The sequence below is a fragment of the Amblyraja radiata genome, chromosome 2 (assembly GCF_010909765.2).
Source record: "Amblyraja radiata isolate CabotCenter1 chromosome 2, sAmbRad1.1.pri, whole genome shotgun sequence".
NCBI classification, from domain to species: domain Eukaryota; kingdom Metazoa; phylum Chordata; class Chondrichthyes; order Rajiformes; family Rajidae; genus Amblyraja; species Amblyraja radiata.
The window spans coordinates 37004768-37126663 of record NC_045957.1 but is presented as its reverse complement, the minus strand read 5'-3'; the positions used below and the strand labels follow the sequence as shown (position 1 = coordinate 37126663).

General features: G+C 50.1%; 3 protein-coding genes and 1 long non-coding RNA gene across 9 annotated transcripts; 2 read left to right on the top strand and 2 right to left on the bottom strand.

Annotated features, from left to right (window-relative positions):
* Positions 1-4451: 4451 nt before the first annotated feature.
* Positions 4452-24784, bottom strand: gpaa1 (glycosylphosphatidylinositol anchor attachment 1). Of its 2 annotated transcripts, none has more exons than XM_033045012.1 (13): positions 24765-24784; positions 21925-22032; positions 19636-19815; positions 18690-18801; positions 18054-18198; positions 16639-16740; positions 15976-16172; positions 13549-13745; positions 13039-13192; positions 12168-12230; positions 11594-11790; positions 8941-9111; positions 4452-5108 (listed from the first exon to the last, which is right to left on the bottom strand). In XM_033045012.1, the coding sequence occupies exons 2-13, from the start codon at positions 21996-21998 to the stop codon at positions 4865-4867; spliced, it is 1836 nt and encodes a 611-aa protein (XP_032900903.1). In that variant the 5' UTR covers positions 21999-22032; positions 24765-24784; the 3' UTR covers positions 4452-4864. The 2 variants fall into 2 exon arrangements, with proteins under 2 accessions (XP_032900903.1, XP_032900893.1); XM_033045002.1 differs by lacking the exon at positions 24765-24784 and adding an exon at positions 24719-24764.
* A 2425-nt stretch (positions 24785-27209) lies between these two features.
* On the bottom strand, positions 27210-31482 carry exosc4 (exosome component 4). The gene is made up of 3 exons (XM_033044990.1): positions 31264-31482; positions 29832-30038; positions 27210-27960 (listed from the first exon to the last, which is right to left on the bottom strand). The coding sequence occupies exons 1-3, from the start codon at positions 31432-31434 to the stop codon at positions 27601-27603; spliced, it is 738 nt and encodes a 245-aa protein (XP_032900881.1). The 5' UTR covers positions 31435-31482; the 3' UTR covers positions 27210-27600.
* Positions 31483-32206: 724 nt separating this feature from the next.
* On the top strand, positions 32207-84136 carry oplah (5-oxoprolinase, ATP-hydrolysing). Of its 5 annotated transcripts, none has more exons than XM_033044967.1 (27): positions 32207-32253; positions 36365-36556; positions 41614-41805; positions 43324-43438; positions 45374-45497; positions 48520-48715; positions 49530-49695; positions 52484-52622; positions 55426-55493; positions 58287-58573; positions 60717-60829; positions 62098-62268; positions 63178-63321; positions 63804-63942; positions 65619-65731; positions 66479-66630; positions 67008-67168; positions 69352-69453; positions 69937-70111; positions 70756-70940; positions 71525-71671; positions 73472-73606; positions 74099-74248; positions 76114-76271; positions 80175-80335; positions 81239-81336; positions 83487-84136. In XM_033044967.1, the coding sequence occupies exons 2-27, from the start codon at positions 36392-36394 to the stop codon at positions 83655-83657; spliced, it is 3927 nt and encodes a 1308-aa protein (XP_032900858.1). In that variant the 5' UTR covers positions 32207-32253; positions 36365-36391; the 3' UTR covers positions 83658-84136. The 5 variants fall into 5 exon arrangements, with proteins under 5 accessions (XP_032900858.1, XP_032900848.1, XP_032900837.1 ...); XM_033044957.1 differs by lacking the exon at positions 32207-32253 and adding an exon at positions 34668-35067; XM_033044946.1 differs by lacking the exon at positions 32207-32253 and adding an exon at positions 35284-35634 and having other exon boundaries at positions 65622-65731.
* Positions 84137-92743: 8607 nt separating this feature from the next.
* On the top strand, positions 92744-99593 carry LOC116988329. Its single transcript, XR_004415916.1, has 3 exons — positions 92744-93500; positions 94305-94309; positions 99100-99593. It is a non-coding gene; the product is annotated as an uncharacterized LOC116988329 (long non-coding RNA).
* The last annotated feature ends 22303 nt before the right edge of the window (positions 99594-121896 follow it).

Below are 121896 nucleotides of genomic sequence, written 5' to 3'. Positions count from 1 at the left end.
GGCTGCCCGTCGACCCGCCCTCGTGGCCTACCAGTGGGCGTGGAGCGCCGTTTCCTGGCGGGGGACCGCCCAGTACCTTGGCTTCGTTGGCGGCACAGCGCTGGAGCTGTGCTATGGCGGAGCGGAGCGGGCGATGCCCTGCCTGGGTCGCCGCGCTGGATCGACACGCTGGAGCTCCGGTGAGCTGTGACCGCCGAGATCAACACCTGCGGGTCTGCGGAGCGGAGTGGGCGGCGCAGACCTTAACATCGGGAGCCTGGGAGCTCCAAACCGGCGCGGCCTTGTCAGCTTCGGAAGCCGACAATTCCCTGCTAGGAAGCGGCCGTTCCAGGTGGCCCAGCCGCTGTGAGGACTCTCCCGACGCCGGGGCAACAGCACCCGGCCAGGAACATCGGGCCTCCGTAGAGGCAATAGCGGAGGCCTCAATAGGCCTGACTTTGGGTGAACTGGGGATGGGGACTGGACTTTGTGCTTTTCCCCACTGTGGTATCCACTGTGGGGGGATGATTTTTCTGTGTGTAAGTTAACATGTTAGTCTGTGTGCAAGATGGCTGTCGGAAGGGAGAGTGGACGCTGGCGCGCTTTGGCTGCCGCTGCTCTCTCTTCACATTGTGTTTTTTGATTTTTTGATTTCGTGTCTTTGGAACGATTTCTATCTTTAATTTGTGTATTGATGATGTCCTTATTATTTATTTTTCTCCAACTATGTTTTTTTTCTCTTCTGTTAACTTTTGTAAGGTGTCCTTGGGTGTCCAGAAAGGCACCAGCAAATAAAATGCATTATTATTATATTCAAAGGGCGGGTTCCTCATGGGGAACTGGGCCCCTAGGGGAGCAGCTGAAACAGGCGCCTGGGCATAGCTCCAGGAAGGCCCCGATCCCCCAGAACACTGGCCCAGCATGGTACCAGACACCACAATTAACAGAAAACAAAAACATATAACAATTGAAATGGCACGAAGCCAGTGTCTACACACAAACTAGGAACAGTTCGAGGGAGGGAGGCGAATGGTGATGTCTCGGAGGATGAAAGTGTCCGGTAATGGCGGCTCCCGAAAAACTGCCACGTCAGCCCCTCTTCAGCCCGGCTATCTTGAGTCTCCGGCATTCCATGGCGAGCTGCAGACTCTCGCAGATAACCCCAGCTGATCTTTGCTGGGTGGGGGTTGCTCCAGACACGGATGTAAAGTCCAGAAACGTTCTTCTCCCCCCTTTTTTGGTGAGACACAGTTTTAGGCAGGCTGCCAGGCACAGTAGTGGGAGCTACGCAGTTTGGTGATAGCACCGCACACAGCCCAAAACACGCAGAAACTTCTGCAAAAACATTTCGGCAGAGTTGCATCGATACACAAGATGTTTATAAGTACCGCTGTACCTCCTCCGACTTCCCAAAGATGTTTAAGACAACAAATTTGTGCGATTTTCACAAGAGCTCCGATCCATGCACCTCCGTGCGTCGCACTGTGGGAGGGGCGGCGTGGGAGCGCCGTACTGTGGGAGGGGCAGTGTGGGAGAGCCGCACTGTGGGAGGGGCGGTGAGGGAGCTCCACACTGTGGGAGGGGCGGCGTGGGAGCAGCGGTGAGGAAGCTCCACACTGGGAGGGGCGGTGAGGGAGCCCACACTGGGAGGGGCTGTGTGGGAGGGGCGGTGAGGGAGCGCCGCACTGTGGGATGGAGCGCCGCACTGTGGGAGGGGCGGTGAGGGAGCGCCGCACTGTGGGAGCGGCGGTGAGGGAGCGCCGCACTGTGGGAGGGAGCGGTGAGGGAGTGCCGCACTGTGGGAGGGAGCGGTGAGGGAGCGCCGCACTGTGGGAGGGGCGGTGATGGAGCGCCGCACTGTGGGAGGGAGCGGTGAGGGAGCGCCGCACTGTGGGAGGGAGCGGTGAGGGAGCGCCGCACTGTGGGAGGGAGCGGTGAGGGAGCGCCGCACTGTGGGAGGGAGCGGTGAGGGAGCGCCGCACTGTGGGAGGGGCGGTGAGGGAGCGCCGCACTGTGGGAGGGAGCGCCGCACTGTGGGAGGGAGCGGTGAGGGAGCGCCGCACTGTGGGAGGGAGCGGTGAGGGAGCGCCGCACTGTGGGAGGGAGCGGTGAGGGAGCGCCGCACTGTGGGAGGGAGCGGTGAGGGAGCGCCGCACTGTGGGAGGGGAGGGAGCGCCGCACTGTGGGAGGGGAGGGAGCGCCGCACTGTGGGAGGGGAGGGAGCGCCGCACTGTGGGAGAAGAGCGAGCGCCGCACTGTGGGAGGGGAGGGAGCGCCGAGCTGTGGGAGGGGAGGAGCGCCGCGCTGTGGGAGGGGCGGTGTGGGAGGGGCGGTGAGGGAGCGCCGCACTGTGGGAGGGGCGGGGATCGAGCGCCGCACTGTGGGAGGGACGGTGTGGGAGCGCCGCACTGTGGGAGGGAGCGGTGAGGGAGCGCCGCACTGTGGGAGGGAGCGGTGAGGGAGCGCCGCACTGTGGGAGGGAGCGGTGAGGGAGCGCCGCACTGTGGGAGGGGCGGTGAGGGAGCGCCGCACTGTGGGAGGGAGCGCCGCACTGTGGGAGGGAGCGGTGAGGGAGCGCCGCACTGTGGGAGGGAGCGGTGAGGGAGCGCCGCACTGTGGGAGGGAGCGGTGAGGGAGCGCCGCACTGTGGGAGGGAGCGGTGAGGGAGCGCCGCACTGTGGGAGGGAGCGGTGAGGGAGCGCCGCACTGTGGGAGGGAGCGGTGAGGGAGCGCCGCACTGTGGGAGGGGCGGTGAGGGAGCGCCGCACTGTGGGAGGGAGCGCCGCACTGTGGGAGGGGCCGTGAGGGAGCGCCGCACTGTGGGAGGGGCCGTGAGGGAGCGCCGCACTGTGGGAGGGGCGGTGTGGGAGGGGCGGTGAGGGAGCGCCGCACTGTGGGAGGGGCGGTGATCGAGCGCCGCACTGTGGGAGGGACGGTGTGGGAGCGCCGCACTGTGGGAGGGGCGGTGTGGGAGCGCCGCACTGTGGGAGGGGCGGTGTGGGAGCGCCGCACTGTGGGAGGGGCGGTGATCGAGCGCCGCACTGTGGGAGGGGCGGTGATCGAGCGCCGCACTGTGGGAGGGGCGGTGTGGGAGCGCCGCACTGTGGGAGGGGCGGTGAGAGAGCGCCGCATTGTGGGAGGCGCGGTGAGGGAGCGCCGCACTGTTTTTTTTATTGTACAAATACTTTTATTCAGAAAATAAAAATAAACATAGACTATTAACACAATCAAAGACTGCCTATATTAGCAGTTTACAAACAAACGATCATCTAATTAATATATCGCCATCTTTATCAACAATACCCTCGACCTCCCGCGGCAACCAGCGTTCACAGAAAGCCTCCAAAGCCCCCGTGGACACCGCGTGTTCCCTCTCCAGGGACCCGCAGGCACAGATGTGAAGGCCCGGAAAAGGGGCAGACAGCCGACCCTGGTGTGACCATCGACTACCCGCTGCGTGGGCCCGCCAATGGTCATCTTGACCAGGCCCAGGAGCAGACGGACAGGGAGATCTCCCCCCCCTCCCTCCCGACCTTTCCCCCTCTGTACCGGGTGCCCAAATATCAGGAGCGTGGGGCTAAAACGTAGCCAAAACTTGAGGAGCAGCCCCTTCAGATAGTCGAACAGGGGCTGCAACCTCTCACACTCCATGTAGACGTGGAACACGGTCTCTTCCTCACAGCAGAAGTGACAGGTGGTGGACGAGTCCGTGAACCGGCTCAAGTACCTGTTGCAGGCCACAGCCATGTGCAACACTCCACCCCAGGTCCCCAATGTAAAGGGGGAAGGACTCACTTATCAAGAGACCTCCACTGGGGACCACTCCCGCCATCAGGTGGTAACACGGACCGCCAGGGTGTGTCTGGACGGAAGACAAGGGCGAGGAAGCGCAGAGTGTGCAGGAGCAGCCTGTACAGTACGCGCCTCTCCGCGTCACGGAACGGCACGCTGGGCAACTCGGAAAGGCGGCTCATGTAGCGTGGGGCCGGTTCTCGGGAAGGGACCCGGGCCGTAGGTCCTATGAGCAATTCCGACGGAACGGGGGTAAGCTCGGCCGGAATCGCTCCACGCACACGCCTCTCCTCGATACCCTCCGTGACAGGATGAGGACTGTCCACCCTCGCAGCCACGACACCCCCCTCCCCCTGTGGAGCAGCGCCCTGGCTGAAGCTGACCAGATTCCAGGCTTTAAGTAGATCTTCATAAAAGCCAGGCAACTCTACTGGTACCAAAACCTGCTGGCACTCGCGCATGCTCCGCAGGTCAACAGGGTCAGTGAACATCAGCGCCGCACTGTGGGGGAGGGGGATGAGGGAGTGCCGCACTGTTGGGGGGGGGGGTGAGGGAGCGCCGCACTGTGGGGGAGGGTGAGGGAGTGCCACACTGTGGGGGGAGGGTGAGGGAGCGCCACATCACTGTTTTGACCGTCCACGATCTATTTCCTTACTGTATAAACGACTGGAATCAGCGCAAACTGGGCAGAGAACATTTTATTCCGAGCATCACCTTGAACACCTCCGCCAACTTTGTACACAAACTCCGTGGGCTGAACCCTAACAGCAGCACACCCAGTAAACAGTCCCTCACCCCCACCTCTCCCCTCCAGGGCCCTCCTCCACAGCCGGGAATCGGGAGAGACGGGAGAAGGGGTCTGTGCAGCGTATGGGCACCTCCCCTTGCCCGGATGTCGGGGTGCTCCCTCTCCCTCTGACCCGTGTAAACTCAGACACTCAGCGTCTGTGGGGGTGGAGATCCACTTCCCTGTGAGGGGAGGGGGAGGGTGGGGCACCCAGTGGCGGAGGGAATGGGGCTCCCGGGGGTGGGGGATGGAGCACCCAGGGGTGGGGGAGAGAATGGGGCACCCAGGGGTGGGGAGATTCTCCCCTCACTTCCAGAAGACGACGTTCCAGAGCAGCAGCCAGCAGGGGTAGATGAAGAGGACGAGGAAGGGGTAGGTGATGGCCCGGTACAGGTGGTGGTCCAGGATGGAGTCAGCCACAGCGTGCAGGAAGAGCTGCCAGCACTCCAGCACCGACAGCGGCGTCTCCAGCAGGTGGTGGTACAGAGAGATGCACAGGAGCAGCACCACCGCAGGGGACATCAGCAGCAGCAGCAACGCACTTAGTGCCCTGGGTGGACCGGGGGGCAGGGGCGGGGGAGAGAGAGGAGGGGGGAGAGAGAGGGGGGGAGAGGAAGGGGGGAGAGAGGAGGGGGGAGAGAGAGGAGGGGGAGAGAGAGGAGGGGGCAGAGAGAGAGGAGGGGGAGAGAGAGAGGAGGGTGAGAGAGAGGAGGGGGAGAGAGAGGAGGGGGAGAGGAGGGGGGAGAGAGAGAATAGGGGGAGAGAGAGGAGTGGGGGGGCAGAGAGAGGAGGGGGCAGAGAGAGGAGGGGGGAGAGAGAGGAGGGGGCAGAGAGAGGAGGGGGCAGAGAGAGGAGGGGGAGAGAGAGGAGGGGGCAGAGAGAGGAGGGGGCAGAGAGAGGAGGGGGAGAGAGAGGAGGGGGAGAGAAGCAATTTTAAAATCACTGTACAGTTCCCGACAGCTCAGCCACACCAGAGAGAGAGAGATGGTTGGGATGGGAGCTTCAAGTTCCTGAGTGTGAATATGGCCAACAATTTGACCTTGTCCAACACTGATGCTCCGGCCAAGAGCACACCAACGCCTCTCCTCCCTCAGAAGACCAAGGAGGTTCGGCACGTCTACAAGGAATCTCACCAACCTCTACAGACCCACTGTGAACGGCGTCCTGCCTTGGTTTATTAAGACAGGATTATTATTGTACTGAGGTACAGTGAAAAGCTCCTTGGCTGCGTCCATCCAGTCAGAGAAAAGACCAGACGTGATTACAATCAAGCCGTCAACAGCGTACACATACAGGAATAAGGGAGTAACGTTTAGTGTAAGATAAAGTCCGAATATAGATATCCTGAGTGTCTCCAGTGAGATGGATGGTAGCTCAGGACCGCTCTCTAGTTGTGGTAGGACGGTTCAGTTGCCTGATAACAGCTGGGAACAAACTGTCCCTGAACCTGCAGTAGTCTATGAGGGTATGAGAGAGGGTCTCGCTCAAGTTGATTGAAGCAGGTTATTTGAGGGGAAAGGAACATCAGCCAAGTGGGATGTTTTTAAAAGCATCCTGCCAAAAGCTCAGGATATGCACGTCCCTGTTAGAGTGAAGGGCAAGGCAGGCAAACGTAAGGAAGCTTGGCTGACCAGAGAAATTTGAAGCCTTGATCAAGAATAAGAAGGATGCATGGGACAGGGATAGGCAGCTGGGATCAAGTGCAGTCCTGGAGGAGTTTCAGCAACTAAGGAGCAAACTAAAAAAGGAAATCAGAAGGGTAAAATGAACCCAGGAGATAGCTCTGGCTGATAGCATTAAGGACAATCCCAAGGGATTTTATAAATTCAAAAATGGAAAAAGGCTAACTAGAGAGAGTGGGACCCCTCAGGATTCAAAGCGGTCGCCTCTGTGTGGAGCCACAGGAGATGGGCAAGGTCCTCAATGAGTATTTCTCCTCTGTATTTACCGAGGAGAAAGACAGTAGGGCGGAGGAACTTGGGGCAGTCAATGGAAGTGTCTTGAGAGCAGTCAGTGTTGCCATTGAAGAAGTACTGAAGGTACTGTTGTGTATGAAGGTAGACAAATCTCCAGGGCCTGATCAGATATATCCGAGGACATTGTGGGAAACTAGAGGAAATTGCGGGAGCCCTGGTTGAAATTTACGAGTCGTCTTTGAATACAGGAGAGGTGCCAGAAGACTGGAGGGTGGCAAATGTTGTGCCTCTATTCAGGAAGGGCTGCAGGGAAAATGCTGGGAACTATAGGCCAGTGAGTTTAATATCTGTGGCTGGAAAGTTATTAGAGAGTATTCTGAGGGATAGGATATACAGGCATTTGGATGGGCAAGGGCTGATTAGGGATAGTCAGCATGGTTTTGTACGTGGGAGGTCGTGTCTCACAAATCTGATTGAGTTTTTTGAAGACGTGACCAAAAAGGTCGATGAGGGCAGAGCTGTAGATGTTGTATACATGGACTTCAGCAAAGCATTTGACAAGGTTCTGCATGGTAGGCTGCTCTGGAAGGTTAGATCGCATGGGATTCAAAGAGAGATAACTGAATGGTTAGAAATTTGGTTTCATGGAAGGAAGCAGATGGTGATGGTGGAAGGTTGCTTCTCGGACTGGAGGCCTGTGACTAGTGGTGTGCGTCAGGGTTCCTGTTTGTTATCTACATCAATGATTTGGATGAGAACACACATGGCAAGATTAGCAAGTTTGCTGATGATATAAAAGTGGGTGGTTTTGCAGATAGTGAAGATGGTTGTGAAAGATTGCAGCAGGATCTGGATCGATTGGCCAGGTGGGCTGAGGAATGGTTGATGGAATTTAATACAGAGAAATGTGAGGTGTTGCATTTTGGGAAGTCTATCAAGGGCAGGACGTACACAGTGAATGGTGGGGCTCTGGGGAGTGTTGTAGAGCAGCGGGATCTAGGAGTGCAGGTGCATGGTTCCTTGAAGGTCGAGTCACAGGTAGATAAGGTGGTCAAAAAGGCTTTTGGCACATTGGCCTTCATCAGGCAGGGTATTGAGTACAGAAGTTGGGAGGTTGTTGCAGTTATATAAGACGTTGGCGAGGCCACATTTAGAGTATTGTGTTCAGCTCTGGGCACCATGTTATAGGAAAGATGTTGTCAAGCTGGAAAGGGTACAGAGAAGATTTACGAGGATGGTGCTAGGACTAGAGGGTGTGAGCTATAGGGAGAGGTTGAGTAGGCTGGGACTATTCCTTGGAGCGCAAGAGGATGAGGGGTGATCTTATAGAGGTGTATAGAATCATGAGAGGAATAGATTGGGTGGATGCACAGAGACTCTGCCTAGAGTAGGAGAATCGAGGACTAGAGGACATCGGTTTAAGGTGAAGGGGAAAAGATTTAATAGGAATCTGAGGCGTAACGTTTTCACACAAGGGGTGGTGGGTATATGGAACACGCTGCCAGAGGAGGTAGTTGAGGCTGGGACTATCCCAACATTTAAGAAACAGTTAGGCAGGTACATTGACAGGGCAGGTTTGGAGGGACGTGGGCCAACGTGGGCAGGTGGGACTAGTGTAGCTGGGACATGTTGGGCCGTGGAGCCTGTTTCCACGCTGTATCACTCTCTGACTCCAGTCTGTTACCAGGCCACTGAACGGTCCTGTCATAAGCTAGGGTGTAGTCCTGATCTTCCAACCTACATCTTTGTGGACTTTGCACTTATTAGAATCAGCACTTTCTCTGTAAGTAACAGTACATTGTGCCCTCTGGTATTTCTCTTTGCACTACCTGTTGTACGTGTGGGTGGGTGTGTGTGTGGCTGGATTATACAGTGTGACTTGACCAGATCGTGTACAAACCTTTCAGTGTTCGACCCTTCGGCCCACAATGTCTGTGCTGAACATGATGCCAACTTAAACCAATACCAATCCCACGTGACAGTAATAATCTAATATCTATCACTCGCGGCTCTTTCCCTGAACCACTCTCCCCCCCCCCCCCCCCCCCCCCCCCCCCCCCCGATCAACTATCCACCATCCTGTGTCGTCACCCGCCAGATTCCCCCACACCCCCCTTCCTTTAACTTCCCCACCACCCTGGGTAACCCATCCCTTTCACAGTCCGACCCCCCCAACCAAACCCCCCCATCTTCCTGGACCTCCCCACCTCTCCCCAACTAATTAAAGCCACCTTCTCCCCCCCCCCCCCGATCGACTCCCCCCCCCATTGAACCCCCACCTTCCTGGGTTGTCACACCCCCTCTCCCCAGTGCACCCACCCCCCAATGTAACTCTCCCTTCCCCCGATTGACCCCACCACTTCCCTGGGTCATCCCCTCTCCCCCCTCCCACAAACTAACCCCCCTTCACCTCAATCGACCCCCCCTTTCCACCCATCGACCCCCCCCCCCCCACCGGTGTCTCACTTGTAGGGTGCGGGCTGGGCCAGGGCGGCTGCGGGCACCAGGGTAACAGCCAGGATGAAGCCCAGGGAGAAGTTGACCAGGGTGATGCCCCCCAGCAGCATGGCCAGGTAGAGCACGGCGATCAGCTTCAGCTCCATCCACCCTCGCTCTGTCACTGGCACAGGGAGAGCCCTGGGGAGAGAGAGGAGAGAGTCACACACCACATCATCACTCCCCAACCCCCCCCGCTCCGTCACGGAAGAGCCCTGGGAGACGCAGAGAAGGGAGAGTCACACACACAGAATAACCCCGACCCACTTCCCTCCGTCAGTGCTACTGGGTGAGTCCTGGGTGGGAGACTCACATTCACACACACGTGCTCACACACACACTCATGTGAACACTCAAATGCAGACACACACGCTCAGACACACACTCATGTGTGTACAAACACACACACACACACAGGCACACACACACACACGCAGACACACTTGTGAACACACACACGTACACACAGACAAGCACACGCTCATGCGAACACACACGCTCATACACACACGTACACAGACACACATGCACACACACGTACGCAGACACATGCACGCACACACACACAGGTACACAGACACACATGCACACACACACACACAGGTACACAGACACACATGCACACACAGACACACACATACACAGACACACATGCACACACGCACGCACAGACACCCTTCGGCCCACAATGTCCATGCTCAACATGATGTAGGTTAAACTGATCCCTGCCTGCACGTGTTCCGTATCCCTCCATTCTCCGCTTATCCATGTGCCTCAAAAAGCCTCTTAAACACCACTATTCTACCTGCCTCCACCACCACCCCTGGCAGCTCATTCCAGGCACCCACCACCCTCCATGTACATCTCTAAATGCTTGTCATAGCCATGACCTCTAGTCTTTGATATTTCAACCCTGAAGAAAAGGTTCTGACCTTCAACCCTATCTATGCCTCCCATCATTTTATAGACATCTATCAGTTCTCCTCTCAACCTCCCACTTTCCAGAGCAAACAATCCAACCTCTCCCAGTAGCTGAAACCCTCTAACCCAGGCAGCGTTCTGGCGAACCTCCTCTGCACCCTCGCCAAAGCTTTCACATCCTTCCTGTATTGGGGCGACCAGAACTGCACACAATACTCGCGATGTGGCCCGACCAAAGCCTTATAAAGCTGCATCATAACTTCCTGACTCCTCTACTGAACGCTCCAACCAAGCAAACCTTCATCACTCTGTCTACTTACAGGGAGCTGGAGACTCGGAGCCCAGTGCTCTGTATGTTGATGGTCATTAGGATGCAGCCATTTACTGCATAACCTCAGATAAACACAAAAAGCTGCAGTAACTCAGCGGGGCAGGCAGCATCTCTGGAGAGAAGGAATGGGTGACGTTTCGAGTCCCCTAATTTGAGGAAGGACATTCTTGCTATTTAGGTTGACAAGGTTAATTCCCGGGATGGCAGGACTGTCAAATACTGAGAGAATGTAGCGGCAGGGCTTGTATACACTGGAATTTAGAAGGATGAGAGGTTATCTTATTGAAACATATAAGCTTATAAAGGGTTTGGACACGCTAGAGGCAGGAAACATGTTCCCGATGTTGGGGGAGTCCAGAACCAGGGGCCACAGTTTAAGAATAAGGAGTAGGCCATTTAGAACAGAGATGAGGAAACGCTTTTTCACCCAGAGAGTTGTGAGTCTGTGGAATTCTCTGCCTCAGAGGGCGGTGGAGGCCGGTTCTCTGGATACTTTCAAGAGAGAGCTAGATAGGGCTCTTAAAGATAGCGGAGTCAGGGGATATGGGGAGAAGGCAGGAACGGGGTACTGAATGGGGATGATCACATTGAATGGCGGTGCTGGCTCGAAGGGTCGAATGGCCTACTCCTGCACCTATTGTCTATTGAGACCCTTCATCATTACCTCCCACTTCCATGCATCAGCTCACGCTTGTCTGTAGTAATCTCCATCACCAATCCCACACTCAAATCCCCAACTGATCTATACCTTCCTGTACCTGGACACAACCTTCCACACTTTCCACAACTCGGCTCATTTTTGTTTAGTTTACAGATACAGCATGGAAACAGGCCCTTCGGCCCACCGAGTCCACGCCGACCAGCGATCACCCATTCACACTAGTTCTGTGTTATCCCACTCTCTCTACACTCCCTACACACTAGGGGCAATTTACAAAGGGCCAATTAACCTACAACCCCACACGTCTTTGGTGTGTGGGAGGAAACCGGATCACCTGGGGAAAACCCACAGGTTCACAGGGAGAACATGCAAACTCCACACAGACAGCACCCAAGATCAGGATGGAACCCGGGTTGTGGGGACGGCCGCAACGCCGACCACCCTTTCATACCACAATTTCCACACCTCCCGCCCCCCATCCTCACCAAACACAAACCGCACCTCACCCCAGACCCCTCACAATCTCACCCATGATCTCACCGATCTCCTCCCCCGCGCCAACAAATCCCTCCCCTCAAAAAGACCCCTCTTCCCCCTCATCCCCTCCCCTCCCCCCCTCTCACCCCATCTCCCCCCACCCACATGCTCACAAGCCCCGTACACTCAGTCACCCACCAGTCCTCCCCCCCTCCACCCCCCCATGTGGGTACCTCTGTGTGTTGTGGGGCAGGGCGAGGCCGGCCACGTAGATGGCGATGGAGGTGAGGACCACGGCCTCGGTCTCGGACACGGGGAAGTGTTCGGTGGCGGCGCCCTGGCACAGGAGGGGCACGAAGTACAGGGCCAGCCCCATGGCGTGGCTGATCAGCAGCGGCGTCACCATCGTCAGCAACCCAGGGCGCACCTCCTGGAGACAGGGCACGGTGATGGGGGGGGCACGCTCCCTCCACCCTCCCTGCCCACCCTCACCCTCGCCCTCACTGCCCCTCCCACATAGTGCTGCCCCTCCCTCACACCACCCCTCACTCCACCCCCGTTGGGGATCATGACAGAAGCCTCCTCGTGGCGATGCCCGGATACGACGCACTCTGGGACGGGTCGGGCCACCAGGTCCGTCAACATGTTGGACGACAGAAGCCGACAGCGAGCGAATGAGCCCCACCCCTTCCCCACAAACCCTCCCTCGCCACCCTGCCCACTGCACCACCCTCCCTTACTGCCCCTCCCTCCCACACTGACTGGAGTACCCCCCCCCCCCCCCCCCCACCGCCCCTCCCTCCGTACCTCCTCCATTGGCTCCTTCTGACTGCTGCTCCCCTTGGACAGTTTGATCCACAGGTCGAGAGCGTGCAGGTTGTGTTGAGGAAATCACCGGCCCATAGAACAGCAGCCTGGCCTGCATTACCCACCCCACATTACCACACTCCCCCCCCCCCACACATCCCCCACCCCACATTGCCACCCCCCCCCCCCACCCCGCATTTCCACTGCTCTCTATGGCTGGGAAATCGGCGTGAGGCAGCAGCAATGCAGGCCCTTCGGCCCGCAACGTCCGTGCTTCCATCGTTCCCGGCCCATTGTCCCAGCTCTCACCCTGTGCATCGTGTGCGTTGCCCCACCACCCCACTCCGGCCCACCCTGCCCAGGGGAACACAAAATGCTGGAGTAACTCAGGGGGACAGGCTGCATCCCTGGAGAGAAGGAATGGGTGACGTTTCGGGTCGAGACTCTTCTTCAGACTGATGTCAGGGGAGGGGACAGGGAAGAGACAGTTGGAGACAGTAAGACTGGTGGAAGAACTGGGAATGGGGAGGGAATGGAGAGAGAGGGAAAGCAAGGGCTATCTGAAGTTACCACTGCCCAGGCGAACAGTAACCCTGCCAAACTCCTCACCCCAACATTGTTGGGGGCAGGGTGATGGATATTGTGAGTGGTGGGGTGGAGGAGGGGCGGGGGAGGGGGGGGGGGGGAGAGGAGGGGGATAGAAGTGAGAAGAGGGGGGGGGGAGAAGAGGATGGGGGAGAGAGGAGGGGGGGAGAGGTGAGAAGAGGGGGGGGGAGAAGAGGAGGGGGAGAGAGGAGCGGGGGGGGGGGGGGGAGGAAGGAGGGGAGAGGAGGAGGGGGTGAGAAGAGTAGGGTCCAAGGCTGAAGGATATGGTGAGCAGGAGGATGAGGAGGAGGAAGATGAAGGCGGGCATGTAGAGGCCGATGGAGACGAAGCGGGAGAGGCTGGGCAGCAGGTAGAAGAAGTACGACTGGTGGAGACGTTCCAGCAGGTTGTTCAGCTTCCGCACCATCCCCTCAAACAGCCTGTGGCCGGGAGAGACAGTTAGAGAGCCCGGCCTAGCCTACAGCCCAGTAATACCCAGCCCAGAGCCCAGCCTGTCAGCACTATACCAGCCGCACCCGTCCCCCATCACTGATTGTTCCCTGCTCAGCATTCCCCCCTCCCCCTCCCAAACATCACTCACTGTTCCTGATTTCAAACACCCCACTCCCCTTTCCCCCCTACCCCTAGTCCTGTCCCCACCAGTGCTCTCCCTGTCCCTCTCTCTACTCTGTCTCCCCTCCCGCCCCGATCCCCCCTACTGCCCCCCCCAACCCCATCCCCTCCCCCCCCCCCCCCCGTCCCCCAGCCCCCCCCCCCCCCCCCGCCCCGCTCTCACTTGCCAACGGTGACCATATCGAACTTGTACTGGCGGAAGCTGTTGATGCCGCGGACGGTGACGGCCTCGATGTGGTAGCGCAGGAAGAGGCCGTGGTCTCCCTGGGCCTTGCCCGAGCCCTGCTTCAGCACCATCAGCAGCAGCGTGTGCAACGAGTGCAGGTACCCCTCCAGTGTGTCCACATCTGACCGCGGCAGCTGCAACACACACACACACACACCCTCAGCACCAGGGACACACAGAGAGGGAGTGTACGGGAGCTGGTGGGCTTGGAGCTGGAGACAGTGCAGCAGCCGGGGGGAGGGGGGATCATGTGGATCTGGCCTCGCTGGAGACCCCAGGAGGTGGACGAGCGCGCGGATCAGACGCGGCCTGCAGCAGCACGGAGCGGTGGAGCTGCACTGGAGGACATTGCAGGGGTCGGTCGCATGGTCAGACCGACCCCTGCAACTCCCACCCGGGCCAAGGTTAGTTGTATAGGGCTCTGGTAAGACCACATCTGGAGTATTGTGTAACTTGAGGAAGGACATCCTTGTGATTGAGGCAGTGCAGATTGATCCCTGGGATATCGGGAATGTCATATGAGGAAAGATTGAAAAAACTAGGCTTATATTCACTGGAGAAGGGTTTCGTCTGAAGAAGGGTCTGAAGAAGGGTTTCGACCCGAAACGTTGCCTATTTCCTTCGCTCCATAGATGCTGCCTCACCCGCAGAGTTTCTCCAGTATTTTTGTCTACCTTATATTCACTGGAGTTTAGAAGGATGAGGGGGATCTTATAGAAACATATAAAATTATAAAAGGACTGGACAAGCTAGATGCAGGAAAAATGTTCCCAATGTTGGGCGGGTCCAGAACCAGGGGCCACAGTCTTAGAATAAAGGGGAGGCCATTTAAAACGGAGGTGAGAAAAAACGTTTTCACCCAGAGAGTTGTGAATTTGTGGAATTCTCTGCCAGAGGGCAGTGGAGGCCAAATCACTGGATGGATTTAAGAGAGAGTTAGATAGAGCTCTAGGGGCTGGTGGAATCAAGGGATATGGGGAGAAGGCAGGCACGGGTTATTGATTGGAGACGATCAGCCATGATCCCAATGAATGGCGGTGCTGGCTCGAAGGGCCGAATGGCCTCCTCCTGCACCTATTTTCTGTTTCTATGTTAGACTCGATCTTGAAACTCGAAGGCACAAAGGGTGCCAGAAATATGGCGACTGCCTTCTCCCACATAATCCATATCCCACCATTCCCTGCACATCCATGTGCCGATCTAAAAGGCTCTTAAACACCACTATCGTATCTGCCTGTACCACCTCCCCTGGCAGCACCAGTTCCAGGCAGTCACCACCCTCTGTGTAAAATACTTGGCCCGCACATCCCCATTGAACTTTGCCCCTCTCACCTGAAAGCTAGGACCAGAACTGCATCCAACTGCAGCCGAGCCAAAGTTTATAAAGCTGCATCACAACGTTGACATTTCCACCCCGTCTACCCTATCCGTGCCTGACATCATTTCATACACTTCCATCACATCTCCTCTCAGTCTTCGACCCCCTCGATAAACAATCCAAGCTTGTCCAACCTCTTCTTATAGCTAATACCCCCTAATCCAGGAAATGAAGAACTTGGTGGGCACAAGGGCCTGTTTCCACACTGTATCTCTGAACCAAGCTGAACTAGGTGGAAACATCCTCCCCACATCCTCCACCTGAGGAACTGCAGATGTTGCCTTACAAAAAAAAGACAGGAAGTGCTGGAGTAATTCGGCGGATTAGGCAGCATACTTGGTGCGGGCAGCACCCACCTCACCCTGGATGGTGCAGATGACACCCACCTCGCCCTGGGTGCTACAACCACCTCGCCCTGGGTGCTACAGATGGCACCCACTTTACCCTGGCTCCTACACCCACCTCACCCTGGGTGCTGCACCCACTGTGCCCTGGGTGCTACAGATGGCACCCACTTTACCCTGAGCGCTACACCCACCTCACCCTGGGGGCTATACTCACTTTACCCTGAGCGCCACATCCACCTCACCCTGGGGGCTATACGCACTTTACCCTGGGCGCTACACCAACCTCACCCTGGGGGCTATACCCACTTTACCCTGGGGGCTATACCCACTTTACCCTGGGGGCTATACCCACTTTACTCTGAGCGCTACACCCACCTCACCCTGGGGGCTATACCCACTTTACCCTGAGCGCTACACCCACCTCACCCTGGGGGCTATACCCACTTTACCCTGAGCGCTACACCCACCTCACCCTGGGGGCTATACCCACTTTACCCTGGGCGCTACACCCACCTCACCCTGGGGGCTATACCCACTATACCCCGGGCGCTACACCCACCACACCATGGGTGCTACACCCACCTCACCCATGGGTGCTATACACACACCTCACCCATGGGTGGTGCAGACAACACCCACCTTGCCCTGGATGGTGCAGAGGACGCCATTCTTCTGGCAGAAGGATGAGAAGAGGTTGACCAGGTCGAGGTTGGGCAGCTGGCCGTTCAGCCCCTCCACGCTGATGTCGAAGCTGGTGACGACGTCGCTGCTCATCTCCACGGTGATGGCGGCCTGGATGGTGCCGGCCCGGCCCTGCATTGCCGACGAGCTGATCTCTGTGGCGGCGGGATGGAGAGTGTCAGTGACCGGGGAGAGACCGTGCAAAGTGGGTGGCACAGACGCCGGGATAGGGCGCATGTGGGGAGCACGTTCCCACTAGTTTAGTTTGGAGATACAGCGCAGAAACACGCCCCTCAGCCGACCGAATCCGCACCGGCCCTCGACCCCCGCACATTAACACTATCCGACACACACCAGGGACAATTTACATTTACACCAAGTCAATTAACCTACAAACCTGTACGTGTTTGGAGTGTGGGAGGAAACCGAAGCACCCGGAGGAAACTCATGCGGTCACGGGGAGAACGTACAAACTCTGTACAGACAGCACCCATAGTCAGAATCAAACCCGGGATTCTTGCACTGTAAGGTGGGGTGTTGGGTGGTGTGGGTGATGGGGATGGGGCTGGGGAGGGGTGTAGTGATGGGGAGGGGAACCGGGATGAGGCGGTGGATGCTGACCTGTAACGTTAACGTCGTGGTAGGCCTCGAGCCAGGCCTCCATGCCTATCATGTCGTGCTCATTGAAGAGGAAGATGATGTCCTTGGCCCAGTAGATCTGACCTGTGGGGAGATGGGGATAGAGGCTCAGCTTAATGTCCGCACACACACACACCATCAATGAGCTCACACACACACCATCAATGAGCTCACACACACACCATCAGTGAGCTCACACACACACACACACACACACCATCAATGAGCTCACACACACACACCATCAATCTCACACACACACCATCAATCTCACACACACCATCAATCTCACACACACACACACACCATCAATCTCACACACACACACCATCAATCTCACACACACCATCAATCTCACACACACACCATCAATCTCACACACACCATCAATGAGCTTACACCCACCATCAATGAGCCCCATCAATGAGGTCTCGGCACCCTCTCCAGCTCCAAACACCGCTATCCTGTGCGCTTAGCTTGTCTTAGACTTAGGCCCTTCGGCCCACCATGTCCACACTGAACATGGTCCAAGTTAAACTGATCTACTCTGCCTGCACGTGATTCTTATCCCTCCATTCCCAGCATATCCATGTTCCTATCCTAAAGTCTCTTTTTTTTTTAAATGTTTTTTTAAATGTTTTTTTATTTTTTATTAGAAGCAACTGTACACGGATAAATCGCTCGGCATCTACAATTATACAATTATTGTACAGCTTCATTTTTTCCCAAATTTTATCATAACAAACACACAGTAGACAGAGAACAAAAAACAACAATTAAAGAAACAAAAAAACAAAAAAACAAAAAAAAAAATCGAATAAAAACAAAAACAAACCCAAAAACATATCAACAAACAATAAAAACAAACAAACAAACAAAACAAAACAACAACAAAAAAAAGCCTCTTAAACGCCACTATCGTATCTGCCTCCACCACCACTCCTGGTAGCGCATTCCAGGTACCCACGTGTAAAATTCTTGCCTCACGCATTTCCTTTAAACTTTCCCCCTCTCACCTTATAACAATGCCCTCTAGTGTTGGACATTTCCACCCTGGGGAAAGGTTCTGACTCTCCCAATCTGCGCCTCTTATAATTGTGTATATTTACTTAAATCCGGTCTCCCTCATCCTCAAATGCTCCAGAGAAAGTAAATGAAAGTAATGGTAAAAGTTAACGATAAAAGCTAAAAGCTGCAAGTAGACAGCTGAAAGTGAACCGCTGTGAGGGGAGGGGGGGGGGAGAACAAAGGAGAACCTGGCGCAGGCTACTTTGTAACTTTGTCAGTGCCCTTTATGTGGTGACTATTGCATACAAGTGACAATAATGTATACAATTCAATTCAAGTACGGTACAGTGGAGTGCGGTGAGCTGGTGTGAGCAGTGAGGGACACTGACCTCGGAAGTAGGATGCGAGTGCCAGGAGCAGGCCGGCTGCCTGGCTGTTGTGCTTCATCTCCACCGGCGTGCTGAGGACGATGGACTCGGTGCTGGCCGCCCGCGACGCCCGCAGGATGCCGTACACGTTGGTGCCCTTCACCATCTGTGGGCAAGAGCAGCCATCACATCTCTGCCCAACACCAGTTTGCCCTCTGGCACCCAGACAGTGGCTCAGGGGAGGGGACTGGGAGAGGTGAGTGAGAAGGGGGGAGGGGAGGGATTGGATGGGAGGGGATGGATGGGGGGGGGGGGGGTGCAGGAAGGAAGAGGGGAGGGAGGACGGAAGGAGGGAGGGGGGTAATGGGGTGGGGAAAGGAGGGGGAGGGGAGAGGAGAGGGGGAGGGGAGAGAGGAGAGAGGGGGAAGGGGAGAGAGGAGGGAGGTGAAAGGATGGGGGGAGGGGAAAGGAAGGGGGGGAGGGAGGGAAGGAGAGAGAGAAGGGGAGAGGGGGAAGGGGAGAGGGAGAAGGGGAGAGAGGGGGGAGGGGAGAGAGAGTGGGGGAGGGGAGAGGGGGGAGGGGAGAGAGGGGGAAGGGAGGGGAATGAGGGAGGAAGTGGGGAGGAGGGGAAGGAAGTTGACAGTGACAGGTACATACGTATCTCTCGCGGATCTCGTCGGGGAAGGGCAGGGTGCGGGAGAAGCTGTGGGCGTGGGTCTCCAGCCCAAAGCCGCTCATCGTCTTCAGCAGCCAGTCCACGGGCATCCCCCTGCACGAGAGAGGAGAGCAGGTGAGAGGAGATAAAGGCGAGGGGAGGGGAGGGGGGGACAGGGAAAGGGGAGGGGGGAGGAGGAGTGGGGAGGTGGAGGCGTGGGGGAGGCGAGTTAAGTTTAGCGATTCAATGTGGAAGCAGGCCCTTTGGCCCACCAAGTCTACGCCGACCAGCGATTACGCCAGTTCCATCCTCCACTAGAAGGGCAATAGACAGAAGCCAGTTAACCAGGGGTGCTGCCAGGGGTGGTGGTGGAGGCAGATATGATATGCGGGGAATGGAGAGAAATGGATCACGTGCAGGCAGAGATTAGTTTAACTTGGGCACGGACATTGTGGGCTGAAGGGCCTGTTCCTGAGCTGCACCCTCTGTGTTTGAGTCGTTTGTTGAACCGCAACCACTACGATGAGAAGCGCGAGCTTGAACTCGCTCATCGTTGCCGCTCCCCACCACCCCCCTCCCCACCGCCCACCCCTTCCCTGCCCACTCCCCACTACCATGCTTCCCACCATGCTCCCCAAACCGCCCGGCCCCTCCCATGCTCATCCCTTCCTTCCCCCTCCCCTTCCCTGTCCACTCCCCACCACCATGCTCCCCATCGTCTCCTTCCCACTCCTGCGCCCCAATCCGCCTGTACCCATCCGCCCGCACATCACCCCGTCCCCTCCCATGCACATCCCTTCCCTCCCCACCCCCATCGCCTATACCAACCTTCCAGTCAACTCCCCATACCCTCCACTCCCCAATCCACCCTTACCATACCCTATACACCAGCCCCCTCAATCCCCTATCCCCCTCCCCCACCCATCCACCCCCACACCCCCTGCTTACGCTGCCCGCTTGCGGTGGCCTGAGAGCTCGCGAGCGTAGGAGAGGGCTCTGTCGCCGAAGACAAAGTTTTCATCCACCATGGTGGAGCCCATGGCGTTCTCCGACGTGTACATGCGCAGGATGAAGGGCTCGAAGGCCAGGCCCAGGAACCACGTGATGCCTGCCACGTAGCACAGGAGGCTGTGGGCACAACACAGGGTCACACACGGCCCGAACCCAACCCCCCCCCCCCCACACACACGCACACAGGGTCACACAGTCCACACCATCACACACACACACGGTCACACACACCCCCACACAGTCCACACCGTTTCACACACACACACGGTCACACACACCCCCACACAGTCCACACCGTCTCACACACACACACACGGTCACACCCACCCACACACAGTCCACACCGTCTCACACACACACACACACACACACAGTCACACACACCCCCACACAGTCCACACCGTCTCACACACACACGGTCACACCCACCCCCACAGTCCACACCGTCTCACACCCACCCCCACACAGTCCACACCATCACACACGGTCACACACACCCCACACACAGTCCACACCGTCTCACACCCACCCCCACACAGTCCACACTGTGTGACACAGTCCACACCGTCACACACACACACACACACGGTCACACCCACCCACACAGTCCATATCAACACACACACACGGTCACACCCACCCACACACAGTCCATACCAACACACACACACGGTCACACATGCTCACACACACCCACACCCCGGCACACACGCACACGGTCACACACGGTCAAACACGACCATCACACACACACACAGTCTGATTCTCCGGCACAGTGCCGACCCACAGTCCATACCCATCATACACGCACACTGGGTCAGGACACATCAACGCACCACACTGACCCATAGTCAACCCCCCCGCCCCGTCACACACAGACACACACACACACGGACGACACAAGCTGCCACAGCGCCGACAATAGCCTACACCCTGCCACACACACCCTGCACGTCTTGGCATCACACCGCACCGACCCACAGTCAAACACACATAACCCATCACCGCACCGGCCAACAGTCCATACTCCTCCTCGTTTCTCTCTCGCACACACACACACACACACACAGGGTCAGACACGGCCAGCACGACCCGGCAAGGTACATCACCGATCCACAGTCAATCCCTCCATCCCAGCACCTTCTCCCCGGGGTGAGGATCAGGCACAGTGTGAAGCTCCCGTTACATAGAAATATAGAAAATAGGTAAGCCATTCGGCCCTTCGAGCCTGCACCGCCATTCAATATGATCATGGCTGAACATCCAACTCAGTATCCTGTACCTGCCCTCTCTCCATACCCCCTGATCCCTTTAGCCACAAGGGTCACATCTAACTCCCTCTTAAATATAGCCAATGAACTGGCCTCAACTACCTTCTGTGGCAGGGAGTTCCAGAGATTCACCACTCTCTGTGTGAAAAATGTTTTTCTCATCTCGGTCCTAAAGGATTTCCCCTTTATCCTTAAACTGTGACCCCTTGTCCTGGACTTCCCCAACCGGGAACAATCTTCCTGCCTCTAGCCTGTCCAACCCCTTAAGAATGTTGTAAGTTTCTATAAGTTCCCCCCTCAATCTTCTAATTTCTAGCGAGTACAAGCCGAGTCTTATCCAGTCTTTCTTCATATGAAAGTCCTGACATCCCAGGAATCAGTCTGGTGAACCTTCTCTGTACTCCCTCTATGGCAAGAATATCTTTCACCGGGATAACACACTGTTTATCACTGTATCTCGATACAGGTGACAATAATAAACAAATACAGGTCCACCACTGATTTTCCAGCAACTGGTGTTTCAGGAAGCTGATATAATTACAAGAGCGCACTTGAAATCCCCCTGGGTAGTCCCCCTGAAAATATACCGCCTAGGCCGGGTGAGGTGGCTGATCACGACCTCATTAGGACTTCATGGCCGATTGGCGGGTCAAATTTGGCTCCTGGTGCCGGGGCTCTGGAACCCTGGCCCAGCCGGAGCCAGCAGTTCCAGTACCGACTGCTGGACTCTTCTCAGAGGCCGTGGCCTCTGTTCGCCCGACAAAATAGATAATCCAGCAACGGTTCAATGGTTTCTCTATTATCACGTGTACCAAGGTACAGTGAGATACTTTCTTTTGCGCACAGATCAGCAAGTTCATCACCAGTACTGAAGGCTGTGGAACCAGGCGTGCTGGGAAACCGGTGGTGGCCCTGTACTAATCCTTCAGCCAGTGGCTGTTGAAAGCCCACTCACCAGAGCGGTGCGTTCATCCTGGTGATGATGTCAGTCAGGACCTGCCGGTGGTTGGGGTCTGAGAGGAGCCCCATTTTCCCGCCTTCACCCCGGCAGCTACCACCAACGCTGCAGGACACAGAGGGAAAGGGTGCTTCAACCTCGCTCTGACCGGGCAACGGTTCACAATTTATAGTAGAATTAGGCCATTTGGCCCATTGAGTCCACTCTGCCATTCGATCATGATTTATCTCTGCCTCCTAATCCCATTTTCCTGCCTTCTCTCCATCACCCTTGACACCCATTCTAATCAAGAATTTGACGATTTCTGCCTTTAAAAATATCCATTGACTTGGCCTCCACAGCGCTCTGTGGCAATGAGTTCCACGGATTAACTACTCTCTGACTAAAGAAGTTCGTCCCCACCTTTCTAAAAGAGCGTCCTTTAATTCTGAGGCTATAACCTCTGGTCCTAGACTCTCTCACCAGTGGAAACATCCTCTCTACATCCACTCTATCTATGCCTTTCATTATTCTGTACTTTTCAATTAGGTCACCCCTCAATCTTCTAAACTCCAGCGAGTACAGGCCCAGTGCTGTCAAACGCTCAACATGTGCAAACCCACTCATTCCTGGAATCATTCTTGTAAACCTCCTATGGCCCCTCTCCAGAGCCACACATCCTTCCTCAGATATGGGGCCCAAATTTGTCACAGTACTTCAGATACGGCCTGACCAACACCTTATAGAGCCTCAGCATTTCATCTCTTTTTGTATTTAAGTCCTCTTGATATAAATGCTAGCATTGAATTTGCCTTCCTTACTACCGATTCGATTTGCAAATTAACCTTTTGGGAGTCCTGCACTCCCAAGTCCTTTTGCACCTCGGATTTTTGGATTCTCTCCATTTGGAAAATAACCTACGCCTTTATTCTAATTACCAAAATGCATGACTGCACACTTTGCTATACTGAATTACATCTGCCACTTCTCTGCCCACTCTCCTAACCTGTCCAAGTCCTTCTGCGGTGCCCTTGCTTCCTCTACGCTGCCTGCCCTTCCACCTATCTTAGCATCATCTGCAAACTTGTCCACAAAGCCCTCAATCCCCTTATGCAAATCATTAATATACAACATGAAGAGAAGCGGCCCCAGCACCGACCCTTGCCAAACTCCACTAGTCACTGGCTGCCAATCTGAAAAAGTGCCTTTTATTGCAACTCTTTGCCTTCTGCCATTCAGCCAACCCGCTATCCACGCTAGTAACCTCTCTTCAATATCATGGGCTCTCATCTTCCTTAGCAGCCTGATGTGCGTCACCTTATCAAATGCCTTCTGAAAACCTAGGTAAACCACATCTACAGCCTTTCCTCTGTTTGTTCTGCTATTAACGTCCTCAAAGAACTCCAGCAGATTCAATAGACAATCTATCTTTAAGAGCTCTATCTAACCCTCTCTGGAAAGCATCCAGAGAATTGGCCTCTACTGCCTTCTGAGGCAGAGAATTCCACAGATTCATAACTGTGGCAGGGTTAAGAAGGAAATGCCCCATTGTTCCACATCCCATTTGGGGGGATGGTGGGGGCGAAGGAATGAGGAGGGTTGGTGCAGTGAGGAGGAGAGATGAGATCATGAAAGGTGAGGGCAATGAGGGGAGTGAGGAGAATGAGGAGGGACTGGTGTGATGATGGGGGGGATGAGGGAGGATGAAGGAGTGGGGAGTAAGGAGGGGATGGAGTGAGGAGGAGAAGAGGGAGTGAGGAGAAGGAGGAAGAGGGGGAGTGAGGGTGAGGAGGGAGTGAGGGGGAGGGAGTGAAGGGGAGAAGGAGTGAGGAGGGTGAAGGAGTGAGGAGGGAGAGGAAGTGGGGAGGAGGAGGGGGAGTAGGAAGAGGGGGAGTGAGGGTGAGAGAGGGAAGAAGGTGAGGGGGAGGGAGTGAGGAGGAGGATGAGGGAGTGGGGATGGAGAGGGAGTGAGGAGGAGGAGGGGGAGTAAGAGGGAGTGAGGAGAAGGAGGGGGAGTAAGAGGGAGTGAGAAGGAGGAGGAGGAAGAGGGGGAGGGAGTGAAGGGGAGTGGGGAGGGTGAAGGAGTGAGGAGGGAGAGGGAGTGAGGAGGAGGAGGAGTGGGAGGGAGTGAAGGGGAGTGGGGAGGGTGAAGGAGTGAGGAGGGAGGGGGAGTGAGGAGGAGGAGGAGGAGGGGGAGGGAGTGAATGGGAGTGGGGAGGGTGAAGGAGTGAGGAGGGAGAGGGAGTGAGGAGGAGGGGGAGTAAGAGGGAGTGAGAAGGAGGAGGAGGAAGAGGGAGTGGGGAGGAGGAGGGGGAGTGAGGGTGAGGAGGGAGTGAGGGGGAGGGAGTGAAGGGGAGAAGGAGTGAGGAGGGTGAAGGAGTGAGGAGGGAGAGGAAGTGGGGAGAAGGAGGGGGAGTAGGAAGAGGGGGAGTGAGGGAAGAGGGTGAGGGGGAGGGAGTGAGGAGGAGGATGAGGGAGTGGGGATGGAGAGGGAGTGAGGAGGAGGAGGAGGAGGAGGAAGAGGGGGAGGGAGTGAAGGAGTGAGGAGGAGGAGGGGGAGGGAGGAGGAGGAGGAGGAGGAGTAGGAGGGAGTAAGGCGAAGGGGGAGGAGGAAGAGGGGGAGTGAGGGTGAGAGAGTGAAGAAGGTGAGGGTGAGGGTGGAGTGAGGAGGATGAGTGAGTGGGGATGGCAGCCGGCGGCCGGGCCGAATGGCCCCAGATGGGGGGGTGACGGTTTAGTTGCCATGACGACGGCGCGGGGCCGGGTCCCAGGCCCAGCACGCGGGTCCCCGCTCACTCACTCACTCACTCACCCGGCGCCCCGACCCCAGCCCAGCCCCACCGCCCGGACCCGCTCACCGGCTGCACCGCCCTGCCGCGCCGGAAGCTGCCCGCCCGGACCTCACACCGCGGGACCCGGACACACTTCCGGAACCCGCGTCCGCTGCTCGGTCGAGTTTAGAGAAGACCCGCACACGGCCCGCGATCCCCGCACACGGCGGGCAATCTCACAATTACACCCAAGCCAACTGACCTGCAAACCTGCACGTATTTTGGAGTGTGGGAGGAAACCGGAGCTCCCGGAGAAAACCCACGCGGTCACTGGGGGAGAACGTGCAAACTCCGCACAGACAGACAGCGCCCGCAGTCGGGATCGAGCTGTGAGGCAGCGACTGTACCGCTGTGTAGATGGGGTGGAGGGAGGGGTGCCGGCTCTGTGTGATGGAGTGCGAGTTGTAGAGAGAGGGGACGCGAGGAGCTGTATGATTAAGCTATGGGGATGGGGGGGGGGGGGGGGGTGGTTCTTGGGTGGGAGTTGACTGTGGTGCTCCCCCCCCCCTCCTCCCTTCTTCTGCTGCAACTGTCCCTATACCTCCTCCCTCGACTCCATCTGGGGATCTCCGCCTAGCGGAGCTGGTCCTTACCCGTAACAACTTTTCGTTTGACTCCTCCCTTTTCCTCCAAATCCAAGGCGTAGCTATGGGCACGCGCACGGGCCCCAGCTATGCCTGCTTCTTTGTAGCGTACGTCGAACAATCCTTGTTTGAGGCGTACCCTGGTCCTATCTCCGAACTCTACATCGACGACTGCATTGGTGCTACCTCCTGCACCCATGCAGAACTGACTGACTTCATCCATTTCACCACTAACTTCCATCCGACACTCAAATTCACCTGGACCATTTCCGACATCTCCCTACCGTTTCTAGACCTCACTATCTCCATCGCAGGTGACAAGACTACTGACCGACATCTACTATAAACCCACTGACTCCCATGGCTATCTGGACTACACTTCTTCCCGCCCTTCTTCCTGTCTCCTACTAGTAGGGAGTCTCCTACTCCCAATTCCTCCTTCTACGCCACATCTGCACCCAGGTTGAGGTGTTCCAAACCAGGGCATTGGAGATGTCCTCATTCTTTAGAGAATGGGGGTTCCCCTCTTCAACTATAGATGAGGCTCTCACCAGGGTCTCTTCTATACCACGTAACTCTGCCCTCACTCTCCATCCCCCCACTCATTAGAAGGGCAGAGTCCCCCTTGTCCTCACCTTCCACCCTACCAACCGTCACATACAACAAATAATCCTCCGACATTTTCGCCACTTCCAACGGGATCCCACCACTGGCCACATCTTCCCATCTCCTCCCCTTTCAGCTTTGAAGCACTTTGAAACAGCTGTGAAACACGGTGGTGTGGGTGTTATGGCCTGGGCATGTATGGCTGCTGAAGGTACTGGCTCACTTATCTTCGTTGAGGATACAACTGCTGATGGTAGTAGCATAATGAATTCTGAAGTGTATAGACACATCCTATCTGCTCAAGTTCAAACAAATGCCTCAAAACCCATTGGCCGGCAGTTCATTCTGCAGCAAGACAATGATCCCAAACATACTGCTAAAGCAACAAAGGAGTTTTTTAAAAGCTAAAAAAATGGTCAATTCTTGAGTGGCTAAGTCAATCACCTGATCTGAACCCAATTGAGCATGCCTTTTATATGCTGAATTGAAAACTGAAGGGGACTAGCCCCCAAAACAAGCATAAGTTAAAGATGGCTGCAATACAGGCCCGGCTGAGCGTCACCAGAGAAGACACCCAGCAACTGGTGATGTCCATGAATCACAGACTTCAAGCAGTCATTGCATGCAAAGGATGTGCAACAAAATACTAAACATGACTACTTTCATTTACAAACATTGCTGTGTCCCAAACATTATGGTGCTCTGAAATGGGGGTGGGGGGGGCTATGCATAAACACTTGTAATTTCTACATGGTGAAACCAAAATGTATAAAAATGGCCTTTATTATAATCTGACAATGTGATTTTTTTCTATTACAAATCTCAAATTGTGGAGTGCAGAGGCAAATAAATAAATGATGGATCTTTGTCCCACACATTATGGAGGGCACTGTATATACCGCTCTAAGATCATCTTGCAGATCCCCTTTAAATCGGGAAGATTGAAAAGTATAGTCAATAGCTACAGCGACCCAGGTCAGCACAGTGGTGCAGGGGGAAGCGCTGCTGCCTTACAGCACCAAAGACCCAGGTTTGAGCCTGACCTCGGGTGCTATCTGTGTGGAGTTTGCAAGTTTTGCCTGTGACTGCAGGGGTTTCCTTCTACATCCTGAAGACGTGCAGGTTTGTAGCTTAATTGCCCCAGGTTTGTAGGGAGTGGATGAGTAAGTGGATTAACATAGAACCAGTGTGAGCGGGTAATCGATGGTCAGCATGCACTCAGTGGGCTGAAGGACATGTTTCCGTGTTGTATATCTAAACTAAAACTATAAAATAAACGAGATTATTGGCAAAAAAAATGTTTAATCTGAAATGAAAAACAGAAAATACTGGTAACACACAGCAGGTCGGACATCATCTGAGAGAGAGACACACACAGAGCACTTTGTCTCAGATTTCTCACGTCTACAAATCTTTGATTTTTAGATAGCTGAGGTTTTGTATTTTGTTTTTAATCACAGGTTCCCAGCCTCTGCAGGTCTTTAATTTCAACAAGAAGCCAAGGCTTCAGACTTGTTTTTTATCTCGGATTTCCAGAATCTGCAAGTTTGAGGCTTCAGTCTTGGTTTTTATCTCGGGTTTCCAGCATCTGCAGGTGTTTAGTCTCCACGGACAATGCTCGGTATCAGAGGGCGCCACCCATGCCCGGATGCGTGTAGTGCGGTGCGGGTTGGTCACTCCCCAGCCAGCGAGGTGACCTCCAGCACGTGCTCCCTGACCACACGGTCGAGCACGGCGTAGACGTCACGGCAGGCCTTGACCGCCGCGTCCACCATCTTCTCCAGGTGGTCCTGATGCAGGCGGGAGTTCATCTCCAGAAGGGCGATCTGCTCGGACTTGGGCAGCAGAGCCAGGGCCACCTGCGGCCCTGCCGCCGACTCCTCCACATAGCTGAGGTCCGTCAGCGGCGTGTCCTCCAGAAAGCCCGTGGAGCAGGCGCACACGTAGTCACGCATGGGGATGCCTGCGTCCACCACCGCTAACGTTGCCGCATTCACACAGGCGCAGTAGTTACCACCGTCTGCCTGCAGAATCTGGAGCGAGAAACAAGGCATTGGTGAGGCCATGTTCGTGTACAAGTAGTTGGTGAGGCCATGTTAGTGTACAAGGCATTGGTGAGGTCATGTTACAGTTGTATAGTTGGAGATTAAAGTTGAGAGGGGAAAGATTTAATAGGAATCTGAGGGGCAACTTTTTTTCAATCAGAGGATCATGTGTAAATGGAACAAGCTCCCAGAGGAAGTAGTTGTGGCGTTTGACAGAAAGCCTTTGATAACATGCCACATGTGAGGCTGCTAAGGAAGATAAGATTACATGATATCAAAGGGCAGATACTGGCTGGATGGCAAAAGACAAAGTGGCAATAAAGGGGGCTTTTTCTGATTGGCTGCCAATGACTAGCAGAGAAGGACTTGGTCAGGTTGGGAGAGTGGGCAGAGAAGTGACAGATGGAATATAGTGTAGCAAAGTGTGGAGTCATGCATTTTGATAGTAGGAATAAAGGCGAAGACTATTTTCTAATTGGAAAGAGAATCCAGAAATCATAGGTGCAAAGGGACTTGGGAGTGCTGGTGCAGGATTCCCAAAAAGTTAATCTGAAAATTGAAAATAGGTAGTAAAGAAAGCAAACGCAATGCTTTATTTCAAGATTTATTTCAAGAGGGCTTGTATACAAAAACAGGGATGTTATGTTGAGGCTCTATAAGGCGCTGGTAAGGCTGCATTTGGAATATTGTGAGCAATTTTTGGCACCATATCTGAGGAAGGATGTGCTGGCTCTGGAGGGAATCCAGAGGGGGTTTACAAGAATGATCCCAGGAATGAGTAGGTTAACCTATGAAGAGCGTTTGTCGGAACTGGGCCTGTACTTGTGGAGTTCAGAAGCATGAGGGGGGACTTCATTGAAACATACAGAATAGTGAAAGGCTTGGATAGAATGGATGTGGTGAGGATGTTTCCACTAGTGGGAGAGACTTGGACCAGAGGTCATAGCCTCAGAATTAAAGGGTGTTCTTCTTGGAAGGAGACGAGGAGGAATTTCTTTAGCCAGAGGGTGGTGAATCTGTGGAATTCTTTGCCACAAAGACTGGAGGCCTTCAGTGGATATTTTTAAAGGCAGAGATAGATAGATTCTTGATTAGTACGGATGTCAGGGGTTATGGGGAGGGGAATGGGGTTCGGAGCGAGAGATATATCAGCCATGATTCTTCCCGCCCACCTCCACATCCGTCTGAAGAAGGGTATCGACCCAAAACTTCACCTATTCCTTCGCTCCATAAATGTTGCCTCACCCGCTGAGTTTCTCCAGCATTTTCGTCTACCTTCGATTTTTCTAGCATCTGCAGTTCTTTCTTAAACATATCAGCCATGATTGAATGGCGGGGTAGACTTGATGGACCGAATGGCCTACTCCCATGACTTTATGTGGTACAATAACAACGTTCAAAATACTTTCGGACAGGTAAATGGAGAGGAAAGGTCCAGAGGGACATGAGCCAAACAGGTGGGACTCGCATGGATGGTTCATCTTGGTCAGCATGGACGAGTTGGGCCAAAGGGCCTGTCTCCGTGCTATGAGACTACGAGTGTTTTATTGTCATGCGTACTTAAATGGAACAATATTATTCATTAAAAAAGAGGGATGGGACTTAAGTGCCACATCAAAGTTAGTCCTACTTACTATCTGAAGAAGGGTCCCGACCCGAAGCTTTACATATCCATATTCTCTTTTTTTTAATGAATATTATTGTTCGATTTAAACCAGCATCTGCAGTTCCTTCCTACACAGGTGGGCAGAGGAATGGTTGTTGGAGTTTAATGCAGATAAGTGTAAGGGGTTGTAGTTTGGGAAGTTCAACCAGGTCTGGACGAGGTGGAGGCCGGTGCCAGAGGTCAGTCCCCTTACCTGCACATAGATGTCGATCTGGGAGCGCGGGTAGAGCTGCGTTAAGATGGCAGCCTCAAAGGTCTGCTTCAGGTGCAGGGTCATCTCAGTGGACTTGCGGTCACCATGAGGCCTCCTCTTCCTCTCGCCAGTGCTGAAGGTGGCCATGCTGTACTGGCAGTTGACTGCAGCCTTGTCATGGAGGGCCTTGCTACGCCCACCGCGGATCTGAGGCAAGAAAGTTTCATTGTCACACACACTAAACTTGCTGCATTCAACAAAACCAATAAATATACAATCATTTAATAACTGGCGTGGTAGCCCAGCGGTAGAGTTGCTGCTTTACAGCGCCAGGGACCCAGGTTCGATCTTGACTACAGAGGCTGTCTGTACGGGGTTTGTATGTTCTCCCCGTGACCTGCGTAGGTTTTCTCCGGGATCGCCGATTTCCTCCCACACTCCAAAGACGTACAGGTTTGTTGGTTAATTGGCTTTGTGTCATTGTAAATTGCCCCATGTGTGTCTAGGATAGTGTTAATGTGCGGGGATCGCTGGTAGGTGCGGACTAGGTGGGCCGAATGGTCTGTTTCCGCGCTGTATCTTAAAACTAAAACAAAAGCAGTAATAGTAGAACAATGAAATTGTACTTGCTGCAGCACAACGGGCTTGCAAGCACCATACTCATAGATAACATAGAATAAATGATGTAGGGGGAGGTGGGATGTAGATTGGTTATGCATGTCATCCAATCATATATGTTATACTAACACTTGCTTCCGGCACTGCTCAGTTCGAGCAGCAGTCAGGATGCTCTGACAAGTAACCATCCTTTATGCTGTCTCTGTGCTGATTAAAGATGACTTTGGATCACATAGTGTATTTGTCTCCTGTTTACATGGGGGAAAAGGACTATATTGAATACTTTTGTAACTTTGTCAGTGTCCTTTACGTGGCGCCTCTTGCATACAAGCAGAATCTGACTTACCAAGTACACGTAGCAATAAAGAATCAATCAATAAATTAACATTGAATAAAGAAAATCAATATGGTAATAATTCCAAAACTTGTCCAAAAAGGCTCAAAGTCTTTAGTGCAACCAAAGAAGTTCATAGTTTAGTTTATTGTTTTGTGTTCAATAAACTGTTTTCAATATTCAATAAATGGTTCCTGGGTAGCTGTTCTTGAACTTGGAGGTCACGGTTCCCCTCATGTCCTCCATATCTGCTACCTTCCATCCCTCCCCCTCATCTCCTCCCTCCCTCCCCACCGCATCATCTTCTCCCCATCCTCCATCCCCATTCCTCCCCTGTACCTCTCCCACGCATCTCCTACCCTTGCTCCCTCTCATATCTCTTCTCCATCTCTCCTCATCCTTCTCCATACCTTCCCTTCTCCTCCCCCCTATCCTTCTCCACCCCCCATCTATCTCTCACCCCAAATCTCTCTCCCTCACCTCATGCGGGCCGTACACCACGGCCAGCGCCTTGGTGTTGCCCTGCTCGATGTAAGCGGAGCCGTCGGCCTGGGCGAACACGCCCATGCGGGCCCGTATCTTCCTCAGCTCGGCCGGCTTCCTGCCATCTACCCGGTAACCCTGGTCCGAGAGCAGCTCCAAACCCGCCATCTTCTCCCGCAAGGCCGCGGCGTTGGGACTACAGCTCCCAGCATGCTCTGCACTCCCGGGCTGGGATCACCACGTGTTCCGATTGAACTCCAGCTCCCAGCATGTCAACATGGACTACAGGCCCCAGCTTGCTTTGGACTACAGTTCCCAGCATGCTCTGCATTCCTGGGCTGGTATCACCGCGTGTCGCATACAAATACAGCTCCCAGAATACTGGGACTACAACACCCAGCGTGCTCTGCGGCCCCAGGTTGGCTCTCCATCCCGAAGCTAATTTGCTCTCCATCCCGAAGATTATTTGTTCCATCCTGCATCCATCAGATGCTGCTGCACCCGCTGAGTTTCTCCAGCACTTTTGTGTACCGTCTTCACAAGCTTTCTACTTGTGAAGACGGGCCTCGACCCGAAACGTCACCCATTCCATCTCTCCAAAGATGCTGCCTTTCCCGCTGAGTTACTTCGATTTCAACCAACATCTGCAGTTCCTTCCCACAAATCATTTTACTTCACTACATTTTTATTTCTGTTTTGCAGCATCTGCAGAAATTTTCTTTCCCTATCCCCCTCCCCAGTTTTCTGTTTTTATTTCAGATTCACAGCATCTGCGAGATGTTAGATACACATTCTCAGTTTTGCGGCCTCTGCAGCAAAGATCTTATAGCAGAGCATCTTTGGTGGTCAGGGAGCGGCCTGGGGAGAGACGTGATTGGGTGATGGGCCGCCGCAGTCCGATTGGTGGCGGAGAGACGGCCGGTGATTGGGCCGCCGGGCGGTGGGGCGGGGCCGGCGGGGAGCGGAGCGGAGCGTGAGCGGTATCAGGTCAGGGGTCACAACGGCCCGCGGACATCGGGGGCGACCGGTCACTTGCGCGGGGTGGAGAGTGACAGTGATGGGGGAGTGACAGTGACGGTGGGAGAGTGACAGTGATGGGGAGAGTGACAGTGGGAGAGTGACAGTGATGGGGAGAGAGTGACAGTGATGGGGAGAGAGTGACAGTGATGGGGAGAGAGTGACAGTGATGGGGAGAGAGTGACAGTGATGGGGGAGTGACGGTGGGAGAGTGACAGTGATGGGGAGAGTGACAGTGATGGAGAGTGACGGTGGGAGAGTGACAGTGATGGGGAGAGTGACACTGATGGGGGAGTGACGGTGGGAGAGTGACAGTGATGGGAGAGTGACAGTGACTGTGATGGGAGAGTGACAGTGGGAGAGTGACAGTGATGGGGAGAGTGACAGTGATGGAGAGTGACGGTGGGAGAGTGACAGTGATGGGGAGAGTGACACTGATGGGGGAGTGACGGTGGGAGAGTGACAGTGATGGGGAGAGTGACAGTGACGGTGGGAGAGTGACAGTGACGGGGGGAGAGTGAGTGATGGGAGAGAGTGACAGTGATGGGGAGAGAGTGACAGTGACGGGGAGAGAGTGACAGTGATGGGAGAGTGACAGTGATGGGGGAGAGTGAGTGATGGGGGGAGAGTGACAGTGATGGGGAGAGAGTGACAGTGACAGTGGGAGAGTGACAGTGATGGGGGAGAGTGACAGTGATGGGGGGAGAGTGACAGTGATGGGGGGAGAGTGACAGTGATGGGGGGAGAGTGACAGGGACGGTGGGAGAGTGACAGTGACGGGGGGAGAGTGACTGATGGGAGAGAGTGACAGTGATGGGAGAGAGTGACAGTGACGGTGGGAGAGTGACAGTGACGGGGGGAGAGTGACTGATGGGAGAGAGTGACAGTGATGGGAGAGAGTGACAGTGACGGTGGGAGAGTAACAGTGACGGGGGGAGAGTGACAGTGACGGGGAGAGTGACAGTGATGGGAGAGAGTGACAGTGACGGTGGGAGAGTGACAGTGACGGGGGGAGAGTGACAGTGATGGGGGGAGAGTGACAGTGATGGGGGGAGAGTGACAGTGACGGGGCGAGAGTGACAGTGACGGGGGGAGAGTGACAGTGATGGGGAGAGTGACAGTGATGGGGAGAGTGACAGTGACGGTGGGAGAGTGACATTGATGGGAGAGAGTGACAGTGACGGGGGGAGAGTGACAGTGACGGGGCGAGAGTGACAGTGACGGGGGAGAGTGACAGTGACGGGGGGAGAGTGACAGTGACGGGGGGAGAGTGACAGTGACGGTGGGAGAGTGACAGTGACGGTGGGAGAGTGACAGTGATGGGGAGAGAGTGACAGTGACGGTGGGAGAGTGACAGTGATGGGAGAGTGACAGTGATGGGGAGAGTGAGAGTGACGGTGGGAGAGTGACAGTGACGGGGGTAGAGTGACAGTGATGGGGGGAGAGTGACAGTGATGGGGGGAGAGTGAAAGTGACGGTGGGAGAGTGACAGTGACGGGGGGGAGAGTGACACTGACGGGGAGAGTGACAGTGGTGGGGGGGAGAGTGACAGTGACGTGGGGAGAGAGTGACAATGAGGGGAAGATAGTGAAGGGGAGAGAGTGACAGTGAAGGGGAGAGAGTGACAGTGAAGGGGAGAGAGTGACAGTGACGGGGAGAGAGTGACACTGACGGGGAGAGTGACGGGGGGGGGAGAGTGACACTGACGGGGAGAGTGACAGTGACGGGGGGGGGGGAGTGACAGTGATGGGGGGGAGAGTGACAGTGACCGGGGAGAGAGTGACAGTGACAGGGGGAAAGAGTGACAGTGAGGGGAAGAGAGTGAAGGGGAGAGAGTGACAATGGGGGAGGCGGAGTGAGTGAAGGTGGAGAGAGTGAGGGGGAGAGTGACAGTGGGGGGAGACAGTGACAGTGGGGAGAGTGATAGCTGGTGGGAGTGACAGTGAGGGGGAGAATGGCAGTGAGGGGGAGGGAGAGTGAGGGGGATAGAGTGACAGTGAGGGAGGAGAGAGTGATAGTTGGGGGGGGGAGTGACTGAGGTGGAGAGAGTGAGAGTTAGGGAGAGTGACAGTAGAGGAGAGTTAGAGGAGTGTTATATAGGAAGTGGTGGAGGGGGACAGTGAAGGATGGGGAGAGTGACAGAGTGGAATGGAGAGAGAGAATGACAGTGAGGGGGTAGAGAGTGACAGTGAAGCGGAGAGAGTGAGGGGGAGAGAGTGACAGTGAGGATGTGGAGTGACTGATGGGGAGAGATTGACAGTAAGGGGGAGAATGACAGTGAGGGAGGAGAGAGTGGGGGTGACTGAGGGGGAATGACAATGAGGGGGAGAGTGAGATTGAGGGGGAGTGAGAGGGAGAGTGAGATTGAGGGGGAGTGAGTGTGTGACAGTGGAGGAGGAGAGTGAGATATAGGAATTGACAGGGAAGGGAGACAGAGTGAAGGATGGAGTGAGGGGGAGAGTGAGTGTGAGGAAGTGAGGAGTGTTATTTTGGGAAAGCAGAGAATGACGGTGGCAGAAACAGTGAGGAGAGTGACAGCATGGGGAGAATGAGGTGAGGAGTGAGGAGAGGTAGAGGGGGGCAGACTGGAGGAAAGCGAGGGGTGAGGGACTACAGAGAGTATGAGAGTGCTGAGGGCAGAGCATGATGGGGTGTAAGATTCCAAGGATCAGAGGGATTGGGGGCAGAGAGTGAAGGGTTAGAGAGTGACTGGGGAAGACGGCATGTGGGGAGAACATAATGAAGGAACGAGAGCGATGATGGATAGAGACTCGGGGAGTGATGGTAGGGTGATAGTGAGAGGGGAGGGAAGTTGGGGATGGGGCGAGGAGAATGTGATGTCCCTAGACTGATGGAGAGGGAGACCGAGTGGAGAGCGAGACGGATGGGACTGGGGGGAAGTGATGCTGACTGATGGGAGAGTGAGGATGATGATGGGAATATGAATGAGGGGCGGGAGTGACAGGAGGAGAGGGGTTGCCGGGGGCAGCGGGGGAGTGAGATTGTTTATCAGCAGATACTGACCAGGATTGTGAATGAACTGATATCTCAGTGAATCTTTGCTTTGTAAACTGTCCTTGGTGTTGCAGGGGTTTGTCACGAGCAGGGCATACTCCTTCTAATCTGAATTATGTTACTGAATATAATGCATGGTTTAACAAAGATCTGACTAAACAGTGACCAATTAACAGAAGTCCGAGGCAGGCATAGCTGCACTTTGCTCCCCTGGGTAAAGTTTACACCGTGCTACCTCTGCCGTACATTTGCCATCTGCAGTTTATCCTAATTGAGGCGTCCTAGATGGTACCAGGTCTTCACCGGCTTCAAGAGTTCTCAAAGTACTTAATATCAGTGAGAAACATTTCTGCACTCCCTCCGAAATGCCGTCTGTCCATTCCGACCATAGATGTTGCATGTGGAAGAAGGAACTGCAGATGTTGGTTTAAACCGAAGATAGACACAAAAAGCTGGAGTAACTCAGCGGGACAGGCAGCATCTCTGGAGAGAAAGAATGGGTGAAGTATCTTCAGTTGGTGTTGACTGACCTACTGAGTTCCTCGAGCACTTGCTGTTTTGCTTAATTAAATTATGTATAGAGGTGTACAAAATCATGAGAGGAATAGATCGTGTCGACACACAGAATCTTTTACTCAGAGCAGGGGAATCAAGAACCAGAGAACATAGGTTTAAGATGAGGGTGGAAAGATTTAATAGGTACCTGAGAGGTAACATTTTCACACAAAGGGTGGTGGGTGTATGGAACAAGCTGCCAGAGGAGGTAGTTGAGGCAGGGACTATCGCAACGTTTAAGAAACATTTAGACAGGTACTTGGATAGGGCAGGTTTGGAGAGATATGGGCCAAATGTAAGCAGGTGGGACGGGTGTAGCTGGGACATGTTGGTCAGTGTGGGCGTTAGGCTGAAGTACACTGTGTCACTCTGACTACGTGGAGTTATTAATAGGAACTGATAACATCCGATAATCCAGAAAATCTGCCAGTCCAGCACCAGGAATGCCTGGGGTGTGTCGGATTAGCAGAGTGTGGTCTGATGCTGATGTGTCTTCCCCCTCCCTCTGCAGCTGCCTGGGTTTGTGGTGAGGGTGACGATGGAGCCGGCCAAGTTTCAGTTTGCCATCGATCGGGGCGGCACCTTCACGGACGTCTTCGCCAGGTGCCCGGGCGGGAAGGTCCGAGTCTTGAAGCTGCTGTCTGAAGATCCGGCTAATTACAGGGATGCCCCCACAGAGGGCATCAGGAGGATCCTGCAGGAGGTAACGGTCGGGGTGGGGCAGGCCCAGTCCAGCGCAGCACACAGAGCACCAGGGAAACCCCTGGGTATTTACATAGAACACAGGACAGTGCAGCACAGCAACAGGCCCTTCGGCCCACAATGTCTGCATATGTCATAACGGGGTGGCACGGTGGGGCAGCGGTAGATTTGCTACCTTATAGTGCCAGAGACCGAGGTTCGATCCTGACTACGGGTGCTATTCTCCCTTTTTCAGTCCAATTGAAGAAGTCTGGAACAGAGGAGGGGTAGGACAAATCCTTGCAGGTTCCCCCTGCCCCCAGCCCTCGCCTACAATCAATCTGAAGAAGGGTTCCTACCCGAAACCTCATCTATCCATGTCCTCCAGAGAGGCTGCCTGACCCGCTGAGATAATACAGCACTTTGTGTCTTTGTTTGTAAACCAGCATCTGCAGTTCCTTACGTGCAGGAAGTTATTCCAGTTACTCCATAGGATTGTCTGCAGTTCCTTAGATAGACACAAAAAGCTGGAGTAACTCAGCGGGTCAGGCAGCATTTCTGGAAAAAAGGAATAGGCAGCGTTTTGGGTCGAGACCCTTCTTCAGACTGAGAGTAGGGGAGAGGGAAATGAGAGATATAGACGGTGATATAGAGAGACCCAGAATAAATGAATGAATGATATGCAAAAAGGAATGATGATCAAGGAAAGGTGGAGCCCACAATGGTCCATTGTTGGCTGTGGGTTGTTGCTAGCGCACTGGAATGTTGGGGCCAATGCTGACTAAAACCCATTTACACTAATCCCCCCCCCCCACACTGCTGTTTGGGATGTGGGAGGAAACCGGAGCACCCAGAGAAAACATGTAGTCAATGGGAGAACGTGCAAACTCCACATAGACAGCATCCAAGGTCAGGATCGAACCCAATTCATAGTCATACAGCAGTGAAACTGGCCCTTTGGCCCACCTCGACCTTGCCTATATACCTCTCAACCCTTCCAATCAATGTACTTGTCCAAATGTCTTTGAAATGTTGCGATAGTACCTGCCTCAACTATCTCCTCTGGCAGCTAGTTCCATATACCCACAAACCTCTGTGTGAAAAAGTTGCCCCTCAGTTTCCCATTACATATTCCCCTTCTCACCTTAAACCTATGCCCATTTGTTCTTGATTACCTTATCCTGGATAAAAGACTGTGCATTTACCCTGCCTATTCCCCTCATAATTTTATACACCTCTATAAGATTACCCCTCAGCCTACTGCGCTCCAAGGAATAAAGACATCCTGCCCAACCAAGAAGGAGAAGGTAAAATCGGAAGTGTCAGTATTGCAGTTGAACAAAGGGGACTATGGAGGCATGAGGGAGGAGCTGGCCAAAGTTGACTGGAAAGTGACCCTAGCAGGGGTGACGGTGGAATAGCAATGACAGGTATTTCTGGGAATAATTCAGAAGATGCAGGATCATTTCATTCCAAAGAGGAAGAAAGATTCTAAGAGGAGTAAAAGGCAACCGTGGCTGACAAGGGAAGTCAAGGACAGTATAAAAAAAAGAGAAGATGTATAACATAGCAAAGATGAGCAGGAAGCCTGAGGATTGGGTCACTTTTAAAAATCAACAGAAGGTATCCAAAAAGGCAATACAAGGAGAAAAGATGAAGTACGAAGGTAAGCTAGCCTAGAATATAAAGGAGGATAGTAAAAGCTTCTTTAGGTATGTGAAGAGGAAAAAATTAGTTAAGACAAATGTGGGTCCCTTGAGGACAGAAACAAGTGAATTTATTATGGGAAGCTAGGAAATGGCAGAAGAGCTGAACAGGTACTTTGGTTCTGTCTTCACTAAGGAAGCCACAAACAATCTCCCAGATGTACTAGAGCAGTGATTCCCAACCTGGGGCCATGGAAAATTTCAGGGGGGCCACAGAAAAATTTGGGGATTTAGGGGGCCACAGGTTCAATGAAGGGGGCCACTTTTTTCCCGCTAATAATGTCAGGGGGGGTGGGGGAGGGGCACAGAAAAAGCCCAAGGGGGCCATGAACTAAAAAAGGTTGGGTACCAATGTACTAGAGGACAGAGGACCTAGGACAGGGGTTCCCAACCTTTTTTGTCCCATTTACCCCTGGCAGCTTTAATAGCACATAACAATGTTATTTCACTTATTTATGAACAACTAATGATGAACGGATACCGTATACCAGAACCAAACACAGTCAGTCAATGAGAAAAAATATGTACAAATCCAGAATCAACAAATTTCCCCCCTGGGGATACATTTAACCCAGGTTGGGAACCCTTGACCTAGGATGATGGAGGAACTGAAGGAAATTCCAGAAGTCAGGAAATGGTCAGGAAATTAGTGTTGGGTAGACTGATGGGACTGAAGGCTAATAAATCCCCAGGACCAGATGGTCTGCATCCCAGGGTACTCAAGGAGGTGGCTCTAAAAATTGTGGACGCATTGGTGATCATTTTCCAATGTTCTATAGATACTGGATCAGTTCCTGTGGATTGGAGGGTAGCTAATGTTATCCCACTTTTTAAGAAAGGAGAGAGAAAGCAGGGAATTATAGACCAGTTAGCCTGACATCAGTGGTGGGGAAGATGCTGGAGTCAATTATTAAAGATGTAATAGCGGTGCATTTGGATAGCAGTAACAGGATCAGTCCAAGTCAGCATGGATTTACGAAGGGGAAATCATGCTTAACAAATCTTCTGGAATTTCTTGAGGATGTAACAAGTAAAATGGACAAGGGAGAGCCAGTGGATGTAGTGTACCTGGACTTTCAGAAATCCCACACAGGAGATTAGTGGGCAAAATTAGAGCACATGGTATTCGGGGTAGGGTACTGACATGGATAGAAAATTGGTTGGCAGACAAGAAACAAAGAGTAGGGATTAATGGGTCCTTTTCAGAATGGCAGGCAGTGACTAGTGGGGTGCCGCAAGGCTCGGTGCTGGGACCGCAGCTATTTACAATATACATTAATGATTTAGATGAAGGAATTAAAAATAATATTAGCAAATTTGCAGATGATACAAAGAGTGGCAGTGTGAACTGTGAAGAGGATGCTATGAGGATGCAGGGTGATTTGGACAGGTTAGGTGAGTGGACAGATGCATGGCAGATGCAGTATAATGTGGATAAATGTGAGGTTATTCACTTTGGTGGCAAGTACAGGAAGGCAGATTATTATCTGAATGGTGTCAGGTTAGTAAAAGGGGAAGTACAACGAGAACTGGGTGTCCTTGTACATCAGTCACTGAAAGTAATCTTGCAGGTACAGCAGCCAGTGAAGAAAGCTAATGGCATGTTGGCCTTCATAAAGAGAGGAGTTGAGTATAGGAGCAAAGAGGTCCTTCTGCAGTTGTACAGGACCTTAGTGAGACCACACCTGGAGTATTGTGTGCAGTTTTGGTCTCTTAATTTGAGGAAGAACATTCTTGCTATTGAGTGAGTGCAGCGTAGGTTCACAAGGTTAATTCCAAGGATGGCAGGACTGTCATATGTTGATAGAATGGAGCGGCTGGGCTTGTATTCACTGGAATTTAGAAGGATGAGAGGCATCTCATAGAAATATAAAATTATAAAGGGATTGGACACGCTTGATGCAGGAAACATGTTCCCGATGTTGGCAGAGTCCAACATCAGGAGTTAAGAATAAGAGGTAGGTCCTCTCGAGGAGAGGAGCCATCTTGGGGAACGGCTGCTAACCAGCAGCCGTCCGTTTAATTCGCTTTTTTTAATAGTTTTTAGTTAGTCCTGTGTCTCGTCCGTTTGGAGAAATGGACTTTCTAATGTGGGGGGTAGGTGGCAAATTTATTTCTATGTCCATACCTGGTCGGTGAGGCAGCTTTTTCTCCGGGCTGCCCGTCGACCCGTCCTCGCGGCCTACCAGCGGGCCTGGAGCGCCGTTTCCTGGCGGGGACCGCCCAGCACCTCGGCCTCGGTGGCGGCACAGCGCTGGAGCGTTATCGTGGAGCGGAGCGGGCGATGCCTTGCCTGGGTCGCCGCGCTGGATCGACGCGCTGGAGCTCTGGTGAGCTGAGACCGCCGAGTTCAACACCTCCGGGCTGCGGGTCTGCGGAGCGGTGCGGGCGGCGCCGATTTCAACATCTAGAGCCTGGGAGCTCCAAACCGGCGCGGCCTTGTCGGCTTCGGAAGCCGCGGTCCCCAGCTAGGAAGCGGCCGTTCCAGGTGACCCAGCCGCTGAGAGGACTCTCCTGACGCCGGGGCAAGACCACCCGGTGAGAACGGCCAGGGACATCGGGCCTCCGTAGAGGCAACTGCGGTGGCCTCAATAGGCCTGACTTTGGGTGAACTTGGGGTTGGGGACTGGACATTGTGCCTTCCCCCACAGTGGTATCCATTGTGGGGGGATGATTTTTTGTCTGTTACGTAATCCTGTTAGTCTTTGTCCAAGATGGCTGCCGTGAAGAGAGAGTGGACGCTGGCGCGCTTTAGCTGCCGCTGCTCTCTCTTCACATTGTGTTTTTGATATTTTGTTTTTGGACTGAATTCTGTTTTTAATTTGTGTTTCTGTGATGTCTTTATTATTTATTTTATTCTGATTATATGTTTTTTATTCCTGTTAATCTCTGTAAGGTGTCCTTGAGATGTCTGAAAGGCACCCAAAAATAAAATTAATTATTATTATTATTATTTAGAACTGAGATGAGGAAAATCTTTTTCACACAGTTGTGAATTTGTGGAATTCTCTGCCTCAGAAGGCAGTGGAGTCCAATTCACTGGATGCATTGAAACGATAGTTTGATAGAGCTCTAAGGGCTAGCGGAATCAAGGGGTATGGGGAAAAGGCAGGAACGGGGTACTGATTGGGGATGATCAGCCATGATCACATTGAATGACGGTGCTAGCTTGAAGGGCCGAATGGCCTACTAGTGCACCAATTGTCTATGTATCTTTGTAACCTCACCCTAGAGCTCAGGCCGTCAAGTCTTGGCAACATCCTTGTAAATCTTCTCTGCTCCCTTCATATAGTATCTTTCCTGATGTGTAGATATTATGTCTGACTTGCTTTCTTGTGTGCGCTGTCTGTGTGTGTGCCTGTGTCTGTGATAGGAATGTGGCGAGCCCGTGCCAAGGGACAGTCCAATAGACACTTCGCGGATCGAGTGGATCCGGATGGGGACCACGGTGGCCACCAACGCGCTGCTGGAGCGGAAGGGGGAGCGCATCGCTCTCCTGATCACCAGAGGTTTCAAGGACCTGCTGCACATCGGTAACCAGTCCCGGCCAAAGATATTCGACCTGGTGAGTCCTCACAAGGGCTGCCGTTCTATTTTGCAATTGCTGAGGCATCGAAGCAGTAAGTTACTGATCTCAAATTAATGAATCGGCCGGGGGTGACGGTAGCCATGGCCGGCTGAAATCGCAGGGATCTTTGTGAAGCAACAAAAGTAAAGGAATTCCCTCTTGCTTAGCCTCTCTCGTGCTACCCCGGGCAACCCTGCTCTCTCCTACTCTGCCCAGCAATCTCTCTGGTCTGCTCTCACACTCTTTCTCTTTGCATCTCACTATTTATCTCTCATTATCTTATGCCCTTTAGCACTCTAATTCTTTCCCTTCACTTTTGCTCTTTTTGCAGACACTAAATCTCTCTCGACCATAGTCTCATGCACTCTCTCTTTCACATATGTTCTTGACCTGTATTAGTCAGTTTCTCTTTCACACATACTCTCTTTCACTCACTCTTCCTCACATCTCTCTTTCAAACACATTCTTCATCTCTCTCACTCATTGTCTCAAGGGGCTGTCCCACTTGGGCGACCTAATCCGCGAGTTCTGGCGAGTTTGCCCTCGACTCATACTCGCAACTTGGTTGACACTAGGTCGTAGGAGGTCTTTGTAACTCTCCTTCATGCTCGAGAGTGGTCCCCGTGTACTCGAGGCCACAGCTAGGTCGTGGCGGTTTTTTCAACATGTTGAAAAATGCCCGTGAGTAAAGAAAGGTCACCATGGAAAAAATCGATACTTTTTTTACTCGTAGGTTTAGTCATAGTAGGTCGGCAAGTTAGTCGTAGGTAATCAAAGGTAGTTGAAGGTAGTCGTAGATAGTCTTCATCATAGTCGAAGGGAGGTTGAAGGGAGGTCTAAGGAGATCAAAGGAGGTCGTCTTCACTCTCCACTATTCGGTGTCCAATTTTCCCGAAGTTAGTCGTAGCTAGTCGAAGCTAGTCTTCAAAATAGTCGAAAGAGGTTGAAGGAGGTCTTCTACATAGTCAAAGGAGGTCTTCAACATTACATTTTTTCAAACTCTCCTAAGCTCTTCTAAACTCGCCAATTAGGTCGCCCAAGTGGGACAGCCCCTTAACTCTCTCTCTCCCACACATTCTATCTCTCATTCTTTTTTTCACTCTCATTGTCTCGCTTTCCGTCTCTCGTGATGCCATGTCTGTCTTTGACACCTCTTTCTGAAATGTTCCCTCTCCCACTGACTTTCTATCTCTCTCTCTGTGACATTTTTTCTTTCCTTCTCTCTCTGTTTCTGACATGTTCTTCCTTCGCTCTCTCTCTCGCTCTCTGTAGCATGGTTTCTCTCCCTCTGCCACTGACACATTTTTTCTCTCTCTGACATGATCACTCTATTTGTCTCTGACTTTTTCTCTGTATCTCTCCCTCTCTGACACACTCTCTCCCTCTGACGCAATCTCTCTCTCTCTCTCTCCCCTCTCTTGACACATTCTATCTCCCCCGCTCTCTCCCCCTCTCTCTCACTCTCTCTCGCTGACCCTTTCTCTCACTGACACGTTCTCTCTCTGTGCTCTTTAGGAGATAGTGATGCCTGAGGTGCTGTACGAGGAGGTGATTGAAGTTGATGAGCGAGTGGTTTTGCAGCAGGCTGGATGCCAGCTGCCCAAGTCCGATGTACTTGAGGTCGGCACTGGTAGGTTGCCTCCACACCGGCACTGGGCCATGCCAGAGTTTACCAGCAACCTGTGGGATATTGCCCTCTTATACCCCCTTTCCCATGGCTCTCAACTCCTGCCCTTCATGCAACGTGGTGCTTATGCATTTAAAATATATCTCCACTTCTTTTTGAAATACAGTTGCTGACTCCATTACCTTCACGTGAGGCGTGCGTGTGTTGCCTTCTCTCCCCAGGCCCCTGACCATGCTGTATTATTTAAAGGAGAATATGAGCATTGTCCCCCTACCTTGTTCCGTTGAACAGTCTGAGAGGGGCTGACGATTCTTAATCTTCGGAATTCCAAAGCCTGCAACTTCTGTCTCTTGGAGTCTGTCGTCGGGCACCTTCTCATGAAATGGAATGACCAGAACTTGATACAATACTCTAAATGCAGCCTTACCTAAGTCCTATAAAGCTGCGTCATCTCTGTATTGTGCTGATCAAACTGGTAGAAAGCAGAGACCCTCTCTGGCAATGTTTCTCACGATTCCTTATGGCGTCTTATAGAGTGGCATCATGACTTCCAGGGGAGCATGGGTGAAGCTCAACAGATTTGGTGCTGGAGTTGGGCGTTTCAGTGCCAGCATGTGGAGATGGGGGCTCCGCCAGAGCCCAGCCTGTGAATGCGGAGCAGAACAACAGACAGCCAACCATGCAATCTCTGGGTGCCCGCTCTACCACCCACCATATGGACAATAGATAATAGGTGCAGGAGTAGGCCATTCGGCCCTTCGAGCCAGCACCGCCATTCAATGTGATCATGGCTGATCATCCCCAATCAGTACCCCGTTCCTGCCTTCTCCCCATAATCCCCTGACCACTATCTTTAAGAACCCTATCTAGCTCTGTCTTGAAAGTATCCAGTGAACTGGACTCCACCGCCCTCTTGAGGCAGGGAATTCCAGACTCACCACTCTCTTTGTGAAAATTTGTTTCCTCATCTCTGTTCTAAAGGGCTTACCCCTTATTCTTAAACTGTGCCCAATGGTTCTGGACTCCCCCAACATCGGGAACATGTTTCCTGCCTCTAGCGTATCCAAACCCTTTATAATCTTATATGTTTCAATAAGATATCCTCTCATCCTTCTAAATTCCAGAGTATACAAGCCCAGCCGCTCCATTCTCTCAGCATATGACAACCCCGCCATCTCGGGAATTAACTTTGTAAACCTACGCTGCACTCCCTCAATAGCAAGAATGTCCTTCCTCAAATTAAGGGACCAAAACTGCAAGCAATATTCCAGGTGTCGTCTCGCTAGGTCCCTGTACAACTGCAGAAGGATCTCCTTGCTCCTATACTCAACTCTTGTTATGATGGAATGGAAATGGAGCTCAGGGCCTGGCAGACATTGATGCAGAGACACCAACCTGGCTGCTCAACACCCGGCTTGAGATCTAACTATCCCTTTGGTTCATTTATGTTTCATTTGCAAGAAGAAGAAGAAGAAGAAGACTTCCTGACTCTTATACTCAATGCCCTGACTGATGAAGGAAGTCTTTACGGCTTTATCTCACAAGCATGTGCTGCGTGATCTCGTGTCTCCTCACCTGTCTCTCTGTCTGTAGAGTCATATAGTGCAGAAATAGACACTTCGACCCCATGTATCCACACCAATCAACATGCCCAACCCACTCTCGTCCCACCTGCCTGCGCTTGGCCCATCACCTTCTAAAACTATCCTATCCATGTGCCCGTCCAAATGTCTCTTAAACAATATGACAGGCTTCAATTATCTCCTCCGGCAGTTTGTTCCATACACCCACCACCCTTGTTCTGTTGTCTTCTCACCTGTCTCTCATCTATAGTTGTCTGAAGCCCTGGGGACCGTTTGCTAATAGCGTTAAAGGCTGTGTGTGTGTGTGTGTGTGTGTGTTATATAGGAGCCTCAGCTGCCGCTTGGTGTTTTGCAGGATCCACGGGCGAGCGTGTGGAGGTGTGGAGGCGCGTGGACCTGGTACAGCTGGAGGACCAGCTGAGAGGCGTGCTGGCGAGGGGCATCCGCAGCCTGGCCGTGGTGCTGCTGCATTCCTATACGTGAGGCCTCGGCGCTGTCCTGTCCCCCTCCAACCGGCAGCAAGACCGGGCTGCCTGACACCCCAATTCAAACCCCCCCCCCCTGCCTCACTTACCTCATCCTGCCTCACTCACTTCAGCGGTTCTCCTTCCTGGACTCGGAAGCTCTGAAGCATTAATGCACAGAGAGATCCTGGGATCCAGGGCCATAACTCCCTGAAAGTGGCAACTCACGGCACAGTGGCAAAGTGGTAGAGTGGCTGCCGTATGGAGCCAGAGGCTCAGGTTCGATCCTGACTACCTGTGCTGTGGGTTTTCTCTGAGTGCTCCAGTTTCCTCCCACACTCCAAAGATGTACAGGTTAATTGGCTTCGGTAAACTTGCAAATTGTCCCTATTGTGTATAGGGTAACGTTAGTGTGCGGGGATCGCTGGTCGGCGTGGATTTGGTGGGCCAAAGGGCCTGTTTCCACGCTGTATCTAAACTAAACTAAACTAAACTATCTCAAGTAGATACAGTGGTGAAGAAGGCTTACGGTATGCTTGCCTTCATAGGATAAGATTCAGAAAGTCACATTTTAATAAAACTTTGTATAGGTACACATTTGGAATATTGAATGCAGTTCTGTCACTCCATTTATAGACAATAGGTGCAGGAGTAGGCCATTCGGCCCTTCAAGCCAGCACCGCCACTCACTGTGATCATGGCTGATCATTCCCAATCAGTACCCCGTTCCTACCTTCTCCCCATATCCCCTGACTCCGCTATCTTTAAGAGCCCTATCTAGCTCTCTCTTGAAAGTATCCAGAGAACCGGCCTCCACCGTCCTCTGGGGCAGAGAATTCCACAGACTCACAACTCTCTGTGAGAAAAAGTGTTTCCTCGTCTCCCTTTCAGAAAGGATGTGGAGACTTTGGAGAGGAGGTTTACCAGAATCATGCTTGGAGAGGGGGTATTAGTTAAAAGGAGAGGTTGGACAAAGTTGGATCGTTTTCTCAGGAACGTCGGAGACTGAGGGGAGACCTGACGGAAGTATATAAAATGATGAGAGGTCTAGATAGGGTAGACAATCAGAACCTTTTTTTTTTCCCCTGGGTGGAAATGTCAAAGACTAGAGGTCAGAGCTTTAAGATGAAAGGACAGATTTTTACATTGAAGGTGGTGGGTGCCTGGAACATGCTGGTGGTGGAGGAGGCAGATATGATAGTGGCGTTTAAGAGGCATTTAGATAGGCAGATGGATGTACAGGGAATGGAGGGATGTGGATCATGTGCAGGTAGAGGAGATGAATATAACTTGGCATCATGTTTGGCACAGATATTCTCAGCTGAATGTGCCTGTTCCTGTGCTGCACTGTTCTATGTTCATGGCCGTTAGTCTCTACGACACCTTTCATCTCAGTGCCCTTGTTCTTGTACATTTCTAATTACCTCTGAAGTATGTGAGACGCATGCCGACCAAACTGGGTACGGACGGCGGATTCCCTACCCTGAAGGACATCAGTGAACCAGCGAGTTTCTCCCACAATCCGGTAGCTTTATGGTTACCATTACTGAAACAAGCTATTTAATTACTTCCAGATTTAAATTCCCACTGTCTCTGCATTAAAGCTTCAGAATGTCTGTGATGATGGTTCTTGACTAGGAACCTAACCTCCATGTTCCCATGATTATAGTCAAGGAGTCATAAAGCACAGAAACAGGCCCTTCAGCCCACCTCATCCATGCCAGCAAACTAGCCCCGTCCAAGCTAGTCCCATTTTCCTGCAGTTGTCCCATATTCCTCTAAACCTTGTCTATCCTGTACCTGTCCAATTGCCTTTTAAATGTTGTTATAGTACCTGCCTCAACTACCTCCTCTGGCAGCTCATTCCATATATCCACGACCCTCTGGGTGAAAAAGCTTTGTCCCTCATGTTGCTATTCAATTTTTTCCCTCTCATCTTAAACCTCTCGTTTTAGAATCCTCCACTCTGGGGAAAAAAGACATGCCCTTCATCACCTTGTACACCTCAATAATGTCGCCCCTCAGCCTCCTACACTCCAAAGAAAAAAGTTCCAGCATATCCAACCTCTCCCTATAACTCAAGCCCAGGTGAATCTCTCCTGCACCCTTTCCAACTTAGTGACATCCTTACTGTAGGTGGGTGACCAGAACGCAGTCCTCCAAGTTTGAAACATAAATCCTGATGTTGGCCAGTAACAGGAGATAATTTGTATCCACTGGGTGAAACTGGTTGTCACTGTTGTTTGGAAGTTCTAAATGATCTACAAGGATGGGGTTGTGGGATCCAGGAATGACCTTGGTGCACAGAGAATTCTGATTCTCCACTGCATGGAGTCTATCCAGAGCAGGCGATGTCTATGAAGGGCGCGCAGCATCGTCAAGGACTGCTCTCACCCCAACCACAGACTGTTTACCCTCCTCCCATCTGGGAGGCGCTACAGGTCTCTCCGTTCCCGGACCAGCAGGTTCAGGAACAGCTTCTTCCCTGCGGTTGTTACCCTACTTAACTCTGCACCTTGGTGATTGCCAGTCATCCCCCCCCCCCTCGTACACTCCTTCCCCCAGTGACTGATCCCCTCCCCCGAAAATTGCACTACGGCTACTAGCTACTATATATTTTACTGTTCTACTATTCTATTTTCGCACTTCTGGTTAAGATGCTAACTGCATTTCGTTGTCTCTGTACTTGTACACTGCACAATGACAATAAAGTTTCTGAAAGACAATCTGAATCTGAGATTGAACGCTCCCTGTTGGGTAATCTTTCCTTAGAACACATAGTGCTGGAGTGAATCAGCGGGTCAGCAGTACCTGTGGAAAACATCGATAGGTGACGTTTCGAGTCGGAACCTGTGTGGAATGAATCAATCTGAAGAAGAACCTCTCCACAGATGCTGCCTGACCCGCTGAGTTACTCGAGCTGTGTGTTCCATGCAGGATTCTGGCATCTATAGCTCCCTGTGTTGGAGCACCTTTCTCTTGCCTTACTGGTGCCCGTGTAGTGTGACGTGCGGCCCTGCTGTCTTCTCTCCCCCAGGTTGTCCCAGCACGAGCAGCAGGTGGGGCAGCTGGCCAAGAAGTTGGGCTTCCTGCAAGTCTCCCTGTCCTCAGAGGTGATGCCCATGATCCGGGTGGTTCCCCGCGGCTACACCGCCTGTGCCGATGCCTACCTAACGCCCTGCATTCGCAGCTACATCACTGGCTTCCGCGCCGGCTTCCAGCGCACGCTCAAGGTAAAGGGCTCACAACCGCAACTCTTCACAGTGCAGTTTCGTTCACCAGTCTTATTTAACCCCATCGGTGATCCCTGCTGCCCTCCTGCTCTTCCACCATGTTCTGACCCAGACTCATTGCTGCAGTCGCATGTCTTTCCTCAGCCCGGAAACAAGGAACTGCAGCTGCTGGTTTGCAAAAAAAGGACACAGAGTGCTTTTGTAGTAACAACCTCACAGAGGCCACAGCGTTAGACAATAGACAATAGGTGCAGGAGTAGGCCATTCGGCCCTTCGAGCCAGCACCGCCATTCAATGTGATCATGGCTGATCATCCCCAATCAGTACCCCGTTCCTGCCTTCTCCCCATATCCCCTGACTCCGCTATCTTTAAGGGCCCTATCTAGCTCTCTCTTGAAAGTATCCAGAGAACCGGCCTCCACCGCCCTCTGAGGCAGAGAATCCACAGACTCACAACTCTCTGTTAGAAAAAGTGTTTCCTCGTCTCTGTTCTAAATGGCTTACCCCTTATTCTTAAACTGGCCCCTGGTTCTGCTCCCCCAACATCGGGAACATTATTATGTTCCCGATGTTCTCCTGAGAACAGATTTCCAATCTGAAGAAGAGTCCCGCCACAAATCATCACCTATCCATGTTCTCCAGAGGTGCTGCCTGACCCGCTGAGTTACTCCGTGATTTTGTGTCTTTCCTTGCCACTTACCCGTACCAACCAACACTTTACACGCTGTCACTTGCATGCATGCTTCCCCCCCCCCCCCCCACCCCGGGCAGGACGGGGCCTTCTCAACACTGTGGCCTTTTCCTCCACCCCCAGGACGTGCGGGTGCTGTTCATGCAGTCGGATGGCGGGCTGACCCCCATGAGCAAGTTCAACGGGTCTCGGGCTATCCTGTCTGGGCCGGCCGGAGGGGTCGTGGGCTACGCCGTCACCACGCACGCAGACGGGGGGACTGAGCCCGTCATCGGCTTCGACATGGGTGGTGAGTGCCACACCGGCCGTCCCTCGACCACTCCGGCACGTCTAGGTTTCTTATTGTCACGTGTACCAGGGTGCAATGAAAAGCTGTGTTTCACATGCCATCAAATACATCAGATATATACTACTCATAAATACCATCGTCAAACTCAAGTACCAGTAGTTAGAGCAAAGGGAAAGATACAGAGTGCAGAATATAGTTCTCAACATTGCAGAGCATCAGTTCCACAGACAAAGACCAATGTCATGGAACTCCCATTTGCCTATCCACTGACTCTCAACCCGAAACGTCACCTGTTTGTTTTCTCCAGAGATGCTGCCTGTCCCGCTGAGGTACTCCAGCATTTTGTGTCTGTCTCCAATGTCATGGAGTCATACAGCACGGACCTCCCCGGAACTATCCTGAGTTCCTGAGGTTATTCCCTGTTTTCACCTACCTCTTCCCCTGGAATTAAACTGTGTTCCCATATACTCTGTTGTTATTTCATTATTTCATTTTCATATGTTCCTCATCTGTGGAATTATCTGCTGTATCTCCCTCGGATTATCATGTTAGAACATAGAACAGAGCAGCACAGAAACAGGCCCTTAGGGTCCACAAAGTCTGTGCTGAACATGACGCCAAGTTAAACTAATGTCCTCTGCCTACATGTGATCCATATCCCTCCATTCCCTGCTATTTCCACGTGCCCACCTATTGTATCTGCCTTTATCAACACCCAAGGCAGTGCGATCTAGGCACCCTCTTGGCCCTCTGTGTTAAAAAGTACGCCCCGCCCATCAATTCCACCCCCTCCTATTTCATCTTCAAGTTTTGCCCTCTATTCTTTTGACATTTCCACCCTGGGAAAAGTGTTCTGACTATCCACCCTACCTATGCTTCATAATATTATCAACTCCAATCAGATCTTCCCTCAACCTCCGATATTCCAGAGAAAACAATTCAAGTTTGTCCAAACTCTTCTGATAGCTAATGCTCTTTAATCCAGGGAGCACTCTTTTGTAAATCTCTTCTGCAGCCTCTCGAAAGGTCCACAACCTTCCTGGAATGGGTGACCAGAACTGCACATGCAGTCGAACCAATATGTATATAGCTGCAACTTGACTACTTGACTCCTATATTTTTCCTGTACATTCAACATCCCAATGGGAATCTTAGATGACCTTGGTTGACCAAGGTTCCCTTATCGTACCATCGCTGTCCTTCCTCCTTACTGGAACATGCCGGTCCTGAACTCTAATCAGCTGGTCTTTAAACAACTCCCACATGACAGATGTGGACTTGCACAATAACAACTGTTCCCAATTTACTCTCCTAAACTCCTGCCTAATAAAGCTGAAATCTGCCTTACTTCAATTTTGTTCCTTCCCCCAAGGGCCAAATGCTTATTTATAATTATTTTTAAACTTATCGTTTTGTGAAACAGTTCCCAAAATACTCCTCCACTGAAACACTAGTCACCCGACCAGGCTCGTTTCACTCCACAAGTTCCAGGGTGGTCCCTCCTCGAGTTGGACTATCCACATACTGTTTCAGCAAATCCCTTTGGCACAGTCTCAGTCAGTACTGGGGACGTTAAAGTCACCTACTGAAACAGCCCCGTTTCTTTGGCATCTTTCCCTAATCTGTCTGCATATTTGCTCCTCTGTCTCTCGCTGGCTATTGCAGGCCTATTGTACAATCCCATCAGGCCCGCCCATTATCTATCTACACGTCTGTTCTTCACTCTCCTGCTGGCTATTGGGGAATCTACAGTACAATCCCACCAGACCCAGCAATAATATGACCACATATTCGTTCCTCTTTCTCCTGCTGGCTGTTGGGGGGCTGAGAGTATAATCCCATCAGACCCATCCATAATCTGTTTACATATTTGCTCCACTATCTCCTGATAGCAAGTGGGAAGCCTACAGTACAATCCCGTCAGACCCACCAATAATCTCTCTACTTATCTGTTCCTCTATCTCCCGTTTGCTATTGGGAGGCCTGTGGTATAGGCCCATCACACCCATCAATATGTTGTCTACATATCTATCACCTGCTGGCTTTTGAGTGGCCTACTGTGTAATCCTGTCAGACCCATCAATAATCTGTCCACCTCTCTGCTCCTCTATCTCCCAATGTCTATTGGGTGGGCCGACCGAATAACCCCATCAGACCCATCAATAATCTGTGAGACTAAGACATCGGTGAGACTGTGAGACATCGGTGAGACTAAGCGGAGGTTGGGCGATCGTTTCGCCGAACACCTCCGCTCGGTCCGCAAGAACCTACCTGACCTCCCGGTGGCTCAGCACTTCAACTCCCCCTCCCATTCCCCGTCCGACCTCTCTGTCCTGGGTCTCCTCCATGGCCAGAGTGAGCAACACCGGAAATTGGAGGAACAGCACCTCATATTCCGCTTGGGGAGTCTGCATCCTGCGGGCATGAACATTGAATTCTCCCAATTTTGTTAGCCCCTGCTGTCTCCTCCCCTTCCTCAGCCCTCGGGCTGTCTCCTCCCATCTCTCAGCAAGCGGGCTCCTCCTCCTCCTTTTTACTTCCTTCTCCCCACTACCCCCTATCAGTCTGAAGAAGGGTTTCAGCCCGAAACGTTGCCTATTTCCTTCGCTCCATAGATGCTGCTGCACCCGCTGAGTTTCTCCAGCTTTTTTGTGTACCATCAATAATCTTGTCCACATATCCATTCCTCTATCTCCCCCCGTCTATTGAGGTGCTGACTGTATAATCCCGCCAGACTCACCTTCTGTCCTCCTCCTGCACCCCCCCCCCCCCCCCGCCCCTCTTTCAGGCACGTCGACGGATGTGAGCCGGTACGCGGGTGAGTTTGAACACGTCTTCGAGGCCACCACGGCGGGAATCACCATCCAGGCGCCGCAGCTCGACATCAACACGGTGGCGGCAGGCGGCGGCTCCATGCTCTCCTTCAGGTACGTTCGGCAGGTGAAGCCCAACCCCCCCCAAACCTCCATGCAACGCCTCCCGAGTCTGAGACCACCGGCTGGGCCACCTGAAGCCCTTCGCTGTTTGATAAACAGTCCAACCCAAGGTGTTCCTCGAGTGTAAAGCTAATTGTATTAACATTGGTTCATTCTTTGCGTGTTATCCAGTCAAATCAAACTGTAAAAGGGGGCACAGAGTGCTAGAGTAACTCATCAGATCAGGCAGCATTTTTGGAAGACATTGATAGACATGTTTCAGGTCAGAACCGTCTTGAGACATGGGGAAATGGTGTATTGGCATAGAATTATAGACCGGTATAGTCATTCAGCATGGAAACTCTTCTGCCCAACCCATCCAGATGGATCCACCAAGATGCCCCATCTACACTAGTCCCACCTACCTGCGTTTGGCCCATAGCCCTCTAAAACTGTCCATGTCCTTGTCCAAATGGCTTCTAAATGTTATTATAATCCCTGCCTCAACTACCTCCTCTGGTAGCTCATTCCTTACACCCACCCTCTGTGTGAAATTGTGATCTGAAATGTGCTTCCTGCTGGCAGTCAGCAACGATTCAACCACAGCTTCTCCAGGGTCTCAACCCAAAATGTCACCCATCTATGTCTTCCAGAGATGCTGCCTGACCCGCTGAGTTACTCCAGCACCTTTGTGGTACCAACTTCCAAGCTTTTATATCTTTTGCCTGATGGGAGAGGGGAGAAGAGTGAATGACTGGGGTGTGAGTGGTCCTTGATTATGTTGGCTGCTTTCCCAAGGCAGCATGAGTGTAGATGGTGGGGAGTCTGGCGTGTGTGATGGACTGGACTACATCCATAAACAATCTACAATTCCTTACAGTCTTCGGCAGAGCTGTTCCCAAACTATTACTCTATGACTAAGTTGTGATACATCGCGTTAGGATGCTTTCTACAGTGCATCTGTAGGTCAGCGAGAGTTGTTGGAGACATGCCGAACTTCCTTAATCTAATGAAGAATTAGAGGCTTTAGTGGGCATGCATCAGAGTGGTTGATCTAGGACAAATCATTGGTGATATCTATGCATAGGAACTTGAAGCCAATCTTTCCTGTCCCGCCTGCAACTGGTCCGAAACACCGCAGTGAGACTCCTGACGGGCACCCGAAAAAGGGACCACATCACCCCAATACTGGCCCCTCTCCACTGACTCCCTGTGCGGTTCCGAATAAATTTCAAGATCCTTCTTTATGTTTACAAAGCCCTTAACGGGCTTGCCCCACCTACATCAAAAGTCTGCTTACCCACCACACCACCTCCAGGTTCCTCAGATCGGCCGACTTGGGGTTACTGATCATCCCGCGGTCTGGGCATAAGCTCAGGGGCGACCGCGCCTTTGCGGTTGCAGCTCCTAGACTGTGGAACAGCATCCCTCTTCCCATCAGAACTGCCCCCTCCATCGACTCTTTTAAGTCGAGACTTAAAACTCATCTTTACTCTCAAGCCTTTCTTGATGTCTCTGAGGGAGTGCTCTCTGTATGTATTTATGTATGTACTTAATCTATGAACGACTGTTGTATAACGTTAGTACCTCCACCAATGTAAAGCACTTTGGTCAACAAGAGTTATTTTTTAAATGTGCTATAGAAATAAAAGTGACTTGCCTTGACTTCTCCACCATCTCCACCGGCACCATTGATGCTGACTGGGGCATGTTCTCCATCTCGCTTCCTGAAGTCGATGACTGGCCCTCTCGTCTTGCTGACTTGATGGGAGGCGCCAATGCTGACTGGCCAAGGGGAGAGGAAGATAGCACAGCCAGCGGCTCTTCTGGATAGCCCAGCTACCTGAGCCCAGGCAGATGGGGCATTGTCAAATACAACACACAACAGATCGACACAAAAAGCTGGAGTAACTCAGCGGGACAGGCAGCATCTCTGGAGAGGAGGAATGGGTCGAGACCCTTCCTGAGACTGAAGGTCAACCATTCCTTCTCTCCAGAGACGCTGCCAGTCCAGCTGAGTTACTCCAGCTTTTTCATGTCTATATCCGGTTTATACCAGCATCTGCAGTTCTTTCCTACACAACACACAACAAACAATACAGCACATGTTCAGGCCCTTCGGCCCACAATGTCTGTGCCAACATGATGCCAAGTTAAACTAATCTCCTCTGCCTGTACACATAGTTTAGTTTATTATTGTTGTCACATGTACTGAGATACAGTGAAAAGCTTTTCATTCTGTGCTATCCAGTCAAAGAAGACTACACTATTACAATCAAGCTTTCCACAGTGCATAGATAGTGGATAAAGTCTGATTAAAGATCAGTGCAAGATAAAAGTCTGATAAAAGATAGTTCAAGGGTCTACAACGAGGTAGATGGGAGGTCAGGACCTCATTCCAGCTGATGAGAGGACCGTTCAGTTGCCTGATGACAGCTGGGAAGAAACTGTCCCTGAATCTGGAGGTCTGCGTTTTTCACACTTCTGTACCTCTTCCCTGATGGGAGAGGGGAGAAGAGGGAGTGACCGGGGTGCGACTGATCCTTGATTATGCTGATGGCCTTGCCGAGGCAGCGTGAGGTGTAGATGAAGTCAATGGAAGGGAGGCTGGTTTGTGTGATTGTCTGGGCTGCGTCCACAATTCTCTACAATTTCTTGAGACATGATCCACATGTTAGATAGAGTTGGGTGACGTTGTATAAAAGAACAACGTAGGGCTTGGGGCCTGGTCCCCATACGGATGGCATGGTGAGGGTGAGCATTAATGTGGTGCCTCGGCAGACCCGCTGACTCTGTGACGCGTTGCCTCTTCCAGGTCAGGGCTGTTTGTCGTTGGTCCGGACTCGGCCGGAGCCCACCCGGGTCCCACTTGCTACAGGAAAGGTCAGCGTCTGCATCCATGAATAAACCCGCTCGACGCTCCGCGCCCACGGCCGCTCAGGCTGCCCAGCCTGCATGTCGCCAACACTCTGTCACTCTCTGCCCTATTGCTGGGCACCGCACTGCTGCAGAGCTTGCTAGACCCACAGTGGAGGCGAACAGTCAAGCCCCTTCAGCACACGGAGTCCAAGTTGAACATGATGCCTAGTTAAACTGATTGCCTCTGCCTGCATGTGATCCATGTACCTCCATTCTCTGCATATCCTGCTATCTAAAAGCCTCTTAAATGTCACTATCATATCTGCCTCCACCACCACCCGCTGAAATCTTTACAGTGCCTCTCAGGTTCCCTTTCAATCTCTCCCCTTTCACCTTCAACCGATGCCCTCTAGTTTTAGACATCCCTACCCTGGGTAGTGGGCAGGTGCTATAGACCTGCACGGGAAGGTAGACGCTCCCGCCCCCACGAGTCTCGGGCAGATGGGGCTCGTCAGCCTGGGAAGGCAGTCCATCTAGGAGAGGGAAAACTCTGATTTAAAACCTCCTCTGCCTTGTGGCCATATCCAGTCATGGAAAAGGCTCCAGGAGTAAACCTCAAGAAAATCCGGAGTCGGAGCCCCTAAGGCAGTTCGTCGTTGTCTACAACCTCGCTCTGGCAGCTCCTGCGACGGCGCTGGTGCCAGACTGTAACGGCCCTGCTGTTCCTTTGGATCGATCAGCGATGTGGAGAGGGGAGACGTGCTGCATGGGCAACAGCCTGTCCTCCATATGACATCGCCCAGGCTGGCATCCGACCACACATCACCTGCAAACTAGGATGCATCCCCTATGGTCAGTCATGACCGAAGGGGGCCTACTGTACTGTACTGTATCCTGGGAAAAAGATATTGACCATTCACTTGAAATATACCCCACCTGATTTTATATACCTCTAAAAGGTCACCCCTTTGCCTCCTACACTCCAGGGAGAAAGGTCTCAGCCTATCCCGCCTCCTCTTATAACTCAATCCCTCAGGTGTCAGTAACATGATTGCGAGTGTTTTCTGTTGCATTTCTAACTTAATGACATCCTTCACATAGTTGGGTGACTAGGTGTGGTCTCACCAACGTCTTTTACAGCTGCGACATGGCGGCCTGACTCCTGTACTCACTGCCCTGACCGATGAAGGCTAGTATGTCACACCTCTTCTTCACCTCCCCATCTATCTGTGTATCCACTTTCACACAACTATGCATCTGTATCTCAAGGTCTCTTTATTCTGCAACAATCTCCAATGTGTTTAGAATGAAGATTGAGATGTTTCTGGACATTCAGGGATTTGGGGGACAGGGCTGAGGTAGATCATCGTGACCTTGATGAATGTTGGACCTGGCTGGAGAGTCCGCTCACCCACTGCTGCTCCTATTTACGACATTCACAAGTGACCAGAGAGGGAAGTGCAGTTATTCGAGCTGTACAGCACAGAAACTGGTACTCGGGACCACTTTGTCCATGCTGGCCAAGCTAGCATTCTGGGCTGGACACCTCTGCTCAGTTTGCCTAAACCTATCTGACCTCCCGGTTGCTAAACATTTTAACTCTCCCTCCCATTCCTCTCGCTGTCAGAGTGAGGCCCAGTGCAAATGGGAGGAACAGCACCTCATATTTCGCTTGGGCAGCTTACACCCCAGCATTACGAACATTGACTTCTCTAACTTCAAGTAACCCTTGCTTTCCCTCTCTCTCCATCCCTCCCCCTTCCTAGTTTAACACCAATTTTAGTGTCACCTTGATTAGATGCTCTGTATGCTCCATTGTCACCTTCTCCGAGGAAACAATGATCTATTCAACATTTTCCTTGAACTTAATCTTCTTTGATGTCTCATTTACACACCTTATCCTTCCTTATCTCTGTGTCTCCCTATCCTCTGACTTTAGGTCTGAAGAAGGGTCTCGACCCTAAACGTCACCCATTCCTTCTATCTAGATTTGCTGCCTGTCCCGATGAGTTACTCCAGCATTTTGTGTCTATCTTTAGCATTCTGGGCTAGACCCATTTGCCTGCATTTGGCCCATAGCCCTCTAAACCTATCCACATATCTGTCCAAGTGTCTTTTAAAAGTCGTAATTGTTCTGGTTCTGGTAACATTCATGCGAGTCTTTTCTGCAGCCTTTCCAACTTCATGGAATATGACAACTTCATATATCCTTGGTATATCCATAAATCATAGGAGTAGAATTAGGCAATTTGGCCCATTGAGTCTATTGAGTCGGCCCATTGAGTCAATCATGGCTGATCTATCTCTCGCAACCCTATTCTCCTGCCTTCTCCCCATAACCCCTTGACACCCGTACTAATCAAGAATCTGTTCAAACTTTGCTTTAAAAGTACCCAAGACTTGGCCTCCACAGCCATCTGTGGCAATAGATTCCACGGATTCACCACCCTCTGGGTAAATAAATTGCTCCTCATCTCCTTTGATTCCTTCTAATCGCTGTCTCCAAGGTTTCTCTGAGCTCGTTCCAGATATGGACTACCCTATGAGTGAAAAGGTACCCCTGAAGTGCGGTGCTGGCTCGAAGGGCCGAATGGCCTCCTCCTGCACCTGTTTTCTTTGTTTTCTATGAAGTCTCTTTAATCTCTCCTCTCACCTTAGGTCTGTGCCCTCTAGCTTTAGGGGCTCTATCCATGCCCCACATGATCTTGTGCACCTCAGTCGAGGAGGGTCCAAAGCTGTGGCGGTTGAGTCACCATTGTGCATGGTGCTGAGCCCCTTGCCGCTAAGACTGACAGTCCGGTGGTCTTGTTCCTCCAGGAGGTCCGCTCACCGTGACCGACGCCAACCTTTGCCTAGGACGCCTGCTGCCGGATTACTTCCCCAAAATCTTTGGCGCCACGGAGGACCAGCCGCTGTGGAGGGAAGGGACCCTTAGAGGCTTCCAGAAGATGGTGGACCAGGTCAATGACTTCCTGTCCAGCCAATCACAGCGTGCCCAGGACAAGGGCCCCAGCCAATCGCAGATGTCTTTGGAAGAGATTGCCCTGGGCTTCATCCAGGTGGCCAATGAGTCGATGTGCCGACCAATCAGAGCTCTTACTCAGGTACTTTGTGAGACCGCTGGTTGGAGCTGGTACAGACACACAAACTAGGACCCAGGGTGCTGGAGTAAAGGGCCTGTCCCACTTTCACGACTTAATTCAAAACCTCTGCCGAGTTTAAAGGACCTAAAAATAAAAATCAAGATCGTGGTAATCTACAAACTCCTACGACCTTCCACGACTATGTTCACGAACTCCTACGAGTATATCTACGAATTCCCACGACTATTTCGATGCCCTCCTTACGAGTAAAAATTTGCAATTTCTTTCATCCCGACCATTTTTTTACTTGTGGACATTTTTTATCGGGCTGGAAATAACATCCTGACTTACATAATGCCACGAGTACCTACGGCTGGCATAACGGGCCGCTACGATATATCTACGAACTCCTACGATATATCTACAAACTCCTACGACCTCCTACGGACTCGTTAGGAAAATTCTGCGAGTTTGAATCAAGGGGAAAACTCGGGAGAATTTGTGAATAACTCGTGAAAGTGGGACAGGCCATTAACTCAGCAGGTCAGGCAGCATGTCATGGAGAGGGACGTTTCGTGTTGTGACCCTTCTACAGACAAATTGTCGGGGAAGGGAGGGGGAGAAAGAAATCTGGGAGAGTGGAGAGGCAGGACAAAGCGACGTATCTACGTCTATAGGCACCTGGTTTTATATACACTGCTTCATCCGGGCCAGGTGTTTTGGCCGAGGAGAACACATACACGCGATTCAACGTTAGAAAGGGTGCAGAAGAGACTCACCAGGATCTTACCTGGGCTTGTGGGGAGGGCATTGAGTACAAAAGTTGAGACATCATGATGCAGCTGTAGAAGTCGTTGGTGAAACCACACTTGGAGTCCCTTGTGGAGGTCTGGTTGACCAGCTATAGGAAGGATATCATTAGGTTGGAAAGGGTGCAGAAGAGATTCACCAAGATGTTACCTGGGCTTGAGTTATAGGGAGTGGTTGGACAGGCTGGGACTTTTTCTTGGAGGCTGTAGGGTGACTTTATTGAGGTGTACAGGTCAAGAGGGGCATGGATAAAGTGAATGCTCACAGTCTTTTTCCCCAGGATAGAGACTTCTAAAACTAGAGGGTACAGGCTAAAGGTGAGAGGGGAGAGACTTCAGAGGGACCTCAAGGACAACCTTTTCACTCCGAGGGTTAGTCTGCATCTGGAATGAGCTGCCAGAGAAAGTTACAATGATGATGTTTGGATAGATATATGGATAGGAAGGGTTGTGAGGGATATGGGCCAAAGGCAGTCAAATGGAACTAGCCCAGAATGGTTGGCACGGACAAGGTGGGCCGAAGGGCCTGTTTCCATGCTGTATAGCTCCATGACAATCTCCAAGCGGTCCGCTGTATGTCTTGGGGTAGAGGGCAGATGTAGGGAGAGGTAGGTGGTGGCAAGAGGAGTGGAAGATAGGGCAGGATGGAGGAAAGGGGAGAGGGTGAGATGGACGGAGAGTAGTTTTTAATTTATTGTCACCAGTACCGAGGTACAGTGAAAAACTTTTTATTACATACTAACCTGCCAGCGGCAAGATAATACATGAATATAACCAAACTGTTCATAGTGTACAGATACATGATAAAGGGAATAACGTTTAGTGCAAGATAAAGTCCAATCAAAGATAGTCTGAGGGTCTCCAATGAGGTTGATGGTGGCTCAGGACCGTTCTCTAGTTGGTGATAGGATGGTTCAGTTGCCTGATAATAGCTGGGAACAAACTGTCCCTGAATCTGAAGGTGTGCTCCTGTACCTCAGTACCTCTTGACCGATGGGAGAGGGGAGATGAGGAAGTGACCGGGGTGAGACTGGGCATGAATTATGTTTGCGGCCTTGTCGAGGCAGCGTGAAGTCTGGAGGGAGACAATGGGAGGGAGGTTGGTTTGCGTGATGGTCTGGGCTGCGTCCACAATTCTTTTGCAATTTCTTGCCATCTTGGGTGGAGCTGTTCCCAAATCGTGCTGTGTTGAGAGTGGAATGTGGGCTGGTGGAGTTGGCTGAGGCAGAGCAGAGCGAGGTGGAGTGGGACATCGACCCAGCTCCCAGCGCTGCTGACAGGGTCTATCTACCCCCAGCCCCATTTTGTTACATGAGCCAACACAAGACCCTGTGCTTCCTGCTCTCCCACCACAGGCCAAGGGTCACGACACCTCGCGCCACGTGCTGGCCTGCTTTGGGGGTGCCGGAGGGCAGCATGCCTGTGCCATCGCCCGCTCCCTCGGGATGAAAACCGTCTTCATTCACAGGTAGGTACACGGCCCAAAAGTCCTCAATAAGAGGATGCATGGACACCAACCCATGTCCTCCAGAAATCCTGCCTGACCCACTGACTTACTGTGTCCGTTTTGTAAACCACCATCTTCAGTTCTATTTCCTTCGCTCCATAGATGCTGCTGCACCCGCTGAGTTTCTCCAGCATTTTTGTGTACCTTCGATCTTCCAGCATCTGCAGTTCCTTCTTGAACATCTTCAGTTCCTTGTTTCTTCAAATATCTTCCACACTGACGGCCAGTCACTCTCAGCATAGTTTCCTTCCTATGTCCCTCTCACTGTCCCTGTTACATTCACCATCTCTCCTGACTAGTCTCATTGTCTGTTTTTCACTGTCTTTCTGTGGCACTTTGTGATTTGATATTTTTGTAATCTCATTCCCCCTCTCTGTTCTCCTTACGAGTCCTCCTCTCACTTTGCCCCTTTCTTTCCATCGTCTGCACCTCCCTCTCTCATCTCCATCTTTCACATTGCCCCTCTCACTCACCCCATCTTGCCCTCTCTCCCACTTTCTTCTCCCACACACCTCGCTGCCTCTCTCTCAACAGCCCTCCATCTCACACACTCTCTCTCGCCCTCCTCCTTTCCCCTCACCCCCACCTTTCCATCCTGCACCTCACTCTCTCTCCCCACCTTCCTCTCCCTCACCTCTCCCTCTTTCCTCCCACCTCCCTCCCTCTCTCCCCCACTCCCTCCCCACTCCCTACCCCCACCTCACTGCCCCTCCCCTTGCCTTGTTCCCACTTCCTCTACTTCACTTCCTCTCTTCCCAATCACTTACTCTCTCCCCCCACGCACATCACTCCCCTATCTCCCCCTCCATCCGTCTCCCCTTAACATTTCTCCCTCCCTACATACTTGCTCCCCCTCTCTCCCCTCACCTTGTGCCCCCCATGTCCCTTCTCTCCCCCCAACTCACTGCCTCCCCCATCCTCCTTCGAACTCGATCCCTCTCTGTCCCCCACTTCACCCTCCCCCTCCCCTCCCCCTTCCTCACTGCCCTTCATTCGTCCTCTCTCCCCCCCCCCCCCATCCACTGCTGGAAACAAAGGAGAACCTGGTATGGGGGGGAAGGGGGGGGAACAAAGGGGACCATTGGGGAATAAATGAAATATTTTGTAACTGTCTGTGCCCTATATATGCCGACTCTTTGCATATTTGTGTATGCAATATAAAGAATTTCACTGTGACATGTCGCATGTGGCAGTAAAGATTCATTCATTCATCGTTTCTGTCCTCCCAGGTTTGGTGGGGTGCTGTCCGCCTACGGGCTGGCACTGGCTGACGTGGTGGATGAATCGCAGGAGCCCTGCTCGGCGATGTACGGAGCGGCCTCGTTCCCGCTGCTGGACCAGCGGATCACCGCGCTGGAGGAGCAGTGCGTGGACGCGCTGCTCGCCCAGGGATTTCATAGGTACCCGCGCGTGTCTGTGTATGTGTGTGTGCTGCCAAGTCACAGCAGAGATTGATAGCTTCTTGATTAACAAAAGCATCTAAGGTGACAGGGAAAGGGCAAGAGAATTTGGTTGAGAGGGAAAGATAGATCAGCTATGATCGAATGGCATAGTGGATTTGATGGGCCGAATGGCCTAATTCTGTTTTACGACTTGCTTGTTTAGAATCAGGATACACTTACCCACAGAGAGTAGTGGAGAGGGTGTTTTTCAGGCTGGAGACTGTGACCAGTGGTGTTCCACACGGAGGTAGACAAAAATGCTGGAGAAACTCAGCGGGTGCAGCAGCATCTATGGAGCGAGGGAAATAGGCAACGTTTCGGGCCGAAACCCTTCTTCAGACGGATTAGTCCTGGGACATGTATAGGGAGGGAGGTGGGGAGGAAGAGGGAGTGAGGTGAGAGATCAGAGGGGAGCTGGGGAGAGAATATGATATATATATATCACAAACAATAGTGGTCCCAGAACTAATCCCTGTGGAACACCACTGGCCACAGTCTCCAGCCTGGGTATGTTAATGCCGAACCAGCAGTACAGCACAGGAACAGGCCTTTGGTCCACAATGTCTATGCCGAACTTGATGCCAAGACCAACTCTTATCTGCCTGCATGTGATCCATGCCCCTCCATTCCCTGCATATCCATGTGCCGATCTAAAAGTACCTTAAACACCACTATTGCTTCTGCCCCCTCCACCACCCCTGGCAGCACGTTCCAGGCACCCGCCACCCTCTGTGTAAAATGTTTGCCCCGCACGTCTCCTTTAAACGTCGCCCCTCTCCTTGTCACCGAGCCTGCCATTCCCTCCTGCAGCCTGGTGAGTGGATGGTGAAGCACCTCGCCGCACCAATGGCGTGTTGTTGATTGCAGGTCGCAGATCGGGACGGAGGCCTTCCTGCACATGCGGTACGAGCGCACAGACTGCGCCCTCATGTGCTCCGCCAGCGGGCACCCGGCACGCCAGGACACTGACTCCAGTCGGCATGGAGACTTCCGAACTGCCTTCACCAGCAGGTCAGCAAACTCCGGCCCGTCCAGCACCCTCTTACTCGCTGCACCATGGCGAGCTGGTGGGGGGGGGGGGAGGCAGAGAGGAGTTTAGGGGCCGGTGTGTTGGGCAGGTACAGGGAGGGGGGGGGGAGGTATGTGGGGAGGGATGGGGGGGGTCTGTGGGCAGGGTCTAGGTTAGTCAAGGAGGGGGGTCTGGGCAGGTCGGGGGGGAGGTCTGGGAAGGGAGGGGGGGTTCTGTGATACGGGACAGGGTCTGGGCAGGGACAGAGGGGTCTGTGGGCAGGGACTGGGGGGGTCTGTCTGTGGGCAGGGACAGGGTCGTTGGTCAAGGACAGGTGGGTCTATGGGCAGGGACAGGGCGGTGGGTTGGGCAGTGCCCCTCTGTACCAGTGCTACCCGGCGAGGTGGACAAGGGAAGAACAAGGGGCAGTGCCCGGCTGATCAGGCTTTGTGCCCGGCTGACCAGGCTGTGTGCTGGGTTGCAGGTATCTGAAGGAGTTTGGCTTTGTTATCCCGGACCGGCCCATCATGGTGGACGACATCCGTGTGCGAGGCTGCGGCAGGTCCGGCATCAGCTCCCAGCACAGCACCAGGCCGAACGTCTGCACACCCAAAGTGGAGACGGTACGTAGGGGGCGGTATTGTTTCCACACCCTGCACAGCCCACTGACCCCCTGCCCTGCGAGCTCCCCAGCCCACTGACCCCTGCCCAGTGACCTCTGCCCAGCATCCAGCCCACTGACCCCCGTCGTATGACCCCTGCCCACTGACCCACTGACCCAATAGACAATAGCTAGCACCGCCATTCAATGTGATCATGGCTGATCATCCCCAATCAGCACCCCGTTGCTGCCTTCTCCCCATAATCTCCTGACTCCGCTATCTTTAAGAGCCCTATCTAGCCCTCCCTTGAAAGTATCCAGAGAACCGGCCTCCACCGTCCTCTGAGGCAGAGAATTCCACAGACTCACCACTCTCTGTGAGAAAAAGCATTTCCTCATCTCGGTTCTAAATGGCTTATCCCTTATTCTTAAATAACTTAAATAACTGACCACTGCCCAGTGCCCCACTGACTCCTGCCCAGTGCCCCACTACCCACTGCCCCCTGCCCACTGTCCCCCCCCCACTGAAGGGTTTGGAGAGATATGGGCCAAATGCAGGCAGATGTAGATGGGGCATCTTGGTCGGCATGGAGGAGTTGGGGTGAAGGGCCTGTTTCTATGCTGTGTGACTCTGACCCAGAGAAGGTTGCGGGATGTATAGAGGGGGTTTAGCAGAATGAAGTCTGGATTAGCTACAGGGTGAAGTTGGACAGATTGTTTTCTCTGGAGTGCAGGGAGGCCTGACGTGTGGAAAATGATGTGAGGCATAGATAGGGTAGATAGTCAGAACCTTTTTCCCAGGATGGAAATGCCAAATACTAGAGGGCATAACTTTAGGAGGGGCAAAGTTTAAAGAAAATGTGCGGAATATGGATTATGTGCAGGCATACAATGGATGTTCTTGGCATGTTATTAGTTACAGACATAGTGGGCTGTAGAGCCTGATCCTGTGGTGCACTGTCCTATGTTGACATTAAGTACATCAATTCTGAAAGCTCTTTGATTTGAGGACTCTGGGGAACTTACACAGAAGAGTGGTGAGTCTTCTTTGGTACGGTGGTGCAGCGGTAGAGTTGCTGCCTTATAGCGTCAGGGTTTGATCCTGACTGTGGGTGCTGTCTATATAGAGTTTGTACGTTCTCCCCGTGACCTGCATGGGTTTTCACCGGGTGCTCCAGTTTCCTTGCACACTCCAGAGACATGCAGGTCCAGGGGCGGAAAACCCGGGGGGGCCAGAGGGGACACGTCCCCCCCCCATGTTTTGAATGGTGGGGGACATCCCTCCAAGTTTTTGTGTTCCCGATTTTAAAATCGCCGTTTTTAGCTTTGGATTGAGCCTCCGAAGCCTCGCGCGTGTGTGTGAGTGTGCGCATGCGCGCGTGGCCGCCAAAAAATTGTGTCCCCCGTCCCCTCCATGTTTTGATAGTCAGTTCCGTTCCTGTGCAGGTCTGTAGATGAATTGGCTTTGACAAAATTGTGCCTAGTGTTTAGGATAGCACTAGTGTACGAGGATCGTTGGTCAGCGTGGATGCGGTGGGCCGAAGGGCCTGTTTCTACTCTGTATCTCTATACTAAACTAAACTGAATTTTGGGCAGATCAGACATGGGCATGTTGAATGGTGGGGCAGTATGTGACCGGCTCCAGCTACTCTTCACTTGATGTGATCAAAGCTTTCTCATTTCCTAATTCGTCGACAGCAGGTGAAATGTTACTTTGACGACGGTTACCTGGATACAGCGGTGTACCTCCTGGAGGAGCTCTCATGTGATCACACCATCGCCGGGCCTGCGATCATCATTGATAAAAACAGGTGGGCAGAGAAGGTTTGCACCTTCTGTCAAGCCTGTCTGTGAAACCGCTCCAATGCTGCTGTACAAGTCCCTGGTGAGACCACATGGGGTAGCTGGTAGAGCCGGCGTCGACCCTGACCTCGGGTGCTGTCTGTGTGGAGTTTGCATGTTCTCCCCGTGACCGTGTGGGTTTCCTCTGGGTGCACCACCTTCCCAAAAAATGTGCGGATTTGCGTGGCTTCCAGTTGAATAGTGCAGGAGCTTATCCATTTGGAGCACATGTACTTGTCTTTAAAACTGCCAGAACAAGTGGATGGTGGCGCAGCTGGTAAAGCTCTGCCTCACAGCGCCAGAGACCCAGATTCGATCCTGTCCTCTGGCACTGGCTGTGTGGAGTTTGTACATTCTCCCTATGACCGCGTGGGTTTCCTCTGGGTGCTCCAGCTTCCACCCACATCCCAAAGACGCATGGGTTTGTCGGTCAGTTGCCCCTAGTGTGTAGGGAGTGGTTGAGTAAGTGGGAGAACTAGTGTGGACGGGTGATCTCTGGTCAGTGTCCACTCAGTGGGCCGAAGGGCCTGTTTCCATGCTGTATCGCGAAACTAAACTAAACTGTTCAAGGCTAAAGTAGACAGATGTGTCATCTGCAGAGTTCTGAGGATGGCAAGACATGGGACTGAGGCCCAGATGATATGAACCAGGATTGTTTGCGACTTTAAAGGTACATTGTTAATGGCTTGTCCTCTTGCTTTCCTGCCCTGCCCTAGCACGATCCTGATTGAGCCAGACTGTACAGCTGCCATCACCGAGCATGGCAACGTCAGGATCACCGTGGGCAAGGGGAAGGTGCGAGCTATTGGCTCGGAACTCAATACAGTCCAGCTCTCCATCTTCTCCCACCGCTTCATGAGCATCGCAGGTACGGCACTGGGGGGGGGGGGGGGGGGGGGGGGGTGAGGGAGCGCCACACTGGGGGAGGGCACGGGGGGGGGGTGTGGGAAAGCCACACTGTGGGAGGGGGGGGGGGTGAGGGAATGCCACATTGGGGGGGGGCGGTGAGGGAGCGTTGTGAGGAGGGGGGGTGAGGGATTGCCACACTGGGGGAGGGGAGGGTACTGGGGGAGCACCACATTGTTTTTCCAAAACTACCCGGGCGCGGGCGTAAGCCTGGAAAAGGGGCAGGCAAGGGAGTGCCGCACTGGGCGAGGGGCAGTGAGGGGCGAGGTTAATGGTCCAGTACTGTTGGATTGAGCTCTCACAGTCACGCTCCTCTCTGTGCCACGCTCCCTCCCACAGAGCAGATGGGGCGTATCCTGCAGCGCACCGCCATCTCCACCAACATCAAGGAGCGGCTGGACTTCTCGTGCGCTCTGTTCGGCCAGGACGGGGGGCTGGTGTCCAATGCCCCCCACATCCCCGTGCACCTGGGGGCCATGCAGGAGACGGTGCAATTCCAGGTAAGGTGGGTGCTCTCCCACGCACCATCCAGCCCCGTCCACCGCGATTACATTACTTTAGTTTGGTTTAGTATTTTTCACGTGTACGTGAAAAGCTTTTGTTGCGTGCTATCCAGTCAGCAGAAAGACAATACATGATTACAATCAAGCCGTCCACAGTGTACAGACACAGGATAATAAGAATAACGTTTTGTGCAAGATAAAGTCCGATTAAAGATAGTACGAGGGTCTTGAGGTAGATAGTAGCGCAGCACTGTTCTCTGGTTGTGGTAGGATGATTCAGTTGCCTGACAACTGCTGGGAAGAAACTGTCCCTGAATCTGGAGGTGTGCGTTTTCACACTTGTGCACCTATTGCCAGGTGGGAGAGGGGAAAAGAAGGAGTGGCCAGGGTGCGATTCCTCCTTGATTATGCCGCTGGCCTTGTGGTGGGCATCCGCAGCGCTCTCTCACCTCTCCTCTCTCCTGTATCCTTGGATGGGGAGAAGAGACAAGCCTGTCTGTTCCGACGCAGCTGTACAAGTCCGTGGTGAGACCACATGGAGTAGCGGGCGGCACAGTGGCGCAGCTGGTAGAGCTGTTGCCTCACAGGGCCGGAGACCCGTGGTCGACCCTAACCTCGGGTGCTGTCTATGTGGAGTTTGCATGTTCTCCCTGTGACTTCATGGGTTTTCTCCGGGTGCTCCGGTCTCCTCCCACATCTCAAAGACGTGCGGTTTGTAGGTCAATTGGCTTCTGTAAATTGCTCTGATTGTGTAGTGAGTGGATGAGAAAGTGGGAATACATAGAACTAGTGTGAAGGGGTGATCGATGGTCAGTGTGGGCCGAAGTGCCTGTTTCCATACTGTGTCTCTAAACAAAAGTATACTATTCTGTGCAGTTCTGGTCACCCAGTTATTTGAAGGATGTCATTTAGTTGAAAAGGGTGCAGAAGAGATTCACCATGATATTGCGGGCTTGAGTTATAGGGAGAGGTTGGATAGGCTGGGACTTATTTTCTTTGACGCATAGTCCAAGGAGTGGTGTCCTTATTGAGGTGTCCAAGATTATAGAGACATATAAAATTATAAAAGGACTGGACAAGCTAGATGCAGGAAAAAAATTCCCAATGTTGGGCGAGTCCAGAACCAGGGGCCACAGTCTTAGAATAAAGGGGAGGCGATTTAAGACTGAGGTGAGAAAAAACTTTTTCACCCAGAGAGTTGTGAATTTGTGGCATTCCCTGCCACAGAGGGCAGTGGAGGCCAAATCACTGGATGGATTTAAGAGAGAGTTAGATAGAGCTCTAGGGGCTAGTGGAGTCAAGGGATATGGGGAGAAGGCAGGCACGGGTTATTGATTGGAGACGATCAGCCATGATCGCAATGAATGGCGGTGCAGGCTCGAAGGGCCGAATGGCCTCCTCCTGCACCTATTTTTTATGATTCTATGTTTCTATGATCACGAGGGGCATGGATAAAGTCAATGCTCATACTCTTTCTCCCAGGGTAGAGGATTTTGCCCACAATTTCTGTGCCGAGCATGATGCTGAACATGAGTTAAACTAATCCCCTCTGCCTGCACGTGATTTATATCCTTCCATACCCCGCATATCCTTGTGCCTGTAAAAGCTTCTTAAACTCCACTAGTCTATCTGCTTGTACCATCACCCGATGGCAGCACCTTTCAGGTACCAACTATTTTCTGTGTAAAAAAAAAACTTGCCCCACACATCCCCTCTGACGTTAAAGTCTGGGAAAAAGTTTCTGACTGACTACCCTATCTGTACCTCTCATAAATGTATATACTTCTATCCGGTCTCCCCTCAACCTCCAACGCTCCAGAGAAAATCCATCCACAGATGATAGATAATACTTTCTAATCCTGGTAAACCTCTTCCACACCCTCCACATCCTTCCTGGAATTGGACGGCCGCAACTGTGCACAATACTCCACATGCGGCCTCGCCAACGTTTTCTAAAGTGCTCGAGGATCTCAGCAGGCCCGGCGGTATCTGAAGCAGGGTCTCCACACAGATGCTGCCTGACCTGCTGAGTTCCTCCAGCACTGTGAGTTTTGTTGCATACTCCACCATCTGGAGTCTCTCGTGTCTCCAGTGGTTCTGGCCAGTGCCAGGGAAGGAAGCTGCCAAGTGGTTCTTGGATTTGGTTCGATTCCCGAGTTGGACTCTTCTTTCCCCAACAGATGAGGCACTTGGGCACCGAGCTGAAAGAGAACGACGTGATCCTCAGCAACCATCCCAGCGCAGGGGGAAGCCATCTCCCCGACCTCACTGTCATCACGCCGGTAAGGAACCTCAACAGCCATGGTCTCCACTCTCCCCTTTGACCCCTTTGTCTGTGGAATTCTCTGCCTCTGAGGGCGGTGGAGGCCGGTTCTCTGGATGCTTTCAAGAGAGCTAGACAGGGCTTTTAAAAATACCGGAGTCACGGGATATGGGGAGAAGGCAGAAACGGGGTACTGATTGTGGATGATCAGCCATGATCACATTGAATGGCGGTGCTGGCTCGAAGGGCCGAATGACCTACTCCTGCACCTATTTTTGTATATTGACCCCCCTCCCCCATCTCTGTGACTCTTTTATAAAGCACGTTACCTGGTGGTTATCACATTATGATGTATAACCTCCCTGCATTAACCACCGTGCCGCTCCTCTCCTGCATTTGATAACTACAAGTGTCTTTGCCAGGGGTGTTAGAGGCGTTGGCGACGTACAGGATCGTTCTCGCTTCGCACACAGTGACTCCCGGTGCTTTTTGTCCCACCCAGGTGTTCCGAAAGGAGGTTGCCCGCCCGGTGTTCTTTGTGGCGAGCCGAGGGCATCACGCCGACATTGGGGGCATCACGCCGGGCTCCATGCCTCCTCACTCCAAATCCCTGCAGGAGGAAGGGGCTGTCTTCATCTCCTTCAAGCTGGTGAAGGATGGGGTCTTCCAGGAGGAGGGTGAGTAAGGTGGGGAGCGATGGGGTTTACCACTCGGTCAGCTCCTTCTACTCACCGCCTAACCTCAGCGGGTGGGGGTGAGGGCCAGAGAGTCAATGTCATCACCCTTTGGTCCTCCAAAATCCTCCAGTCAGTGTGGCTGTCCCTAAAAATAGAAGATAAACGTTGTCACATCTCCCTTGCACATCGGATGCTCCAGAGAAAACAATCCAACCTCTCCCTGTAGGTTCAGGTTTATTATTGTCACATGTACTGAATTACAGGGAAAAGCATTCTATACAATCAAATCAGATAATACTACACATAAATACCATCAGGCCAACTTAAATACAATAGGTTGAGCAAAGGGGAAGATACAGAGTGCAGAATATAGTTCTCAGCACTGCAGCGCACCAGTTCCACATTCAAAGTCCCGTGTCTGCAATGGAGTAGAGGCGAATCAGCCTCTAATCGGGACAGCATCCTGGTGAACACTGGTTGTGCAGCTTTGCTCTGGGCTCCCCACCATCACCCCCTCTCCCAGCCCCAGAGGAGCTGCTTTACCACTAATGGCCGTGCCACTCTCTGCAGCACCCTTCCTGCAACCGCACTGCAGAACGCCGGCCCTGCAGCCTTCTCTCACCAGATGTTTGTGTCTGTGCCAGCTGTCACACAGGCTCTCATGGCTCCAGCGCAGGTGCCAGGCAGCAGCGGCACACGCAACCTGCACGACAACCTGTCCGACCTGCGGGCACAGGTGGCGGCCAACCAGAAGGGCATCCAGCTGGTCAATGAACTGATCGACGAGTATGGGCTGGAGGTGGTCCAGGCCTACATGGCCCACATTCAGGTAGGCAGCTGCGGGCCTACAGTGTGGGTGGTCCAGGCTTAGTGTGGGTGGTCCTGGCCTACAGTGTGGGTGGTCCAGGCCTAGTGTGGGTGTGGGTGGTCCAGGCCTACAGTGTGGGTGGTCCAGGCCTAGTGTGGGTGTGGGTGGTCCAGGCTTAGTGTGGGTGGTCCAGGCTTAGTGTGGGTGGTCCAGGCCTACAGTGTGGGTGGTCCAGGCCTAGTGTGGGTGTGGGTGGTCCAGGCTTAGTGTGGGTGGTCCAGGCTTAGTGTGGGTGGTCCAGGCCTACAGTGTGGGTGGTCCAGGCCTAGTGTGGGTGTGGGTGGTCCAGGCCTAGTGTGGGTGGTCCAGGCTTAGTGTGGGTGTGGGTGGTCCAGGCTTAGTGTGGGTGGTCCAGGCTTAGTGTGGGTGGTCCAGGCCTACAGTGTGGGTGGTCCAGCCCTAGTGTGGGTGGTCTAGGCCAGGCTCCAAAGCCTCCACATCTTCTTGTAATGGGGCGACCAAACTGCACACAATTTATAAACTAAATATGACATTGGCACATATGCTAAATGCTTACTTCATGTTTTTACCTGTTAATCTGGCAGGTCAACGCGGAGATAGCGGTGAAAGAGATGCTGAGGGAGTTTGCCCGGAGATGTGGGCAGAGCGTGGGGCAGCTGGAGGTGTGTGCCGAGGACTTCATGGATGACGGGACGCCCATCAGGCTGAGAGTGAACATCGACCAGGCACAGGTGAGCTCGGCTGGTCTGCTTAACCTTGGGTCTCCTTTCACTGGCTGGGATCAGGTGTGCTCAGGAAAGGTTGGGTGGGCACAGGTGTGCTGCACGCCTGTCTAGTTTAGTTTAGAGATAGGTTCATAAGGTTCATTTATTATCACATACACCAATTGGTGTAGTGAAATTCAAGTTGCCATTTCAGCACATTAATAAGAATACAACATAACATTATAAAGAAAAATTTAACATAAAACATAAAAACATCCCCCCATAATGGATCCCACTGTGAGGGAAGGCACAAAGTCCAGTCCCCATCCCCTTGTTCACCCATATCGGGCCTATTGAGGCCTCAGCAGTCGCCGCTACGAGGCCCGATGTTTCAGTCATCCTTACCGGAGACTGCGGCTTCCGAAGCCGACAGGCCGCGCTGGACAGAGCTCCACCACTGGCGATCTCAGCGAAAGATCCCAGGCTCCGCGATGTTTAAGGTCAGCGCCGCCGCCCGCAGCTCCACGATGATCATCGGCGGTCTCAGCTCACCGGAGCTCCAGCACGGAGACCTGGGCAAGGCATTGCCCGTTCTGCTCCGCGATAGCACTCCAGCGCTGTGCCGCCGCCGAAGCCGTGGTTCTGGCCGGTCCCCTCAGGAAACACCGCTCCAGACCCCAATGGTAGGCCGCGAGGACGGGTCGAAGTTGCTGCTCGGAGGAAAGCTGCCTCTCCGACCAGGGATGGACTAAGAAATACAGTTTCCCCCTCCCCCCCCCCCCCCCCCCCCCCCCACACATAAAAAGAATAGACCACCAAACAAAACACTTTTTAACATACTAAAAATAAATAAAATATACAGCATGGGAACAGTCCCTTCGGCCCACCGAGTCCCCGCTAACCAGTGATCCTAGTACACTAGCACTAATCTACACACCAGGGGCAATTTACTGAGGCCAACGATTCTATAAACCTGTACGTCTTTGGTGTCTTGGAGGAAACCGGAGCACCCGGATAAAACCCACGAGGAGAATGTACAAACAGGGAATGTCTCTCAGATCCCTTTAGTCTGTTCCTTCTTATTGTAAACCCTTACTCTCTAGTTTGTGACTTCCCTCCACTGGCAGTTCTATAAAATCACCCCTCAGCCTCCTTTACTCCAGGGAAAACAGTCCCAGCCTATCCAGCCTCTCCAACTCAAGCCCTCGAGTCCTGGTAACATCCTGGTGAATCTCATCTACACCCTTTCCAACTTAATGACAATTTTCTCACACAGTGGTGGGTATACGGAACGAGCTGCCAGAGGAGGTGGTTGAGGCAGGCACTATAACAACATTTAAAAGACACTTGGACAGGTACATGGATAGGAAAGGTTCAGAGGGATATGGGCCACACGCAGACAGCTGGGACTCGCATAGATGGGGCATCTTGGTCGGCGTGGGCACGATAGGCCAAAGGGCCTGTTTCCACGCTGTGTAAGTATGACTATCATTTCCCATTTCCCTCCCCCTCTCCCCCTCCCTCTCACTCTCCCTTCCCTCTCCCTCTCCTCCTCCTCCCTTCCTCCTCCCTCTCCCCTCCCTCTCTTTCTCCATCTCTCTCTCCATCTCTCTTTCCACCTCTCTCTCCATCTCTCTCTCCATCTCTCTCTCTCTCTCTCTCTCACTCTCGCATTCTCTCTCTCCCTGTCACTTTCTCACTTGCTCCACCTCTCAATTTCCCGCTCTCCATCTCCCACTCTCTTTACTTCACTTTCTCGTTCTCCCTCTCCATCCTCGCCCACCTCTCCCCCACCCCCCCACCCATCCCCCTTTTCCCCTCCTGCAGGGGTCGGCCGTGTTTGATTTCACGGACACCGGACCGGAGGTGTATGGGAACTGCAATGCCCCTCGAGCCATCACGCTCTCCGCCCTCATCTACTGCCTGAGGTGCATGGTGGGACAGGAAATACCCCTCAACCAGGCGAGTGTCCGAGAACGGAGGGGAGATTGGGGAGAGAGACTGGGGATAGAGGGAGAGACTGGGGATAGAGGGAGGGGACAGAACTGGGAGTGAACGGGGAGAGCTGGGGAGAATGCGGAGAGCGAATGGGGGAGAGGAGGTAGAATAGGGTGAGTGTATGGGCAGAGGGAAGAGTGCATGGGTAGAGGACGGGACGAGGGGAGAGAGCAGAGAGAGTGACCAGGGAGTGAATGGGGGAAGAATAGGATGAGTGTATGGGGAGAGGGAAGAGTGCATGGGGAGAGGACGGGATGAGGGGAGAGAACAAGGAGATTGAATGGGGAAGCAGGGAGAGGGGTGGACGGGAAGAGGACGGGTTGTGGGACGAGATGGTTACTGTTTACCCCCTGTGCCTGGTGCAGGGCTGTCTGTCGCTAGAGAGGGTGGGGAGAGGACGGGCTGTGGGGAGAGTGAAGAGGACGTTGCTGTATTTACTCCCTTTGCCCGGTGCAGGGTTGCCTGGCCCCGGTGAGGGTGGTGCTGCCGAAGGGGAGTATCTTGGACCCGGCGGCGGAGGCGGCGGTGGTTGGCGGCAATGTGCTGACGTCCCAGCGTATAGTGGATGTTATATTCAAGGCCTTCCGGGTGTGCGCCGCCTCCCAGGTAACCCGAACACCCCGATCAACCCCGTCCAACCCGCGTGGAGCCCGTCCTCTGTCTCCGACCCGACCCACCGTGTGGTGCAGCAGAGGGAACACAGGGAGGGCAGCAGGTCGGCATCAGTCCAGATAAGATGGGAATCGGATATTCACCCATCTATCCCACCTATGCCCTCTACCCTGGGGAAAAAGCCTCTCAGCCTCTGCACCCTCGAGATACAACGCAGAAACAGGCCCTTCGGCCCAGCGAGTCCGCACCAACCAGCGATCACCCTGCACACTAGCGTTATCCTAAACACTTTTTACAATTTACGATTTACAATGTTACCGAAGCCAATTAACCTGCACGTCTTTGGAGTGTGGGAGGAAACTGGAGCACCCAGATGAAGGGAGACGGTACAAACTCCGTACAGATATCACTCTTAGTCAGGATCAAACCCGGGTCTCTGGCACTGTGAGGCAGCAACTCTACCACTGTGCCAGCCCATCCTATTCCCCTGAGTTTACACACCTCTATAGGATTACCCCTCAGCCTATACTTGTCTCAACTACCACCTCTGGCAACTTGTTCCATATACCCACCCTCTGTGTGAACATATTGCCCCTCGGGTTCCTATAATATATTTGCCCTCTCACCTTTAACCTATATTCCCTACTGATTCCCCTACTCTGGGTTAAAGACTGTGCATTCATCCTACTTATGCCCCTCATGGTTTTATACACCTCTATAAGATCACTCCCTCAGCCTCCTGCACTCCAAGGAATAAAGTCCTGGCCAGCCCAGTCTCCCTGTAGCTCAGGCCCTTGAGTCCGGGCAACATCCTTGTAAATCTTCTCTGCACTCTCTGCACTCTCTGCACCCACACTGCCCTATCTTTAAGAGCCCTATCTAACTCTCTCTTGAAAGTATCCAGAGAACCGGCCTCCACCGAGGCAGAGAATTCCACAGACTCACAACTCTCTATGTGAAAAAAATGTTTCGTCATCTCCGTTCTAAATGGCTTACCCCTTATTTTTTAACTGTGGCTCCTGGTTCTGGACTCCTCCAACATCGGGAACATGTTTCCTGCCTCTAGCGTGTCCAAACCCTTAATAATCTTAGATGTTTCAATAAGATCACTTCTCATTCTTCTAAATTCCAGAGTATACAAGCCCAGCCGCTCCATTCTTTCAGCATATGACAATCCCGCCATCTCGGAAATTAACCTTGTGACCCTACGCTGCACTCCTTCAATAGCAAGAATGTCCTTTCTCAAATTTGGAGACCAAAACTGCACGCAATACTCCAGCTGTGGTCTCACTAGGGCCCTGTACAACTGCAGAAGGACCTATTTGCTCCTATACTCAACTCCTCTTGTCATGAAGGCCAACTTGAAGGCTTTATTCACTGCCTGCTGTACCTGCATGCTTACTTTCAGTGGCTGATGAACAAGGACCCCCGGGCCCCATTGTACTTCCCCTTTTCCCAACTTGACACGTTAGATAATAATCTGAGTTCCTGCACTTGGAGTTCATTAGCGAGGCAGTGTACTGCTTCATTCCAATTCAATGAAAGCACAATAAAGGTGTAAGCACTTTCTCGCTGAACTCATGGAAGTGAAAGCTGAGCCTGTTTCCAGATAAACCCCTTGAGGCCTTCTGTATGTCTGGTGAACGTGTCTTGTGGATTAGGAGCCCAGCGTGCCCCTGCCCCCTCCTCCTACACTTAACCCTGACTGCAGCCCCTCCTTCTCCCCTGCTCCTGCCCCCCTACCCTGCCACTCCCCTGCCTCATCCCCTGCGCCTGTCCCTCGTCCTGCCCTTCCACATCCACCCCCCTGTTCCTGCCCTGCCTCTGTCACCCCCACCCTCTCTCCATCTCCTTTGCAGGGCTGCATGAACAACGTCACCTTTGGTAATGAGTGTGTGGGCTACTACGAGACGGTGGCGGGCGGTTCTGGAGCGGGTCCGCACTGGGAGGGGCGAGGAGGGGTACATACCCACATGACCAACACCCGGATCACCGACCCGGAGATCCTAGAGAAAAGGTATCCATCTCAACAGGGAACCAGGGGAGGCAGCGGGGAAGTAGTGATGGGACTGACTCAGGGGAAGACTCTGAGTGTTTAACTCATGATCCACCCTGGAGCCAACCTGGACCAAACCCAAACCAAGTCTGGCTCCGACTTGGAACCAGGGCCGGATTTACGTATAAGCCTCACAAGCTTAAGCTCAGGGCCTCGAGATCTAGGGGGGTCTCGGCAGGGCTGGATTTACCTATCGGCTTCATAGGCTGAAGCCTAGAGCCTCAAAATCTAGGGTTATCCAGATTAAATCCCGAGAAAAAAAAATTGGAGCGTTATCAGCGTTTCCACTTTGGCGGAAATTACCCGAAATTCTGGTTTCCGGCCCACTGGAAGTTTTGGGGGGAAAAATTGCGACAATGTCGCCTGCGTAGTTGGGAGAAGACGGTGACGCAGTAGCGACACAAAGTGATGCTGTATCTCCGCGCGTGCGTAGTGGGCCTGGGCGGGTTCAGATCGCCATTTGCACTCCACACAATCACCTCGATGCCTCATGTCTACCAAAGATTCTAGGAGCCTACTCCAGGTAAGTAGTGGAATATTGCGTTGCGGGATTGCCCGTTTCTCCGGGCGGGGGTGGGGGCTGTGGTGTCTGCAGCGCGGAGTCGGAGCCTCGCTGCTTGGGAGGGAGAGAGAGGGGGAGGGGGGGAGGGAAGGAGAGAGAGGTGGGGATGTGAGAGGGGGGTGAGGAGGGGGTTGAGACAGAGGGGGGAGAGAGGGAGGGGAGAGGGAGGGGAGGGGGAGAGAGAAGGGGGGAGAGAGAAAGGGGGAGAGAGAGATGGGGGGGGGAGAGAGAGGGAGGGGGAGAGGGAAAGGGGGATTATCTTTAGTGAGATTGCAAAATTAAGGTAGGTTTTAGAGCAATTATATTTTCTCCTCCATATGAATAATATCAAATGATTGGAACTGCTTTCTTTTCCTTGATAACAATACTGAAAAATATGTATTCCATAGTTTGCGACTCATTTTGCATCATTTTTTTAATGTGCACACACTAACACAGTCGAACAGTAACAGGCAATCAAATCAACACACAAAACATTTTCTAAAAAAGGTTTTATTTACTGCAAAAACTTACAGTATTTTATTTGGTGTTTGCATGCTCCTTTATAACATTTTACATAACATTTTACAGTACAACTTGATTATTAAAACAAGGACAGCTTCAATTCTTGATTAAAAAAAATGTATACAACAATGACCCCAATAATCCCCAATCACTCATTCCTCTTGACTCAACCAAAATTATTTCTGAAATATTGGTCATAAATTTGGTGCAAAAATGCTCCAAAATAAGGCTCAGAATGCACCAGAGAGCATCTAAAACCCCCGAGTTTGTAATCCTTCCATGCCACCCTCCTTTTTGAAAAGCTTCGTACGGGCCTGGTGTATAATATTTTTGACACTGTCATAGGCCTTTCTCACATATGCTGTCACAACGCCCTGTAGTCTCTAAACAACCCTTCAGTCATTTTCCTTGCCCTCCATTTCAGAATGATGAATAAGGACCCCCACTTGCCTTTTTCCCAACTTGACACCATTTAGATAATAATTTGCCTTCCTGTTTTTGCTACCAAAGTGGATAACCTCACATTTATCCCCATTAAACTGCATCTGCCATGCATCTACCCACTCACCCTACCTGTCCAAGTCACCCTGCATTCTCATAGCATCCTCCTCACAGTTCACACTGCCACCCGGCTTTGTGTCATCTGCAAATTTGAATCCCTTCATCCAAATCATTGATGTATATTGTAAATAGCTGCGGTCCCAGCACCGAGCTTTGCGGTACCCCACTAGTCACTGCCTGCCATTCTGAAAGGGACCCGTTAATCCCTACTCTTTGTTTCCGGTCTGCCAACCAATATTCTATCCATGTCAGCACTCTACACCCAATACCATGTGCCCTAATTTTTCCCACTAATCTCCTATGTAGGACCTTATCAAATGCTTTCTGAAAGTCCAGGTACACTACATCCACTGGCTCTCCCTTGTCCATTTTCCTAGTTACATCCTCAAAAAATGCCAGAAGATTGGTCAAGCATGATTTCCCCTTCGTAAATCCATGTTGACTCGGACCGATCCTGTTACTGCTATCCAAATGTGCCGCTATTTCACCTTTTATAATTGACTCCAGCATCTTCCCCACCACTGATGTTAGGGTAACTGGTCTATAATTCCCTGTTTTCTCTCTCCCGCCTTTCTTAAAAAGGTTAGCTACCCTCCATTCCACAGGAACTGATTTTGAATCTGTAGAACATCTGTAATGAAGACAGATCCAAAGTACCTGTTCAACTCATCTGCCATTTCCAATGTTCCCCATAATAAATTCACCTTTTTCAGTCTTCAAGGGTCCAACTTTGGTCTTAACTAATTTTTTCCTCTTCACATACCTAAAGAAGCTTTTACTATCTTCATTTATATTCTTGACAACATCTTTGACAACATCAACATTCTTGACACCATTCACACAAACTTTTAACACAGACTAAAAATTTAAAAAAGGACAAAATAAAAGCTGCCGGTGGAGGTAGTTGAAGCAGGTACTATAACTTTTAAAAGACATTTGGACAGGTACATGGATAGGAATGGTTTTGAGGGATATGGGCCAAATGCAGGCAAGTAGGACTAGCTTAGATAGGGCATCTTTGTCAGCATGGATAAGTTGGGCCGATGGGCCTGTTTCCGTGCTGTGTGACTGTGAATAGATAGATATATTTCTGCATGTCATCGGGATCTAAGCGATAAAGCAGGGATAGGGGCTGAAGGGGGGATGACCAACCACATGCATGTTGAGTGGCGGGTATTACGTTTTCTGTTGGTGGGTATCAGAATTTTGTGACAATCCCACACCCTCCAGGTTCAGGAACAGCTTCTTCTCTTGAACATTACAAACACCAAATAAACTACAAACTGCCTTGGTTGCACCAGGGACTTCAGGCTTTTGCACCAATATTGCTTTATTTTAATTTAGTCACAGTCATACAGCATGGAAACAGGCCCTTCGGCCCAACTTACCCGTGCCGACCAAGATGCCCAATTTATTGAACTTTTGTCTATCACGTTATCCAAGTGTACTGTGTTTACAAACCTGTTGTGCTGCTGCAAGTAAGAGTGTCATAGTTCGTTTTCAGTACATGATGACAATTAAACACTCCTGACTTGATATTATGATGATTTTTTTGATTTTTTTGATTTTAATTGAATTTTGTAAAGCCTTGGTGTGAGTGGGGTGGGTGGGAGTGTGATAGGGTGAGATCACATTTAGAGTATTGTGTTCAGTTTTGGTCACCATCTCATGGGAAAGATGTTGTCAAGCTGGAAAGGATATAGAGAAGATTTACAAGGATGTTGCCAGGACTCGAGGTTGATAAAGATAAAGGTTGAACAGGCTAGAACTTTATTTCTTGGAGTGCAGGAGGATGAGGGGGATCTTATAGATGTGTACAAAATCATGAGATGAATAGATTGGGTGAATGTACAATCTTTTGCCCAGAGTAGGGGACATACCGGTAAGTTTAAGGTGAGGGGGGAAAAATGTAATAGGAACCTGAGGGGTAATTTTTTTACATAAAGGGTGTGGAACGAACTGCCAGAGGAGGTGATTGAGCCTGGGACTATCCTAACTTTTAAGAAACATTTAGACAGGTACATGGCAGGCAGGTGGAACTAGTATAGATGGGGCATGTTGGTCGGTGTGGGCAAGATGGGCCCTAAGGCCTATTTCCACGCTGTATGACTATGACTCTCTATGAATGGAGATGGGGCTCTCTGCCTATGGATGGTTAGTTCAGCCACATCACCACTGTACTGTCGCCCCAAGTATGTTCCTACAGCTCCCATGAACTTTGCTGTATACGTTCCCAGGTATCCCGTGGTCCTGAAGAGATTTGAACTGAAGCCTGGATCCGGGGGTAAGGGGCGTCAGCGAGGGGGCGACGGCGTGATCCGGGAGCTGCTCTTCCGAGAGAGGGTCGTCCTCTCCGTGCTGTCAGAGCGACGAGCCTTCCGCCCATACGGACTAGACGGTAATAATGGAACGGGTCTGGGAAGGGATGGGATCAGGGTGGTCAGAGATGCTGGAGAAGGGAGGTGGGCTTGTGGGACACTTCATCAGAACATAGAACAGTGCAGACTGTGCTGGAGTAACGCAGCAGGAGAGGCAGCTTCTCTGGACAACGTGGATAGCTGAACACTTCATATTCCGCTTACAACCCAATGGCACAATTCCCAACATGGAATTCTCCAATATTAGGTAATCTCTACTATCTCTCCTCTTAATCGTCCTCTTTCCTTTTCTCCCTCTGTCCGCCGCCCTCCCTCTCCTGTACCCCACCTGGGCTTGCATCTATTTCTCCCATCCTCCCCCTTCACCTACATTCCTTCCTCTGAGCACAATTCGTACCTTTAATCCTTTTATCTCACACCTGTTTTCTTCACCTCTGGCCTACTTCCAACCCATCGGCTCATCATAACCCCCCTTCGCCTGCATCAATCTATTACCTGCCATCCTTTGTCCTGCCCCCTCTTTCTCCCAGCATTCTTCAACCTCCCTCCCCTGCAATCAGTGTGAAGAGGGGTGCTGTCTATCAACTATCCACATTCTCCACTGGTGCTGCCTGACCCGCTGTTACTTCCAGTTTGTGTGGGTGGGTCTGGGTGGGGAATTGGGTGGGTGGGTTTGTGGGGGTTTGGGTGGGTGGGTTTGTGGGGGATTGGGTGGGTGGGGTTGTGGGGGATTGGGTGGGTGGGTTTGTGGGGGATTGGGTGGGTGGGGTTGTGAGGGGTTGGGTGGGTGGGTTTATGGGGGTGGGGTTGTGGGGGTTTGGGTGGGTGGGTTTAACAGGGTGGATTTGAAGGGTTATAGGAGGGTGGGATAGCACAGCATCCTTCATCTTCCTCTCACCGCCCATGTTATGCTCCGTGTGCAGGAGGAGAGGCGGGAGCGGCAGGTCTCAACCTGCTGATCCGCCAGGATGGGAGATCAATCAACCTTGGAGCAAAGACATCGGTGGCCGTCAGCCCCGGAGTAAGTGGCCAGAGGCTGGGTCTCATCACTCAGCGAGACGAATAGAGCAGCATCAACCCCACACCAGCTCCCGGTATCACCGCACACTCACTCATCTCCCCCACACCAGCTCCCGGTTTCACCGCACACTCACTCACACCAGCACTCTCCATATCACACCTGCCACACCTCACTCCTTTTGTGTTTAGTTTAGTATAGAGATACAGCGTAGAAACAGGCCCATTGGCCCACTGAGTCCATGCTGACCAATGATTACCAGTATACTAGTAATATCCTACTCACCAGGGACAATTTACACATGTCAATTAACCGACAAACCGGCATGTTTTTGTGATGTGGGAGGAAACTGGAGCACCCGGAGAAAACCCACATGGTCACAGGGAGAACATACAAACTCCGTCCAGACAGCAACCATAGTCAGGATCGAACCCAGGCCTCTGGCACTTTAAAGCAGCAACTCTACCGCTCTGCCAATGTATCTCTCTTTGTAAACCAGGACCTGCAGTTCGTTATTTCTACACTTCCCTCCTTGTTCTCCCTTCCTTTATTTCTTTCTTCCCCAGCAGTTTTTTTCCTCTCCATCTCTGGTCTATAAAAGGTGCTGATTCTTTCTGCATTTTCTAGGACACTCTATCTCTCTCTCTACAGTCTGATTTACCAAGGAAAGGCACAAAGTGCTGGAGTAAGTCAACGGATCGCTGGAGAACAAGGCCTTCTTCAGCCTGACCTGCTTCAGCATTTTGTGTCTCTCCTTTCTCTCCCCCTTTCTTACTCAGGATACTTGCCTGTGTCTCTCTCCTCTCACCGTCTCTTGTCTTTTCTGTCTCCCTCAGCAACCACGGACTCGCTTGCCCCTCTCCTCCCCCCTCTCTGTCTCTCCCTCGCTCCTCTTCTCAGCTGTCAGACGTCCTCTCATGTCAGAGACTCGTACCATGGACTCATCATGGCCGGTTGTCAAAGAGTCATCCAGTCTAACGCCTACTCCCACTCTGGGTGTGGAGCCCTGTCCATCACAGTTTTTCACTTCGGATGTTTATATGTGATGTGTCTTCCTGTCACTCCCATCCTTTCAGGTAGTGACTTCCAAACCACACCACCTAGCTATTTGCCTCGTATCCCTCCATTTCTACTAAGTGGGGACCAGATCTGCACTCCTTTTCCAGCTCTGGTCTAACTTGTGTGTTTGTCCAGATCAGTTAGTTAATTAGCTAGTTTATATATTGTGTCATGTACAGAGATTCAGTGAAGGCTTGTTCTACACACTACCTAATCAAAGCCCACACTGCATGAGTACAATAGAGCCTCATCTGGTACAGCATCTAGAGAGTTGCCACCTTCCAGCGCCATTTTGCAACTTCTAAGTCTCTGAAAAGTCAGATCTTGGCCCAAAGAGATGTGCGACTTCTTATTTTCTAATTTGAAGGGCCGGTGTCCTGGTGGCACTGGATTGATGAAGTTGGGGTGGGCCTGGCCCAGCCCGTTGCTGTTGGCCCCTTCCACCACCGCTCCCTGCAACTGCCGCAGGCTGCACTCGATCCGCTCACTCGCCCGGCTGCTGCAGGGCCTCCCGCAGCCAGCACCACCTGACTATTCTTCTTTTCCATGCCTCAACCCATAAAGTAAAACATCACGTGTGCATTTTAACCAGTTTATTGCTCTGCCCTCCTACTTTTCAAGATCGGTGGATGTACACAACCTCTGATACTCCACACTGCTCCATATTGCCGTTTTGTTGCACTTTCCCCTATTGCATTGCCTCACATTTGTCTGGATTATATCCCATTCACTATTCTGTCCAAATGACCAACATTTTTGTTTGATTCTCCCTCTCTATTCCCCTCTCTCCCTACCTTTTATCTCCCCCCTCTTCCTCCCTCCTCCCCTTTCCCTCTTTCCAATCCTTTTCCCTCCCCTTCCCCTACCCCTTTCCCTCTCCTCCCCTCCCCCCTCTTCCCTCCCTCCTTCCCCTTCCCCCCTCTCTCCCCCTCTCTCTCTCCCCATCTCTCCCCCCACCTCTCCCCACCTTTCTTTCCCCTTTCTCTCCTTCTCCCCACTCTCTCTCCCCCACATTCTCTCCTCCCCTCGCTCCCCACCTCTTCCCACCCATCTCTCTGCACAGTAACTCACGCTCCCCTCTCGGTCTCTCCCAGGACACCTTCCAGCTGCAGACCCCCGGGGGCGGAGGCTGGGGTCCTCCTGGAGACGGGATGGAGCAGCGCGAGGTGCCGTTGGGGTGCGTGCCGGAGAGCCGCAGACCACAGGCCGGCTTTGTGGAGCGCGGCAGTGTGTTTGAGTACAGACAACTGCAGGAGTCTGTGTGACCAGCCCTCAGCTGCGGGAACCAGGGATATACGGCACAGAGGGAAGCCACAGAGGATGGAAATGGACGTTTTGTAGATGATTCCGCTTCTGTAGTTTAGTAGGGTGAACATGGCCCGATAATAATCCATGTATTATATTAACTATCATGAGGACGTATGTCTGCAACCTGTTCCACTCCCTAACCTCTTGTAGAGTGAAAAATTATTCCCTCAGCACCCCTCTAATCCGATCAATTTGTAACTACCTCCTCTTGGTATTTATCCTCTCTGCCAAGGGATATGGATAACTCCTGTTCACACATGCCTGCGGATTAATCCAGGGGTTATTATTTTATTATAATTATTACTCGGGTGCAGCAACACTTTATAATAGTAATTATTATTATTGTAATTATTTTATCCACTTCATGAATGATCCTCTTCGTCTTTCCTGTTCCGAAGAAAATATAATAAAATCCTGCCAATTTAATCCAGACAAATGTGAGGTGATGTATTTTGGGAAATCAGATAGGCGTATGATATGATTGGGCACTGAGGGATGTTAATGAACAGGGAGACCTTGAGATTCAAGTCCACTGCATGTGGGGTAAGTGGTGAAGAAGGCAAATGGCATGCTTTCCCCTTCCATATCCCTACTTCAGGCTTCAAAATTCACACCTCTTCGATCCTTATCTCACCACCTTTTGCCTTTTCATCTCTGGCCTTTGTCTGGCTATCTGGCAATCAACCTATGCCAGGCTTTGATCCCCTCCCACTACAAAGAAGGGTCCTGACTTGAAAGATCACCTATCCACGTTCTCCAGAGATGCTGCCAGACGTTCTGAGTTTGTTTATAGAGAGATACAGCGTGGAAACGGGCCCTTTGGCCCACCAAGTCCACACCGACCAGCGATCACTTTATACGCTGGCACTATCCTACACACTAGGGACAATTTACAAGTTTACCGAAGTCAATTACACTACAAACCTGTATGTCTTTGGAGTGTGGGAGGCAACCTTTTTGTCTACATGTGGCACACTTGCCTTCATAAGTCATTAACAGAATATAAGAGTTGCAACTGTCTACTAGTCGCACACTAGGATGTGAACACATTGGACAGGGTGCAGAAGAAATTTATCTGAATGTTGACAGACTCTGTATGGGCTGCACAGTGGTGCAGCGGTGAGCTGCTGACATACAGCGCCAGAGACCCGGGTTCGATCCTGACTACGGATGCTGCTTGTACGTTCTCCCTGAGATCGCATGGATTTTCTCTGCATGCTCCAGTTTCCTCCCACACTCCAAGGACATACAGGTTTATAGGTTAGTTCGCTTCGGTAAAAATTGTGAATTGTCCATAGTGTGTAAGATAGTGATAGCGTACGGGGTGATCGTTGGTCAATGTGGACTGAAGGGCCTGGTTCCACGCTGTATTCTCTATAAAATCTAATGTCTAAAGATGCTGGAATCCTGTGCAAAACATAACGTGCAGGAGGAAGTTAGTGGATCAGGCTGCATATGTGGAGGGAATGGACAGACAATGTTTCTGGTTGTGACCCCTCTTGAGACTGATGGAATGGGGGGGCATAAATCTGGAATCTCCCAATGCAGGGTGAATGATTAATGCATCGTCTCATGGGAGGGTCTAATGTAAATATAGACTATTTGACTGACCTAAGTACATCAACAGTGTAAGCATAATAACACTTAAACTTCTAAAGGACTAAGGCAGAATAGTAGAGTTTAAGACACCTTTACACAATCACGTGGATAGGCAGGGAATGAAGGGATATGGATATGAATAGGAGATTAGTTTAACTTGGCATCGTATTCAGTATGGGCAATGCGGGCCGAAGGGCTGTTCCTGTGCAGTATTGTTCTATGGTGTAGGTGACTGGTTGATTGTGGATGCAGCCTAGATGGGCCAAAGAGCCCGTTCTTGTACTGTACTGTTTTATGGTGTAGATATGTTCATTGTGAACGAGTACGGTAAGGAATGGAACGCGTGGTACGAGTACAAGTGCAATAAAAATCTTGCTTGCAGCAACATCACAGGCACATCAACTTACAAGACTTAAACCATACATTATACTTAAATTATACAATAAATTCTACAGATGGGGAAAATTGCAAAATACATTACTGCAAAAAAAAGCCCATTAGGTCCCCTCTCCTCTCACTAGGCTCCCGATGTTGATGGAGTCAACGTTTGGGGTCTCCTCGGTCAGATCATTGACCCGGTCCAGAAGATCAGCACCTCGGCGATGGAGAGCAGCCTCCGCTCCCTCATCCACTCCTGCAGGCTCCACATGCGACCTCCCGCCGACCAGTGGCGCTATCACCGCCATCTACTCCCCCCCCCCCACCGCAGGCTGCGCCGCGCTCCTCCCGCCGCCCGGTGGCGCTGCCGCCCGCCGCCATTGAGGGGAGCGTAGAGCCGGAGCCTGGAGCCCGGGGAGAGAGCAGGTCGGGTCTGGTCTGCGGCCCGGGGAGTGAGAGCAGGTCGGGTCTGGTCTGCGGCCGGGGGAGCGAGCAGGTCGGTTCGGGTCTGGTCTGCGGCCCGGGGAGGAGACCCGGCCTTGGGCAGCGGGGAACCAAGAACCCGGCGGACAGGCCCCGAGGTCGGGAAGAAGCGGGAGGCCCGGCGGCCGCTGCAGGTAAAACACGGGCTTGGCGGGCGGGCGGCCTGCGGTCTCCATGGCAACGGCCCGCCCTGCGGACAAATGTCGTCCTCCAGGTCAACCTGGGGTCAGGGGACAGCGGTGGGGTGTGGGTGAGGGGTAGTTATAGCGTGTGGGGAAGGTGGGGTGGGGGTAGTAATAGGGTGTGGGGTAGTTATAGCGTGTGGGGAAGGGTGTGGTGAGGGGTAGTTATAGCGTGTGGGGAAGGGAAGGGTGTGGTGAGGGGTAGTATAGGGTGAGGGGTAGTTATAGCGTGTGGGGAAGGTGAGGGGTAGTATAGGTAGCAATGTTACAAAATTTTGAGATTTTAAAAATCAAGTCTGTAATTTATCCCATCAGATAAAGCATAAAAATAAGTTTAATTTGACACCTAATTCACTTTCATATCTCAAGTATTTAAAAAGTTATGGCCATTTTCATACTCGGAAATGAGCATCTTGTTCCCTATTGATTTTCTATGGACATAACAAAAAAGCTGTGATCTTGAACAGTCAAAAGCCCATAACTTTCTTAAAAATTAAGAAAACTGAATGAAATTTTCAGTTATCATAGATTGAAGCATTCTGAAACAAATATAAAATAATCTTACTTGGATGACCTGAAATTAAAGCATATAATTAGTTAGTTACCTAATTGTAGCTAATTTCAGACTTCAATTACTAGATCTAAACATCTATCCATTTCTTAATAAATGATTAACATTTTTAAATAGCCTAAATGTCCAAATAATATTCACAAATAATTCACAATAAAACATGATTTTTAAATCTCATTTACATTAATTTATAGGCCAAATGGAAGGAATTTAGTGTTCAATTGCTGTAAATAAATGCCCATTTAAATCAGCTTTCTAGTGGGTCCCTGTGGAACGCGCTGGTTTAGAACGTTCACATTGCGGTAGATTTGTGCCTCAAATGCCGAGAAAAATACTGCGCGATATAATGGGCCCAAATTGAGCTACTCGCAATATTAAACTTTGTATAAAGGGTTCTTTAGAAGCCCTTTTTAATGTAAATATATACAGCCTAACTTCAGCTGTTTGCTTTATGAGACTCTGCGGTTGCTGGCGGTCACGGGTTTAGAGATTGATTTTTAAACTACTATAACTATTTTACGAGGCCTTTAAAACTAATAATAGCTTTTGCGACGGGATCTTCCAGCGATTTTTCGTTAATAATTAACTAGGCTGAACATCTTCGATTTGAACAGCCTAGAGAAAATCGCGTTTTAAACCCGCCCCCTCTAAACGGCGCCAAAATCGCGCACACCCGTAGCGGCAGATTTTCAAAGACGCTTCAGGTAGGCTTTGCAACATACCTAGTATAGGGTGTGGGGAAGGGTGTGGGGTGGGGAAGGTGAGGGGTGGGGTGTGGGCCAGGGGTAGTTATAGTAGCAATGTTACAAAATTTTGAGATTTTAAAAATCAAGTCTGTAATTTATCCCATCAGATAAAGCATAAAAATAAGTTTAATTTGACACCTAATTCACTTTCATATCTCAAGTATTTAAAAAGTTATGGCCATTTTCATACTCGGAAATGAGCATCTTGTTCCCTATTGATTTTCTATGGACATAACAAAAAAGTTGTGATCGTGAACAGTCAAAAGCCCATAACTTTCTTAAAAATTAAGAGAACTGAATGAAATTTTCAGTTATCATAGATTGAAGCATTCTGAAACAAATATAAAATAATCTTACTTGGATGACCTGAAATTAAAGCATATAATTAGTTAGTTACCTAATTGTAGCTAATTTCAGACTTCAATTACTAGATCTAAACATCTATCCATTTCTTAATAAATGATTAACATTTTTAAATAGCCTAAATGTCCAAATAATATTCACAAATAATTCACAATAAAACATGATTTTAAAATCTCATTTACATTAATTTATAGGCCAAATGGAAGGAATTCAGTGTTCAATTGCTGTAAATAAATGTCCATTTAAATCAGCTTTCCAGTGGGTCCCTGTGGAACGCGCTGGTTTAGAACGTTCACATTGCGGTAGATTTGTGCCCCAAATGCCCAGAAAAATACTGCGCGATATAATGGGCCCAAATTGAGCTACTCGCAATATTAAACTTTGTATAAAGGGATCTTTAGAAGCCCTTTTTAATGTAAAAATATGCAGCATACCTTCTGCTATCTGCTTTATGAGACCCTGCGGTAGCTGGCGGTCGCGGGTTTAGAGATTGATTTTTAAACTACTATAACTATTATTCAAGGCCTTTAAACCTAATAATAGCTTTTGCGACGGGGTCTTCCAGCGATTTTTCGTTAATAATTAACTAGGCTGAACATCTTCGATTTGAACAGCCTAGAGAAAATCGCGTTTTAAACCCGCCCCCTCTAAACGGCGCCAAAATCGCGCACACGGGCAGCAGCAGATTTTCAAAGACGCTTCAGGTAGGCTTTGCAACATACCTAGTTATAGGGTGTGGGGAAGGGGAGGTGAGGTGTTGGGTGAGTGGTGGGAAAAGGGTGAGGAGTTGGGGAGGGTGTGAACCGTGGGGGTCTGGTGGGAGCTGGAGGATGGTGTTGGTCAGGGTAGGTGCTGGAGTCTGAGGGGCTTTCTCAGCCATTTGGTATTGGTTTATTATTGCCATGCCACAATACAGCGGTAAGCTTTGTTTCAGATTCAGATTCAAACTTTATTGTCATTGTGCAGTGTCCAAATATAGAGACAACAAAATGCAGTTAGCATCTTAACCAGAAGTGCAAAAACAGAATAGTAAAATATATTTGCTTGCTTGCAATATATATATATATATTTGTTGGTTGCAATCCAGTCATTTCATTTGAGAAAGGGCGATCAAGGCTCAGGCACATTGGAGTGGGAATGGATTTCCATGGAAGCGTTGGCTGAATAATAAGGAGTATTCCCTGTAGCTAAAGTATGAGAGGCATAGATAGTGTAGACGGTCAGAATGTAGAAACAAGGAACTGCAGATGCAGGATTACCAAGGAAAGACACAAAGTGCTGGAGTAACTCATGGAGTCAGCTTTTTTTTACAGCTTCCCTAGAGAACATGGACTGTGAAGCAGGGTCCTGCCCGAAACGCCCCCTGTCCATGTTCTCCAGAGATGCTGCTAGACCTGCTGAATGTCTCCAGTACTTTTGTGTCTTTCCTTAGTTAGAACCCTTTTGCCAGGGTGGAAACAGCAAAGTCGAGCGGGCATAATGTCAGAGGGGGAAAGTTTAAATGAGATGTGTTGGGTCGTTTTTCTTACACAGAGATTAGTGGGTGACTGGAGCACGCCGCCAGGGGTGGTGGTGGTGGAGGCAGATCGAATAATGGCATTCAAGAGGCAGGGAATGGAGGGATATGGATCACGTGCAGGCAGAGGAGATTAGTTTTGATTTGGCATTCATTCAAGACAGAAATCAACGTGCTTTGAATATAAAGGGATAAAGAGTCATTACCAGAAAGTGGCCCACAAATGATAAATTAGCCATGGCCTGTAGTAACCACACTAGTCATTGGTGAGGCACACTTGGAGTATTGTCCTTAAGGAGGCTGCTGATCTGGAGATGCAAAATTGCCCAGACACTTACTGAGGCTGAGTTTTGTCTGCAGGTTAGTCGATAATCAGAAGTGCTGATCCTGGCCTGATACTGCTGAGATTTTTGATCCCTCCCCGTTCGTTTAGTGATTGCTCGGGGATGGGGTCCCAGAGGCCGGTGGGCACAGAGAGGGAGTGGAGCTTGGCGGCCGCCAGTTTCCTGCTGTTCACCGTGTCTCTGCTGGCGTTTCGTCGTACTCGGAAGGTGAGTTGATACAGGGCCTCCTGTCCCCATGGTCCCCGCCACCCCTGGGCTACTGTTGGTCGTCCGAGTGAGGCTGCGGGGCGGAGTGGTGCGGGAGGGTGGGAGGATGAGGGGGAGGGAGAGAAGGCGATATGGAGGGAGGGGAGATAGGTAGAGAGGGGGGGAGATAGGGATGGAGAGAGGGAAGGGGGAGATGGAGGGGGAGAGAGGGAAGGGGAGGGAGAGATGAACGGGGGGAGAGAGACATGAAAAGAAGGAAGGGGAGATGGAGAGATGGGGAGAGAGGGAAGAGAGGAAGGAAGGGTCGGTCGGTGTGGGAGGGAGGACGGGGTTTGTGGGAGGGTGGGCATGTCGCCCCCTCACTGTCTGTGTCGCCCTGCAGGTGAACATGGGTTTGTCGGCGGGCTTCCTGTTGCAGGGGTTTGCGGGGGCGCTGGGGGCCGTCCTGGGCCTGGGTCTGGGCGGCAGCAGGGGCTGGGGCTCTGGCTGGCAGCGGCAGACACGCTGGGTCTGCTCGGTCCTGGGGCTGCCCCTCCTCGCCTTCGGCTACCACTGGAGCAGCGGCGAGCGGGCGGCTGCCAACGTGCTGCTGTCCGCAGGGGTGCTGGCAGCCGCTCTCTCGGGCCCGGCCGGCCCGGCTGCCTCGGCGGTAGCCGTCGCCGCCCCGCTCTCCATGCTGGCCGCCGCGCTCCTCACCGCCGACGGCTGGGCCTGCGCCGGCAGCCTGGCGCTCCTGCTCACCGCTACCCTGCACCCTACCTACGCCCGCACCCTACTAACGGCCGCCGGCGTCGCCGCACTGCAGCGGGCACTGGGTGCACGGCGCCAGGCGGCATGAACCGCGGCTCCCACACGGGACACCAGCGACTGTGTAACCGCGGGTCCTGGTGCTGCTACACCAACGGAGACTCACTGGCATCAGCTGCCGAACAAGTACCAGTGCTCATGCTGCCTCAGATTATCAACTGTGCTTTTTTCATGACCATCAAATGTTTCTATCCTCAATAAAGTTATTTCTGTATAACAATGGTGTTTTTTTCCCCTTTGAATTATCTGTTCCTAGCACTGGTTTATTATTAAAGAAAATAGTGCAGGAGGAGGCCATTCGGCCCTTCGAGCCAGCACCGCCATTCATTGTGATCATGGCTGATCATCCCCTATGAATAACCCGTGCCTGCCTTCTCCCCATATCCCTTGACTCCACTCCCCTAGAGCTATATCTAACTCTTTCTTAAATCCACCCAGTGATCTGGCCTCCACTGCCCTCTGTGACATAGAAACATAGTCACGAGTACTGAGATACAGAGCTATCCAGGCAGATCATACCATCTACAGAAGCAAGGGTACCATCCCAAGATGCCATCTGCCCATTTTCCTCCAAAGTTGCCCGCTGTGTTCCTCCAGCATTGTTTTCCGCACAAGTAGCCAGCATCTGCAGTGTCTTGTGTCTCCAGATCCTAGCATAAATTAGTACATCTGGTATTGAAAAAAGAGAAAATTAACTCAGTGTGAAATATAGTGTTAGGGCTACAATGAAATCGCAGATTTAAAAAAAATGCAGGGTTTGCAATGGGTAGGTTGGGAGCATATGGAAGGATCATTATATCCTTAGAATATGGGAGGATCATTCAGTAGCCTAATAACAGCGGGGAAGAAGCTGTATCTGAATGCTGGTACGTGCTTACAAGCTCTTGCATCTTCTGCCCGACAGGAGAGGGGAGAAGAGGGAATGTCCGGGGTGTGAGTATTCTTTGATTACGTTGGCTGCTTTTCTGAGACAGAGTGAAGTGTAGATGGAGTCGATAGTGAGGAGTCCGGTCCGTGTGATGGACTGGGCTACATCCACAACGCTGCAATTTCTCGTGGTCTTGGGCAGAGCTGTTTCTACACCAATCTGCGACACATCCCGGTGGGATGCTTTCTGTGGTCCGTCTGTAGAAACGATAATCTTCCTGTAGTTCCCAGCTGTTATGAGCTGTAGTTTACAACAGGACTATTTCACTGTCTGTTGTTTACTCGTCCTCCAGGTCCAGTACACAAGATGTGCGGGTTGTCGCCATACTCAGGGTTTTGCTTTATCAAATGAGCTGCGGCCCAACAACACTTTTTGTGCCGTGACGCAGGGTCTCAGACTGAATGGCCGGCCATCCCTTTGCCTCCACAGATGCTGACAACCTCCACCAGTTTGTTTTTGCTGAAGCTGTGTGTCCAACGCTCACCCTGCCCTGGGTATGTTTAATGCAATAGTATGGTGGGGCCTTTACTCTGCATCAAATCCAGCCCATGTATCAGAGTCTAACCACAAGCACCACAACACCCTGACATCCTAAAGCTCCTCCACACCCACCTTGGCTAAATCATTAAGCCATCTCTCTGTTCTCTGTTTTCAATGTTCATTGGTGCATTCTGTTTTTTAACATTTGTATTGTAAAGGGCCTGTCCCACTTTCACGACCTCTGCCGAGTTTGCCCTCGACTCATACTCGCAGCATGGTTGTCACAAGGTCGTAGGTAGGTTGTAGCAGGCCGTGATGCTAGTCGTAGGTACTCGTGGCATCAAGTAGGTCGGGGCGTTTTTTCAACATGATGAAAATTGTCCACGAGTAAAAAATGTCGTGAATTAGGTCGTGAAAGTGGGACAGGCCCTTTAGTTGAACACTGGAGGGTGCCCCAGTGGTGGGGCCGTTACTCCCCACCATCACAGGGATCTACAGGTGCTGCCTCAAAAAGCCAGACATTATATTCAATTAGCCACACCACCCTGGCAACTCACTGCTACCACCTGAAAGAAGGTACAGGAGCCTGAAAACCATGAGCTCCAGGTTCAAGAACAGACTCTTGAGCCACCCTGGCCAACCCTACCTTAACCCCAGACTACTATGGACTTGAGACTGCTATGCTTGCACTATTGTGGTCTGGTTTACCAAGTATAATTGAGAATGTATAGTATATTGGTGTCTTTTATGCATCAACGAGCCTGTAAAGCTGCAGTAAGTAAGAATTTCAATGGTCCCAGTTCATATAGCACTGAAACATCCTTGACACTTGAAGCAATCAAATTGTGAGTCACACAGGCTATCTCTGCCCATTGTATCTCTCTGCCCCTTGTGACACAAGAGCCATTACAGTGTTCCAAAGTTCTCCCCTGGCAATAACGTACTTGAAGTGTAATGACAGGAAATCTGGCAGCATTGACTGCCCAGCAGGTTTTTCCACAAAGAACAATACGATCATTTAATCTGGAGCAAAACACAAGGTGCTGGAGGAACTCCGCCGGTCATGCAGCAGGAGAAATGGCCAGGTGATGCTTCGGGTTGGGACCCTCCTTCAGATCTTCCGTATTTCTCTGTCAAGGAGTCATCGCCTATCTACCAGGATCTTTTTAATCATGTTTTTATTGTCGTTGGATATTGTGAGATCCAAAATCAATCACAAACTCTTCAGAGACAAAATCAAAGAAACAAGTTTTCCTTTATTACATTTCTGCGCAGAAAAGGGTGTCCCTCCTCTATCATCCTCTAGAGACACACAAAAATGGAGGTTGTATCTATCTTTTTATACCTTTCTTCACTATGGTCACTACCTCATGTCTCCCCATCGAGCTTCGTCCAATCATAACATAAAGCCCACATTCCCACGAGAACGTCCAGAAACGTCTCGGAACATCTCCTGACGTCAAAGGCTTCTGCTGGAGTTTTTATCTGTTACTTCTTTATCTAGAAGTTCCCTCTGTCCTGTATATTGTTACTTTCTTCGACCAGCAGTCTGGCTTCTGCTGACACCTTATTTCTTTCTAAGTTATAATTTTCAGAGTTCTAGTATAAATCAACCATCCCTATTAACCCTTCTCTCACAATCCACCATTTTTCTTTTTGCTACGCAACTCTTGATTTATACTATATCTTCCTTTTCTAGTGCTAGCAGCAGATTCTTCGCCTCCCTATCCTCCTCTCGCTAGTCATACTGTGTTCTGAAGGCCATCATGACGGTGCTGTTATTTGTCAGGGCTGTCTCTATCAATCGCTGAGCCAGACCCCGTGCGCAGGGAATGATACAACATCCGAATAGGCACAAAGTCAATGGTTCCTTCCCTTCACGCACAGTCCATGGGCTGATATTGTCCGGTGGGGCCTCCACAGGACCCTTAAATCGGCTTGCGTGTGTCCACCCTTTTTCTTTTTGTTCGTACTGCTGCCTCGGTGATTAATAACACAAGGTAGGGTCCAGTCCACCTAGGTTACAGCTTTTCTTCCTTCCATGATTTTACAAGATCCCAGTTCTCTGCTTTCACAGAATGGAGTGGCAAGTCGAGATCGGGACTCTGTGCCAGCAGCCCCTTGGTTTTTAATTCTGTAATAGAACTAGATACTGCCAGTAAATAGTTCCTTAAGAAAACATCACTACCCTCTATGGTGGGTATTCCTTCTCTCTTTCCCCAAATATCTAACTCGTTCAACCTTTCTCTTATAAATATGCCTACCAAAATTATACACCATACTCCACAATTGACCTCACCAATACCTTGTACAATTTAACATTACAACCCAACTTCTATAAACAATGCTCTGATTTCAACTTCATTCCTCAATTCACAATCTTTTACCATGTACGTCTAATTTGAATTGTCCTGCCAAGATGTATCACACTTATCAACATTAAATCCATCTGTCATGTTTCAACCCACTCTTCCAAATGACCTAAATCTCTCTGTACACTTTTAAAATCTACTTCATTATTCACAACACCACCTATCTTAGTATCATCTACATACTTCTTAATCTATCTTACCACACCAACATCCATTTTATTGATTCACATGACAAACAACAGTGGACCCAGCACACATCCCCGAGGTACCCCTCTAGTCATTGACCTCCAACCTGACAAACATCCATCCACCATTACTCTCCCTCATTTCCCATACAGCCACTTTTTAATCCATCTTGCTATTCCTTACTAACCTCTTCTTAACCAACCTTATTTCCTTATTGAACCTTGTCAAAGGCCTTACTGAAGTTCACCACTTTAACCTCATCAATTTCCCTAATAACCTCTTTTTTTAAGGTAAAAAAATCAAGATTAGTCAAATATCACAATCACAAATCCATGCTAATTCTTCCTAATCCTACCCTATTTATCCAAATCCCTATAATATTGCCTTTAGTATCCTTTCCATTATTTCCCACCACTGATGTCAAACAACGTTCTTGTTAAAACTCTACTCTTCTTTGTCCTCTTGTTCACTTACCTCAGGGCTATTATCTATTCATACCTGCAGGACAGCCCTCATGTAATTATTGAAATTGTACTAGGTATCTCAACCTTCTAAACGAACATCGGTCGTGATTTAGAAAACTCATACATACACCTTGTCTTCAGGTTTAAAGGGTCCTTCCTCCTGGTCCATCTCCGACAGCTTTTACTTTACCTGTTCATAAATAGACTTGTATATCATTATTAACTGTTTCATATACTTTTTTTATTATTCGATCTGTAACTGTTCCAAACTCGGTCCCCTGCAGGGACTTCTCTATTGTGCCACCCACGGCTGGTTAGTTTGCATGCAACATTTCTTCAGTGCCAATGGAAGAGCATTACACAAATGTTCCATTTATTCTTTTCATCAAATGAAAACAATCCGTTGTCAAAGCTGATTTCTGTAGGTTTACCAAACCTCTTAATTACCTTATTCATCATAAACGACACTGTAGTGTTTATACCTAAATTGATTCAGACTTACCCTGGACATCTCTTCCAGATGCTGTTTCAGCTGCTTTGTCTGCATTTTAATTTAACTTCTTTGACATGTACTTTTTCCGTTTCACCATACAATTTCAACATTTATTCCGACCTAGTCTGAACTATATCCTGCCTTTCCCAAGGTCATCATCTGCTGTCTTATATTCTGAAGTATTTCTCTCTCTCTCTCTCTTTACTTGTGGAACAAACCAACAAATTGTCCACATCAGCAAATACTTTCTAAGGGTATAACCATATAACCATATAACCATTACAGCACGGAAACAGGCCATCTCGATCCTTCTAGTCCGTACCGAACACGTATTCTCCCCTAGTCCCATATACCTGCGCCGAGACCACAACCCTCCATTCCTTTTCCGTCCATATAACTATCCAATTTATTTTTAAATGATAAAATCGAACCTGCCTCCACCACCTTCACTGGAAGCTCATACCACACAGCTACCACTCTCTGAGTAAAGAAGTTCCCCCTCAACTTTCAACTCTGCCTTTCCCATCTAATTTAAAAAACCTACCTCATCCTAGCCTTTCTTGACATCCTTCCTTAAATCCCTTCCTCTCTCTTGGGGACCCCAGTCCTGTTAGGGCTTATCATCTCCAGATTAATTTCACTCCTGATAGGACTTTTCGAGGAAAAGTTCCCCAAGACATGTATTATTGGCATGTAATTCTCTGGCCCCGCTTGGTTCCGTCATAGGACTCACTTGTGTCAGTTCATCACTTATTTCAGTCTTTTCAACCAGGGGCTTTGTTCATTGACATTGACCGCAGAGACCAACTGTTTACTGATTCTGCTTGACTTTAAGAAGAATGGCTTCCACCACAATAGTTCATAATATAATGTTCATCAACTGGTTGCCTTCTATTTCTTGCTCATTTTCAACTCTCCACCTTTTCATTCCCCTTTGTTCCTTGGGGTTCACCTTAAGTGGGTAACATTTGCTGAGGGGCCTGCATACCCTCATTCATGACGGCATTCAACCAGAAGATGGCGCTGTGGCCGGTAGTCATACTGCAGTGACGGCATCCAACCAGAAGATGGCGCAGTAGCCAGTAGTCAGACTGCAGTAACAGCAGCTGACCTAACGGTGGCGCTGTTGCCGGTAAGTTTGTGAACGGCGGCCATGTTTGTAGTCTATTGCTGGTCATTGTAACAATTTACATAGTGGTTCCCACCACTTCACCAATGGTGCCTTCAAATCTTCCATGGCCAACAATCGTCCCACGTTCTCCTCCTCCAAAGCCCTAATCCATTTTTTTTCCTTAATTTTAGCCCTCTCAGTTCATGGGTGCTCCAAGGGATAATCTGTCGTCTCTTACTTCTGTTTCTCTGTCTGTCTCTCTCTCTTTCTGTCTGTGTCTGTGTCTCTCTCTCTCTCTCTCTCTCTCTCTCTTTCTCAACGCTGAATAGATTCAGGACGACATGGCCCCTGCTTGGCCAGCCTTCACAAATGGGGCAGCAGCCCAACCCCACGGTGTGCTTGTGGCACTCCCTTACAACACATCATTGAAGCATGCCTTCAACAAAGACTCAAAGGAGGACTTGTCACCCTTCACACAGCAGATCAAGAGGCAACTGCTTGGCTAAAGGATTTTGCATTCGCTAAATAAATAAAATCTCTCTCTCTCTGTCTGGCTGTCTCTCTGTCTGTGTTTCTCAACTTGAATGTCTACCATAAAACAACATAAAAGCTGGTCATGTTTCATCAATTAACTTATTTCCAGTTAACTTTACTGACAAGAAATCTAAAAGAACATCAAGAAACGATTTTTACAACTTCTCTTTTTCAGGTTACCAGGATACAAAGAGTTAATTTTTGCAGCTTGTTCGCAATCCCCCACGGCCCAAACACAGTGGGAATTCCCACCTCCGCCACGGGGCGTCTGTGTTCAATTTTACAACTTGCTCATTTTAACCATTTGTTCCAAACCGGATTTCAAACAAATCACTTTGTTTCATTCTTACTTCAAATAGATTATTCAATTTATATTTTCTCCCTGCCTGCACTGTTGTCCCCGGCCTTTGCCGTCTTCTATCACATCCCCCTTTCGCGGCCTCTGCCGTCTTCTTATCTGCTACTTTCGGGAGTAACTCCCTTATCATCCTGTCTCAGGAATTTTCCTGTCTCTCAGGAATTGATCTAACTGTTCTCGTCAGACCTAATGAATCTTCAAGGAGGCAAACTCCCTTCCCCCTCAGTGTCCTCTCCTAGGTACCTCCCTCGGGTCTAATTTCTACCGAACTTCTTATCTTCCCCTTCTGCCCTTTGACTCCCCGTCTTGTTGGCCAGGTGATTTTCGTCCACCCCGGCCCCTGTCTTCTCTTTCCCTTGGGTATTTTGGCCCCCTCCGGCTCTGCATTTTCCGTGGACATCTCCTGCCCATATGCAGCTCTGCATTTTCCGTGGACATCTCCTGCCCATATGCAGCTCTGCATTTTCCCCAACTGACTATACCTTATCATTGTTGGCTTCTCCAAACCCTGGGTATTTCCTGCCCTCCAGGGTCCAGCATTTGCCCCAATTGGGCAGAATGCGGGGATTTGGCCAACAGCCTTTTCCCCTCCCTTCTGGGTTTGCCTTGCAGCCCCCTGAATCCTTCAGGGCGTTAACCACAATGTATTTACAATCGCCCCGGAAGTACTTTATTAGTCATTGTTCCTACCTGGGTCTGTGCACAGAAATTGCTCGATTGACTTTTCGCGATTTCCAACCACTCCCACACTATCACTTGTTTCTCGTGTCTCTCTGTGTGGTCCTGGATACTACTGCTCAAACAGCTGGCGGCAAGCAAGGAGTCTGAGACTGCTGAACTCAGCAGGGTGCACCTTCCCTTCGTCCGTCTACTCCCGTCAGCTGGCTGGAGTAATTGATCCCGGAACCGAGCCCCCATCTGTGAGATCCAAAATCAATCACAAACTCTTCAGAGACAAAATCAAAGAAACAAGTTTTCCTTTATTACATTTCTGCGCAGAAAAGGGTGTCCCTCCTCTATCATCCTCTAGAGACACACAAAAATGGAGGTTGTATCTATCTTTTTATACCTTTCTTCACTATGGTCACTACCTCATGTCTCCCCATCGAGCTTCGTCCAATCATAACATAAAGCCCACATTCCCACGAGAACGTCCAGAAACATCTCGGAACATCTCCTGACGTCAAAGGCTTCTGCTGACACCTTATTTCTTTCTAAGTTATAATTTTCAGAGTTCTAGTATAAATCAACCATCCCTATTAACCCTTCTCTCACAGATATAATGCTCAAACTAAAGCTTTGGGATTTTTTTACAGCCACCAGTGAGCAAGCTGACAGTCTTGTATTCAAAAGCTGAACATGCTGGAAAAACTCACCAAGTCAGATAGCAGAAATGTATTGTTTCAGGTCTAACCCCTTGTCAGAACTGGCAACCTGAAAAGTTACTTGTTTCTACTGCCACAGATGCCGCCTAACCTGCTGTGTGTCTCCCGCATTTCCTGCCTTTGCTTTGAATCTGCAGGCTTCTGGAGATTTATGTATTGTAACATCTGATCTGATTGAAGGCACTGTGCAGCGTTCTTCCAATATTGCAATATATTGATTACATGGTGCATTGTTGGGTGTGGGACCTGAACCTTCAACCTACAACAATGCTTTCAGGAATGTAGAGCGGAAATCTGTTGATTTAAAATGGCGAACAAGTTGGAGGCACAAGAAGCCGCTGACGGTGGAATCTTGAGCAAAACACCAAGTGCTGGAGGAGGCAGTATCTGTGGGGGGAGGGGGGGGGGGGGGGAATGGACAGGTGACATTTTTGGTTGGGGCCCATTTCCAGTTTCAAGAAAGGTCCCAAGCTGAAACGTTGTCTGTCCATTCCCTCCACAGATGCTGCCCGACCCGCTGAGTTCCTGCAGCACTTTTGTGTTTTGGTTGGGGAATTGAAGCAATAAGAATGCAAACAGGATATCATTTATGGAATTAAATTTGTAGTCCAATGGTGCTATTTTAAGTTTAAAATGTATATAATCCATCTTATTGTCAAAACGCAGTCAAAGGTCTTAAGGGCCTGTCCCACTGTACAAGGTAATTCAAGAGTTCTCCCGAGTTTCCCCGTGGACATTTTTCACAGTGCTGAAAAAACTTCACGAGTTACCGCGATTCCCGAGTACCTGCCGTTAGCGTTACGAGCCACTACGGGACATCCACGAGCTCCGACGTAGCCGCTACGTACATTCTACGTACTTACCACGAGTCTCATTTTTTAAAAACTCGGGTGAGCTCTTGAATTACCTCGTACAGTGGGACAGGCCCTTTAAGAAAGCCACCAGTTGCAGTGTCAGGGTGAACCTATTAATCAAATTACAAAATACCCAGTTCAGTTCCCTGGAAAATATTTATGGCAAATAAAACTAGCTAACTCTTAACTACATTGCACTTTTAACTTTTGCACTTTTTATAATGCATTTTTAATTTTGCTTTTCTTTTCTTTTAATTCTATTTTATTTCATTTTATGATTTCATTTTATTGTATGACATGTTTTTATGTGAAGCACTTTGAGTCTGCCTCGTGTATGAAATGTGCTATATAAATAAAGTTGCCTAACAAATGGTGGAATGATTTTTCTTGCTGTTCTTTGAATGAAATTGATTAGATCAGTTTATTGTCCTGTGCAGCAGGGTGCACTACAATTCCTTGTTCACAGAAAGCTCACAAAGTAAGCAGTGTTTGTAGAATAATGATAAATACAATGTCTGTTTGGTGTATACATTAACGATTCTTTAGTCATAAAGCAGAGAAACAGTCCAAATCTATCAAATCCAACCATTTGCTCCAATATGTTTTGTTCTCCCCGCTGACCCATCACTAGGTTTAGGTTGACATAAATGCTGTAGAAACTCAACGGGTGAGGCAGCATCTATGGAGCGAAGGAAATAGGCGACGTTTTGGGTTGAGACTGATGTGAGGGTGGGGTGGGGGGGGAAGTAGAAAGGAAGAGGCGAGGGTTTAGGTTCATTATTGGCACGTGCACCGAGGTACAGTGAAACACTTTGTTTTGCATACTTTCCAAACGGGTTCCCACCAGATCTTACCACTCTCTTTTACACTGTGCTCAATCTCTCGTGCAATCAAGGCAGTTTGTAATTTCCACAACACGGTACAGTTTGGGATTATTCTTCAAACTTATATATATATATATATATATAGAAAACCATTTGGCGTGTCATGCCTGTGCTAGCTTTTTGCTTGATCATTAGCAGAATAACTCCATATTTTATACCCTTTTTCCCCTGTGTGTCTACTGCTTCCAACGTCAAGTGTGTGAGTGTGTGTGTGTGAGTGTGTGTGAGGTGGAGGGTGTGCGAGTGTGTATGTGTCAGTGTGCGTGTGTGTATTGGAATTGGTGGATAGGTGGAATATTGCATTAGGGGACCAGCCCTCCCATTTGAAGCTGGGACCCAACGGGTCCCACTCAGTCTAGTAACCTTTATATATGTGTTTATTGGTTACCCTCTGCACATTTCCCCATAGTCACTATTATATGTTGTTATGAATTTTATAGTGATTCCAGAGAATATTTTCAGAGTAATCAGACCTCACTGCGACCATGCCTTGTGATTTCATCTTGCAAAGCGTTTAACTCTCAAGCCTTAAGGTTTAACTCCGAGTCTTTGTACTGGTGATGTAAGTTAAACCAAGCTTTAGTCGAGAGTGTATCAAACTCGGCCAACATTAATAATGCATTTTGTTAAACTACCAGCGGCTCTCCAGTCATTGTGCAGTGACTATGTGCTCAAAATAGTATAAGTATTTTATTGCCATGTAGCACAACATATTGTGATCTGGTTTATGTCTTGTGGCATTACACAGAGATGCAGCAAAACTATAGCAGCTATTGTCTGTACGGAGTTTGTACGTTCTCCCCTTGACCGCGTGGGTTTTCTCTGAGATCTTCGGTTTCCTCCAACACTCCAAAGACGTATGTAGGTTTGTAGGTTAATTCGCTTGGTATAAATGTAAATTGTCCCTGGTGTGTGTAGGATGAGTAAATGTATGGGGATCGGCGTGGACTCGGTGGGCCGAAGGGCCTGTTTCCACAATGTATAACTAAACTAAACTAAACTAAACTAAACACAGTGGTCCTAACACACTGATATGCTGAGGGCCTACTGTTTGACTGGAGAACTGTTTCTCGGTTGTGACATTTAAGAAATTACCCATTCTAATGGAAGACAATAGGTGCAGGAGTATTCGGCCCTTCGAGCCAGCACCGCCATTCAATGTGATCATGGCTGATCATCCCCAATCAGTACCCCGTTCCTGCCTTCTCCTCATATCCCCTGACTCCACTATTTTTAAGAGCCCTATCTAGCTCTCTCTTGAAAGCATCCAGAGAACCCGCCTCCACCGCCCTCTGAGGCAGGAAGTGTAGCAGCAATGGAATAATTTGAAAAAGAGTGCAGAAGATTTGGCAAATAAGGATTGATCAATGTCACTGGAGACACATGGATCTGCAGAGGCTGGAATCTTGAGTAAAACACAAAGCGCAGGAATAACCCAATGGGCCAGGCAGCATCTGTGTAAGGGATGGTAGATGACCTTTTGGGTCAGGACTCTTCTTCAGACTGATTGTAGAGGGGAGAGAAAGCTGGAAAACAGTTGGGGGAGACAAAGCCTTGGAAGTGATAGGCAGATAGGGAATAGGATAGGGAAAAATGCTGGAGTAACCCAGTGGGTCAGGCAGCATCTCTGGAGAAAGTGGATAGTGCTTCGGGTTGGGACTTGAAAACTGGCATTTGCAGTTCCTTTTTATTACATTTTGACTGCTCCACTGTGAATTCTCTTCAGGGAATGCCTACTTTAAATAAGTTCTCCTCCTCTCTCGGTCAGATGCTGCCTGACCTGCTGAGTTACTCAAGCATTTTGTGTCTGTCTTTGGTATAAACCGATATCTGCAGTTCCCTTTAATTACAGTGATAGGTGGATACAGGTGAGAGGGGGCTGACTGGCACATGAGTGGATAAAGGCTAGAAATGAAAAGGACACAGGGTCACTGGGGTTGTTTTTTTAACCAAATTGATCTTGCTGGATCCTGCTGTGTGAAATATGGCTTGTTAAGTTTCTCCAGAAAATGATATTGGTTGTGAAAAGTGAAGTATCTTAAAACAGTGAGAGATGGTGGTGATGGTGGTCGGAGGGATCTGGGAGTCGTGAAGGAACAACACATTAATTACTTAGACAGCGGATTTGTTATCAGAAGAGAAGTTGAGCAGCGTGGGCCTACGTTCTCCTGAATTTGGAAGAATGAGAGGTAACCTCTTAAATATATAGAATTAATATGAGTCTTACCAGTGCAGACACAAAATTATTGTTTCCCCCTTGCCCAGCATGTCTGGAATCCGCGGTAAGTGGATTTTAGACTTTAGAGATACAGCATAGAAACAAGCTCTTCGACTCATCCAGTCCACACGCACCAGTGATCACCTAGAACACTAGTACTATCCTACACACATCACACATGAAGGACAATTTACAATTTTACCAAAGCCAATTCACTTGCAGTCCTGTACGTCTTTGGAGTGTGGGGCTTGTAATCATGTATTGTCTTTCCGCTGACTGGTTAGCACGCAACAAAAGCTTTTCACTGCACCTTGTTACACCTGGCAATTAACTAAACTCAAACTTAAACTCACGCAGTCACAGGGATAATGGACAAACTTTGTACAGACAGCACCCGCAGTCAAAATTGCACCTGGGTCTCTGGCGCTGTAAGGCAGCAGCTCTAACACTATGCCACTGTGTGGCCCTACCACAATAAATGGCCATGCAGGACAGTAATAAAAATAAATGCCTTCAAATACAAGATTTTGCCTCATTGGGCTTATTTACCTAAACAGTTATGTTGCTTCAGTTACTAAATCCATTCAGGGCAAAGATTGATAGATTTTTAGATGGTCGGGAAACTAAAGTATACGGAGTTGGTGCAGGAAAATGCTGCTAAACATCTATGATCTTGTTGGATGGTGGATCAGGCACAGGGGCCTAATCATGCTTTAACACCTTACATTCTCATGCCTTGAAACATGCAATAAAAATGTGGTGTTTGTCTCCGAGCGACAGAAAGCCAATGCTCCACAGTCTTCCGATTGTTCATTGCCCTCACAGAATCACGGGCATATCCATCTTTTTCCACAGCATTCAGCGACTGATGCTCTGGAAGACTGCGACTGATGATTGTGACTGGGACTGCTCATCCCACGAGACTAACAGCAAACCTTAGTCGGGTGGTCTCCTGTGTAAGGACAGACTTCTTTGTCTCCCTATAAGCACTGCCGGCTTGGGATGTTTAACCCATCACTGCTGATTTGCAAGTCAATCTGAGATAATGGTGCAGGAAGTCTGTTGAGAACCCTCTCCTTCCTCTCCACTTCTCGTGCTTGTAGCAATTTATCCTCAATGTGAGAAACAATTCCACATTATTTACAGTTATAGAGTCTTACAGCACGGAAACAAACCCTTCGGCCCAACCTGCCAATGCCGGCCAAGATGCACCATCTATGCCAGTCCCAGCTGCCTGCATCTGCACCGCATCCCTCCAAACCTGTCCTATCCATGTACCTGTCCAAATGTTTCTTAAACATTACGATAGTACCTGCCTCAACTACCTCCACCGGCAGCTTGTTCCATACACCCACCACCCTTTGTGTGAAAAAGGTTATCCATCAGGTTCCTATTAAATCTTTCCCCCCTCACCTGAAACCTATGTCCTCTGGTTCTCGATTCCCCTACTCTGGTCAAGAGACTGTGCGTTTACCGGATCTATTCCTCTCATGATTTTGTACACATCTCCTTGAAAATGTATCCTCTGATCTTAGAGCTATGCCCTCTAGTATGAGATATTTCCATCCTGAGAGAAGGGTTTTGACAGTCTATGTTATCCATGCCTCTCAGAATTTGATTAACTTTTATCAGGTCTCCTCTCAGTTCAAATGATTGGGAGAAAACAATCCATTTTTGTCCAACCTCCCCTTATAGCTACCTAATCCTTCAATCTAGGCAGTGTTCTGGTGAAGGTCTTCTTCACCCTATTCAAATTTAACAGTTAGAACTATTGTTATAACTATATTCCCAATAGTTTTCCATGTTCATTAAAACAATGTGGTCAGCAAGCAAATGCATTTTACCATACGATACGATACAACAGAACTTTATTAATCCCAGGAGGGAAATCGGTCTGCCAACAGTCATATAAAACACAACAAGATACATGAAACATGAAATTAAAGTGATGAGTGGAAAGGATTGGGAATGTACAAAGATTGGTGAGGGGGGGAGGAAGGGGAGTCAGTTTACCCCACAACAGAAGGGGAAGGAGTTGTACAGTTTGATAGCCACAGGGGAAAAGGATCTCCTGTGGCATTCTGTCCTGCATGTTGGTGGAACCAGTCTGTTGCTGAAGGTACTCCTCAGGTTGACCAGTGTGTCATGGAGGGGGTGAGCTGTATTGTCCGAGATGCTCCTCAGGACGGAGCCAGCCTTCCCAGTGAGCTTGTTAATCCTGTTGCCGTCCGCAGCCTTTGCCCTGCTGCCCCAGCACATGGCAGAGAAGAAGATGGCACTGTCATACTTATTACCCAATGAGTATTGTACATTTGACTCTTTTAATGCATTTGGAAGCCCAATAGTTTGCAATTTACATAGGGGGCTGATGAATTTTGGAGATGCAATGCTAGAGTAACTCAATGGGACAGGGTGCATCTCCAGAGATGCTGCCCGTCCTACTGAGTTACTCCAGCATTTTGTGTCTATCTTCGGTGTGAACCAACATCTTGTAAACCTCCTCTGGACCCTCTCGAGTGCCAGCACATCCTTCCTCAAATATGGTGCCCAAAATTGCTCACAATATTCCAAATGTGGCCTTACCAGCGTCTCGTAGTAGCAATGTTATTAAATTTTGAGATTTCAAAAATCAAGTCTGCAATTTATCCCATCAGATAAAGCATAAAAAGAAGTTTAATTTGACACCCAATTCACTTTCATATCTTCAGTATTAAAAATGTTATGGCCATTTTCATACTCGGAAATTAGCATATTGTTCCCTATTGCTTTTCCATTAACTCAACACAAAAGCTGTGATCGAGGACAGTCAAAAGCCCATAACTTTCTTAAAAATCAAGAGAACTGAATGAAATTTTCAGTTATTATAGATTGAAGCATTCTGAAATAAATATAAAACATCTTACTTGGATGACCTGAAATTAAAGCATATAATTGTAGTTAATTACAAAATTGACCTTTGTGACGGAAATAGTAATAAACACCCAGACTGCCTTGAAAATTCAAAAATGTAATATTCTCAAGATCAGAACTTTAATATTATTGTATTATATGCTGTAAATCCATAACAAATAGGTAAATAAATTACAATTTCTGGCAATAGACCAAGTCTTTATGTAGAAGATCAGTTGCTAGCTGGTACATTGGCATATCATAATCAGTAGCATCATCATACTCCTCAGATTGTAACCAATAAGCAACTCTGTACACCTTGTTTTTCCTTAACTTTTCAATTTTGGCATTGTAAACTACAAGTTTTTGCTCTTCAAACCACACGTGACATGCCTTTCTGCCCACTACTTTCCCATTAACAATGTCCTGTAGATTCAATTTCTTAAGAAAATGATCTTTTTTTATAATACCCTAAGTATCCAAATAACAAACTAATCCCATTCACACAAAAATTCACAATATAACATGTTTTTTTAAATCTCACTCATGAATTTATATCCCTGATGGAAGGAATTTAATGTTTAATTCCCATAAATTAATCTAGAAACATCCACCCAAAATATAATCAAATTATTATTTTTTGCACAATACATGTGACTCAAAGTTGTGAATATTTAGTTTAAAAATAATGATCATGGAGAGAGAGAATAAGACAAAATATAGACAATTTAGACGGTTTATCTCCAAAAAAAAATGGGCATTTTAATCATCTTGCTTCTGGAGCGTGATCGATTGGAACGTTGCATTTGCGGTGAATTTGAACCCCATATCGGCAGGAAAAACACTGCCGGTTTGTATGGGGCCCAAATCACATTTTCGCTTATAGAGGATTGATTAAAGCCATCCCAAGAAGAAAGTTTATATGTAAAATAAACAACTTACACCGTGTTTTGTCCCGTACTTGAGATCCGTCACGTTGTAGGCATTGACGGCGTTAGAAGTTGCTTTTTATTTTATTATAATTATGAAATTGTCTCGTGATTAAAAAAAAAATCGGGAATGGAAGTCGGAACGATTTTTCTGCATCAGCTAGCTGCCCGAGGATATCTGCCTCGGCCAGGCGGTAGAAAACTGGATTTTAATCCCGCCCCCCCCCCCAAAGGCGCCAAAGTCGCGCACACAGCCAGTGGCAGAACTGCAGCGCCGCTGAAGGTAAGTATTGTAACATCGCTACTCGTACAGCCTCAACATTACATCCCTGTATTTGTATACAAGCCCTCTTGCAATAAATGCTAGTATTAAGTTTGCTTTCTTTTCTACTGAGTCGACTTGAAGATTAACTTTCTGGGAATCCTGCACCAGCACTCCTAAGTCCCTTTGCACCTTCGATTTCTGGATTCTCACCGCATTTAGAAAATAGCCTATGCCTTTATTCCAACTACCAAAATGCATGACTCCATAATACCTACACTACATTCCATCTGCCACTTCTCTGCCCACTCACTCAATCTGTCTAAGCCCATCTGCAGAGTCCCTGCTTTCTCCACACTACCTGCCCCTCCACCTATTTTTGTATCATCTGCAAACTTTGCCACAAAGCCTTCAATCCCCTTGTCCAAATCATTAATATACAAGATGAAGAGTAGTGGCCCTAGCACCGACACTTGGGGAACTCCACTAGTTACTGGCAGCCAACCAGAAAAAGCCTCCTATATTGCCACTCTTTGTCTTTTGCCATCCAACCAACCTGCTACCCATGCTAGTATCTGCCCTTTGATATTGTGGGCTCTCAACTTCCTTAGCAGCCTCATGTGTGGCACCTTTCTGAAAATCTAAGTAAATAACATCTACTGACTCTCCTTTGTCCTATTTACTTCTTCAAAAAATGCCATCAAATTTATCAAGCAAGACCCCTTCACAGAGCCATGCTGGCTTCAGCCTATTTTATTGTGAACTTCTAAGTACTTCATAACTTCATCCTTTATAATGGACTCTAAAATCTTATCAACCCCCAAAGTCAGACTAACTGGCCTATAGTTCCCACTATTCTTGCTCCCTTTTTGTGCAGCAGGGTAATATTGGCAATTTTCCAATCATCTGGAACCACTCCTGACTCTAGTGATTCTTGAAATATCATTATCAATGCCTCCACAATCTCTAAAGACACCTCTTTCAGAACCCAAGGGTGCAATCCATCCAGTCCAGGTGATTTATCCACCTTCAGCCCTCTCAGCTTCCCAAGCACCCTCTCCCTAGTAGTATGCACTCCACTAACTTCCACCCCTGACTCTCTTGAATTTCAGGCACATTTCTGGTGTCTTCCACTGTGAAGACTGATGCAAAAAAGCTATTCAACTCCTCTGCCATTTCATTATTCTGCATTATCACTTCTGCATCATTCTCCAGCGGTCCAACGTCCACTCTTACCTCTTTCTTGCTCTTCATATAACTGAAGCAACACTTGCTATACTTTTTCATAAAATTGGTTAGCCGACCTTCATATTTCATCTTTTCTCCCCGTATTGTCTTTTTAGTTACCTTCTGTTGTTCTTTAAAAACTTCACAATCCTCTGGCTTCCCACTAATTTTTGCCGTGTTCTATACCTTCTCTTTTAGTTTTATAATGTCCTTGACTTCCCTTGTCAGCCACGGTCGCCTCTTTCTTACTAGAATCTTTCTTCCTCTTTGGAATGAAAAGATCCTGCATCATCCGGATTATTCGCAGAAATTCCTGCCATTGCCGTTCCACCATCACCCCTGCCGGGGTCCCTTTTCAGTCAACTTTGGCCAGCTCCTCCCTCATGCCTCTGTAGCCCCCTTTGCTCAGCTGCAATACCGACACATCCGATATCACCTTCTGCCTCTCAAATTGCAGATTCAAACTTATCATATTGTGGTCGTTACATCCTAAGGGTTCCTTTACCTTGAGTTCCTTTAGTCTGATTGCACTGATAATGATTGTGGGTATATCTATTGAAGACTATCCCTAGAAAGGAAGAAACTGTAAAGGGCCTGGCTCACGAGCATGCGACTGCATGCGGCAAGCGCGACCAAACCGGGCGCGGGGGCCGAGTGATCCCCGTACAGGGCCTGTCCCACCAGCATGCGACTGCATGCGGCAAGCGCGACCAAACCGGAAGCGGGGGCCGCGCGGAGGTCGAGTGATCCCGTACGAGTTGACGTGAAGTTCGAGCGAAGTCCGCGGGAAGTTTGTGCTAGGCATACGCCGTCAATACACTGCGTACGGCGTCAAGACGCTGCGTACGGCGTAGAGACGGTGCGTACGCCCGTCGAGGCGCTGCGTACGGCGTCGAGGCGACTGCGGGCCGGCAGGCCATTGCCGCGTGGAATTTTTGGACAGTGTCATTTTTTCGGAGCCCCGCGCGATGTCGGGACCAGCTCCACACAACTCCATACGGCTCCGGTGATCGAAGTGGGACCGGCCCCGCGAGGCCGTACGGCTCAAGCGACCACGTTAGGTCGCGCTTGCCGCATGCAGTCGCATGCTCGTGGGACAGGCCCTTTAGGTTGCGCTTGCCGCATGGAGTCGCATGCTCGTGGGACAGGCCCTTTACAGTGGAAGAATCTGACCTACGGTAATTACAGTCACAAGATGGTAAAGCAACAGAGACTGGTGGAAAATGCCATTCGAGAAAAGTTTTTTATTTTTAATAAAAACAGGTGTATTGCTGAAATAAATATAACAAACACAATCTCATTTTCACAAACACACTACACATCCCGTTCATTAGTTAACAACATCTTAACATAAAGGACTGAAATAGGGAGGGCACGGGAATAAAGCACAGATCAGGTACAATTATCAAAACAAATTTAAAAGTCTAAAATTAAATAGAATTCAGGTTGATGAACTCAAATAATATAGTTACTACTATTGTTACACAGATTGTTATTTTCGTCCATGGATGATTGCAGTTTCTTGGAGAATCTGCCTGGTTACGGCATGTGCAATCTCCCACGCACAGTCACTGTTTCCCTGCAAGGATGAGAGAAAATGCTCATTATTGTGACCTGCTCATAGAGTTTATATACATTGTTCACTTCGTGATTCAAGAATATAGAATTCACAATTCATTGACAATCAACTGCAATTCAGTTCAATCGAATAAGAAGAAACAAATAATTTATGAATAAGTGAGTGAGCAATGCACCTCCCTAATTCACAACCTTTGTGGGTTTCCTCCGAGGTATTTGGTTTCCTCCCAAACTCCAAAGACCCACAAGTTTGTAGGTTAATTGGCTTGCTACAACTGTAAATTGTCCCTAGTGTTAATGTGCGGGGATCGCTGGTCTGTATGGACTCGATGGGCCGAAGGGCTTGTTACCTCACTGTATCTCTAAACTAAACGAAACTTTATCGCTGAGACGGAAAAGGACAGTAGGCGCATGGAAAATTCACAAGTAACGCACCATTTCGACTTGGAAACACTGTTCATCATTTGTTCTTTGGATCAGATTCAGGGACAGTTTCTCCCCAGCTGTTATCAGGCATCTGAACCATCCTATCACCAACTAGAGAGCGGCCTTGAACTACCATCTACCACATGGGAGTCCCTCGGACTATCTTTTATCAGACTCTACTGGACTTTATCTTGCACTAAACATTATTCCCTTTATCCTGTATCTGTGTACTGTGGACACCCTGCTTGTAATCATACTGTATGTAGTTTTTTCGCTGACTGGATAGCACACAACATAAAAGCTTTTCACTGTACCTCGATGCACATGACAATAATAAACTAAACCAAACTCTTTAACCTACAACATTAGAACACAAGAATACACAAAGGTAGGAGCAGGAATAGGCCACCAGGACAACATGGTCGTGGCTGATCTATTCTGGCCTCAATTGTTCTTCTGCGGAAGTTCCCCACAGCCTTTTAATCCTCAATAATCCACCTCCAACTGAAACATTTCCAATGATCTACCCTCCACTACTCTCAGGGGCAGAGAATTCCAGCGATTCACTACACTCTGAGAGAAGTAATTCTATGCGATTCAGTTTTAACCGACTGGCTCATCATCTTGTAACAACGTCCTGTTGTTCATGACTTTCCCAGGGGAGTCCCTTCACTGAATGGAACTGCAACGCCTCTAGAATTCAGGTCGTCCGTGAAAATGGAGCTCAAACGGCAACTCTTGAATAGAGACACAATGGGCTGCTCTGTACATTCTGTACCAGCTGGGGGATGGTGCTTATGTATGGTGATAGCCTGACTGAGCTGTGTGCAAAATATAATTCACTGTACCTTGGTACACGTGATAATAAAGGAACTATTTAACCATGAAGTGTCTGGACCATTGAACCACTGAGCAGATTTTAAGGATCTGGTTCAGGTCACCAGGTGGCCAGGTCACCACAAGACATACTCCCACACTTCTGCAATGGGAGACAGTGGAACTGCTTGTATCCATTGGGATTACAGTAGGTTAACCTGGGACATTGCATTTACAGCACCACATCCCTCCTTCAGTACTGCACTGTGGCTGCCCTGAGCCTCTGTGCTCTAGTCTCTGGTCTTAAGCACAGCTGTCTACTCAGATTCTGGTGAACTTCTACCACTGCACCATCGAGAGCATCCTTACCAACTGTATCACAGTATGGTATGGCAACTGCTCTGTCTCCGACCGGAAAGCACTGCAGAGGGTGGTGAAAATTGCCCAACGCATCACCGGTTCCTTACTCCCCTCCATTGAGTCTGTCCAAAGCAAGCGATGTCTGCGAAGGGCACTCAGCATCGTCAAGGACTGCTCTCACCCCAACCACAGACTGTTTACCCTCCTACCATCCGGAGGCGCTACAGGTCTCTCCGTTGCCGGACCAGCAGGTCCAGGAACAGCTTCTTCCCTGCGGCTGTTACATTACTCAACGCTGTACCTCGGTGATCCCCCCCCCCCCCCCCCCGGACACTTCTTCCACTAGGAAAAATAATAATTTCACTACTATGACTATGCACGTAAATATATTTATTTATTGCTCATATTCTATGTCGCTCTTCTAGGGAGATGCTAACTGCATTTCGTTGTCTCTGTACTGTACACTGCACAATGACAATAACATTTGAATTTGAATCTGAATCCGAGCTGGTGAACGCACAATTTCAAACAAAAAGGGTACCACTGAATCGCGACTGACCTCTTATAAAAAGAGACAGATTATTTAGTTTAGTTTAGAGATACAGCGTGGAAACAGGTCCTTCGACCCACCGAACTCTTTAACCTACAACATTAGAACACAAGAATACACAAAGGTAGGAGCAGGAATAAGCCACCAGGACTGTGCCGACCTGCGATCATCATACACTAGCACTATCCGACACATTAGGGACAATTTACAATTTTTTTTTACCAAAGCCAATTGATCTACAAACCTGTGCATCTTTGGCATGTGGGAGGAAACTGGAGCAGCCGGTGAAAACCCACGCTGTGACAGGGGGAACGTACAAATTCCATACAGACAGCACCCGTAATCGGGATGGAAGCCCGTCTGGCGCTGTCAGGCAGCAACTCTACCGCTGCGCCATCATGCCATCCACGGTGCTGCCTAGTAACCAACATTTTGACTTGGTGTAGAGGGCACCCTGTTGGGATGTAGTTTGGCAGCTGCCCTGCTCGAGACTGCAAGAAATTGCAGAGAATTGTGGTTGCAGCTGAGTCCACCACTGGGGTTGCCAACTTCCTCACTCCCTAATAAGCTACAAAAGGTCAAAATAAGGGACAAATTCCTGATGGCAATTCATTGACCGACTCGGCCATGGCTGGGTGAATGATGAGTTGGCCCGGGGGCACAAAGCCCAGCTGGAGTTTTGGCCTACGTGACATCGCGCGCAAAGTCTGGCATCCCATCCAACTCATGAACCGATGATCGGCCATGAGAAGGAGGGGTGGTGGTGTCGGCGGTAAGCGAAGGTCTGAAGGCCGGACAGCTGCCGACCGACAGGGCCACGGGCGAGGTGCTGCTGCTGCACTCCATGGGCTGCACTATGTCAGGACGGGTGAGGTGGGGCCGGATACGTCAGTCCCCTCGACTCAAGTAGTAGCAGTCAAATATGGGACAAGAGCGGTCCGTACGGGACAAACCAATTTAGCCCAATATACAGGATGTCCCTGCTAATATGGGACTAGTGGACAACCCTATCCACCACTCAAACCAGAGACCTCCCCCATTGACTCCATCTACACTTCCCATTGCCTTGCCAAAACAGCCGACATAATCAAGAACCAGTTCGGCCCCAGTCATTCCCTCTTCTCCCCTCTACCACCGGTCAGAAGATACTAAATCTTGAAAGAATCAAGAACATATCTCCCCCTGGTGTATTCAGACTATTTTTAGTTTAGTTTAGTTTAGTATCTCCTGTCCTTGTCCTTCTAAATGATAAAGTCCAGTTTAGTTTAGAGATAAACCATGGATGTAATCCCGATCTTCCAATCTACCTCATATGACCCTTTCACTTTTTTAAATCTGCAGTTTCTGTAGAGCTGTTTCCTTTCTCTTCTTGCACTACCTGTTGTCCTCATGTGTGGTTTCATTGTCCTAATGTGTGGTATGGTTTGCCTGGATAGCTCACGAAACAAAGCTTTTCACTGTATCTCGGTACACCTGGCAACAATAAAAAGCGAAAATATTGGAAATAAAACCCTACAGGTGGGGCAACCTTCGATCTGAATTGTAAATCTATTTCTCTTTTCACAGCGGCCGTCTGACTTGTTGGGTTTTCCCAGCATTTTCTCTTCACATTTCAGATTTCCAGCATCTGCATTTTAAAAACATTTCCATTTACTTTCACCAAGTAGCCTGGAACTCATTACGATCACCCCCCGAAACACAAAAGTAAAACTTTAGCAGGACAGGCAGCATCTCTGGAGAGAAGGATTGGGTGATGTTTCGGGTCGAGACCCTTCTTCGGATCTGGGTCTCGACCCGAAACGCCACCTATTCATTCCTTCTCTCAAGAGATGTTGCCTGTCCCAGTGGAGTTACTCCGGCATTTTGTGTCTCTCTTTGGTGTAAACCAACATCTGCAGTTCCTTCCTGCACAGTAAAACCTTACCTTTCGATGTAAAAATCGTTCCAGCTTCTGGAATCGTTCTCGCGGAGCAGAATGATGGCTATTAAGGGGCTGGGGCGATTTAACCTGCAGACAGAATGGGGGGAGAAAGGTTGTTATATCTTGAAATATTATTTAAAAAAATGATCTTAAATAATCCGAGATGCTGAGATTAGATATTCTTACGCAAGACTGCAGGTGGGAGAGGATTTCTGACACTCGGTTCAGAAAGCGGAGCAGGTTAGCGTTAATCATAAACACCTCTGCCTCCCGGTAAAGACCATGTATCCTGGTCAGAATTTCAACCATGAGCGCTGTTTTGTCATTTCCCGCCTGTTTCAAGTGCAAAGTGGCAAATGTTACAAAACAGGGAGCAGGTATTGGGGAAATGGACTTCCCCGCACCATTGCAGGAGTTGAATGAAAGGCGCTTTGTCACACTTACCGGTACAACGATAGCTGGAGCATCCAAATTCGCGTCGTAGTCGCTTCGGCATGTGGGCGAGAAGACAGGGTTCTGTCGGAGGGAGAGCAAAGGGGACTTGAAAAGTGATCAAACTTCAACAAACTGTATACTCGAGTGAATGACGACAATGGCAGAAACAGTCCCAAATCCACGTTCCTTCCAAATCCTGAAACCAGCCCAAATCTAAATGCCAAACCCATGCTCGAGTCTCAACCCAAATCAATCCCAGATCCAAACCTCAACGATAGACACAAAGTGCTGGAGTAACCCAGCGGGTCAGGCAGGCAGCATCTCTGGAGGAAAACGATGGGTGGCGTTTCGGGTCGAGACCCTTCTTCAGACCCTTCCAGGTCTCAAATCAAGTCACGAGTGTTTTATTGACTTATGTCCCAGATAGAACAATGAATTTCAATGATTTCAATGAAACCCAGCCCTAACTACAAACCCAAGTCCAGCCCCCAACTCCACATCCTAATCCCAGATCGGCTCTCAATCCCATTTCCAATTCCATTATCCAGGCACAATCCCAAATAGGAATTTCAGACCCAATCCTCATTCCCCAAACCAGTCCCAAACCTATCACCTGAACGCATCTTAGAAGGGTCGCCTATCCATTCCCTCCACAGATGCTGCCTGAGTTCCTCCAGCACTCTGTGTTTTACTTCAGATTCCAGCATCTGCAGTTCCTTGTGTCCCCGCATTATTTAGGGTATTTTTAATGCCACACACCAGGGATTGGTCAACAGGGTGGATGGAGGGCTCCATACAAGTGAGCAGCGCTCCCATCGCCCTCTCTGAGACAACTTACTACATTTTCCAATCCGCGCATCAGTTCTTTCCAGAAGCTCCTCCTCATGCAGTGATGGTCAGGATGTTGTGCACGGCCACGGGCACTGGGGAAGCACAGGGAGAGCAGAGCGAGAGGGAGGACGAGTCTACCCCAGAACATCTTCTCACAGACTCTGCAAAATAGATTGAGTGGAGTTAGACGGGGGCGCTTGTCCTCTGGCAGACCCTGGAGACAGCGGCTGATGCGGAGACTCCCTTACCTGCTACCGCTTGATGCTGAGAGAGAATCGGTTCTCAGTTGATGCTGAGAGAGAGAATCGCTCGAGTTGTGAAGTCCATCCTGACTGCATCCTTTTTAAAGTTCCCGCCTCCCCCGCACACACTCCCTCGGTATTAAGAACGAAACTAACGGCTCCCAATGATACCGATGGCTTTAGGGCGGGTTGAGCAAACATCCCATCACTCTTTAAGTTTCCCCCATTCGTGTTCCTGTCTTGTCTTTGTTTCAGGGTGGAATTGGATCCAGGCAATTGGGAAGTGTGCCAAATGTACATGTACACTTCGCAATTAGCACTGAGGAAATCCCTTAATTTACCGTAAGGGTTCCCGTAATAAGGGCGACGTGCTGCCAGATTGCACCTGTCAATAGCACAGACTTTTAGCATAGAAATCACACCCTGATGAAAATGCAACGTTGCTGTGGGTAGCAACACGCTAAACACTCAGTTGTACCTTTTCAATAAGATTGGATGCTTGCTGTTAAACAATATATATATATATTCAGACATGAAATATATTCTATATATATATATATATATAGAATATATTTCATGGTCATTATGGACTGAAAGTGCTAAAGTATCTCAGCATGTCAGGCAGAATCTCTGGAGAAGTTTAGGTTGTTATTGTCAGGTGTACCATGACAGGTGATCTTTTGGGTGAGGACCCTTCTTCAGACAGACCCAACATGTCACCCATCCACGTTCTCCAGAGATGCTGCCTGACCCACTGAGTTACTCCAGCACGCTGGGCCCTTTTGTGTAAATCAGAAGCTGTGGCTCCTTGTTTTCACATCACTGGCCACTTACTGGGCAACACAGAGAAGTGCTCACAAGAATGTTCCTCACGCAGAGACATATAGTACAGCACAGGAATAGGCCCTTCAACACCTGGAGACTGTGGCAGCCAACAAGCACACGCATAGATAGACACAAAAACCTGGAGTAGATCAGCGGGTCAGGCAGCATCTCTGGAGAAAAGGAATAAGTGACGTTTCGGGCCGAGACAAAAGATACATATACACTCGTCTTACAATAATCCACAGTACCAGCATGAATTGGTCTTATTTTTAATTGTGTTGTTTACGAATGTTTATTTTGCATTCTTGATCTTTATGCTGTCTTGCAGAGTTCATGTGATATTTATGTATAATTGGTGTTTTTTTTGGTGTTGGCTGAGCCTACGAGCCTGTGCTGCTGCTGCAAGCGAGATATTCCCTCTACCCGTATCTCACCGTACATGTGAATATGACAATAATAACAATAATAATAATAATAATAACTTTATTTGTTTCATACAATTGAATGCAACCCAAAATGCTTTCCACAAAAACACAGGTCTAAACAAAGATACAATTTAAAACAGTAAGGACATTGACAGTTAATAGCACAGATTTATATAAAAATATAAAATAAAAAATGAAAAATTGTAAAAGGACAAAAACCAAAAACACTGAGGTGAAATACAGAGTCCCATATACTACAGTATATGAGCATACAAGCTACTGAAGGGTATGCTGAGATTACTACAAGAGAATAAAGGTAGTTTTTACAATGTCATCAGAAGAAATAAAGTCAGTTAAAAGCTTGATTGAAAAGATAAGTTTTTTGCTGCTGTTTAATAAACTCATATAAAGAATATCCACTCTCCCTCGCGCCTTTGCGGTTGCAGCTCCTAGACTGTGGAACAGCATCCCCCTTCCCATCAGAACTGCCTCCTCCATTGACTCCTTTAAGTCAAGACTAAAATCTTATCTATACTCCCAAGCCTTTCCTGACGTCCACTGAGCGAGGGCTATATGTATATATGTATGGAGTTTGTTTGTTTATAAAGCACTTTGGCCAACGAGAGTTGTTTTTTTAAATGTGCTATATAAATAAATGTGACTTGACTTGACTTGACTCCCTCCCTCAACCACCATGGGACTAACGGCAAGTGAGTAACTCCCTCCTGGTGCGGACGCAAGTTGGGCCAGTTGGAAATGCCTCAATCGATTGAGAACTGGTGTTGGAGGAGCCAAGGTGTCTCTAAACAAGTGGGGATATAACTCCAACGATGTCGCCTGCGCAAGTGGTATTGAACCACAAACAATGGAACACCTGCTGAAATGCCCTCACCTGGAAAACCAATGCCCAGCTGCCGATCTCGCTGCCTACAATGAAGATGCTGGGAAGTTTGTTCAGCTCTGGCTGAACATAATCTAATCTGGTGATGTGGACTCGATAAGAAGAAGAAGAACTCAATTTGAATACTTAACCGCATGGTCACAGGGAGAAATGCAAATGCCATGCAGTCAGTACAAGAGGACAGGAATGAGCCTGGGTCTCTGTCGTTCTGAGGCAGCAGCTCTACTCGCTCTGCCACTGTGCCAACAGTGGATGCCTGGTCACCTGGGTGTATTTTGATGGTGTTAATGGAGGACAGGTCTGGTCGCCATGCGTCTGTATGACCAGACGTACCACGCAAGTCACAACAAGGATTGGCTTATCATGTGGAAAGAATGGGGAGAAGATTTACGAGGGTGGTGTCAGAACTCAAGGATCTGAGGTGTAGGGAGAGATTGTGCATGCTAGGACTCTATTCCTTGGAGCGCAGGAGGCTAAGGGGTGATCTTATGGAGGTGTATAAAAGAATGAGGGGAATTGTATTGTATTGTATTGTATTCAAATTTATTGTCATTGTCTCAGTTAGAGACAACGAAATGAATTTCCCTTACAGGCAGTATCATAAAAATAAAAATAAATAAATAATAATAAATAATAAAACATATTAAAAATAAAATAGAATTAAAAAAAAAAGCACAGTCAAAGTCCACGACACAACATAACACAGTGGCACCAAGGTGAGGAAGGCACCATAGTCCAGCCAGCCTCCACTCCGTTCTTCCCAGATGTTCACTCGTGGTCGAGGCCTTCCTAGCACCCGCAGTCGCCGCCCCGGGTTGCCCGATGTTCAGGCCCTCACGCCGGGCTGGTGGAACGCCGACGCCGAACCCTGACGGTAAACATCCTCCTCAGCGGCCCGGACCTCCCGATCAGCCGCCTCCCGCAGCCGGAGTCCGCAGCTCCCGTGTGATTGATGGGGTGATTGCACAGTCTTTTACCCAGAGTTGGGGAATCAAGGACCAGAGGACATAGGTTTAAGGTGAGAGGGTAAGGATTTAATACGACCCTGAGGGGCAACTTTTCAACACAGAGGGTGGTGTATATATGGAATGAGCTACCCGAGGAGGTAATTGATGCAGGTACTATAACAACATTAGGGGCGGCATGGTAGTGAGCGGTGGAGTTTCTGCCTTACAGCGCTTGCGGCGCTGGAGACCCGGGTTCGATCCTGGCTACGGGTGCTGTCTGTACAGAGTTTGTACGTACTCCCCGTGATTGCGTGGGATTTCTCTGAGATCATTGGTTTCCTCCCAATTTGTAGGTTAATTGGCTTGGTGTATGTGTAAATTGTCCCCAGTGTGTGTAGGGTGGTGTTAATTTGCGAGGATCGCTGGGCAGCGCGGACTCTGTGGGCTGAAGGGCCTGTTTCTGCGCTGTATCTCTAAAACTAAAAAAAACCATTTAAAAGACATTTGTTTAAGAAGGAACTGCAGATGCTGGAAAAATCGAAGGTAGATAAAAATGCTGGAGAAACTCAGCGGGTGAGGCAGCATCTATGGAGCGAAGGAATAGGTGACGTTTCGGGTCGAGACCCGAAACGTCACCTATTCCTTCGCTCCATAGATGCTGCCTCACCCGCTGAGTTTCTCCAGCATTTTTATCTATCTTTAAAAGACACTTGGACAGATACATGGATGGGAAAGGTTTAGTGGGGTAATAGCCAAACATGGGCAGATGGGACGAGCATAGATGGGGCATCTTGGTCGATGTGGATGAGTTGGGCCAAAGGGCTGGTTTCTATACAGTATCACTCTATGACTCTATGTGGAGCCTCAAAGAGACTCTCACTGTCATCTTTGTATTATCTTATAGCTCACGGGAATCACTGGTGCAGTGGCATTCACTAATTGTGGCGAGCCATCTTCTTAAGCCGCTGCGGTCTTACTGGTCCAGTGGTGGGAAGAGATTTGGGGTCCAGTGACAATGAAGGAACAGAAAGAATATTTCAAAATCAGGACAGTGTGTGAGCCTGGCGTGAGCCTGCTGTTGGTGGTATTCCTAGAAACCTGCATCCCTGGTTAGTGGGATCTGAAGCATTGCAGATCAGAGCACACACTTATGCATGACTGAATATCTTGCATCCTTTCATTTAGGAAATTCGAAAATTAAATTGTAATATATAGTGAATTTTAAGAGGCGGCATCAGAATCTAATAGGTAAGTAACTGAATTGCGTTTTCTAGGTAAAGCAACTTCTCCTTTCGTGTCCTTATGCCTAGTGGCTCGCCACCGCTGTACACATCGTTGCACTATTGGAGTGTTAAGTGCAAGGTCTGCAGTAGTACATGGTAACTGAATGTTAGCATGGTGGATGCCTGACAACCACGTGAGCTGCTTTCTCTTGGATGGAATTTAGTTTCCACATCCAATCTCTATTTGTGGTGCCATTGTGATACCCGTGTATTTGTCCATCTGCCTTTCCTGTCATCGATTCATTGCATACAGTTTTAGCTTTTAGTTTTTCGAGGTGGCACAGAGGCGCAGCGGTAGAATTGCTGCCTTAAGGGCCTGTCCCACGAGCATGCGACCTGCATGCGGCAAGCGCGACCAAACCGGAAGCGGGGGCTGCGCGGAGGTCGAGTGATCCCCGTACAGGTCCTGTCCCACGAGCATGCGGCCTGCATGCGGCCAGCGCGACCAAACCAGAAGCGGGGGCCGCGCGGAGGTTGAGTGAGTGACGTGAAGTTCGAGCAAAGTCCGCGGGAAGTTCGGGACGTACGGCGTCAAGACACTGCGTACGGTGTTGAGGCGGCTGTGGGCCGGCAGGCTGTTGCCGCGCGAATTTTTGGACATGGTCAGTTTTTCGGAGCCCCGCGCGATGTCGGGACCAGCTCCGCACAACTCCATACGGCTCCGGCGATCGAAGTGGGACCGGCCCCGTGAGGTCGTACGGCTCAAGCGACCACGTTAGGTCGCGCTTGCCGCATGGAGTCGCATGCTTGTGGGACAGGCCCTTTAGTTCCAGAAACCCTGGTTTGGTCCGAACCTCGGGTGCTGTCTGCGCGGAGTTTGTACATCCGCCCTGTGACCGCTTGCGTCTTCTATGGCTTCTCCGGTTTCCTCCCACACTTCAAAGGCGTGTGGGTTTTCTAGTTGCACCCTTCCAGCATATTAACAGCACTTTTTATTAAGTTTCAGATATGCCCTGTAGAAAAGTATAGGGGTGTTAAGTCACTTCCACTGGATACCCAATCTCTGACTCGTTCTTTTAACCTTGGTATTTATGTGACTTACCTAATCAATGTTCCGGTCAATGGTGACTCCGCAATGCTGGTGATTGGAAGTGACTTGGTGACAATAAATGCATTCGAATATCAGGGATGAGAGACAAGACCCTCTCTTGTTGGAATCCTTTATGAGGGACATTTGTGGTTTACATACTACTTTATGCCTGAAAATGCCCTTGGTCTTGCTGCTTTGCGGGTATGAGTGCTGCATTCTCCCATGAGCTGCTGTGGAATTGAAGGTGAGTGCAGGTGGATAACAAAGATGGATGTGACTATAGTCATCGTGTAGATAGACAGTAGTGACAGGCTCCCTCAAGCAGATGAAAGCAAGAGCAGTATCGGCTCCATATTTGGTGCTTGACAGTAGGGTGGATGTCTCTGTTGCACCATTGGAAGTGGACAATGCTTGCCAGAAACCCTATGATTTGGGATAGGGAGACCAGAACAATGGGCAACTTTGTTAATCTGATGCATTTCACCACCTGTCCAGGCACGGTGGCTGAGCGGTAGAGTTGCAGCCTTACATCACCAGAGACCCAGGTTTGATTCTGAGTATGGATTCAGGCTGCATAGAGTTTGTACATTCTCTCCATGACCTGTGTGTGTTTTCTCCGGGTGCTCCGGTTTCCTCCCACACTCCGAAGACGTACAGCTTTGTAGGCTGATTGGCTTGGTAACATTGTAAATTGTCCCTAGTGTATATAGGATAGTGTTAATGTGCGGGGACTCAGTGGGCCGAGGGGCCTGTTTCCGTGCTGTATTTCTAAACTAAACTAAACCTAGCTTAACAACTGGATGGTATTGTGCTGGAGAAAAGGCATTGCAATGTCCAGTGATGACAGTGGGAAGGC

Coding starts and splice junctions, on each gene's coding strand:
- oplah (XM_033044937.1), top strand. CDS start 35,584: ATGGTACCAGGTCTTCACCGGCTTCAAGAGTTCTCAAAGTACTTAATA. Junction 60,830..62,097: donor AAAACCGTCTTCATTCACAG/GTAGGTACACGG, acceptor CTGTCCTCCCAG/GTTTGGTGGGGTGCTGTCCG. Junction 69,454..69,936: donor ACCTCACTGTCATCACGCCG/GTAAGGAACCTC, acceptor TGTCCCACCCAG/GTGTTCCGAAAGGAGGTTGC.
- gpaa1 (XM_033045012.1), bottom strand. CDS start 21,998: ATGGGGCTCCTCTCAGACCCCAACCACCGGCAGGTCCTGACTGACATC. Junction 16,741..18,053: donor ACTCGCATCCTACTTCCGAG/GTCAGTGTCCCT, acceptor ATCTCCCCACAG/GTCAGATCTACTGGGCCAAG. Junction 16,173..16,638: donor CCACGACGTTAACGTTACAG/GTCAGCATCCAC, acceptor CCGCCGCCACAG/AGATCAGCTCGTCGGCAATG.
- exosc4 (XM_033044990.1), bottom strand. CDS start 31,434: ATGGCGGGTTTGGAGCTGCTCTCGGACCAGGGTTACCGGGTAGATGGC. Junction 30,039..31,263: donor TGGTGTACGGCCCGCATGAG/GTGAGGGAGAGA, acceptor TTCTTGCCTCAG/ATCCGCGGTGGGCGTAGCAA. Junction 27,961..29,831: donor AGATCGACATCTATGTGCAG/GTAAGGGGACTG, acceptor TTCTCGCTCCAG/ATTCTGCAGGCAGACGGTGG.